We start from the raw sequence: 144,179 nt of genomic DNA, 5'->3' as shown, positions 1-144,179 counted from the left end.
GGTATCATCTGAGTAACAATGAAAATTTAAGCAATGCTTTCTAATAATACTGCCTAAGGGAAGCATGTATAAAGTGAATAAAATTGGTCCTAGCACAGAACCTTGTGGAACTCCATAATTAACCTTAGTCTGTGAAGAAGACTCCCCATTTACATGAACAAATTGTAATCTATTAGATAAATATGATTCAAACCACCGCAGCGCAGTGCCTTTAATACCTATGGCATGCTCTAATCTCTGTAATAAAATTTTATGGTCAACAGTATCAAAAGCAGCACTGAGGTCTAACAGGACAAGCACAGAGATGAGTCCACTGTCTGAGGCCATAAGAAGATCATTTGTAACCTTCACTAATGCTGTTTCTGTACTATGATGAATTCTAAAAACTGACGGAAACTCCAAATAGACCATTCCTCTGCAGATGATCAATTAGCTGTTTTACAACTACTCTTTCAAGAATTTTTGAGAGAAAAGGAAGGTTGGAGATTGGCCTATAATTAGCTAAGATAGCTGGGTCAAGTGATGGCTTTTTAAGTAATGGTTTAATTACTGCCACCTTAAAAGCCTGTGGTACATAGCCAACTAATAAAGATAGATTGATCATATTTAAGATCGAAGCATTAAATAATGGTAGGGCTTCCTTGAGCAGCCTGGTAGGAATGGGGTCTAATAGACATGTTGATGGTTTGGATGAAGTAACTAATGAAAATAACTCAGACAGAACAATCTGAGAGAAAGAGTCTAACCAAATACCGGCATCACTGAAAGCAGCCAAAGATAACGATACGTCTTTGGGATGATTATGAGTATTTTTTTCTCTAATAGTTAAAATTTTATTAGCAAAGAAAGTCATGAAGTCATTACTAGTTAAAGTTAAAGGAATACTCGGCTCAATAGAGCTCTGACTCTTTGTCAGCCTGGCTACAGTGCTGAAAAGAAACCTGGGGTTGTTCTTATTTTCTTCAATTAGTGATGAGTAGTAAGATGTCCTAGCTTTACGGAGGGCTTTTTTATAGAGCAACAGACTCTTTTTCCAGGCTAAGTGAAGATCTTCTAAATTAGTGAGACGCCATTTCCTCTCCAACTTATGGGTTATCTGCTTTAAGCTGCGGGTTTGTGAGATATACCACAGAGTCAGGCACTTCTGATTTAAGGCTCTCTTTTTCAGAGGAGCTACAGCATCCAAAGTTGTGCTCAATGAGGATGTAAAATTAGTGACGAGATAATCTATCTCACTCAAAGAGTTTAGGTAGCTACTCTGCACAGTGTTGGTATATGGCATTGGAGAACATAACAAGGAAGGAATCATATCCTTAAAGTTTCTGTGTTGGCTCTCAGTTGTCCAGGTGGTTTCCATAGTAGAGAAGCTTGAATCTTTGACTGGACTGGAATGCTTGATGCGAGGACGTTTCGCTTCAAATCGCAGAAGCTTCCTCAGCTAAAATTCTTGCTCTGGTAGTCTGACTTCTGTCTTGACTCTTGTAGAGAAGAACGTCCTCGCGTCAAGCAACCCAGTCCAGTTGGAGATTCAAGCTTCTCTACCATATCCTTAAACCTAGTTACAGCGCTTTCCGAAAGACTTCTACTGTAATGAAACTTATGCCCCACTGCTGGGTAGTCCATTAAAGTAAATATAAATGTTATTAAGAAATGATCAGACAGAAGGGGGTTTTCAGGGAATACTGTTAAGTCTTCAATTTCCATACCATAAGTCAGAACAAGATCTAAAGTATGGTTAAAGTGGTGGGTGGACTCATTTACATTTTGAGTGAAGCCAGTTGAGTCTAATTATAGATTAAATGCAGTGTTGAGGCTGTCATTCTCAGCATCTATGTGGATGTTAAAATCACCTACTATAATTATCTTATCTGAGCTAAGCACTAAGTCAGACAAAAGGTCTGACAATTCACAGAGAAACTCACAGTAACGACCAGGTGGACGATAGATAACAACAAATAAAACTGGTTTTTGGGACTTCCAATTTGGTTGGACAAGACTAAGAGTCAAGCTTTCAAATGAATTAAAGCTCTGTCTGGGTCTTTGATTAATTAATAAGCTGGAGTGGAAGATTGCTGCTAATCCTCCGCCTCGGCCCATGCTACGAGCATTCTGACAGTTAGTGTGACTCGGGGGTGTTGACTTATTTAAACTAATATATTCATCCTGCTGTAACCAGGTTTCTGTAAGGCAGAATAAATCAATATGTTGATCAATTATTATATCATTTACTAACAGGGACTTAGAAGAGAGAGACCTAATGTTTAATAAACCACATTTAACTGTTTTAGTCTGTGGCGCAGTTGAAGGTGCTATATTATTTTTTCTTTTTGAATTTTTATGCTTAAATAGATTTTTACTGGTAGTTGGTGGTCTGGGACCAGGCACCGTCTCTACGAGTATGGGGTATTGGGGGGATGGCAGGGGGAGAGAAGCTGCAGAGAGGTGTGTAAGACTACAACTCTGCTTCCTGGTCCCAACCCTGGATAGTCACAGTTTGGAGGGTTTAATAAAATTGGACAGATTTCTAGAAATGAGAGCTGCTCCATCCAAAGTGGGATGGATGCCGTCTCTCCTAACAAGACCAGGTTTTCCCTAGAAGCTTTGCCAATTATCTATGAAGCCCACCTCATTTTTTAAAAACAACCCACTAAAAATGAGTAAAGAAACACTCACCATAAATAACCTGACCAGTAGCCACAATAAAATAAAACAATCACAAAAGCAAATACGTGACTGATTCAAAATTCCACGCTCACATTAACACAAAACATGACTGAACGACAGAGACAGAGGTGAAACACGGAAGGAAAGCAACAACCACAGACAGACGTAATGCAGACAAATAAGACAAGAGGAGGCAAAACGTGTCTGACACAAAATGTTTGCAAGAGGGGAAGATGATCAGTGCAAACACACACACCCAACCTGCAACCCCGCAACTGACAGCCCGAGGAGGTGTGTCCACCAGACAGTCAGAGTGTACAGAAGGACACGCCCCCAAGACAGCGGAGATCAGAGACACACACTCAAAAACACAAAGGGGATTCACAGGATGCAGAGGAACAAAACACCAAACTCCCATAAAAACCCCATAAACAGACAATATCCAACAGTACCCCCCCCCCCCCCCCCCCCCCCCCCCCCACAAAGAGCTGGCTCTGACAGCTCAAAAAAACCACCCCACCACGCGGGACAAAAAAAGGAACACCAAACACAGAGAGACCAACAAAAACCCCAAACCCAGAAAAACAAACACTGGGAGGGAGGCTGGGGATGGAAGACAGGAGGTAATACCATGGAACCAAGGAGAACTGTGCCAGAAAACATGATTATACAAAACATTCTGACTGAAAGGCAAAAATTTCAAACTACCCCCAAAGGCAGGGCCAGGTAGCTGGCCAAGTACCGGGCTGAAGGACCCGGTGGAGAAAGGAGGACAGCCAAATGGCTGGCAGGAGTCCCAAGGAGAAATGAATGGCTGGTTCAAGGGCTGACAGGAGGCTGCTGGTGAGACAGGAGGCCGACTCCTCAGTCGGCAGGAGTTGGTCACTGAGAATGGAGAGTGGTAAGCAGGTTGGCTGAAAGCAGAAGTGGGACCAAGCAGTTCCCCAGCATTCTCCACCATGATTGCTGCAGGGATGTCCAGCCCCGCCCCACTAAATTTGTTGGGAGCTGGGACGTCCAGCCCCGGTCCACCGATGTCGTTGGGTGTGGGGACGTCCAGCCCCACTCCAGTGCAGTCCACAGGCTGAGGGATGTCCGGGTCTGTGATTACATCTGTAGCAGCAGCTGGGCCAAAGAAATCTGTCACAGTTGCGGCAAGAGTGGATGGCTCCTCCGTGTTGCTCTCGGCTATGGAGGCGTCTGGGCGCACGGTGATATCTTCCAGGGCAGGGGTAAGCGACCCCGTGCCAACGTCCTCGTTGGTGGGGGCAGACCCTCCCGCAGTGACACTCTCAGCATTGGAGATGACCGGTTCTCTCACTCCACCAGAAACTGGAACCATGGACCTCTCGATGAAGAACGGACCTGGAACGATACCCTCCTCTTTCTCTGACTGCAGGACAATGCAGAGGGTTTATCATTTCCCACGCCCACCCCAGAGTCCCAAGGAGGTACCTCGGCGGTGTCCATGGCATGGGTTACTGGATCCAGGTGGGCGTCCACAGGGATGAAGGCAATATGGCCTGCTGCGATATTGTTGGCTGTGGATGTGGCTAGTTTCAGAATGGCACCATCAGGGTCCAGGATGTAAGTCCTGCTAGTGGCATCAACTGGGGCTGGACCCTCTGGTTCCACTACCATTGGCACACAGCCAGATTCACCCTCCAACCTGCAAGAAAAGGCAGAATGTTTAAGTTGTCCCATGCCCACCCCAGAGCTGAGAAACAACTCCTCCACAATGTTGTCAGGGGAGGAGACAGGGAACTCCTCAGTGACGTCTGGAAGCATGGAACCCGGAAGCTCCTCTGTAATGTCATCGGGGGCCAGGACAAAGGACTCCCCACGGATGTCTTCAGGAGTGGAGCAGCTGACATCAGCTTCCACCAAAGAGTCGTCAGACTCACTCATGGACCTAAGAAAGGAAACACAAGAAGCAGAGGTCCCCACACCCAAGCCGAACCCTGAGACCACTTAGCTGGGAGACAGAAGGTCTCTTCCGGTACTGATGGCGGCAGGGAAGCCGCAACTGCTACTGCCACCTGCTGGTGCTCTTCATTGCCGGACTTTAACCGACGCTTGTTCTTCTTCTTCTTTTTCCCAGCTGTGGACAGAGATTGTGGAAGTCTGGTGGGTTCTACAAGGTGAGACAGAGTGGTGGACCCGGACAGTGGCATCTGGACCCCACCTCCAGAACTTGGCTCCAGGACCGGAACACTGGGTTGGGTACTGTCAGGAGGAAAGCCTAAAACTGTGGGCAGACTCTGAAGTGAATGTTTGAGGGCTGACAAGGCAATAGTGCGGGAGACCTGGTCATGCAAAACAGCTGGCATCTGCAATTTGGCTAATAGTTTGTTGATAGTAATTGTAAGGGAATGTAGGGGCATGTTGGTTTTGGCTTGTTCTAGTGGATTTACTAAAAGTTTGCAGATCAGCAAAAGTCATCACGGAGGATGTGTCATTGGCTGTGCTAGGTGTAACTGGCTTGATAGGTTGACTAGTTGAGGTGTCAGAGTCTAAACTGCCCTGAAGGTCCTGTTGTATGTTGATGTCCACCACCTGTGGTGAAAGGCAGTCTAATTTGTGAGATTTAAAATAAGACACTGGGTTTCATGCCCAATCTGGGGCATCATCTTGTTCAAATAGTCCCTCCAATACTCGGGAAACAAATCAAAAGCCCAAGAGTGGGTATCCCGTACATCCCATGCCTTGTTCAAAAAATCCTGTTTTTTCCTGGGATTGTGACAGCAGCGAAAAGAATTAATACAGAGACGAAACTGTTCTCCAAACCTAGTGAAAGCTACAAGGTCAGGAAGGCTGACCGTGGGGTTTTGACTTGGGCTCATTCTGTTATGATTCACAGCTCTCAAGGAAAGATATAACCCCAGAAATGCAGGTCACCCAGACTCAAAGGTTAGTTCCAAAAATATGCAAAAGTTTAATGTCCAAATGTGAATCAAAAATACTAATACAGGTGGAATAACAAAGGTGCAATTACAAACCCGACAAAGGGAGTGGGGGGAAATAAAGTTCCAACAAAATACAAGAAATTAATGTCCAAGTGTGAAACCATCATTAGGAGAGGCTAGTGCAGGATCAAGAACAAAAATACACTTTCAACCCTTCACAGGGGATGGGGGAAAACAGCTAAGGTCAAAAAAGTACAAAGTCCAACAAAATCAAAACAGAAATACTCACAACCGTAGGAAAATGTACTGAACACAATGCAGGGAAAACCATACACAGTGTAATGAGCCCGCACGGAAGTACTAACAACGGAGGTTTAAATAGACAGCCAAGACAAAGGGGAACAGGTGATGCAGTTTGAGATAATGATGCGTATTAACCAAAAGACAACACTAGAGGGCAGCAACCACAAACAGAAAACAAAAACCCCAGTAAGACAAAGACAGAACAACTGAGACTGAAATGCATAATAAAAACAACCCACTAAAAATGAGTAAAGAAACACTCACCACAAATAACCTGACCAGTAGCCACAATAAAATAAAACAATCACAAAAGCAAATACATGACTGATTCAAAAACCCCACACCCACATTAACACAAAACATGACTGAACGACAGAGACAGAGGTGAAACGGAAGGACAGCAACAACCACAGACAGAAGTGATGCAGATAAATAAGACAAGAGGAGGCAAAACGTCTCTGACACAAAACGTTTGCAAGAGGGGAAGATGATCAGTGCAAACACACACACCCAACCTGCAGCCCCGCAACTGACAGCCCGAGAAGGCATGTCCACCAGACAGTCAAAGTGTACAGAGGGACACGCCCCCAAGATAGCGGAGATCAGAGACACACGCACTCAAAAACACAAAGGGGATTCACAGGATTCAGAGGAACAAAACACCAAACTCCCATAAAAACCCCATAAACAGACAACATCCAACACCCTGTTTCTTAAGCAGCCTTGCTTTCCTGGCAATGTCGCATTACTCTTAGTAAGATGTTCATATATAAACATTTGTGCCTTTCAGCTTCCTTCCTGTCAAGGTTTACTTGCAGAGCAGGCTGGACACAAATGCACCACGCAGGATACAGCTCGGTAGAGTTAAGGCATTTACTTAAGGCATTTACTTGGCTCATAAGCTGGAGTCAGTACACAGATAGGCAGTCCAAGAAGAGCAACAGTAACAAAAACATTATGCTAAGGCGTGGTCGAGGTACACAAGCAGGTAGTCAAGAAACACAATGAGGCTATCAGAGCAAGGCAAAAAACATGAGAAACTGAGCTGGAAAGAGGCATAAGGCACATCAATCTGGCGAGGGACAAAAGCAAACTGTGAGGCTTAAATAGCACCTAGGTGATGTGCTGCAAATCAAGAACAGGTGTGAGGAAACCTCCAGAACCAGGGTGTGGCCAGACAGAGAGAAACACGTACCACCAAGAACCAAGAGAGAGATGCAAGAAAGAGCAGGACAGAGAAAACCCAAGTAGAAAGACAGAGCAAGAGAACAGACCGATCATAAATACAAACAAAAATAGAAACAAAACAGAACACATACCACCAGAAAGTCCAAATCCTGAGACTTTGCTGTTTGAGTAATTCAACTTTGTGCCTTCTGTTTGCAAAATGGGCGATGATAACTGGAATGGATGTCTTATCCTTCTGAGCCCCAGTTGGCAGAGTGTGACATGCTTCGATATTTTCTTTATTGATGTCAATATGCTTATCATGATTACTATGTATCTATGTTTACTCTCACAGTTGAAATGCACCTACGATAAAAATTACAGACCTCTCCATTCTTTGTAGGTGGGAAAACTTGCAAAATTGACAGTGGATCAAGTACTTATTTGCCTCACTCTACTTGCAAGAATCTATCAGTCACTCACACTGCACACATGATGAGACTTTCATTGAGGCTTCAAAAAGATGAGAAACTCAAATGTTACTGAATGAGATGAAGGCTGTGTTGTCCAAGTACACTCAACAAAAATATAAATGCAACACTTTTGGTTTTGCTCCCATTTTGTATGAGATGAACTCAAAGATCTAAAACTTTTTCCACATACACAATATCACCATTTCCCTCAAATATTGTTCACAAACCAGTCTAAATCTGTGATAGTGAGCACTTCTCCTTTGCTGAGATAATCCATCCCACCTCACAGGTGTGCCATATCAAGATGCTGATTAGACACCATGATTAGTGCACAGGTGTGCCTTAGACTTCCCACAATAAAAGGCCACTCTGAAAGGTGCAGTTTTATCACACAGCACAATGCCACAGATGTCGCAAGATTTGAGGGAGCGTGCAATTGGCATGCTGACAGCAGGAATGTCAACCAGAGCTGTTGCTCGTGTATTGAATGTTCATTTCTCTACCATAAGCCGTCTCCAAAGGCGTTTCAGAGAATTTGGCAGTACATCCAACCAGCCTCACAACCGCAGACCATGTGTAACCACACCAGTCCAGGACCTCCACATCCAGCATGTTCACCTCCAAGATCGTCTGAGACCAGCCACTCGGACAGCTGCTGAAACAATCGGTTTGCATAACCAAAGAATTTCTGCACAAACTGTCAGAAACCATCTCAGGGAAGCTCATCTGCATGCTCGTCGTCCTCATCGGGGTTTCGACCTGACTCCAGTTTGTCGTCGTAGCCGACTTGAGTGGGCAAATGCTCACATTCGCTGGCGTTTGGCACGTTGGAGAGGTGTTCTCTTCACGGATGAATCCCGGTTCACACTGTCCAGGGCAGATGGCAGACAGTGTGTGTGGCGTCATGTGGGTAAGCGGTTTTCTGATGTCAATGTTGTGGATCGAGTGGCCCATGGTGGCGGTGGGGTTATGGTATGGGCAGGCATCTGTTATGGACGAAGAACACAGGTGCATTTTATTGATGGCATTTTGAATTCACAGAGATACCGTGACGAGATCCTGAGGCCCATTGTTGTGCCATACATCCAAGAACATCACCTCATGTTGCAGCAGAATAATGCACGACTCCATGTTGCAAGAATCTGTACACAATTCTTGGAAGCTGAAAATGTCCCAGTTCTTGCATGGCCGGCATACTCACCGGACATGTCATCCATTGAGCATGTTTGGGATGCTGTGGACCGGCGTATACGACAGCGTGTACCAGTTCCTGCCAATATCCAGCAACTTCGCACAGCCATTGAAGAGGAGTGGACCACCATTCCACAGGCCACAATTGACAACCTGACAACCTGAACTCTATGCGAAGGAGATGTGTTGCACTGCATGAGGCAAATGGTGGTCACACCAGATACTGACTGGTATCCCCCCCCCCCCCCCCCCCCCAATAAAACAAACGTCACCTTTCAGAGTGGCCTTTTATTGTGGACAGTCTAAGGCACACCTGTGCACTAATCATGGTGTCTAATCAGCATCTTGATATGGCACACCTGTGAGGTGGGATGGATTATCTCAGCAAAGGAGAAATGCTCACTATCACAGATTTAGACTGGTTTGTGAACAATATTTGAGGGAAATGGTGATATTGTGTATGTGGAAAAAGTTTTAGATCTTTGAGTTCATCTCATAAAAATGGGGGCAAAACCAAAAGTGTTGCATTTATATTTTTGTTGAGTGTAGTAACAGTAATATTAAATATTAGTGTCAGTAACCTTTAGTCAATGGTTCTGTGTTGCTTACACTCACACTATGGCTGTGCCTCTGTGTGCTGAAAGCCGTCTTTTGGAAATCGGTCAATTCAAAAGCTCTATATAAAACATTTTTAATCAGAGGCAAGTGAGCATTGACATTACAGAAAACTGCGTTTATCAGTATTTATCTTTTCCCTGCTTCATCTGGGGTGTGGTCTCTGCTGGACCACTCTGCAGAACACCTCTGCAAGTCAGGTCCGTCCCGTGCCATCTGTTTCCACAGACTGAATAGTGTGAGGGTCCATGACCTGCATATTGAATGATCAACTAGCACTATTGTTAATTGGTCAACGAGATGTAGGTCCCTGTTGTATGTATTTCTTGTCAGGATCAGAGGTTCAAGCTATTAATGAATATATCCAGGAGGCATTAGCAGCAGGGGTCATGTGCCCCTTCTCATCACCAGCCGCAGTTGGTTTCTTTTTTGTAGAAATGAAGCACCAATCTCTACACCCATGTACTGATTATTGTGGATTCAGTGTTCTTGAGAATCAGTTGTTTGTGTGAGTTGAAAGTGTGATTTTCACCAGCCTCCTGGTTGTTGTTGTTTTTTGTTTTTTTTTTAGGTTTTATCTCCTGTGGCAGGGTGGATATTGATCCTGCAAAGGTCAGTGCTAGGATGACTAGCTGGTTCTTGAGTCTCCCAAACAGCTCCAATGGTTCCTTGGGTTTGTTCATTTTTACAGGTGTATTATACATAATTACAAAACATTGTTGCTCCTCTCTGTCATCTGAATTCTACTATTTAAAATTTCTTTGGACTTCTGTTAAACAGGAAGCTTTCCCATGCCTGAAGGCACAGTTCACCACTGCCCCCTATACTTCTGGATCCATCCCTCTAGTTCATTGTGGAGGCCCTTCCTGGTTTGGCCTGACCATATAAATCTGTTGTTCTCTCAGTCATTGACCAGTTCTCAAAGATAGCTCACTTTGTTCAACTAGCCAAGTTGCCTTCAGAATAGAAAACTGCTGAGATAGTAGTACAGCATATTTTGTTTGCATGGACTTCTGATACAAATAGATCATGGCCCTCAGTTTTTCTCACAGTCCTGGCAGGTGTTTTGCAGGCAAATTGGTGCTACCAGTATATCGTCAGTTTACAACCCTGAGAAACAACAATTTGACACAATGCTACAGTCGTTTGAGTCGGTTCTTTATTGTCTTGTGTCACAACAGCCATCTTCATGGGCAGATAACTTAATTTGGGTGGTGTACACTCATAACTCCCATCCCCTTGTTGATTACCAACCCCCTCTTTTCCCTGCACAGGAACAAGAGGTACTTGTCCCCACTGTGTCTGAGAATGACCAGCACTGTCACAGGACCCTAAGTATGCCTGACTTACAGCATCAATGCAGCATGGCATAGAGGTAATCAGCCTGTGGCACTGCTGAGGTGATATGGAACCCCAGGTTGCTTTGATAGTGACCTTCAGCTTGTCTGTATTGATGGACCTGGTGTCTCTCATCTTCCTCTTGACAATAGATGATAAAGACTTTTTGGAATATTGTCCATGGAGGTCAGTCAAGTAAAGTAATACATGTCATTGTCAGCAAACCAGTTATTAGTACTTTTGGCAAGTTCTATTGGAAAAGGAAATCTGTGCCTTCATAAAGCTTGTCAGCAGATGGAAGTATGAACTGCGCTAACAGTTCCCACAGATGATATGGCATTCCAAATCATGACAGTGTGAAAGTGTGGAGGTACATGAACAATATGTCCCCTGTAGGTGGTTCCCCTATGATTACAAGCCAAAGATCCACTTTTAGTCCTACTTGGAACCTTTTTTATTTGTACCTTGCTGTGAAGCTCCCACGCTTGTTCTTTGCTGTACAGAGTAAACCAGGTTTATCTTGTTAAAGATCTGTGGCAATATCTGGAACCCCTTGTACACTTGTACCCTTGGACGTTGACGTAGTGGCAAACTACAGACCTATTCCTGACGTGGCATTTCTTTCTAAGCTTGTTGAAAAGGTGGTCATACCCACTTATTGTCATATGTGTCAAGAAATGGCCTTTTTAAACCTCAGTAGTCTGCTTTCTAGGTGTATCATTCCACAGAGACTGCACTCACTGGAGTGGAGTGAAGTGAATGCTGGCTATGGATGCTGATTCCACATCAGGGTTACTATTAATGGATCTGAGTGCAGCTTTTGACACAGTGTATTGTTGGGGCAAATTGAATATTACTTTGGCATCTTCAGTCAAGTACTTTCATGGTTACGTTTGTGCCTGTCAGGCAGGCTGCATCTTGGTTTTTAAAGTAAAACTGTCTGAATTTTGTGCAGTAAACCATGGGGTACCTCAGGGGTCAGTTTTTGGCTACTGCTATTTTCCTTATATGTTGCATTGCTTAGTCAGATTATGTGTAGCCATGGTATTAATTATTATTATCTCTTACTTAGACATTGCTGGGCCAGTAGCATAGATTTACATTTACGCTACCTGCCCATACCTGCCCACAGTAACCGACGGGTGACGTCATAGCATGCGCAACCCAACAACTGTCCGCAGACGATAACATAAAAAGGCGAGAAGTGTGTGTTGGTCCCAATATGGATATTCCAGATGATTTTATCACGGATAGTCTGACAATGAACAGCAGCCAAAACAGCCAGCTTGATGAGGACGCCCTGCCGAATTTGGAGAGCAGTGTGGTACCAGCCAACACGACAAAAGTTAAAGTGAGCCAACTTTTTATGTACGCGTTTGCTGGGTGTCATGCGTTTTGAAATGATATTAAATATTGTTAATGGGTTGTGTATCTCAGTAAGTGATAATAATGCAAATAACATGCAGTTGTCGTGCGGTATGCATTTTCAGAGTCCCTCCATCCATGCCCAGATATTCGCCCTTGTCTAACTCGGGCAAATATCAGTCATTTTGGGCGACTGGGCATGGATGTCCGGCCTCTGAAATTGGATACCGCCCTCCAGAAATATGTTATTGTATTATTATTGCTTGGCTAATAATACCCAGATATGCATGCCTGTTTGTGTCAGCCATGTGTCCCGATGCTTGGTGCCAGTGAGAAACTGGATGTGATCTGTGAACTTGTGGTTGTCAGTCCTGCCAGACATGGATACTTATTTGATCTTGCAGCCTTTTGTTGTGTGATTGTGTAATTTGACACTGTGACAAAGTTAAGAATCTCAGTGTGATTTTTGAGCAGTCTTTGTCTTTTGAGTTATACTCTCTCTGGCCACTTTCTTAGGAATGTTGTGTGGGCCGCTGAAGAGGAGGTACTGCTGGCCCACCACCACCAGAGGGCGCCCTGCTTGGAGTGCGGGCTCCAAGCACGAGAGGGCGCCAGACCCAGAGGAAGTGACAGCTGTCACTCATCACACCAGCTGTCACTCATCTACACCAGTACTTAAGTCGGACTGCAACTCCACCTCCCCGCCGAGAAATCGACTACCGAGAGGTAACTTCTCTGCTGACTCATATCATTGAGTGGATTCTGAACTTCTGTTGCAGCCGGTATCCTGTGGTGTTCACCCTTATCTGGGAATTGGCGTGTAGCGTGACGACGACGACTGCGCTACAGATAAGTGGTTACACTAGGAGCTGCACGAGTGTGTGATTCGGAGGTGGAGGTCCTCCTCCTAACTGTGTACAGACTGTAGACCACTGAGTGTAAGGATTTACACTCATTCATCTTGTCTCTGCTTTTTGCCAGCAGTACCAGGGTCGACAGCCGAAGACAGAGGTCACCTGGGGATTCGGGACTTGGCGGCTCCGGTGTTCTTCAGACCGTTGGTGGTGGAGGCCGTGTGGGACGCGGCCTCTCTCTCGTCGGGGTCTTCTATCTTCGAGCCTGCCCACACGTCACCTGGTGTTAATTGACTTTGCAATTTCTGTATATTTAGTTGTGTATTGTCACAACAGTAAATTGTTACCTTTTGGCTTACTCATTGTCCGTTCATTTGCGCCCCCTGTTGTGGGTCCGTGCTACGACACCTTCCCAACAGGATTTCTCGGCCAATCGTCATGGATTCCGAGGGGCGTCAGCTCGAGCGTGAACGGCCAATGGCAGAGCCAGGAGCGCAGGCGTCAGCGGGAGGCGTGTTGGGTGAGCTGCAGCAGATCTTAACCGCCTTCACGGCTCGGTTGGATTTAGTGACCGAGCAGAATGTCCTCCTTAATCGGAGAGTGGAGGCTCTCGCCGCCAGGGTGGAAGCGCACGATCAGGGCGCTGCTGCAGCTCCTCCTCTGGCTGGTCCTGGGCCTGAATCAGACGTACCACTGGTCGTTCAACAAACCCCCCCACCATCCCCTGAAGCTTACATAAGCCCTCCGGAACCGTACGGGGGCTGTGTCGAGACGTGCGCGGACTTCCTCATGCAGTGTTCGCTCGTCTTTTCACAGCGCCCTGTCATGTACGCATCAGATGCTAGCCGGGTAGCTTATGTTATTAATCTGCTTCGAGGAGAGGCACGCGCATGGGCTACGGCGCTTTGGGAGCAGAACTCACGGCTCCTAACGTCTTATACTGGGTTTGTACGGGAGTTCAAACAAGTGTTTGATCATCCCAACAGAGGCGAGACCGCTTCAAACGTGCTGCTGTCGATAAGACAGGGGCGCCGTAACGCAGCCGAGTATGCAGTCGACTTCCGCATCGCGGCAGCGAGGTCCGGCTGGAATAACGTTGCGCTCCGCGCCGCCTTCGTAAATGGACTGTCACCGGTCCTCAAGGAGCACCTACTGGCTAAGGAGGAACCGCGGGATTTTGACGGGCTTGTCGATTTGGTTATACGCTTAGACAACCGTTTGAATGAGCATCGTCGGGAGCAGGCCGGGGGGCGTGACTGGGTACGAGCCGTCCCTCCCCCTTCCGGTTCCGACAAGGCGACGTCGTCCCCACGCTTCACTGCCAGAGAGCCCCGTGGGGCTACAGCTCCCCCTGCTGAGGAGGCTATGGACACGAGCAGGGCCAAAGTAAGATTAACTGACAGACAAAGGAGACTGGCCCGCGGGGAGTGTTTTGTCTGCGGCTCTTGTGAGCACATGCAGAGGGACTGCCATGAACGGTCAAACTACAACGCCCGTCCTTAGAATCTGGGCTAAGGGTGGGCCATAACACACACGCGGAAAGGCCCCGCAGATCGGCATGAATCCCAGTAACAATCCTTTGTGAGGAGTTAACCCTTCACGCCCCAGCACTGATAGACACGGGGTCAGAAGGGAATCTGCTGGACAGCAGATGGGCAAAGGAAGTAGGGCTCCCTCTGGTGGCTCTGCCGGCACCATTGCAGGTGCGAGCACTAGATGGCACTCTTCTTCCATTAATCACACATCAGACACAACCAGTGACCTTGGTTGTGTCTGGGAATCACAGGGAGGAGATAGTGTTCCATGTAACACCATCTACCTCCCGAGTGATTTTGGGCTTTCCATGGATGGTGAAGCACAATCCCCGGGTCGATTGGCCGTCCGGGGTTGTGACGCAGTGGAGCGAAACCTGCCACCGGGAGTGTTTAGGATCCTCGGTTCCCCCCGGCACTACAGCTAATGAGGAGGTCAAAGTTCCCCCCAATCTATCGGCTGTGCCAGAGGAGTACCATGATCTTGCTGACGTTTTCAGCAAAGATCTGGTGCTCACTCTTCCTCCGCACCGACCGTATGATTGTGCCATCGATTTAGTCCCGGGCGTTGAGTACCCGTCCAGTAGGTTGTACAACCTCTCACGTCCGGAACGCGAATCAATGGAGACCTACATCCGTGACTCCTTAGCTGCCGGGCTGATCCCGAACTCCACCTCCCCGATGGGTGCTGGTTTCTTTTTTGTGGGCAAAAAAAGACGGCGGACTCCGTCCATGCATTGATTACAGAGGGCTGAACGAGATCACGGTTCGCAACCGATACCCGTTACCTCTGTTGGATTCAGTGTTCACGCTCCTGCATGGAGCCCAAATCTTTACGAAATTGGATCTTAGAAATGCGTACCACCTGGTTCGGATCCGGAAGGGAGACGAATGGAAGACGGCATTCAACACCCCGTTAGGTCACTTCGAGTACCTGGTCATGCCGTTCGGCCTCACTAACGCCCCCGCGACGTTCCAAGCTTTGGTAAATGACGTCTTGCGGGACTTCCTGCATCGGTTCGTCTTCGTATATCTGGACGACATACTCATCTTTTCCCCGGACCCTGAGACCCATGTCCAGCATGTACGTCAGGTCCTACAGCGGTTGTTGGAGAACCGGCTGTTTGTGAAGGGCGAGAAGTGCGAGTTCCACCGCACTTCTTTGTCCTTCCTGGGGTTCATCATCTCCTCCAACTCCGTCGCCCCTGATCCGGCTAAGGTTGCGGCGGTGAGAGATTGGCCCCAACCAACAAGCCGCAGGAAACTACAGCAGTTCCTCGGCTTTGCAAATTTTTACAGGAGGTTCATCAAAGGTTACAGTCAGGTAGTTAGCCCCCTGACTGCCCTGACCTCCACCAAGGTCCCCTTCACCTGGTCGGATCGGTGCGAAGCCGCGTTCCAGGAGTTGAAACGCCGGTTCTCGACTGCACCAGTTCTGGTGCAGCCTGATCCTGATCGCCAGTACGTAGTAGAAGTGGATGCCTCTGACTCAGCGATAGGAGCCGTGCTGTCCCAGAGCGTGGAGGCTGATAAAGTTCTCCATCCTTGTGCCTTTTATTCCCGCAGGTTGACCCCAGCTGAACGGAACTATGACGTTGGCAATCGGGAACTTCTTGCGGTGAAGGAGGCTCTTGAAGAGTGGAGACACCTGCTGGAGGGGGCTTCGTTGCCCTTCACGGTTTTCACTGACCATCGGAACCTGGAGTACATCCGGACCGCCAAGCGGCTGAACCCCAGGCAAGCCCGCTGGTCTCTGTTCTTCGGGCGCTTTGACTTCCGGATTACATATCGCCCCGGGACCAAGAACCAAAAATCGGACGCCTTGTCCCGGGTGCACGAAGAAGAAGCCAAAGCGGGGCTGTCGAACCCCACCGAGACCATCATCCCCGAGTCCACTGTCGTGGCCGCCCTTACCTGGGACGTGGAGAAGACCGTCCGGGAGGCCCTGACCAGGAGCCCGGACCCGGGGACTGGCCCCAAGGACAGACTGTACGTCCCACCAGAGGCAAGAGCTGCCGTATTGGACTTCTGTCACGGGTCCAAGCTCTCCTGTCATCCCGGAGTGCGTAGGACCGTGGCAGTAGTCCAGCAGCGCTTCTGGTGGGCGTCCCTGGAAACCGACATCCGGGACTACATCCAGGCCTGTACCATCTGCGCCAGGGGCAAGGCAGACCATCGGAGGACGATGGGCCTCCTCCAACCCCTGCCAGTGCCTCATCGCCCCTGGTCTCACATCGGCCTGGATTTCATCACGGGCCTCCCGCCGTCCCAGGGCAACACCGTAATCCTCACGATAGTGGACCGGTTCTCCAAGGCGGCCCACTTCGTGGCCCTCCCGAAGCTCCCGACGGCCCAGGAGACAGCAGACCTCCTGGTTCACCACGTCTTGCGGCTGCATGGGATACCGTCGGACATCGTCTCAGATCGTGGTCCCCAGTTCTCTTCACAGGTGTGGAAGAGTTTCTGCAAGGAGCTGGGGGCCACCGTGAGTCTCTCGTCCGGGTACCACCCCCAGACCAACGGCCAGGCAGAGCGGGCCAACCAGGAGTTGGAGCAGGCCCTGCGGTGTGTCACCTCCGCACATCCGACGGCCTGGAGTTACCATCTGGCCTGGATCGAGTATGCCCACAACAGCCAGGTTTCGTCTGCTACCGGCCTCTCCCCTTTTGAGGTGTGTTTGGGGTACCAGCCCCCATTGTTCCCGCTGGTGGAGGGAGAGGTCGGTGTGCCCTCGGTCCAGGCCCACCTTCGGAAATGTCGCCGGGTGTGGCGGACCGCCCGCTCTGCCCTGTTGAAGGCCCGGACGAGGGCCAAGTCCCATGCAGACCGCCGACGGTCCCCGGCCCCCACGTACCAGCCCGGGCAGGAGGTGTGGCTGTCAACAAAGGACATCCCCCTCTGTGTGGACTCAACCAAGTTGAAGGACAGATACATTGGACCGTTCCCTATCCTCAAGATCATAAACCCGGCTGCAGTGAAGCTCCGTCTCCCGGCTTCGCTGCGGATCCACCCTGTCTTCCACGTGTCCCATCTCAAACCACACCACACCTCGCCCCTCTGTACACCTGGACCCACGCCGCCTCCTGCCCGGCTCATCGACGGGGAGCCTGCTTGGACGGTCCGCAGGCTCCTGGACGTCCGTCATAAGGGCCGGGGGTTCCAATATCTGGTGGACTGGGAGGGGTATGGACCTGAAGAACGCTCCTGGGTGAAGAGGAGCTTCATCCTGGACCCGGCCCTCCTGGCCGATTTCTACAGACATCACCCGGACAAGCCCGGTCGGGCGCCAGGAGGCGCCCGTTGAGGGGGGGGTCCTGTTGTGTGGGCCGCTGAAGAGGGGGTACTGCTGGCCCACCACCACCAGAGGGCGCCCTGCTTGGAGTGCGGGCTCCAAGCACGAGAGGGCGCCAGACCCAGAGGAAGTGACAGCTGTCACTCATCACACCAGCTGTCACTCATCTACACCAGTACTTAAGCCGGACTGCAACTCCACCTCCCCGCCGAGAAATCGACTACCGAGAGGTAACTTCTCTGCTGACTCATATCATTGAGTGGATTCTGAACTTCTGTTGCAGCCGGTATCCTGTGGTGTTCACCCTTATCTGGGAATTGGCGTGTAGCGTGACGACGACGACTGCGCTACAGATAAGTGGTTACACTAGGAGCTGCACGAGTGTGTGATTCGGAGGTGGAGGTCCTCCTCCTAACTGTGTACAGACTGTAGACCACTGAGTGTAAGGATTTACACTCATTCATCTTGTCTCTGCTTTTTGCCAGCAGTACCAGGGTCGACAGCCGAAGACAGAGGTCACCTGGGGATTCGGGACTTGGCGGCTCCGGTGTTCTTCAGACCGTTGGTGGTGGAGGCCGTGTGGGACGCGGCCTCTCTCTCGTCGGGGTCTTCTATCTTCGAGCCTGCCCACACGTCACCTGGTGTTAATTGACTTTGCAATTTCTGTATATTTAGTTGTGTATTGTCACAACAGTAAATTGTTACCTTTTGGCTTACTCATTGTCCGTTCATTTGCGCCCCCTGTTGTGGGTCCGTGCTACGACACCTTCCCAACAAGGAACACATTGCTAGTACCGGGTTGGACCCCGTCTTGCCTTCAGATCCGCCTCAATTCTGCATGAAATAGATCCACCAAGAAACAGTCCTCAGAGATGTTGGTCCATATTGACATGACTTGACCAGGTCACTCATGGAAAAGAGATTTTTACTCTCAGTGAGGCTTATACCTGGTTAAAGGATGTATACATAGCATCAGGCAGTCACCCATTCAACTGGTCTGCCCATTCTCCTCTGACCTCTGACATCAACAAGGCATTTTTGATCAATTGTCGCTCACTGAATATCTTCTCTTGTTCAGACCATTCTCTGTAAACCCTAGAGATGGTTGTCCATGAAAATCCCAGTAGACCCGCAGTCCTAAAGCTCCTGAAAATGTCATATTTCAACTTGTTCCAAGTGTCTGCTCACAAGTCCACTGATCTGAATGAATGCTGAGCATCACTTTTGTATCAGTGGTCAGTAGTTTCATGATCTGACGTTGCAGCGTTCATTTCACTCTGTTCGCTGTTGTGCTGTTTCTGCATTTGCTCGGACTGGCGTCACCTGCTGAGAAACCTGAGTAAAACATTTTCTGGGAATGCACCTGATGACTTGCTGTTCGAGAGGTTTAATTAGTAATAAAGTACGTCAGTGATCAGATTGTGAAACCAGCTGTAGAGATGTCTGCTCATTGTGTCTGCTTTGCTTGTGACGGGTGATCAAATCAGCACAGAAGATCACTGGGTGCAGCCTCCCTGCAGTTAGTGACATATACACCAGCAGGACTGCCAGCATCATGAAGGGCCCCTCCCACCCTGCTCATGGACTGTTTGAACCCCTCCCCTCATGCAGGAGGCTGTGCAGCATCACAGCTCGGACCATCAGGCTGAAGAGCAGCGTCTCCCTGAAGCTGTTCAGTCTCTGAAGACATGTGCGCTTGATACTTTAAATCTGACTGCACCTTACATGTACATGTGTGCAGTTTATCCTTTCTGCTGCTGCCATGTGTGTGTGTGTGTGTGTGTGTGTGTGTGTGTGTGTGTGTGTGTGTGTGTGTGTGTGTGTGTGTGTGTGTGTGTGTGTGTGTGTGTGTGTGTGTGTGTGTGTGTGTGTGTGTGTGTGTGTAAATTAAGATTTGGGTTACAGTCAGGTTTTTCTGCGATGGAGAGCTATGTGACCCGTCAAGGCTGAAGTCTTGAAACTTCACACTGTACATATTATATGGCAAATGGCGGCCATGAAAAATGAGAAGTGCAGGCAGGTCAGTGTCACCTGCAGCAGCCACTGTCTGTATTTCTGCCTGCTGGGACAATTTATCAGTAACACTTCATAATAACTACACACATTTCAGCATTTTTGAGCTGTTAGTTCATGCTTTAATCATCATTTATAAAGAATTGTTCATACATTCATTCTCACCAGTTAGTCATATGTAAACATCATTAGAAGTGTTTTGTTTAAGCCCATGAAAAATTAGTTTATTTATTGAACTGCCACACTTAGTAAGTGATTGTTGTGTAATTGTAATTGTTTCAAAGTAATACGAGGGCTGTCAATAAAGTATAGGTCCTTTTTATTTTTTTCAAAAACTATATGGATTTCATTCATGTGTTTTTACGTCAGACATGCTTGAACTCTCGTGCGCATGCGTGAGTTTTTCCACGCCTGTCGGTGACGTCATTCGCCTGTGAGCACTCCTTGTGGGAGGAGTCGTCCAGCCCCTCGTCGGAATTCCTTTGTCTGAGAAGTTGCTGAGAGACTGGGGCTTTGTTTGATCAAAATTTTTTCTAAACCTGTGAGACACATCGAAGTGGACACGGTTCGAAAAATTAAGCTGGTTTTCAGTGAAAATTTTAACGGCTGATGAGAGATTTTGAGGTGATTCTGTCGCTTTAAGGACTTTCCACGGTGCGAGACGTCGTGCAGCACTCTCAGGCGCCGTCATCAGCCTGTTCAAGCTGAAAACCTCCACATTTCAGGCTCTATTGATCCAGGATGTCGTGAGAGAACAGAGAAGTTTCAGAAGAAGTCGGTTTCAGCATTTTATCCGGATATTCCACTGTTAAAGGAGATTTTTTTTTAATGAAAGACATGCGGACGGGTCCGCGCGTCGGGGCACAGCCGCCGCGACGCTCCGCCACAGGAAAAACACCTCTGTTGAAAGCCTTAAGGACAAGTTGGAACATGTCCTGCCTGTTAAACAATTTCTCATATACTCACTCCACTGAAAGCCATCAAAAGCCGCCTGGATTTTACAAATGGTTATCAACACGGAGGTGTTTTTCCTGTGCCGCCGCACCGCGTCGGCTGCGTCCCGACGCGCGGACCCGTCCGCACGTCTTTCATTAAAAAAATCTCCTTTAACAGTGGAATATCCGGATAAAATGCTGAAACCGACTTCTTCTGAAACTTCTCTGTTCTCTCACGACGTCCTGGATCAATAGAACCTGAAATGTGGAGGTTTTCAGCTTGAACAGGCTGACGACGGCGGCTGAGAGCGCAGCGCGACGTCTCGCACCGTGAAAAGTCCTTAAAGCGACAGTATCACCTCAAAATCTCTCATCAGCCGTTAAAATTTTCACTGAAAACCAGCTTAATTTTTCGAACCGTGTCCACTTCGATGTGTCTCACAGGTTTAGAAAAACTTTTGATCAAACAAAGCGCCAGTCTCTCAGCAACTTCTCAGACAAAGGAATTCCGACGAGGGGCTGGATGACTCCTCCCACAAGGAGTGCTCACAGGCGAATGACGTCACCGACAGGCGTGGAAAAACTCACGCATGCGCACGAGGGTTCAAGCATGTCTGACGTAAAAACATATGAATGAAATCCATATAGTTTTTGAAAAAATAAAAAGGACCGTTACTTTATTGACAGCCCTCGTATTTCAGTTCAACAGTGTTGGCCGAGGTACTTCCCAAATGTAAATGGACTGCATATATATAGCGCTTTTTCTATCTGCATTGGATGCTCAAATGTAATATATGAGGTCTATTAGAAAAGTATCCGACCTTATTATTTTTTTTAAAAACCATATGGATTTGAATCACGTGTGATTGCGTCAGACAAGCTTGAACCCTCGTGCGCATGCGTGAGTTTTTTCATGCCTGTCGGTTGCGTCATTCGCCTGTGAGCAGGCTTTGAGCAGTGGTCCACCCCTCTGGGCGGATTTTTATTGCAAATAAATGTCTGAACGATTTGGAGCTTTGCTGCATCAATTTTTTTCCAGAAACTGTGAGAGACCTCCAGGTGGACACCGTTCGAAAAATTAATATGGCTTTCAGGGACGATTTTATGGGGATTATACAGATTAAGGAGTGTTACTGCCGCTTTAAGGACAGCCCACAACTCTTGAGAGCGCGGTGCGCTCCCAGCCCCCATCGACAGGCTGACACCCCGCTGAAACAACCAGATCATTTCCAACGTGAAGGCTTTGTTGATCCGGGACCTCGTCTGACTTTCACAAAAAGGCAGAAGATGTGGACATCAGCACTTTTTTGGCACATTCCACCGTTACAGGAGTTTTTTTCATGGAAAGAAAAGTGGAGGGACGCGCCACGGAGCCGTTCATTACGCGGGACAAAACCACCTCGGTGTTGGTCTCACAGGACAGCTTTCAGGTGGATTTCAGACGGATTCCGATTGCTTTCCAGTCGTGTGAATATCCGATTGTGATTGTGCATGAGCTGGACATGCCAGAACATGTCCTGTGAGGCTTCATCACAGCGTTTCTTTGCGTCGAGCGGTTGCACCGTGATGCACGGCATTCCTCCGCACGGCATTCCTCCGCACGTCTGTCTTAATGTGCCGATAAAGTGCTGATGTCCACGTCTTTTCACAATTCCTGTGCTAGTCAGATGACATACCGGATCAAGACAGCGTCCAGTTTAAAAATGAATGGCACATTTCACTGTTATAGGAGTTTCTGTCATGGAAAGAGAAGCGGCTCCACCGCACGCGCGGAGCTGCATGGCGCAAAGAAACGCCGTGATGAAGCTTACAGGACATGTTGGGGCATCTCCAGCTCATGCACAATCACAATCGGATATTCACACGACTGGAAAGCAACTGGAATCCGTCTGAAAGCCGTCCTGTGAGACCAACACCGAGGTGGTTTTGTCCCGCGTAATGAACGGCTCTGTGGCGCGTCACTCCGCTTTTCTTTCCATGAAAAAAACTCCTGTAACGGTGGAATGTGCCAAAAAAGTGCTGATGTCCACATCTTCTGCCTTTTTGTGAAAGTCAGACAAGGTCCCGGATCAACAAAGCCTTCACGTTGGAAATGATCTGGTTGTTTCAGCGGGGTGTCAGCCTGTCGATGGGGGCTGGGAGCGCGCCACGGTCTCAGGAGTTGTGGGCAGTCCTTAAAGCGGCAGTAACACTCTTTAATCTGTTTAATCCCCATAAAATCCTCCCTGAAAGCCATATTAATTTTTCGAACAGTGTCCACCTGGAGGTCTCTCATAGTTTCTGGAAAAAAATTGATGCAGCAAAGCTCCAAATCGTTCAGACATTTATTCGCAATAAAAATCCGCCGAGAGGGGTGGACTACACCTCACTCAAAGCCTGCTCACAGGCGAATGACGCAACCGACAGGCATGAAAAAACTCACGCATGCGCACGAGGGTTCAAGCTTGTCTGACGCAATCACGTGATTCAAATCCATATGGTTTTTTAAAAAATAATAAGGTTGGATACTTTTCTAATAGACCTCATATGTAATATATTACATTACATTTACATTCCCTGTTGCTCCTGGTGTGCATTTTGAGCGTCTGATGCAGATGGAAAAGCACTATATAAATGCAGTCCATTTATAATATGCATATGTCGTGGACATGAACAAGCGAAGCTCATCAGCATCTCACCATGTCATTTAGGTCCTTCAGACTTTATTGTGAGTAAATGCTTCAGGGGAGCATTAGCATGGCAAAAACCTTTCATCTTCTGGGGGGGGAGGCTCCGCAAAACAGTAATAATACCACACTGTAATAACAATAATAATACCACACTCATTTTGAACTCATCATAAGGTTAGGATACTGTGACCTCCAGAAGTATTGGAACACTTGGAATTTCACACATTTGAATTTGTTTATGCTATTTTAAATACAAGAAATACAAAAAAAAGAATAAAACTTCTATCACCATTTGAAGGATTGTTTCAGTTATCTGCTGCACTAATAAGCCAACAGAGCGTGAACCAGCTGCTGTCTGTTAGCATAAACATGTGTATATAAAGGAGAAATGTTGCTTTTAACAACCTGGACCTCATTTCTGGTATAAAATATGGTCGTATACTCACCAATATAAGTTTGGTGTGATTTGAAGTCCATAGTTTAAATGACGTGTTCAGTTCAAATCTGAGGCAAACATTTTTCTTCTTCTACTATTAGACCTTTTTGTGGTACACAGCACCAACTACTGGACAGGAGGAACTTAACAGTCAATGTGACTCATTCATTTCAAAATGCAGCTCTTTCAACCACACGTGTGGTGCCGTGACATGTCAATCATCTGTGTCCAGTCAGATTTCAGGGGGGTCCAGTGAAACCCCAGCCTCCGCTCTAGCTCCACCCATGCCAGGAAGTGTTCAACATTTGACATTTCCTGTTTCACGTTGACTGAAAATTTGGCACTTACCTGTTTGAGTGTGAGGCTTGCCAATGAGTTCCCGCGAGATTCCATGGGATCTCGTCTGTCAATCCAGGAAGTGATTGACATTTGAACATGTCCTGATTTACTGTGGATTTGAAATTTGGCACTTCCTGTTTAGGACTCCCTGTACCATGAGCAAGCTTTGCAACGCTTCGCTCGTATTATAGATTACAAGTTACTGTTATTTCAAAGTAATTCATTACATTACAATATTACTGTCTCTGAACTGTATTGAGATACACGACTCCTGGAATTACTTTTATCAAAATAACTGTGGAAGTAGGAATTGGGATTCTTAAATGCTGAAATGTAGTTTACTGCAGCTTCTTACACATCCAGTGGAGGGCGATGTGTTGCAGTATAATGAGTAAAGGCCCAGTCAAGGTTCAAAGCACAATACAAGTAACAATCACAGCCAGAATCCCAAAGGGTCAAAGTCTGTTTGAATGACGATGGAGATGGTGTGAATATTTCAAGTTGAGGCCAATTCATATCAAACACAACAGAGCAAGAGCTCGCAATAATGTCAGCTATAGCCTAATGACATGACAAGATACACAATCTTTATCTTTTCATTTCCATTGTTTTATTGTCTTTCAATTCAGTAAAACTTAGTAATGCCTTACTCTGACTGTTTTTTTTTTTTCAGTAATGAGCAAGCTAACACGTTAATCTTTCCAAATCAGTAAATGGACTGCATTTATAGAGCACTTTTCCATCTGCATCAGATGCTCAAAACGCTTTACAAATTCGTTGGCTCTGTCGATCCCAAAAGATCATGGTTTCAAGGCCTGAGGTCATCCATCAAGTTACTGAGTTGCAGCGCCTGGTGTGGCTGGACAAGCCGATGTGGGACCAGCACGGCCCACTACAGTTGCTGCAGGCGTAATCTCTCAGTTGGTTGTCTATGGTAGTGGGTGATGGCTGGACTCTCTGCTGTCGGTGGAGCCGCCTCTCTTTCGCTTCCCTGATAATGGTCTTGGTGGTGGACCTCCAGCTGGCGTGGTCTGCGGCTACCAACTCCAGGTCTGCAGGGTTGAAGCTGCCTGCTCTCAGATCGCGTTTGCAAACATCTTTGAAGCGAAGCGCAGGTCGTCCTTTGGCTCTGGAGTCTATGGCCAACTCACTGTACAGTACATCCTTTGGGGTGCAGCCGTCCTCCATTCGCCTGACATGTCCGAGCCAGCGCAGGTGTCTCTGAGTCAGCATGGCAAACATGCCGGGCATCCCTGCCTTGGCCAGGACATCAGAGTTGGTGACGTGGTCCTGCCAACACATGATGCCAAGCAGTCTTCTGAGGTTGCACATGTGGAAGGCATTCATGCTGTGTTCTTGGCAAGAGTAGAGTGTCCATGCTTCACTCCCATAGAGGAGAGTGCTTAGCACACATACCTGATACACCCTCATCTTGGTGTTGGTTATGAGCATGGTGTTGTCCCAAACTCTCTTCATTGGTGGGCCATTGCTGTTGATGCCTTGCCAACCCTCATGTTCAGCTTGGCATCAATGGTGAGATTGCCTGGAGATGATGGAGCCCAGGTAGGTGAATCACTCCACCACTTCCAGGGTGTGGTCAATGATGAAGATGGAGGGATCACTGCAGACATCCTGGCCAATGACCTGGGTCTTCTTTAGGCTTATGGTAAAGCCCAAACTCTCTGCAGGCATCCGCAAAGCAACTGATCAATCTCTGTAGTGCTTCCTTGGTGAGGGTGGCATCATCTGCGAACAACATCTCCCTGATGAGCACCTTTCGCACCTTTGTCTTTGCTTGGAGGTGTGCGAGGTTGAAGAGGCTGCAGTCATTTCTGCTGTGGAGGAAGATGCCATCTTTGAACTAGTGCAGCAGCAGGGAAAAGAACATGTGAAAAGGCTTGGGGCTAGGACACACCCTTGCTTCACACCACTCCTAATTGGCTAGGGGTCCGAGGATAATCTGTCATACTGAATAGTGCCACTCATGTTGTCATGGAAGGATGTGATCATCCTCAGGAGCTTGTGGGGGGGGGGGGGGGGGGGGGAATCCAATCCGGTTCAGAAGAGCGAAGAGTCCTTCTCGACTGACCAGGTTGAACGCCTTGGTCAGATCAGTGATGGCCATGAACAGGGGTCAGCTCTGTTCCCGGCACTTCTCCTGCAACTGCCTCAGGGAGAACACCATGTCGACGGTCAACCTGCTGGCTCTGAAGCAGCATTGGGACTCCGGGTACACCCGCTCAGTTGCAGTCTGTTGAGGACGACGCAGGCAAAGGCTTTGCCAATGATGCTGAGAAGCGAGATGCCATGATAATTGTTACAGTCGCTGTGGGTCTCCTTTGTTCTTATACAATGTGATGATCTTGGCATCACGCGTGTCCTGGTGTACTGTCCCTTCCTCCCAGCACTGTAACAGTAGCTTGTAGAGGTGGTCCAGGAGGGAGCTGTCCTTGCTGGCTTTGATAACCTCAGGTGGAATGCTGTCACTGCCTGGAGCCTTGCCACAGGCTAGCAAGTTGATGGCCTTGCGGAGCTCTACTATGGTGGGTGGGGTGTCTAGCTCCTCCATAATGGGCAGTGGTTTGGTTTCCTCGATGGCTTTGTGAGTGACGATGTTCTCCCTGGAGTACAACTCCTGGTAGTGCTCTGCCCACCTCGCCATCTGTTGGTTGCAGTCAGTAAGGACTTGACCAGAGGCAGACTTGAGGGGAGCAGTCTTGATGACGCTTGGTCCAAAAGATTTCTTCATGCCATTGTACATGACACGGACATTGCCACAGTCAGCCGATATCTGGATGTCCTGACACAGCACTCGCCAGTGCTAGGTGGCATATCACCGGGCTGTCCGCTGAGCATTTCTCTGGGCTGCGCGTAGAGCAGCAAGAGTCTTCTCTGAGGGCTCTCTCTTGTATGCAAGGAGAGCAGCTCGCTTGGCTGCAATGACAGGCTCCATCTTGACAATTCCTGCATCTTGACAATTCCTGACACATAGTTCTGACGTTCCAGGTTGCCAGCCTCAAGGCTGGCAAATCTGACTTCTTTCTTTTGTTGCTTGGTGCAGAAATTACAGTCCATCTTTCGGATTTTGACCTACTCTCCAAGCACCCATTGAAGTGGGCAGACTGTGGCGGGCCAACACCTTATTGACTGGGGGATGCCCAGCTTGAGCCGGGCAATAACTAGCCAGTAGGACACGATGATCCCTCCCACCATCAGAAGACAACCCGTAGCGCCTGTGAGCTTACGCCAATCTGCTCTGGGCTTAAAACTCGTAACTGCTGTTTTCTCGTAGTGGCCTCTCCAGGGTTTGGGCCTGGAAGATGATATGAAGATTCTGGCATGCCCAATCATCAGAATCCCCCTCTCGGCATTGCTGGCCGTGTCCATCGGAAAGGGCGAGCCAATATGGTTGGCACCAGCCCTGCTGCAGGAGTTCCTGGAAGTTGACGCAATGTGTTGACAAACCACCTTCAGGACTCCACTCTGGATTTTCTGTCAGGGTTTACTCCCTTCCTTTGTCACCCCAATGACACCACAAGGCAGTGGTACTATTTGTCATAGCTGGGGGTTTGGTTTGTGGGCATCAGGGGGTTGAGCCACAAGCTGGAGGGCCTACAAACCGCACATTCAGGGATAAGGGGGCCACACCTCCTCCCCTCATCCTTGCAGTCCAACAAGTGACTGAGAGGTCACTGTTACCGGGCGTCACTGTCAAGGAGGCACTGGCATAGGACTTGCTGGTGAGAGGCTATATACTGACAGGGCAAGACTTGCGCACTCGGCTCGCCTTTTTGCAGTGCTGCAAAGCAGCAATGCTCGTCAGCAGTGGAGGCTGAAAACAAGATGTGACAAGCACGTGTACACTTCACCAACACAATAGATGTGTCAACCAACTATTTGACCGCTTTACAAATAATGCCTTACATCCACCCCAATGTCAGGGTGCTGTCATGCAAGGTACTCACTACACACTGGGAGCAACTAGGGGATTAAGGGCCTTGCCCAAGGGCCCTTAGTGATTTTCCAGTAAGGCTTTAACCACTAGACCATCACCTCCCCCAATCAGATTAATCAGATCAGTAATCAGATTAAAGTTACTTCGCCAAGTCTCTGTGTATTACTATTAATTTTTTTTATTTTTATATAGTATAAATTCTTCTTCATCTTTTGGCTGCTCCCCATTAGGGGGAACCACAGCAGTTCAATTGTCTCCATCTCACCCTGTCCTCTGTATCTTCCACTGTCACACCAACCACCTGCATGTTCTCCCTCAGTACATCCATAAACTTCCACTTTGGCCTCCCTCTTCTTCTCCTGCCTAGTGGCTCCATCCTCAGCATCCTTCTCCTTATAAACCCTGGGTCCCTTCTCTGCACATGTCCAAACCATCTAAATCTCACCTGTCTCCAAATCATCCCACCTGAGCTGTCCCTCTGATATGTTCATTCCTAATCCTCTCCAATCTCATCACTCCACAAAGAATTGCAACATCTTCAAATCTTTCACCTCCAGCTCTGCCTCCTGTCTTTTTGTTGGTGCCACCGTCTCTAAGCTGTACAACATAGCTGGTCTCACTACTGTCTTGTAAACTTTCCACTTCACTCTTTCAGATATTCTTCGGTCACAAATCACTCCTGCCACCTTTTACCACCTACTCCACCCTGCCTACACTCTCTTCTTCACCTCTCTACCACACTCTCCATTACTTTGGACAGATGACCCCAAGTATTTAAACTTGTCTACTTTCACCACTTCAACTCCTTCAAACTGTACTATTCCACTGGGCTACCTCTCATTCACAAATATGTACTCAGTCTTGCACCTAGTTTAATTCCCCTTCTCTCCAGAGCATATCTCCACCTTTCCAGGCTAGACTCAACCTGCTCTCCACTCTCAGTACAGATCACAATGTCATCTGAAAACATCATAGTTCATGGAGACTCCTGTCTGATCTCATCAGTCAACCTGTCCGTCACGACTGTGACCAAGAAAGGACTAAGAGCTGATCCTTGGTGTAATCCCACCTCCACCTTGAATGAGTCTGTTATTCCTTCTGCGTATCTCACCACTATCACGCTATCCTTGTACATGCCCTGCTCCAGACTTCCTCATACAATACCACAACTCATCCCTTGGCACCCTGTCATAAGCTTTCTCCAAATCCACAAACCCACAATGTAACAACCTTCTGGTCTTCTCTATACTTCTCCAACAGTATTCTCAGAGCAAACATTGCATCTGTAGTGCTCTTTCGCAGAATGAAACCATATTGCTGCTCACAGATCTTGACCTGTTTTCTAAGCCTAACCCCTGCTACAGTCTCCCATAACTTCATGCTGTGGCTGATCAACTTTATGCCTCTGTAGTTACTGCAGCTTAAAGCTTAGTTTAAAGTGCCAAGATATTCGCCCGAGTTAGACAAGGGCGAATATCTGTCATTTTGGGCGACTGGACGTGAATGCCGGGCCTCTGAAAATGCATACCGCCCTCCAAAAGCATGTTATTGTATTATTATTATTTTTTTTAAACCAAGTAGCCACTTTAAGTTTCATATTGAAACCTATACCACATTATGTGTCTGATTACAAAGATTCCAGAAAGGTATAGTTTGAACTATCTATGACTGAATGTTATGGAGTTATGGGGTAAAAACATTAAGAATGGTGACAAAGGTCAATTTCAGTTTATGCATTGGACAAAAGTTGCTCCAATTTTGTTAAAAAACGGTGCTTTGAGTTTTACAAAGACATTTTTACACTTTTTTTCTTTAAAACGCTGTGCCACTCTATGAGTATCCTCACTAAAAACAGCTGAAGACCTGTGATGTGTTAACAACAACAGATACTTTGATGGCTCCCTGCCATCTTAATGTATTTGTGTGTTGTCTAATATGTCTGTGTGTCTTGAGGTCTTGGCCACCTGGGAGGCGCTGACTGGGCTTCCTGCTGCGGAGTATAAAAGGAGGGTTGGTCTCTCCTTTCTCTCCTCCTCCCTCCTCTGGATCACAGTTTGGGAAGCAGCTGTGTCTGGTCCCGGTTCTGGCTTTGGCTCCTGGTCTTGGTCTGGGTTCATCGCGCCACGGCCTCGTTGTTTGTTTCTGTTTGTTTTAACTTTTTATTTTATAATAAAATTTCCCTACTGTTGTGAAAGTGTAGGAACACGGACCCACAACAGGGGGCGCAAATGAACGGACAATGGAGAAGGTAAATAACAAGGTTTTACTGTTGTGGAACGTGCACAACCAATACAACAATTGACAATTTGGGGTTGAACCGAATTCCACTGGTGTCGTGTGGGCAGGCTCGAAGGTAGGAGACGTCCGTCCAAGTCGAACCGGAACCACCCAGATTTCCTCTGCCACCGAACCCTGGAAATACTGGAACCGCCAAGTCCCGAATTCCCAGGTGGCCACTGCCTCCGCTCGTCGGATCCGGTACTGCTGGCAAGAGAACAAACACACAGGAGTGGATGCGGCTGCACCCAGTAACACAGAGAGGGGAGAAGCTGTCTCCACCTCACGTCACAAAACTGCAGGAAGGTGAGTACTTATCTTTGAGTAGACAGCTGTCCTGCAATGCTCAGAAAAGGCAATATGGTATAGCAGAGAATTGTTACCTCTATCTTAAGGCGATATCTCGGCACTGAGGTGGAGACGCCGTCCTGCTGATATACCTCCGTGCTGAGTGGAAACAGCTGTGTCCATTGATGGGTGACAGCTGTCACCCTGGCTGCTCCCATAAGGCGGCAGCGCCCTCTGGTGCCTGGAGCCCGCACTCCAGGCAGGGCGCCCTCTTGTGGTGGTGGGCCAGCAGTACCTCCTCTTCTGGCGGCCCACACAACAGGACCCCCCCCTCAACGGGCGCCTCCTGGCGCACGGCCGGGCTTGTCCGGATGGCGACGGTAGAAGTCGGCCAGGAGGGCCGGGTCCAGGATGAAGCCCTTCTTCACCCAGGAGCGTTCCTCGGGACCGTACCCCTCCCAATCCACCAGGTACTGAAAACCCCGGCCCATTCGACGGACGTCGAGGAGCCGGCGCACAGTCCAAGCCGGTTCCCCGTCGATGATCCGGGCAGGAGGTGGTGCCGGACCTGGGGTGCAGAGGGGTGGGGTGTGGTGAGGCTTGATCCTTGACACGTGAAATACGGGGTGGATCCGCAGCGAGGCCGGAAGCTGGAGCCTCACTGCGGCGGGATTGATGACTTTGAGGATATTGAAGGGACCGATGTATCGTTCTTGGAGTTTGGGGGAGTCCACTTGTAGGGGAATGTCCTTGGTGGACAGCCACACTTCCTGCCCAGGACGATACTTGGGGGCCGGGGCCCGCCGCCGGTCTGCATGTTTCTTCGCCCTCGTCCGGGCCTTTAACAAAGCAGAGCGGGCGGCACGCCACACCCGACGGCACTTCCGTAGGTGGGCCTGGACCGAGGGCACACCGACCTCTCCCTCGACCACCGGAAACAAGGGGGGCTGATACCCCAAGCACACCTCAAACGGGGAGAGGCCGGTGGCGGATGACACTTGGCTGTTGTGGGCGTACTCGATCCAGGCCAGGTGGGTACTCCAGGCCGTCGGGTGCGCGGCTATCACACAGCGTAGTGTCTGCTCCAATTCTTGGTTGGCCCGCTCTGCTTGCCCGTTGGTCTGGGGGTGATACCCGGACGAAAGGCTGACCGTGGCCCCCAGTTCCCGGCAGAAGCTCCTCCAAACGTGTGAGGTAAACTGGGGACCGCGATCGGAAACGATGTCTGATGGTATTCCATGCAGACGGACGACGTGGTGGACCAGGAGGTCCGCTGTCTCCTGGGCCGTTGGGAGCTTCGGGAGGGCCACGAAGTGGGCCGCCTTGGAGAAACGGTCCACTACCGTGAAGACGACGGTGTTGCCCTGGGACGGCGGGAGACCCGTGACAAAGTCCAAGCCGATGTGGGACCAGGGGCGATGAGGCACGGGCAGTGGCTGTAGCAGCCCTGAGGTCTTTCGGTGGTCGGCCTTGCCCCTGGCGCAGGTGGTACAGGCCTGGACGTAGTCCCGGACGTCGGCCTTCAGGGACGCCCACCAGAAGCGTTGCCGGACGACTGCCACGGTCCTTTGCACCCCAGGGTGACAGGAGAGCTTAGAACCGTGACAGAAGTCCAGGACTGCAGCCCTAGCCTCTGGTGGGACGTATAGTCTGTTCTTTGGTCCGTTTCCGGGGTCCCGGTCTCGTGTCAGGGCCTCCCGGACGGTCTTCTCCACGTCCCAGGTGAGGGCGGCCACGATAGCGGACTCCGGGATGATGGGATCCGGGGGATCCGACGGTTCCGTTTTGACTTCGACTTCGTGCACCCGGGACAATGCATCCGATCTTTGATTCTTGGTCCCGGGACGGTAGGTAATCCGGAAGTCAAAACGGCCAAAGAACAGTGACCAGCGGGCTTGCCTGGGGTTCAGCCGCTTGGCGGTCCTGATATACTCCAGGTTCCGATGGTCAGTGAAAACCGTGAATGGCACGGCTGTTCCCTCCAACAGATGTCTCCACTCTTCGAGGGCCTCTTTCACAGCAAGGAGTTCCCGATTGCCGACGTCATAGTTTCGTTCAGCGGGGGTCAACCTGCGGGAAAAATAGGCACACGGGTGAAGAACCTTATCGGTCTTCCCGCTCTGGGAGAGCACCGCTCCTATCCCTGAGTCCGAGGCATCCACTTCAACCACTAACTGGCGGCTAGGATCGGGCTGCACCAGAACTGGTGCAGACGAAAAGCGCCGTTTCAACTCCTTGAACGCGGCTTCGCACCGATCCGACCAGGTGAAGGGGACTTTTGGTGAGGTCAGGGCTGTCAGGGGGCTAACTACCTGACTGTAGCCCTTAATGAACCTCCTGTAGAAATTAGCAAAGCCGAGGAACTGTTGCAGCTTCCTACGGCTTGTGGGTTGGGGCCAATCTCTCACCGCCGCAACCTTGGCCGGATCAGGGGCGACGGAGTCGGAGGAGATGATAAACCCCAGGAAGGACAAAGAAGTGCGGTGGAATTCACACTTCTCGCCCTTCACAAACAGGCGGTTCTCCAACAACCGCTGCAGGACCTGACGGACATGCCGGACATGAGTCTCAGGATCCGGGGAAAAGATGAGTATATCGTCTAGATACACGAAGACGAACCGGTGCAGGAAGTCCCGCAAGACATCGTTTACCAACGCTTGGAAAGTCGCGGGAGCATTAGTGAGACCGAACGGCATGACCAGGTACTCAAAATGACCTAACGTGTGTTAAATGCCGTCTTCCATTCGTCTCCCTTCCGGATCCGAACCAAATGATACGCATTCCTAAGATCAAGCTTGGTGAAGATTGTGGCTCCATGCAAGGGGGTGAACACTGAATCCAACAAGGGCAACGGGTATCGGTTGCGAACTGTGATTTCGTTCAACCCCCTGTAATCAATGCATGGACGAAGCCCGCCATCTTTTTTACCCACAAAAAAGAAACCCGCACCCATCGGAGAGGTGGAATTCCGGATCAACCCGGCGGCTAATGAGTCCCGGATGTAGGTCTCCATTGATTCGCGTTCTGGCCGTGAGAGGTTGTACAGCCTACTGGACGGGAACTCACTGCCTGGAACCAAATCAATGGCACAATCATACGGGCGGTGGGGAGGAAGCGTGAGAGCCAGATCCTTGCTGAACACGTCAGCGAGGTCATGGTACTCCGCCGGCACCGCCTTCAGATTGGGCGGGACTCGGACCCCCTCCTTAGCGTGGGAGCCGGGAGGAACCGAGGAACCTAGACACTCCCGATGGCAGGTTTCGCTCCACTGTACCACTACCCCGGACGGCCAATCGATCCGGGGATTGTGCTTTAGCATCCAGGGAAAACCCAGAACCACTCGGGAGGTGGCCTGAGTCACAAAGAGCTCGATCACCTCCCGGTGGTTACCTGACACCACCAGAGTTACTGGAGGTGTCTTATGCGTGATTGGTGGGAGTAGGGAGCCATCTAGTGCCCGAACCTGTACAGGCGAGGTAAGAGCCACCAGAGGGATCCCTATCTCCCTGGCCCATCTGCTATCTAGCAGATTCCCCTCAGAGCCCGTGTCCACCAGTGCTGGGGCCTTCAGGGTTAAATCCTCATACAGGATCGTGACTGGGAGTCGTGTGGCAATGTGGGTGTGTCCCACGTGAATGTTTTGGCCCACCCTTGGCCCAGTCTCTAGGGGCGGGCGTTGGAGTTTAACCGCTCGGGGCAGTCGTTTGCAAGATGCTCACTCGAGCCACAAACAAAACAAGCTCCGTAGACCCGCCTCCTTTGTGCTCCAGGTGCCCTAAATGTTGCCCTGCTCGTGTCCATAGCTTCGTCAGCAGGGGGAGCCGTAGGTGCACGGAGCGCAGGAACAGAGGAGCGTGGGGAAGGCGGAGCTCGGTCGGAACCGGAAGGGAGAGGGACGACGCGTGCCTGACCACGCCCTTCGCCTCGTTCCCGACGGCGTTCTTCTAACCGGTTGTCGAGTCGTATAACCAGATCGATGAGCCCATCTAAATCCCGCGGTTCGTCCTTCGCCACCAGATGCTCTTTTAGGACCAGTGACAGTCCGTTTACAAAGGCGGCGCGGAGGGCAGTGCTATTCCAGCCGGATCTCGCCGCCGCGATGCGGAAGGCGACTGCATAGGCAGCTGCGCTCCGACGCCCCTGTCTTATTGACAGTAGCGCGGTTGAAGCGGTCTCTCCTCTATTGGGATGGTCGAACACTGTTCTGAGCTCCCGCACAAACCCATCGTACGTGTGAAGGAGCCGTGAGTTCTGCTCCCAGAGCGCTGTAGCCCAAGCGCGTGCCTCCCCGCGAAGCAGGTTTATTACATAAGCTACTTTGCTAGCATCAGTCGCGTACATCACGGGACGCTGTGCGAAGACGAGCGAACACTGCATCAAAAAATCCGCGCACGTCTCCACACAGCCTTCGTACGGTTCTGGAGGGCTTATGTATGCTTCTGGGGACGGAGGAAGGGGCCGTTGAACGACCAGAGGAACGTCACTATCACGCGCAGGATCCACGGGAGGGAGAGCCGCAGCGGCGCCCGGGGGGTGCGCTTCCACTTGTGCGGCGAGAGCCTCCACCCTGCGGTTTAGGAGAACATTCTGCTCGGTCATTAAATCCATCCGAGTAGTGAAAGCGGTGAGGATCCGCTGCAACTCACCGATTACCCCTCCCGAAGACGCCGACGCGCCCTGTTCTTCCATTGGCCGTTCAACAGCCGGTTGACGCCCCTCGGGATCCATGACGCTGGCCGAGATATCCTGTTGTGAAAGTGTAGGAACACGGACCCACAACAGGGGGCGCAAATGAACGGACAATGGAGAAGGTAAATAACAAGGTTTTACTGTTGTGGAACGTGCACAACCAATACAACAACTGACAATTTGGGGTTGAACCGAATTCCACTGGTGTCGTGTGGGCAGGCTCGAAGGTAGGAGACGTCCGTCCAAGTCGAACCGGAACCACCCAGATTTCCTCTGCCACCGAACCCTGGAAATACTGGAACCGCCAAGTCCCGAATTCCCAGGTGGCCACTGCCTCCGCTCGTCGGATCCGGTACTGCTGGCAAGAGAACAAACACACAGGAGTGGATGCGGCTGCACCCAGTAACACAGAGAGGGGAGAAGCTGTCTCCACCTCACGTCACAAAACTGCAGGAAGGTGAGTACTTATCTTTGAGTAGACAGCTGTCCTGCAATGCTCAGAAAAGGCAATATGGTATAGCAGAGAATTGTTACCTCTATCTTAAGGCGATATCTCTGCACTGAGGTGGAGACGCCGTCCTGCTGATATACCTCCGTGCTGAGTGGAAACAGCTGTGTCCATTGATGGGTGACAGCTGTCACCCTGGCTGCTCCCGTAAGGCGGCAGCGCCCTCTGGTGCCTGGAGCCCGCACTCCAGGCAGGGCGCCCTCTTGTGGTGGTGGGCCAGCAGTACCTCCTCTTCTGGCGGCCCACACAACACCTACTAAGGGTTTTAAAGATTTGCGCTTCCGTGTGGTCCTCAGTTTGTTGTTGCGGCTTTTGAGCCGGGCCGTAACAAATACTAACGCTCTTTTTCCACCCAAGTGCACCTAAAATCTCTTTCTGAGGATGACATGATGTAAAAAACGCAAATAAAACTTTCCTACCTGTCAACCTGGTCATACCTTCTGCATAAATACATGTTATCCATTCGTCCTCTTCTTCCTGCTCAGACAGCAAACCAGGAGTGAATCCAGACAGAAAGGAGACATGGGGGGAGGGGCATGGCTCCCCCCAACACCCTTAGATTGAAGATAGTTTTCATTCTTATAATAATGATAATACACTCAACAAAAATATAAATGCAACACTTTTGGTTTTGCTCCCATTTTGTATGAGATGAACTCAAAGATCTAAAACTTTTTCCACATACACAATATCACCATTTCCCTCAAATATTGTTCACAAACCAGTCTAAATCTGTGATAGTGAGCACTTCTCCTTTGCTGAGATAATCCATCCCACCTCACAGGTGTGCCATATCAGGATGTTGATTAGACACCATGATTAGTGCACAGGTGTGCCTTAGACTGTCCACAATAAAAGGCCACTCTGAAAGGTGCAGTTTTGTTTTATTGGGGGGGATACCAGTCAGTATCTGGTGTGACCACCATTTGCCTCATGCAGTGCAACACATCTCCTTCGCATAGAGTTGATCAGGTTGTCAATTGTGGCCTGTGGAATGTTGGTCCACTCCTCTTCAATGGCTGTGCGAAGTTGCTGGATATTGGCAGGAACTGGTACACGCTGTCGTATACGCCGGTCCAGAGCATCTCAAACATGCTCAATGGGCGACATGTCCGGTGAGTATGCCGGCCATGCAAGAACTGGGACATTTTCAGCTTCCAAGAATTGTGTACAGATCCTCACAACATGGGGCCGTGCATTATCCTGCTGCAACATGAGGTGATGTTCTTGGATGTATGGCACAACAATGGGCCTCAGGATCTCGTCACGGTATCTCTGTGCATTCAAAATGCCATCAATAAAATGCACCTGTGTTCTTTGTCCATAACACACGTCTGCCCATACCATAACCCCACCGCCACCATGGGCCACTCGATCCACAACACTGACATCAGAAAACCACTCACCCACACGACGCCACACACACTGTCTGCCATCTGCCCTGAACAGTGTGAACTGGGATTCATCCGTGAAGAGAACACCTCTCCAACGTGCCAAACGCCAGCGAATGTGAGCATTTGCCCACTCAAGTCGGTTACGACGACGAACTGGAGTCAGGTCGAGACCCCGATGAGGACGACGAGCATGCAGATGAGCTTCCCTGAGACAGTTTCTGACAGTTTGTGCAGAAATTCTTTGGTTATGCAAACCGATTGTTTCAGCAGCTGTCCGAGTGGCTGGTCTCAGACGATCTTGGAGGTGAACATGCTGGATGTGGAGGTCCTGGGCTGGTGTGGTTACACGTGGTCTGCGGTTGTGAGGCTGGTTGGATGTACTGCCAAATTCTCTGAAACGCCTTTGGAGACGGCTTATGGTAGAGAAATGAACATTCAATACACGAGCAACAGCTCTGGTTGACATTCCTGCTGTCAGCATGCCAATTGCACGCTCCCTCAAATCTTGCGACATCTGTGGCATTGTGCTGTGTGATAAAACTGCACCTTTCAGAGTGGCCTTTTATTGTGGGCAGTCTAAGGCACACCTGTGCACTAATCATGGTGTCTAATCAGCATCTTGATATGGCACACCTGTGAGGTGGGATGGATTATCTCAGCAAAGGAGAAGTGCTCACTGTCACAGATTTAGACTGGTTTGTGAACAATATTTGAGGGAAATGGTGATATTGTGAATGTGGAAAAAGTTTTAGATGTTTGAGTTCATCTCATACAAAATGGGAGCAAAACCAAAAGTGTTGCGTTTATATTTTTGTTGAGTATAATAATAATGATGATAACTTCAACAACTAAAATGTTACGAAATAATTTATGTTAGGAAAAAGTTAGAAAGAATTTCATTGTTACATGTTCGTATTGTAGATGCAACCCAGTGTTCAGAGTCACAGGAGGGTTTTTGTTTTTGCGTAAGTGTGCATAACCTTCTAAAACTGGCAGTGCATGAGTGTATTTAGGATTTTGGGTGCATGGGATATTTAAACTCACATGCACAGAGAAATAACTGTGAAGAAAAAGGGTCGGCATTGTTGAATTTCATCATGTGTGAATTTTTCTTCTCTCCAAGTAGCTTATTTTCTATCCAGGATCAGATTATTACAGACTCACAATCGTCTTTGTGCCAGTGGTTGTCTAATGTGTGTGTGTGTGTGTGTGTGTGTGTGTGTGTGTGTGTGTGTGTGTGTGTGTGTGTGTGTGTGTGTGTGTGTGTGTGTGTGTGTGTGTGTGTGTGTGTGTGTGTGTTTTAAGGGGATCTAACACCTCCAGATGCACAGCCAAAAGCAGAGGATAAAGTCCGACATGGCACCCGTCGCCTGGCCCCCAAACCCCCCACAGCCGGGGGGCCAAACAGCAGAACCAACACACACACTCAAAGTGCTGCCGCCGCTGGGGGCACACACCCACGACCACGCGACAGACAGCTGCCCTGCACTGCACAGACAAACTCTGCCAGCACGCCAAGGAGTCAGCGGAGAGGAGGAGGAGGAGGAGGAGCCAGAGGAGGAGGACGGGGAGCATCCGCAATGAGAGAGAGGAGCATGGGGGACGGAGGAACGCTAGGTAAAGAGGAGAGAAGAGGAGGGCGCCTCTGTCTGGACTCCAAAGCAAAAGTGAGAGAGAGGAACAGTCATCAGAGGTCACGAGATGCAAATGGACTAAAGACCCAGGGGGCTGATGGGAAAGGAAAAGGAGGTGCCAGAGGGAGCAGTCGAGGAGGACCACTCAACAACATGCCAAACAACACGATTTCTTCCCAGAATGTTTATCTGACAGCCATGGTGGTTCCACGCACACCTGTAGCAGCCCAAGACCAGAACAGGATACAAAATCCAGGTAAGGTTTTATTCTTGACAAAATCCTGAAGGAGAAAATTGTTTGTAGTGACATCTGCAAGTTCCCACACGTCACTACAAACACCTGGACAGAGTGTATGGAAAGAAACGTGGCTGTCACATGTGCTTTTAATGTCTTTTTCCAAGTGTGAGCAGCAAAAATTAAATTCCCCTCACCTCCACTGTGTGAGGTGATAATTTACAACCTGAAAATAAAAACCCAAGATGATCCACACGAACCAAAAACTCAAGAGAGAACATACTGGACCAACTCTATGAAGTCAGGCCAATAGTTTCTCAACTGTATTATTATGTGTTTACCGAGTGTCCAAATGTTTGTGACACAAAAACAGAATCAGATGAAAGTTTTAGTGTATGTTTTGGATGAAATTACTGACTGAAAGTGGTTATACAACCCCAGTTCCAGTGAAGTTGGGACGTTGTGTAAAATGTAAATAAAAACAGAATACAATGATTTGCAAATCCTCTTCAACCTATATTCAACTGAATACACCACAAAGACAAGATATTTAATGTTCATACTGATAAACTTTATTGTTTTTGTGCAAATATTTGCTCATTTTGAAATGGATGCCTGCAACACGTTTCTAAAAAGCTGGTACAGTGGTATGTTTCCCACTGTGTTACATCACCTTTCCTTCTAACAACACTCAATAAGCGTTTGGGAACTGAGGACACTAATTGTTGAAGCTTTGTAGGTGGAATTCTTTCCCATTCTTACTTGATGTACGACTTCAGTTGTTCAACAGTCCGGGGTCTCCGTTGTCGTATTTTGCGCTTCATAATGCGCCACACATTTTCAATGGATGACAGGTCTGGACTGCAGGCAGGCCAGTCTAGTACCCGCACTCTTTTACTACAAAGCCACGCTGTTGTAACATGTGCAGAATGTGGCTTGGCATTGTCTTGCTGAAATAAGCAGGGACGTACCTGAAAAAGACGTTGCTTGGATGGCAGCATGTGTTGCTCCAAAACCTGGATGTACCTTTCAGCATTGATGGTGCCATCATAGATGTGTAAGTTGTCCGTGCCATGGGCACTAACACACCCCCATACCATCACAGATGTTGGCTTTTGAACTTTGCGCTGGTGACAATCTGGATGGTCTTTTTCCTCTTTTGTCCAGAGGACACGATGTCCATGATTTCCAAAAACAATTTGAAATGTGGACTCATCAGACCACAGCACACTTTTCCACTCTGCGTCTGTCCATTTCAAATGAGCTCGGGCTCAGAGAAGGCGGCGGTGTTTCTGAATGTTGTTGATGTTTGGCTTTCACTTTGCATGGTAGAGTTTTAACTTGCACTTGTAGATGTAGCGATGAACTGTGTTAACTGACAATGGTTTTCTGAAGTGTTCCTGAGCCCACGCGGTAAGATCCTTTACACAAAGATGACGGTTTTTAATGCAGTGCCGCCTGAGGGCTCAAAGGTCACGGGCATTCAGTGTTGGTTTTCGGCCTTTCCACTTATGTGTAGAAAGTTCTCCAGATTCTCTGAATCTTCTGATTGTATTATGGACTGTAGATGATGGAATCCCTAAATTCCTTGCAATTGAATGTTGAGAAACATTGCTCTTAAACTGTTGGACTATTTTTTTCACGCATTTGTTCACAAAGTGGTGATCCTCACCCCATGTTTGCTTGTGAACAGCTGAGCCTTTTGGGGATCCTCCTTTTATAACCAATTATGACACTCACAATTAGTGTCCTCAGTTCCCAAATGCTTATCGAGTGTTGTTAGAAGGAAAAGTGATGTAACACAGTGGTAAACATACCACTGTCCCATCTTTTTTGAAACGTGTTGCAGGCATCCATTTCAAAATGAGCAAATATTTGCACAAAAACAATAAAGTTTATCAGTTTGAACATTAAATATCTTGTCTTTGTGGTGTCTTAAATTGAATATAGGTTGAAGAGGATTTGCAAATCATTGTATTCTGTTTTTAGGCCCTGCGACAGACTGGCGTCCTCTTCTGGGTGTACCCTGCCTTGCGCTCTATGACTGCTGGGATGGGCTCCGGCCCCCCGCGACCCTTAATTGGACTAAGCAGTAGAAGATGAATGAATGAATGAATGAATGTATTCTGTTTTTATTTACATTTCACACAACGTCCCAACTTCATTGGAATTGGGGTTGTATTCCAAACTAAACGCCTCTCAGTAAAACACAAAGCTCAGATTTGGTGATGATGTGTTGTAGACTGAAAGAGATTCCTGATTCATTCTTGGTAATAATAAGAAATCAAATTATAATTTTAATTAATTATAATATAGGATATATGATATTATATATGGTGCATCCAGAAAGTATTCACAGCGCTTCACTTTTTCCACATTTTGTTATGTTACAGCCATATTCTAAAATGGATGAAGTTAATTTTTTCCCGTTCAAAATTCTACTCACAACACCCCATAATGACAACATGAAAAACATTTTGTTGAAATTTTTGCAAATTTATTAAAAATAACAAACTAAGAAATCTCATGTACATAAGTACTCACACCCTTTGCTCAGTACTTTGTTGATGCACCTTTGGCAGCTATTGTGCACCGCAGTCTGGTTTGAGGGTGGGTGCTAAAGGGGTAAAATATGAAGTATATGACGCTATTTTTCTACATCCGGGAACAGCCCTCATCTGTCCCCCATCAGAAACTCTCTAAACATTTGGTCAAGTTACATGCAAAGTGAAAATGCAAAGAAAAAGTGAGGATGCGGTGGAAAGTGGACATATGTTGTGGTTTTTTTATGACCGGGAGCTTAAACGTGTTGAGGCAGTTGTGCAGGTGAGAGAACACAGCTACACTGGCTAGGTGTGTAGGCTAACACTTACCAATGCGACCTCTCCCATTTGCCTTGTCTTGCCTTCTCCACTGGGAACTGAAAAAAAAAACAGCACTTTTCAGTAGTGTTTCCATGATTGCTGTTTGTGGGGGGGTGTTGGAATGTCAGCACAAACCATTTGAAGGCTGGGGGTTTCAGTGGAAACCATTTTAAATTGGCACATCTTCAACCGACACATTCACTAGGTGGTGGCAAGTATACTTTAAAGTTTACCGAGCAGGGCTGAATGGTTTGTGCTGAAACGTCCACACTCCACCCGGGGATTGTCTGCTGTGTTCGTGCCGGCTGTCCTTGGATGTGGTCAAATCCCCCGATATCACGCAGAGGTTCAAACAGGAATGTGCTGCCCTATTACAACCTTCTTGAATATGATGCCACAAGCTTGGTGCACCTATCTTTGGGCAGTTTGGCCTATCCCTCTTTGCAGGACCACTCAAGCTCCATCAGGTTCGATGGAGAGCGTGGATGCACAGACATTTTCAGATCTCTCCAGAGATGTTCAATCGGATTCAGGTCTGGGCTCTGGCTGGACCACTCAAGGACATTCACAGAGTTGTCCTGAAGCCACTCCTTTGATATCTTGGCTGTGTGCTTAGGGTCATTGTCCTGCTGAAAGATGAACCGTCACCCCATTGTACATTGCTGCATTCATCTTTCCCTCAATCCTGACTAATCTCCCAGTTCCTGCTGCTGAAATACATCCCCACAGCATGATGCTGCCACCACCATGCTTCACTGTAGGGATGGTGCCTGGTTTCCTCCAAACATGACGCCAAAGAGTTCAATCTTTGTCTCATCAGACCAGAGAATTTTGTTTCTCGTGGTCTGAGAGTCCTTCAGGTGCCTTTTGGAAAACTCCAGGTGAGCTGCCATGAGCCTTTTATTAAGGCGGGGCTTCCATCTGGCCACTCTACCATACAGGCCTGAACCCACTGGGTTCTTGGTCACCTCCCTGACTAAGGCCCACTCAGGTTAGACGGGCAATCAGCTCTCAGAAAAGTCCTGGTTGATCCAAACTCCTCCCATTTACAAATGATGGAAGCCACTGTGCTCATGGGGACCTTCAAAGCAGCAGAAATGTTTCTGTACCCTTCCCCAGATTTGTACCTCAAGACAATCCTGCCTCATAGGTCTACAGACAATGGATTTTCTTTCACCAAAACATCAAATCTCGCATCTCTTGCATGTCAAATGCACTTTCTGGCAAATTGTAGCTGAACTTTCAGGTTTCCTTTTTAAGAAAATCCTCCTCTATACTACTTCATCACAATGCTGTATAACTGGTGATAGAAAATGGAAAACTCTGCCACAGCCAGAGAAGCCTTAACTTCTTCTGGGTTGTCTGGGTGTCTTTGTGGCTTTCCTCACTATTCTCCTTCTTGCACAGTCAAATGAAAATGTTCATGTATCCATCCCCTGACTTGTCTGAAGAAAAATGGCAATAAAACTGATTATTTACAGGTATTATACCTGTGTTCCATTACTTATGCAACTCATCATCTTGGCTTTTATATTTTTAATTAATTAACATTCACTTGTAGAGATTTACTTTCAGTTTGGGTTTAAGGAAGATCATTTTAGATTTTTTTTTTTTTTTTTTTTTTTTGTATTTTTAGTCTTAGAAATGGTATAAACAAATTGAAATATGGGAAATACCAAGTGTTCCAGTACTTTTCTATCTATCTATCTATCTGTATATCTCATGCATTCTTCCCACAATTACTCTCGAGCGTCCCCTATGTGTCATTATTACTCAGTGGAGCGTAACCCAAAACATTTGCAGATGAAGAAGTACCTTTATTGCCACTGTACATACTCAACAAAAATATAAACGCAACACTTTTGGTTTTGCTCCCATTTTGTATGAGATGAACTCAAAGATCTACAACTTTTTCCACATACACAATATCACCATTTCCCTCAAATATTGTTCACAAACAAGTCTAAATCTGTGATAGTGAGCATTTCTCCTTTGCTGAGATAATCCATCCCACCTCACAGGTGTGCCATATCAAGATGCTGATTAGACACCATGATTAGTGCACAGGTGTGCCTTAGACTGCCCACAATAAAAGGCCACTCTGAAAGGTGCAGTTTTGTTTTATTGTGGGGGGATACCAGTCAGTATCTGGTGTGACCACCATTTGCCTCATGTAGTGCAACACATCTCCTTCGCATAGAGTTGATCAGGTTGTCAATTGTGGCCTGTGGAATGTTGGTCCACTCCTCTTCAATGGCTGTGCGAAGTTGCTGGATATTGGCAGGAACTGGTACACGCTGTCGTATACGCCGGTCCAGAGCATCCCAAACATGCTCAATGGGTGACATGTCTGGTGAGTATGCCAGCCATGCAAGAACTGGGGCATTTTCAGCTTCTAAGAATTGTGTACAGATCCTTGCAACATGGGGCCGTGCATTATCCTGCTGCAACATGAGGTGATGTTCTTGGATGTATGGCACAACAATGGGCCTCAGGATCTCGTCACGGTATCTCTGTGCATTCAAAATGCCATCAATAAAATGCACCTGTGTTCTTCGTCCATAACAGACGCCTGCCCATACCATAACCCCGCCGCCACCATGAGCCACTCGATTCACAACAGTGACATCAGAAAACCACTCACCCACACGACGCCACACACGCTGTCTGCCATCTGCCCTGAACAGTGTGAACCGGGATTCATCCGTGAAGAGAACACCTCTCCAACGTGCCAAACACCAGCGAATGTGAGCATTTGCCCACTCAAGTCAAGAACTGGAGTCAGGTCGAGACCCCGATGAGGACGACGAGCATGCAGATGAGCTTCCCTGAGACGGTTTCTGACAGTTTGTGCAGAAATTCTTTGGTTATGCAAACCGATTGTTTCAGCAGCTGTCCGAGTGGCTGGTCTCAGACAATCTTGGAGGTGAACATGCTGGATGTGAAGGTCCTGGGCTGGTGTGGTTACACGTGGTCCGCGGTTGTGAGGCTGGTTGGATGTACTGCCAAATTCTCTGAAACGCCTTTGGAGACGGCTTATGGTAGAGAAATGAACATTCAGTACACGAGCAACAGCTCTGGTTGACATTCCTGCTGTCAGCATGCCAATTGCACGCTCCCTCAAATCTTGCGACATCTGTGGCATTGTGCTGTGTGATAAAATCTCAGCAAAGGAGAAGTGCTCACTATCACAGATTTAGACTGGTTTGTGAACAATATTTGAGGGAAATGGTGATATTGTGTATGTGGAAAAACTTTTAGATCTTTGAGTTCATCTCATACAAAATGGGAGCAAAACCAAAAGTGTTGCGTTTATATTTTTGTTGAGTGTACAAACAATGAAATTTGTCCTCTGCATTTAACCCATCTTAATTACAGTTATACATAATCCAGCCACTAGGGGCAGTGGGCAGCCACAGTTCAGGGACCAACTCCAGATGCAGAGACGCTGCCTTGGTCAGGAGCAGATCTTAAATAAGTATGTTTTTGACTGTGAGAGGAAATTAAGTGCAGAAAGGACCAGGCAGGAAGCGATCACACGACCTTCTTGCTATGAGCCAACAGTGCTAATCACTGTGCTGCCATGCGACAGTTTAATCACTGAAAATCAAGGCATGTTTAGCCTTTGTTTTAAAGTACCGGAACACAATGTGAAAATATAACAAATACATTTATGTCGATAATGATGATAGAAGAGATTGTTTTCATCATCAGAAACACGCCACCTGTTTCAGACGTGAAATATTTCAAAATGGTTGTTACGTCCGAATCCCACAAGAACAGTCAATGTTGTCCAATTTTAGTTTAGGAGGTTTGACACCATTTGAATGATTGGATCGTTTAAACCCTGACACCTTTGACTGTCAGGGTTTAAACCATCCAATCATTCAAATGGTGATTCTTCATAAATGTTAAGTGAACCTTTTGTTGCTGCCATGCTGGTCCGTGTGCATGGATCAGTTCAGACCCATGGATTAGTTCGGACCCATGGATCAGTTGACAGCTGAATGTGTACCAGCTAGCCTGTAGGCTAACAGGTGTGACTATTTCAATGTGATTTTTAATCTTTCTTTTCACATCGATTTACTGTATTATCTCATTATTGATATTTTGTTTTGAGGCCAAAACCATGACAGGACACAGGAGGCCCCTCCTGTCCTCTCCAGGTCCAGCAGTGAGGGGGGCGCCAACAGAATGTCCCTCAGTTCAGACACTGAGGGGCCACCTCCAGGGCCCCTGCATCCGGTTGTCCCTCACCGAGCCAACCCAGACATCACTGAAGAAGACGGGGAGGGAGATCCCACCCCTTGTCTGAACATCCAGGGTGGTCGAAGTATCTTCACCGACTTTAATGAAAAACAAAAAATGGACTGCACTGTGCTGGAGAGTCTTCACGTGGCTGCAGGCGGACAAATGTCTGACAGTATCAACATGGAGGACACGGCAAAGCGTCCAGCAGATGATGGAGCGGCTCGGACAGAAGCAACGTGCGAAGCAGCTGCAGGGTTTAACTACGACTCAGTGAAATACACTCTGGTGGTGGATGAACACGCCCAGCTGGAGCTGGTCAGCCTGAAAGAGTGTCTGCACAACAACAACCAGCAGGAGGACGACAGCGACAGCGACACGGTCTATCAGTCAGCCAACGAGGAGGAGGAGCCCGACGAGCAGGAGGACAGGAGGCAAGGTAACGGGCACGGTGCCACATGTGAGGGCGGGGCCTCGCAACCACACGCACGCACAAACTATTTCAATTTCAGTTTATTTTCATTTATATAGCGCCAAATCACAACAAGGTTGCCTCAAGGCACTTCACACAAGTAAGGTGTAACCCTAACAACCCCTAGAACAGTGGTAAGGAAAAACTCCCTCTGAGGAAGAAACCTCAAAGCAGACCGGACTCAAAGGGATGACCCTCTACTTGTGCCATGATACAGACAGAAATTATAAAACAATTCACAAAACGAATATACAGGAAATGTTGCCGGTGCACAGGACGGCTCCGGAACAGATACCACACCCTTCTCTGGATGGAGGTGCACCTCAAACAGAGAGAAAAGAAAAAAAGCAGAATACAGTGTAATTTGTCAGCATTAAGCAACAAGAAAAACAGAAGAAATATTAATATTAAGGTGATCGCCGGCCACTAGCCCTAAGCTTCACTAAAAGACCCAGAATTTAGATAAAAGCTGAGGCTATGGCCCGCTCCGTTTACTAATGAAATGAATTTAAAAGAGTAAAAGGCATAAAAACATACTTTGCCAGTTGTTGTTGTTCATTCAGCTGCTCCCGGTTTTGTTCGGGGTCGCCACAGCGGATACAGCCAGATCCGCATTGGTAACTGTCACAGGTTTTACGCCAGATGCCCTTCCTGACGCAACTCCAGTTTTACCTGGAGAAACACACACAGCAGCTGGTGTTCCAAAGAGGTCTCCCATCCAAGTACTAACCAGATCCTGCTCTGCTTAGCTTCTGAGATCTGACAGGATCAGGCTTACGCAGAGCAGACCGGCTACGCAAAAACATACTATGCCAGTATGCTAGCCATACAAAAGGGAAAATAAGTGCGTCTTAAGACTGGACTTGAAAGTCTCCACAGAATCTGACTGTTTTATTGATGCAGGAGATCATTCCACAGAACAGAGGCATGATCAGTGCAGTGCAGAGTAGCTACCTAAACTCTGTAAGTGAGATAGAGTATCTCGTCAGTAGTTTTACATCCTCATTGAAGACAACTTTGGATGCTGTAGCTCCTCTGAAAAAGAGAGCTTTAAATCAGAAGTGCCTGACTCCATGGTATAACTCACAAACTCGCAGCGTAAAGCAGATAACCCGTAAGTTGGAGAGGAAATGGCGTCTCACTAATTTAGAAGATCTTCACTTAGCCTGGAAAAAGAGTCTGTTGCTCTATAAAAAAGCCCTCCGTAAAGCTAGGACATCTTACTACTCATCACTAATTGAAGAAAATAAGAACAACCCCAGGTTTCTTTTCAGCACTGTAGCCAGGCTGACAAAGAGTCAGAGCTCTATTGAGCCGAGTATTCCTTTAACTTTAACTAGTAATGACTTCATGACTTTCTTTGCTAATAAAATTTTAACTATTAGAGAAAAAATTACTCATAACCATCCCAAAGACGTATCGTTATCTTTGGCTGCTTTCAGTGATGCCGGTATTTGGTTAGACTCTTTCTCTCAGATTGTTCTGTCTGAGTTATTTTCATTAGTTACTTCATCCAAACCATCAACATGTCTATTAGACCCCATTCCTACCAGGCTGCTCAAGGAAGCCCTACCATTATTTAATACTTCGATCTTAAATATGATCAATCTATCTTTATTAGTTGGCTATGTACCACAGGCTTTTAAGGTGGCAGTAATTAAACCATTACTTAAAAAGCCATCACTTGACCCAGCTATCTTAGCTAATTATAGGCCAATCTCCAACCTTCCTTTTCTCTCAAAAATTCTTCAAAGGGTAGTTGTAAAACAGCTAACTGATCATCTGCAGAGAAATGGTCTATTTGAAGAGTTTCAGTCAGGTTTTAGAATTCATCATAGTACAGAAACAGCATTAGTGAAGGTTACAAATGATCTGCTTGTTCTGTTAGACCTCAGTGCTGCTTTTGATACTGTTGACCATAAAATTTTATTACAGAGATTAGAGCATGCCATAGGTATTAAAGGCACTGCGCTGCGGTGGTTTGAATCATATTTATCTAATAGATTACAATTTGTTCATGTAAATGGGGAATCTTCTTCACAGACTAAGGTTAATTATGGAGTTCCACAAGGTTCTGTGCTAGGACCAATTTTATTCACTTTATACATGCTTCCCTTAGGCAGTATTATTAGACGGCATTGCTTAAATTTTCATTGTTATGCAGATGATACCCAGCTTTATCTATCCATGAAGCCAGAGGACACACACCAATTAGCTAAACTGCAGGATTGTCTTACAGACATAAAGACATGGATGACCTCTAATTTCCTGCTTTTAAACTCAGATAAAACTGAAGTTATTGTACTTGGCCCCACAAATCTTAGAAACATGGTGTCTAACCAGATCCTTACTCTGGATGGCATTACCCTGACCTCTAGTAATACTGTGAGAAATCTTGGAGTCATTTTTGATCAGGATATGTCATTCAAAGCGCATATTAAACAAATATGTAGGACTGCTTTTTTGCATTTACGCAATATCTCTAAAATTAGAAAGGTCTTGTCTCAGAGTGATGCTGAAAAACTAATTCATGCATTTATTTCCTCTAGGCTGGACTATTGTAATTCATTATTATCAGGTTGTCCTAAAAGTTCCCTGAAAAGCCTTCAGTTAATTCAAAATGCTGCAGCTAGAGTACTAGCGGGGACTAGAAGGAGAGAGCATTTCTCACCCATATTTGCCTCTCTTCATTGGCTTCCTGTTAATTCTAGAATAGAATTTAAAATTCTTCTTCTTACTTATAAGGTTTTGAATAATCAGGTCCCATCTTATCTTAGGGACCTCATAGTACCATATCACCCCAATAGAGCGCTTCGCTCTCAGACTGCAGGCTTACTTGTAGTTCCTAGGGTTTGTAAGAGTAGAATGGGAGGCAGAGCCTTCAGCTTTCAGGCTCCTCTCCTGTGGAACCAGCTCCCAATTCAGATCAGGGAGACAGACACCCTCTCTACTTTTAAGATTAGGCTTAAAACTTTCCTTTTTGCTAAAGCTTATAGTTAGGGCTGGATCAAGTGACCCTGAACCATCCGTTAGTTATGCTGCTATAGACTTAGACTGCTGGGGGTTTCCCATGATGCACTGAGTGTTTCTTTCTCTTTTTGCTCTGTATGCACCACTCTGCATTTAATCATTAGTGATTGATCTCTGCTCCCCTCCACAGCATGTCTTTTTCCTGGTTCTCTCCCTCAGCCCCAACCAGTCCCAGCAGAAGACTGCCCCTACCTGAGCCTGGTTCTGCTGGAGGTTTCTTCCTGTTAAAAGGGAGTTTTTCCTTACCACTGTCGCTAAGTGCTTGCTCACAGGGGGTCGTTTTGACCGTTGGGGTTTTTACGTAATTATTGTATGGCCTTGCCTTACAATATAAAGTGCCTTGGGGCAACTGTTTGTTGTGATTTGGCGCTATATAAATAAAATTGATTGATTGATTGATTGATAAGAGAAAGCTCTGTGACCCACAGACTTTTTATTCACCCACTAAGTAGTCGTGCACCTTGAGAATGCAAAGCCGGTACGTAGGGTTTAACTAGGTCAGCTAGGTAGGGAAGTGCCAGTCCATGAACAATTTTATCGGCTAGTAGCAGAACCTTAAAATCTGATCTCACTAGGACAGGAAGCCGGTGAAGAGATGCCAAAATGGGTGTAATGTGGTCAAACTTTGTTTTGTGTCAGATCTCTGGCAGCAGCATACTGAACCAATTGGAGAGCCCTAATGCTAGACTGCAGTAAACAAGAAAATAGAATATTGCAGTAGTCCAATCTAGAAGAAACAAATTCATGAATCAGGGTCTCAGCATCAGCCATAGACAGGATGGGACGAATCTTCGCTATATTTCACGGATGGAAGAAAGCAGTCCTCATAATATCTCTAATGTGGAGGTCAAAAGACAACGTAGGATCAGAAATTACCCCAAGGTTCCTCACTCTGTCAGTGTGATGAATGACACATGAGCATAGGCTGAGCATTAACTGGTCAAATTGATGCCGATGTCTCACTGGACCAAGAACCATCCTTTCAGTCTTATCAGAGTTTAAAAGGAGGAAGTTGCTAGACATCCAGCTTCTCACTGATGCAAGGCAATCTTCTAAGGATTTTATGTGAACGACATTACCAGCAGTTATTGACATGTATAACTGAGTATCATCAGCATAGCAGTGAAAGGAAACCCCAAAAGGCTGCAATATGTGCCCAACGGGGGCTATATAAAGGGAGAAAAGCAGGGGGACTAAGGTGGACCCCTGTGGAACCCCACATTTCATGTCACTAAGGCTAGAGGTAGTGCTATTGTACAAAACACAGTGAGAATGACTGGTCAGGTATGACGTCAACCATGCAAGAGCACTCCCATGAATCCCAAAATGATTCTCCAGCCTATCGAGTAGAATATGATGATCCACGGTATCAACGCAGCACTGAGATCTAACAGCACCAGAACCGTAGTGGTGTACGAATCCATTGCAAGCAGGAGATCATTCACCGCTTTAGTGAGAGCCGTGTCTGTGGAATGATATTTTCTAAAAGCAGACTGCAGTGGCTCAAATGGTCCACAAGCTGCCATGACACCAATTTTTTCCATAATAAAGTGAAATGATATACACACACACACACACACACACACATGCACACACAGTATGCACAACATAGAAACAGCTCAAACTGAGGTTTGTCAGCAGGTTTGATGGAAACTATAAGCACACGTCACTCTGAACGACTGCCCAGAAACACTGACGTTCCTCACTGGTCTTCTTCTTCTGCTCTCAGAGAAGAGGCAAGCAGAGGAACAGCAGATTAAGGAAGAGGAGGCGAAGAGGAGGAGGGAAGAGGAGGTGAAGAGGAGGAGGGAGGTGGTGATGAAACTCACCTGTCAGTGCAAAGTGTCATCAACCACAACCTCAGAAGACGAACCAAATGGAAGAAGGGTTCAAGCTCCCCGAAGCAAGAAGTTTCTCAACGTATTTGTCAACAGCAGCAGCCAATACAGCGACACTGGTCAGTCCAAAACACTTCGAACAACAAGCACTGGTCAAAGGTTTTAAAGACGAGTTCAGAACACCAGTCAAAATCCAAATCATCGGAACTTTGAAATTTGATTCGAATCACATTTTTCTGACAAATCACTGACAATAACCCCCACCATCACCACCACCATCTTCTTGTGCATTTTAAACTGGTCGCACTTATACTTTATAATTGTGTATTTTATTATGTAATTTTTTTTATTTATTTTACATGTATCTAGTGGAGTTTGAATCTTAATTTTGTTGTTCTGCAACAGTTTAATGACAATAAAGGCTTTCAATTAAATTTTTGAAAATCCATTTTGGTCTGAAGACTAAGATCAGAATATGTCCAAAACTTAGGACACCCTTTCCTATTAAACTGAATAGAAAAGGGGCTTCCAAACTTTTGAATGGTAGTGTACCCATTCACATACACACACACACACACACCTGATACACCCCCACGCACAAACCTCTTTTACACCTCCCCACATACACACCTGTTACCCCCCCACCACACACACCTGTTATACCTTGACACACACATAGACCTCTTACACCTCCCCGCGCACATACAGACCTATTACACTCCACACACAGACACAGACACATACACACACCTGTTACACCCCCCGCACACACATACACAAACACCTGTTACACCCCTACACACAGACAACTCCACTGTACGCACACACACACGTTACACCCTCCACACATAAACACACACGCCTGTTACACCCCCGCGCACACACACCTCTTACACCCTACACACGACACACATACTTGTTACAGCCCCCCACACAGACACACACCTCTTACACCTCCCTGCATGCACACACACACACACACACACCTCTTACACTTCTCTGCACACACACGCCTGTTACACCCCACAGACACACACACCTGTTACACCCACCTGCATGCACACACACACACACACACACACCTCTTACACTTCTCTGCACACACACGCCTGTTACACCCCACAGACACACACACCTGTTACACCCACCTGCATGCACACACACACACACACACACACCTCTTACACTTCTCTGCACACACACGCCTGTTACACCCCACAGACACACACACCTGTTACACCCACCTGCGCACACAAACCTGTTGCACCCCCACACACAGACAACTCCACTGTGCGCGCACACACACGTTACACCCTCCACACACAAACACACACGATTGTTACACCCCCGCACACACACACCTCTTACACCTCCCTGCATGCACACACACACACACACACACACACACACACACACACACACACACACACACCTGTTACACTTCTCTGCACACACACGCCTGTTACACCCCACAGACACACACACCTGTTACACACCCCTTCTCTCTCTCTCTCACGCACACACATACAACTGTTACACCCCCCCACACACACATGTTACACCCTCCGCACAGACACACCTGTTACACCCCCCTCACAAACTTGTTACACCCCCCCTACACGCACACACACACCTGTTACAAACACCCCCCACACACAAACGCACACCTGTTACACCCCCCACATACACACACACAGACACACACCTTACACCCCCTGGTGCACACACACCTTTTACACCTCCCCCACACACACACCTGTTAACCCACACACACACACACACACACACACACACACACACACACACACACACACACACACACACACACTCTTGTTACAGTAAAACTTTTTATCTGTGTTCTTTGTCTTTGAGTTTTCTGATGTGTATTGAAAGCACAGACTGTGTTGATGTTGTGGGTGACTCGGGTCCTGTGTGGTTCAGGTGCCGGCTCTTTTGGCGTGTTCTCCTGTGTTCTGGATGGGGTGGAGCGACAGCAGAGCCACAGAGCCGTCTACAGGTTCACACACATTCACATGCACACAGCAGCTGTCCACATGTTCAGAACGCCTGCTTCGTGTGACTGTACATGTTTTTAGGTTTGTCCCTCGTCATGCTGATGAGCTGCACCTGGAGACGGACGACCCGGTGTTGATGCTGAAGCGGTCTGAGGACCTCTGGTGTCACGGTTACAACATGAGGACTGGAGCTACTGGAATCTTCCCTGCCTACTACACTGTCAAAGTGTCCAAAGATGTTACTGACGGTATGTCTCAAAGACACAACGCTCAGAAAAATAACCGTCGTCAGCACTTTGAGTCACTGTGTCCTCTTTGTCCGATATGCTTTCAGTCCACAAAGACGGCTGGATAGATCAGTTCCTGGTGCGATTCCTGGGTTCCGTTCAGGTTCCCTTCCACCAAGGCAATGATGTGCTGTGTGCTGCAATGCAGAAGGTAAAGAAGTTTACATGTTCACCCAAAACCGATGGAAGCATGTCTGGTGGATCAGTTGATCTGGACCATTACATACATGAACAGTTTCAAGATCCTTTGCTGCTGAGGTCAAGTGATGATTCATTTGTTGATGTTCAAGAAAGTCAGTAGTTCCTGTTGTTTTACATTAAAAACATAATTTTACATCTTAAACAGCTGGCAGACTTTTATTGTGAAGACTTTAGTTTACCTCAAACATGGGATTCCATCCCGGCTGGTTGGCCAGAGTCTCTTTTTTTTTATATTAGGTAGGACTAATACAGGTCTGGGACCTTCCACCACCTTATGGAACTGCCCTGGATCTTGATATACAACCACAGAGGGACAACTAAAACATGCACTGATCAGCCATAACATTGTGACCACCTGTTGTGTTGGTTCTGCTTTTGCCAACAAAACACCTCTGACCCATTTAGACTCTGAGGGTTTTGACACCTTTTTAGCATGAGAAACATTAGTTCTACCTGAACCACCATTAACTACCTAACATTCATTTCCACGGTCATCGAGGACAGAAGATGAAAAGGGATGTAAATTTTAAAGCAGATGTTCACTATTGTGCACTATTTTTAAAAACATTTTCATTTTGAAAAAGAGAGTAAACCTGTTTTTAAAACACGCAGCAGGAACCTCGTTCACTGACAAGTTCTTTTTCTGAGCCAATGGCCACATTGAGAAGTCTTATGGTGCACTTGTGTGTTTTTGTTGTCATGAGCGTCTGTTATTGGTTCTTACTGCAAGATGAGGTGATGAAGGGATGTGAACTGACGGTGTTCTGTGTGAACAGGTGGTGTGCAGCAGGCGTGCAGCACCACAGCCTCCTGCCGTGTGTGTGCTGGACGTGAGCATGAAGGGCATGAAGATCAGCGTGCAGGACCAGTGTCACTCAGCTCACAGGGTAACACACACACACACAACATGCACAACCAATAAATAATTAGTCTGCATTAGAAAAAGTCAGGGGGACCACCAGGGGGCTGTTCCTGGCCAAACCACTGGGGTCGTGAAAGTAGCACACAGAAAAAAGAAACTCTCTCAATCTATCTGTAAAAAATGTCACCGTCACTTAGTAAGACACCATCTACTGCCCCCTGTGGTCAGTCTGTTTTTTATTCTCTGACTTGAACAGTGATGGTGGTGCAGCTACACGTACATGTGCACGTACATGTGCACATCCACTGTGCGTTTACGTTCCACAGTCCAGGTGAAGTGTTTTTCCACCGTCAGCCTCTTACACGATACATTTCAACCTACACTCTAAACTACATCCTGGACGGCTGCTGACAGAGGAAGCAGAGTGGGAACTGTCCCTGGTGCTGAAACCACTTCTCAATGAAGGAACATTCGCTGCTAAAGCTTCCAAATCATGCAGCACAGTGGTTAGCACTGTGACCTCACAGCACAAACCTTTGCGTTTTGTATCACCAGTTATACTGTTATATGGCTGGGGGGGCCTGGCTGCCGGTTTGTTTCTGTTTTTTGGTTTTCCTCCCAGGTGGCGTGCGTTTGGGACTGAGTGGCTGTGTTGCTGAGGCTGTCAGGACTTCACCCTGATCACCTGCGACTCGTCAGGACTCACAGCTGTAGTGCATCTGGATGGATTGGAACATGTTGGCATTTAAGACTGGAGTGCACAGTGTGTATTTGCCAGAGACTCGACCTTGTGACCAGACAGGTGAGATCGTCGTTTCGGGAGCCATCTCATCAGCAGCGGATGCTGAGAACGTCCAGGTTTGATGCACAGTCTGTGAAAGAGGAGGGGGTGAGGTCTCACGCTCGTCAGCACACTTCCTGAGGTACGTTAGATTTTGTGACTAACAGTTATACAGTCAGTAAATGTGGTGTCCCTCACACCTTATTGTATTGAGCTGTTTGTTAGTCATGTATCAGCTTCCACTGCAGTGGAGTTTTGTGAACGGGATGTTCCATGCCTGCAGGTTGGGAAGCTGATCAGTAATCAAGCCAGGAAGTGTTTGCTGTTTGTACACCTTTAAGTGTTCTGTGTGTAGAGTGTGGACTCACATAATGGTTCCTTCTTTCACAGACTCGGTTGTTGCGGCCACCTGGGGGGTGTCGGCGGGGTCCTTGGGTCCGAAACAGCTTCTGGCTCCGGACCGTTAGCGCTGCTGGGAGCGCACCACGCCAGGCCGCACCTTTTTGTTATATTATCACTGTTATGTATTAAATTCAGTTAGCCTTTGAACCGTGCTCTGCTTATTTCATACTGGGTCCTTCAAACGCTGGTCGGTTCTCCGAGCTGCGTCCGACACATAACATATACAGCGTCATGATGAAGTGGTACAGAGGACGATTCTCTTAAAAGAAGACCTGAACGTTTGGCTATAAATTGCCAGAAGGTGCATCTGAGACGCAAGCCTAGATTTGATCTGTTTTGGTGAAAGGAAATGCTTCTCTGCTCTGCTCCACTATGAAGCTAAGACTGGTGATACAAAATGCAAAGCTTGCACTGTGCACAATTTCTCCAATCACAGCCACAGAAGCCTATAACTTCTTCTGGGTTGTCTGGGTGTCTTGGTGGCTTTCCTCTCTCTTCTTGCACAGTCACTCAGTTTTTGAGAACTGTCTACTCCACACAGATTTATCATTTCTTTATAACTGGTATAAATAAAATCCAAGACCTATTCAGTGACAGCTTCACCATCAGAGAGCCTCGTCCACAATGACCTCTAAAGACTCCAAGCTGTCACTGATGTTAAAGGGGCAGTACGGTGTATTAAGAACAGGGGTATGTAAACTTTTGATCAAGGTCATTTGGGTAGTTTCTGTTGTCATTATAACTTAAAAAGAGTAAACACAGTTGTCTTCACCCAACCACTAACCATGAGTGAAAAAAGTTGTTTTGGTGAGGTTGGAGGTGATGAGGTTGAGATTGGAGGTGGTTAAATTGATTGAATGTGGTGAGGTTGAGGTAGGTTTTGGTTGTGGTGAGGTTGAGTTTGGAGGAGGTGGAGGATGAAGTTGAAGTTAGAGGTGGTGAAGTTGAAGTTAGAGGTGGTAAGGAGGTAGGTGGTGGTTTTTTGTATTGAGGGTAAAGTTGGAGGTGGTCAAATTGAGGTTGGAGGTGGTGTTTGTGGTGAGGTTGAAGTAGGTGGTAGTTTTTGTGGTGAGGGTTGCCCTTGCCCTAAACTTCTCTGTGTTCTACTATGAGATCCTCAACTCCCCTGATCATGCTTGCAGGTGATGAGCAGAGCAAAGTGCAACTGCAAGATACTGACAAGCAGCAGCAGCAGCAGTGAGACTAAGCCACCAACAACCAACAACTTGACACCCTCCTTTCACCTCCTCACACTCCTGCCCCTTCCCTCCTCTTCCTCCCCCTTTCTTCCCTCTCTGTGCAGCTCCATCCAGAGGTGGGAGTTGTATTTGTGTTGGCGACTCCTGTCCTGTGCACCAATAGCATTTCTTGTATATTCGTCCGTGAATTGTTCTGTAATTTATGTCTGTATCATGGCCCAAGCAGAGGGTCACCCCTTTGAGTCTGGTCTGCTTGAGGTTTCATCCTCAGAGGGAGTTTTTCCTTACCACTGTTGCTCTGGGGGTTGATAAGGTTAGACCTTACCTGTGTGAAGCGCTTTGAGGCAACTCTGTTGTGATTTGGCGCTATATAAATGAAAATAAATTGAAACTGAAATTGAGGTTGGAGGTGGTGAGGTTGAGTAAGTTTTGGTTGTGGTGAGGTTGAGTTTGGAGGAGGTGAAGGGTGAAGTTGAAGTTGGAGGTGGTGAGGAGGTAGGTGGTGTTTTTTTGTGTTGAGGGTGAAGTTGGAGGTGGTCAAATTGAGGTTGGAGGTGGTGTTTGTGGTGAGGTTGGAGGTGGTGAGGTTGTAGTAGGTGGTAGTTTTTGTGGTGAGGGTGAGGTTGGAGGTGGTGAGGTTGAAGTAGGTGGTAGTTTTTGTGGTGAGGGTGAGGTTGGAGGTGCTGTTAGTACTGGGCGGTGACACTGTTCACATTTACATATTGAGGAAAAAAGTCCATGCCTCTCTCCTTTTGATGGCTGAGTCAAACATGAGGGTTTTTTTTATTTTCTGTTTTGCTCCTTTTTTATTGTGTGTGATTTTTATCTTGGCAAGTTAAATATAAACAGAGACAAACTGAAGAGGTTCCCTCTTTTTACACTGGTGAACTTTAAAAAATTTCATGTATTTTTAAAAGGAATCCATAGCACTGAAGAAGACATTTGTGAGTGGAAGAGTGCTAGCAATTGTGGAGTGGGGTGAGGGGGGAAGGTTTCTTCAGTCATGACAGGGGGCTGCCAGTGTTTATGGTGACCTGTACAAGACTGAGCTTGGTGATATCAGGATGTATCTCTGTCCTTCTATCAAGGCCTCCTCCAGGGTAGTGAGGAAGCCAATGCCAGCCTGAATGTGGCACTGTCTCCTCAGGAGCTGTTGGCAGCCCTGGAGACTCTACAGACTGGGAAGGCTCCAGACATTAACTGACTTTTTTGGAGATGATGTCTTCTCTGTCCTCAGGGGACAGCTTTGAGGGTGGACACCTTCCTCCGAGCTGTAGGAGAGCAGTAGTGAAAAGGGGGACTGGAGACCTGTTTCTCTGCTGTGCACAGACTACAGACTGTCCTCCAAGGTACTGACTGTCAGACTGAGAGAGGTGCTGGAGCACTTCATCTATGAGGACCAGATCAACTGGGCAGGTTGATCACTGATGACATCAGCTTAATTAATGATTATTTGGAAGTCTGTAGTTCAGTGGTAGCAGGTAGTGGTCTCATCTCCATCGATCAGGGTTTTGGTTTTTGACCAGGCTAAGCCCCGTTATTAAAGGCCAACTCTGGCTGCCTTTAGACTCAGCCCTGGTTTTACAACTAAGACCCACCCACTTGGTGACACTTTGGTGTACTGAAGATCAACATTGGCCTTGTTTGACCTTTACTTTGGAGAACAAGCATTTAACACAGTCAAAACTATTACATTTATTAATCCTTTTAATCCATCCATGCATGGCGGCTTTAGCCAAGACCTCTTCAATGGCGTGTATCATTGGACATGACATATTTCATTCTGAGACTGGCAATAGTGCATGATCCGTGTGTGACAGCGTCAGCCAGGAGCTCTTTCATTGCATGGACTGCTGGACATTACATATTTCATCCTGCGGGGACTCATTCTAGGCCAGTGCCCTGTTCATAGTTTTCGTCCTGTTGTATTTTTTCCCTCTGTAGAACCACGTTAGGCTTTGCTATTATTGTTTATTATTTATTTATTTAATTTATTTCATTACTATTTACAGGGCTGTTCCTTACTGGATACAATTGGAGGAATTTCCACAGTATCTATTCACATGGATAATAGCACGATAATATCAGCTGTGCACTTTGTGTATAATGTGTCATTTATACCACTTCAGTGAGATATCAACTGCGAATTTGTCACTCCTTTGCATGTTTGGTTGCTAATTCTCCAACAGTCATGGCCCAGTTAGATACTAGCCTTAGGGAGACAACAATAACATTGTGAGGGAACACCCACTATGACATTCTGACCATGTGGTGCATTTCTCTGGCCATGAAGCAGCACTCAGTTCCTCAGTGTTGAGGACCCCCTTAAAGAGGTGGAGAAGGATTGTTGTCTGTCTGGGTGGATCGATGACACCAGTGCGTACTGACAGTCCTGACTTTGACCTGACCTCTGTGACCACAGAAAAGCTGATTGATTTATGAATTGTGCGTTAGAGTCACTCATTATGACTATTTCACAAGCTGTAGCTGGGTTAATTTTTCTACTTGGAGTTTTTGGTTGTCTGACTTGCTGTGGGATTGGGGGTGAGGGGGCAGCCCTGTGAATTTGTTGGTTGTTGCTGCTGAGAGGCCTGTGGCTCAGTGATATGATGTGTGGCTCTCTTACTGTATTCACATTGTAATTCTTAATGCTGAGCTTCAGCTCATCTGTGACAAGATCTACTTCTCTCAGAGCCACTTCTTCTCATTGGTGTCTGTCTGTCTGTCTTTCAGGGGGGTCAGTGTTCCCATTTCTTCCAGCTGAAGAACATCTCATTTTGTGGTTGTCATCCAAGATACAGCAAGTGAGTGGAACTCCTCACAGGATTAACTGATTCCGTTTACTGCCACACCTCTGCAGGAAAATTAATTAAACACATTTCAACAAGAGCATGCTGACCCCAGCAGGGTTCAGCTGTGCCCAAATATTATGGACAGCCAGAGGATTACATATGTAGAAAACAACATATGGGCCGTATGGTACAGGTGAGGCAAAGCAACACAAACCCCAGTACAAGTATCATCTGTAATTTGACATAGACATAGTTGTTATTTTCACAAACCAATGCCCACACCCTAGTCTAAATAACAATAACAATTGCAGTCTTGTGGCCATATTGGCTAAAAAATAAGCATGTTCATATCTACAGTCAAATGAAACTGATTCAGTCAGCAAAAACCAGGTCTAAAGTCCAGTCTATGAAGAGCACAACAATCAAATGCACCTGAAATAAGCAGCTTCACAATGCACATACAGTCTGCCTGCACATATCACAGCCAGTCACCTGGAAAGGTGTAATATTAATATGCAATTTAATACTGATAATAATAATAATAAACACCATAGGAAAAGAAAACAACAGTTGAAGAAGGGATTTAACAAGGAAAGTTTCTTGAGCATCTGGGTCGATGCCCTCCCTCTTGCTCCGCCACGGGGTGAGGGTGAATATGGTGAACCGGCTGACGGGGAGGTATTGGGCTGAGAGGACCCCAAACTCCCACAGAGCCAGAGTGTTACTTATGACAATATGGATTATGATTGTCATCGGTGTATTGTCATGGCAAATCATTGAAAGTGTTGAAGAAGCTCGTTGGCTTGGACCTGCTGGATGAGAAGAAGCAGTACAGACTGAGGAAACACATCACTGCTTTGGGGAAGGAATCGCTGTCCAAGCGGGGACGAGGTCTCAGAGGTCGTAAATCTACCAGATAGAGTATGAGTGTGTCTCAACGGGTGTTCTGTCTCCACTATCTGTCTTTCTCTCTGTTCTCTCGCCACTCAGTCTACATGCAGCATCTGAAGGTGGGCTCTTTGAACATGAACGGTGGCAGGAACGGGCGAAGGAGGGCTTTGGTCTCTGAGCTCTTTGACCAAAAGGGGTTACATGTGTTGTTCCTGCAGACTCAGTCACTCAGACTCACACTGACACAGATAATGAAGTGGACTGGGCTCAGTTTTTATCAGAGTCATGGCTCCAATATCAGTGCTGGAGGGGCAGTTCTGTTTTCTCCTCATCTTAACTTGACTGTTTTAACCATTGAGATTGTGCAGAGTCGGGTTTTGCTGGTCAGGGCTCAGGTCGAGGGGTTGACCGTTGTGTTCACAAATATCTATGTTCACAAATATCTATACACAATGAGGGTTCAGGGCAGGTGGGGTTATTCAAACAAGTAAGGGACATTTTAGTTCAACAAGATCCTGGTGACTGTTTGGTGTTGGGGGGTGACTTTAATTGCACTGTAGATATGTCACTGGATCAGGTTGGTGAGGGGCCACATTTGCAGTCGGGTTCCTCTCTGGCTGGATTTTTGCGTGAGGTGGATTTGATGGACACATGGAATGGGATGAACTGACAGTTGCGGTGCAGCAGATGGCATCTGGGAAAGCTCTGGGGATCAATGGACTGCCAGTCGATTTCAGTTCAGTTCTGGGGCTTCTTGGTGCTGATCTTCTGGAGGTGTTGCTGGAGAGTATTGCGGCGGGTCACTTGCCCATCTCTTGTCGCTGTGTTCTTCTGTCCCTCCCACCAAAGAAAGGGGATCTCACTCTCTCAGACTCTCTCTCTCTCTCTGACTCTGTCTCTCTTTCTCTCTCTGACTCACACTTTCTCTCTCTCTCTCTCTCTCAGACTCTCTCTCTCTCTCTGACTCTGTCTCTCTTTCTCTCTCTCAGACTCACACTTTCTCTTTCTCTCTCTCACTCTCTCAGACTCTCTCTCTCTCTCTCTCTGACTCTGTCTCTCTTTCTCTCTCTCTCTGACTCTCTTTCTCTCTCTCTCTCTCTCAGACTCTTTCTGTCTCTCTCTCTCTCAGACTCACACTCTCTCTCTCTCTCTCTCTCTCTCTTTGACTCTCTCTCTGTCTCAATGTGACTGAATACAATGATGACAAATTATGTAAGTGACAGAATTCAGCTTTCTTGGACTTTAATTGTATAAATTACGAATGAGACAAATAACAGATTCGGAAATGAAACATTTCTCAATGAACTGAAGATTATTTGTGGTCGATCATAAAACAGGCAGGGGATTTCAATAAACGTGGTAAGGCAGTCAAGACAGAAAAACTCAGAGGACAGGCTGGAAGAAATGTAACATTTTTTGGATTGTCTTGATTATAACAACTTGACTTTAATCAAAGTGAAATGACCAGAAGTTGTCTTCGGCCTTTTAGGTCTTCGATGTATGTCAGCCTGTCAAAAACTGAATGATACACAAACGTTTATGACACTGACATAATGTTTATGACACATTCATGACTGTGACAATATATGACAATAACTTCAAGTAAAGTGTTACCGATCTAATCAAAGATAATATCAACATGTCAACCACATGTCAATACAAGCTGTCTGTAACATGTTAAGGACCACATTTTTGGTCACAGCCTGGCAAAACAAATAAAATAAAATAAAATATAAGCTTTGCGGTAAGTAATTAGAAGGAAAAATAATGTAAAAACAAAATTTCAAAGTTCTTGTATTAACTTGTTTAAGTGGTGTTGACTGAAAGTCCCTGGAGGGAACAGGATTGGATCCCAGAGGCTTTACTGCTTTCAAAAGGTTGTGAAATCAGATGGTTGATGAATCAATGAAGCAGAAACAATAAGTTTTGAGTGCTGGAGCTGTCCATGGTGCTGAAGCCTCCTAGTGCTGAATTTTACTGTGAAAATCAGAGGAAACACACACACACACACACATTCAAACAGTGACTCAAACCATCTCACCCATGGAGCATTTTGCAGTTGTGTCATTAGCTTCTTCTTTCTCACTTGGCAACACTTAGAGCTGCAAACTATCACAGTGAGCATAATCTGTAGCTTAGTAATAATTTTTCTATATTTATTTATGCTTTAGTTATAAACATTATTTATTTATAATTGGATGTATGGAGTCTGAAATTGTGCCTTTTTGTTTGTATTTAAAATTTTCCAACCATTTTGTGTTGAAATGAAAAATCATGCAGTGACTGCTGGTGCTGTTTGGGTCCCAAGGGATAGAACAGGTATATTCTTCATTTTCAGGGTAAAGAAGCCTGCATTCATCGGCTACACATTGAGGAGTCACTGAAAAGAGACAGTGTAAATGGACTAAATTTATATAGTGCTTGTTCCATCAGAAGCTCAAAGCACTTTACAGTAATGCCTCACATTCACACACACACACACACACACACACACACGCACACAGTCACCCACCGATGTCAGGGTGCTCCCATGCAAGGTGCTCACTAAACACCAGGAGCAGGGATTAAGGACCTTGCCCAAGAGTCCTTAGTGATTTTCTGGCTAGATGGGTTGGAACTGAGGATCCTCTGGTCTCAATCCCAACGCTTAACCACTATAACAGACTGCAGTGGCTCAGAGAGATTATTCTCAGTAAGGTGGTCCACGCCAGTGTAGTCGCACTACTATTATGCATACAACCTTCTAAGGATGTGACCCCTGTACTGTGACACAGCTGTAGACTTTACCCACTTCACACCACTGTTTCTGGATATAAGCACCAGCAACAATGGGCCTCAGGACCTATAGAGGACTTACTTTGTCTCCTTCCATATGAGCATAAGGCCAGAAATTGAGCTGGACCTCTGACCTTGAATGTTGACCATTCCTACCCAAAATCAAATCACTTCATCCTACCCATAGGCCCAAAGTACCTACCAAGTTTGTAATCAAACTTGGTAGGTATCAGTAGGTATTGGAGTAAACTTTCTTATGGTATCTTGCTAACAGTTAGTGTAGCAGAACTAAATGCAGGCATTGACAACATTAGCCTCATTAAATCCTCATTAATCTCATTAGAGTGCAGTAAGTAAAGACGAATGGCCTGATTGGCTGAGCTTCCCTGATAATAGTGCTAAATTGTGTGGGCAATCAAAACTTTTGAGACAGTTTTGCAGGTGATTTATCAAGACTAATTGTGCAATTGATCGAGGCACTCATTGGATCTATTGCTACAGTGGAGTCCAACCCGTGTCTCATCTTGCATCTCGGACAGAGAGAAAAAGAAAACAGAGTCAAAGAGGAAAAGAAAACACAATCAGTCCGCCAGAAAAAACTACACTTAAGGTATAATTTGTCAATATTATGCAACAGGAAAGCAGAAGATATACTAAGGTGATCACCGGTCACTAGGCCTAAGCTTCACTAACAGACCCAGACTTTAAAGTTGAGGCAGACCCACTGTGTTTACTAATAAAATGAATAGAAAAGTACAGTACCATACTACGCCAGTATGCTAGTCATACGAAAGGGAGAATTAATGTGTCATGCAGCCATCTGGGATGGGTAATTTTTTGGTGTTTGTTCAGGTCTGTTCCCCTTTTTAGTCTGTTATTTCTTTTTTTTATTTGTGTTAACAGTCCTTCAGGTTTCATCTGATTTTTGCAGTTCCTTTCTCTGATGTGTTCAGGTTATGACTTGGGGGTCAAGTGTTGTATTTCTCTTCACATGGAAGTCTGTTCTCTGCTGCACTCTGGTGTTCTCCTTTTGTCAGTACACGTTCTTGTTGCGTAATCAATACAGGTGTGCCTCATTAGTTCAGTTGGTTATTTAAGGTCACATTTTGAATCAGTCTTTGTTGGTCCATTGATTGTTGCTGATGTTTCTCATGTCAGGGTGGTATGTATTATATTATTGATCACTGAAATTCTTTAAGTTTATTTGTTTGTTGATATGTTCAGGTAATTCCCTGGGGCTCTAAGCATATTTGGCTTTTGTTTGTACTTTGTTTTGCTGGTTCTTCCCTCACCCTATGTTCAGGGTTATTTGTATTTTATCTGTAACTTTCCTTACTTTTGCTGTTTTTGAATCCTCACCCCTATTTGGATAAAGCCTATTTTTGTTGAATCCTTTCACTCTCCTACTGAGTTTTTGATACTACACCCTTAATGGGATAAAGACTGTATTTTTGTTAATCTTTTCGCTCACCTGCTGTGTGTTAGATACCACACCCCTTTTGGACGTAGACATAGGGTTTTTTGTTTGTTTGTTTTTTTGCATGTGCTGTGAGCATTTTAAAACAAGCAAACCTTTAGGAATTCAGGCACTGTATGTTTGGTAACTTGGCTCAGTGAAGAATAAAGAGCTGCTGTTGACTTCCTTGCAGGTACTTTGGCTTCATCACCAAACATCCTGACCAGCAGCGCTTTGCCTGTCATGTGATGATGTCAGAGAAAACATTACATCCTCTAGCGGAGTCTCTACGGTAAGACCTATTCTATTTTATATAACAGCTGAGTGGATCCTTGTCATTTGATTGGTGCTTTATGTCACATGATATGGATTAATTCATCCCATTTGTGTTGCATTGCATTTAGAGTGCAGCTTGGTTCCATTTAGAGTGCAAATTTGGTTCCATACATTTGGTACCATTGCACTCTGCGCACACACACGTGTGCGCACGTCCTCATGCACCCACATGCTCGTGCACGCATTTGTACAGTAGTGTTCAGAACAATAGTGCTATGTGACTAAAAAGATTAATCCAGGTTTTGAGTATATTTCTTATTGTTACATGGGAAACAAGGTACCAGTAGATTCAGTAGAGTCTCAGAAGAACAGCGTAGTTTGATTGGAGAGGGGAAAACTTATACGCCAGTGCAAAAAATTATAGGCTGTTCATCTACAATGATCTCCAATGCTTTAAAATGGAACCAGAGACCAGAGATTGTTTCCCATGTAACAATAAGAAATATACTCAAAACCTGGCTTAATCTTTTAGTCACTTTGCACTATTATTCTGAACACTACTGTATGGTCACCTACACGTGTGCATGCACACACAAAACAAATCCATTATGCTGTCTGGAGGCTGTTGGCAGGAAGTTTTCACCTCATGAAATATTCGTACCATTGAACTCATAAACATTCATTATTTGTATACTATTCTATATGACACCTAAATACTAGATTCTTGTCATTTGATTGTGGATTGCATGTCATGTGACATTCATTATCTGTCCCATTGTATGGCTGACATTAGTCATGCACTGTGCATTTTGGTTCTATTTACCATGCATTTTTGTCCCACGCATTTCACTCTATTGCACACTTCCATTAGCTTTTCATAAATATTTTCATAATACAAGGAAGTGAAATCCATTGGCCACAGGGTTCATGGGCACATCTCTTCGGTTAAGTGTGACGTAACGCATCACGTGATTCTCAACTTCCGTGTCCAAACAAAAAATGCGCACTTTGTCAGCTGTTTGTGGTCAATGGTCGTCTGCATCAGCTGAGCTTCTTTCAAAGCTAAGACCTCACAGTCAGAGATCCCGGATGTGCGACCGAGTCAACAGGTTGGAAACATCACCGGAGCTGTCATTTTATAGATTCCCAGCCGATGACAAACAGAAACAGAAGTGGCTACAACTGATCAGGTCGGCCCCCTACCCTGGCCTTTTTGTTTTGACTGCTGATGCTGTAGCGGCTGTACCGACCATTTATGAAATTGAATCTCGTCAATTTACATAACTTTAAGTATTTAGTTTGGACCCGGAAACAGATTTATCACGTGATGCATTACGTCAGAGCTTAACAGTCCCGTAGTGACTGTAGAAGTGCTGTCAGATGTACAATTGGACAAGTTCCTATTGTGAGAAGCAAAGGCATGTGTCGGTGGTTCAGCTGCCAGTTGGAGTTAACTGCTGTGCTGACACCACAGCTGTCCGACTCATAAAAAGATCCACATTTGAAATTTTACTTAAAAATAAAGGTGTTGCTTGTGAGAAAATGAAGCCGACAGCAGGAGGAAGAGTAGGTTCCTATAAGATGATGATTTCACTCAACCCAAACACTGCCGCACAGACGTCTTAAATCAGTGGTGTCCAAAGTCTTCCAGAAAGGGCCAAGAGGGTGCAGGTTTTCTTTGCAGCCACTGACTCCAGCAGGTGACTTCACTGATTAACATCACCTTGAGCAGAAACTTCATCCCATCTGAGAGCTGACATTTGCCTTTTGGTATGTTTATGTATTTTCGGTCAAGGATGGATGCTGTGAAAACTGAAAGTTGATAGGACTAATATTTCTGGAAAAATTGGGGATATTATGTAACAGTGAACAATGGCTGTTAATTAAATTCTGTACTCACATGCCATTCCAGCAGGGGGCAGTAAATCATCTATATTAAAAACCCAGTTGTGTGTGTGTGTGTAACTTTGATCAGAGAAACTGGGGAGAGCTGACATTTGCTGTTTGGTATGTTTATGTATTTTGAGTCAAGGATGAATGCTGCAAAAAACAACGTTGATAGGACAAATATTTTTTGGAGAAATTAGGGATAATATGTAACAGATAACAATGGACGTTGGTATCACCATTAATCAGTCGCTGGTAACCAGATAAGCTCTGAACAAAGGCAGTATTTCAACCTTGACACTTGTAAAACATGACATCAACTAAATGTGCCAAATAATAAATACAACTATTCACAAACATTCTCATTTTAATTTCCTGCACTTTCAGTTAAAATCATTATAGAAACTTTGCGTAATTCAGTCAGTATCTGGTGTGAGCACCATTTGCATCATGCAGTGCAACACATCTCCTTCACATACAGTTGATCAACAGCCAGATGCCATCAAATGTGAGCATTTACCCACTCAGGTTGGTTACGACGACAAACTGCACTCAGGTCAAGACCCCAATAAGGACAGTGAGCATGCAGATGAGCTTCTCTGAGATGGTTTCTGGCCGTTTGTGTAGAAATTCTTTGGTTCTGCAAACCGATGGTTGCAACAGCTGTCCGGGTGGCTGGTCTCAGAACATCTTGGAGGTGAACATGCTGGATGTGGAGGTCTTGGACTGTTGTGGTTACACATGGTCTATGGTTGTGAGCCTGGTTGGATGTACTGCCAAATTATTTGAAACGCCTTTGGAGACAATTTATGGTAGAGAAATGAACGTTGAATTCATGGCAACAGCTTTGGTGGACCTTCCTGCAGTCAGCTTGCCAACTGCACGCTCCCTCAAAACTTGAGACATCTCTGTGGCATTGTGATAAAACTGCACATTTCAGAATGACCTTTTATTGTAGCCAGACTAAGGCACAACTGTGCAGTAATCATGCTGTCTAATCAGCATGTTGATATGTCACACCTGTGAGGTGGGATGGATTATCTAGACAAAGGAGAGGTGCTCACTAACACAGATTTGTCAACAGTATTTGAGAGAAATAGGTCTTTTGTGTATAGAGAAAATGGTTTAGATCTTTGAGTTCAGCTCATGATAAATGGGAGCAAAAACAAAAGTGTTGCATTTATATTTTTGTTCAGTGTCCATAAAGTAACGGTCCTTTTTTATTTTTTAAAAACTATGGATTTCATTCATATGTTTTTACGTCAGACATGCTTGAACCCTCGTGCGCATGCGTGAGTTTTTTCCACGCCTGTCGGTGATGTCATTCGCCTGTGAGCATGCCTTGTGGAAGGAGTGGTCCCGCCCCCTCATCGGATTTTCATTGTCTGGAAATGGCGGAATGAAAAGGACTTTTCTCCCATCAGAATTTTTTTCAGAAGCTGTTAGACTGGCACCTGGAAACCATTCGAAAAAGTTATCTGGCTTTTGGTGAAAATTTTACAGGTGTCAAAGAGAATAAGGACTTTAACTACAGCTTTAAGGACAGTCGGTGCGCCGAGCTGCAACGTCGCAGCACAAACCACTGGATCATTTCTAAGCTGGCTCTGTGGATACGAGACCGTCGTGTGCTCTTTCTCTGGTTATCACAAGAGCTGGACATCTGCCATTTTCCGGCAGATTTCACTTTTAACAAGAGATTTTGTCATGGAAAGCCGCGCGGAGGCTTCGCGCGTCACGACCGATTCGCTGATGAAGCGAGACAACGGAACACCTCCGTTTCGGCGTGTTAGGACAAGTTTGGACATGCCTATCTCGGCTTTCAGTGCTTACCAGTTGAGTGAGTATAAGAGAACTTGTGGAGAGCTAGACATGTCCAAACTTGTCCTCTAACACTCCGAAACGGAGGTGTTCCTTTGTCTCTCTTCATCAGCGAATCGGTCGTGACGCGCGAAGCCTCCGCGTGGCTTTCCATGACAAAATCTCTTGTTAAAAGTGAAATCTGCCGGAAAATGGCTGTCCAGCTCTTGTGATAACCAGAGAAAGAGCACACGACGGTCTCGTATCCACAGAGCCATCAGCTTAGAAATGATCCAGTGGCTTGTGCCGCGACGTCGCAGCTCGGAGCGCGGCACACCGACCGTCCTTAAAGCTGTAGTTAAAGTCCTTATTCTCTGTGAAGCCCGTAAAATTTTCACCAAAAGCCAGAACTTTGTCGAATGGTTTCCAGGTGCCAGTATCTAACAGCTTCTGAAAAAATTCTGATGGGGAAAAAAGTCATTTTCATGCCGCCATTTCCAGACAACAAAAATCGACGAGGGGGCGGGACCACTCCTTCCACAAGACGTGCTCACAGGCGAATGACGTCATTGACAGGGGTGGAAAAACTCACGCATGCACATGAGGGTTCAAGCATGTCTGACGTAAAAACTTATGAATTAAATCCATATAGTTTTAAAAAAAAAAATAAAAAGGACGGTTACTTTATGGACACACCACGTATATACAATCAGTCTTATTGTTAGCATATTAGAGTGCCACTACTTTCAGCACAACTCAAAGAACCTCAAAATAATTCCTCTAGAATGCCTAAAGGATGATTACACTGTAAGAAAGGAGCAGTAAAAGGAAGCGCGTGATAGCGCTGCTGTGTCCCTGTGGGCGACAGGTCAGATTGACACACTGAGTAAACGGGTGAATGATGATGAATCCATGTCACATGTTCTAGGTGATGTCATTAAAAACTCAAAGCTCTGCTGTGTCTTTGTTTTTTGTGCCACAGGAGGGCATTCCAGCAGTATTACAAGGAGCACGTTGGCTACTCCTGCCCCACTGAAGACATCTTCATTGACTGAAGCCTTCTGTGCACACTCGCTGTGTGCATGTGAGCTGGACTACTTGCATGGTAGATTTCATTTGGTATCTGCATCCACAGCTTTTACTTCCTGTAGGACTGCAGATTGATGTCACTTCCTGTCATGTGAAAATCGTTGTTTGAACCTGATGATCTTCTGAAGTATTTTAGCGGAAAAGCTTTAGTTCTGCATCATGTATTATGCAAAATCCACCCGCTGTGTTCCGCCTGCTGATGGAAGCTCCTGACAGCCAGAAGGTCTAAATCTTTACTTTGACAACCTGCAAACCAAAGCTCATTAATCCACCACAGCTTTGGAATCATTTCAAGAATTCTGATGGTTTGGCTGAAACTTTTTTTTTTTTTTGCTTGCACAACTCCAGAAAAAACCCAAACTGCACACTGAAGACCTAAAAAAAAAAAAAGTTCACAGCTGCACAGTGTGAGGAGGAAAAGAAACAGTGAGACAAAGGTCTTCCCCCAAAAACTGTCCACAAAGCTCAAAAACCGAAGACAAGTTTGTGTTATATGACAATCCTCCACTGATCAATACTTTGGTCTGTGATTGATAGCAGCAGGATGGCTTCTGATTGGTTGCTGATGTCCAGAGCCAGCTCTAGCCATTTAGGTGCTCGCGGCGAGCTTATGCCCCCCGACCCTTCTGTGCACACACCCCCCCAAACATAAATGGACCACAGCCATGCGCATGGCAGACCTTAAAGATTTAATTGCTGATCAAACATACAAACACACACTGAAATAACATGACATAAAAAAAACAATTAAATGAAATAACATAAATAAAACCAGAGTTTCTGTTCAGGTTTTGTGCAAAGTTCCAACAGTATGAATAAGAAAGGTGCTATGTTCAAACAATACAAGAGTGATTCTTAGACTACGGGCACTTTTATGTCCCTTGATCATATTTTATGAAAAAAGAAAAGGGAAATTTCACACTTTTATAGTTATCTTAACAATTTCATTAAGATAGAAATTTGTTCTAGTAGTCTATGATGACTTTTTCACCTTTTTTCAGCATCATTATATGCAAATATTGCCGTTTTGTGCTTGTCCCACACCCAGACTTTTGATCTTCAATGATAAAAATGAATGGTAAAGAAACTTTTTTCTAATGTTTTAAAATATCAGTAAATAAAAACATAATTGGGGTATTCAATGTCATACAACTGTGATTTTTTTTTTTTTTAAACAAAATGTAGTTGTCCCACACTATTGCCGTAATTTCCACAACAATGTCCCTTTAAAAAGTTTGTATGAAAGATTGTGTGGGTAGTTTCTATGGAGATAAACAGTAACATCAGAGCACATGTATATAGCGCCAAATCACAACAGTTGCCCCGATGCGCTTTATATTGTAAGGCAATGGTGTGGTGGAAATTACATTTACAAGGCCAATAGTGCCCGTAGTTAAAGAATCACCCACAAAATATGATATAAGAAAGAAAAAAGTCGGTCAGTCCTAGAGACAGCAAATATGTTTCCTTTTTTTTCCCAACAACATAAATGAAGTGATGCTCTGGTCGGTGAATACTTTGTACTTGGAACAACTTGCCTTATAGAAGCAGAATGTGCAAAGGAGACAAGATAAAACTATAATGTAGCACTAAAATATTATCCAAATCCGATCTGCCTTATAACAGTGCGGTTGGTCATGGGGCCGTGCTGCTCCGCTATGAACAGTGAAATCTTTCTATTTGAGTTGGATTTCACCACTATATCTGCTACTGCATCCAGAAAGTATTCAATGCTGCACATTTTCCACAGTGCTTTGTTACAGCTTTATTCCAAAATGGATAAAATGATATTTTTTTCCTCAAAATTCTACACACAATACCCCATAATCCCAATGTGAAAAGTTTTTTTTTTGAGACTTTTGCAAATTTATATATATATATATATATATATATATATATATATATATATATATATATATCTAAAAAAAAAAAACTAAGAAATCGCATGTAAGCATAAGGATTCACAACCTTTGTATTGGAGCTCAAAATTGAGCTCAGGTGCTTCGGGTTTCCACTGATAATCCTTGAGAATTTTCCACAGCTTATTTGGAGTCCACCTGGGGTAAATTCAGTTGATTGGACATGATTTGGGAAGACACACCTGTCTACATATCCCATTTATGCACATTGGGCATGGGGTGGGGAGTGGTGGCGTAAAATAAGTCAAGCAAGCACTCCCAAACTGAAACTAAAATTTTGTTCTTGTGCAGATCCTTATGTACTCTTACAATCTAATCTGATCTTGCAAATCCTTATCTACACTTGCAATCTTATCTGATAAGATTCCAGTTAATAGAGCACAAACCAAGCATGAAGTTAAAGGAATTGTGTGTAGACCTCAGAGACACAATTGTCTTTAGGCAGAAATCTGGGGAAGGATACAGAAACATTTCTACTGCTTTGAAGGTCCCAATGATCACAATGGCCTTTGTCATCTGTAAATGGGAAGAAGTTCAGATCCACCAGGACTCTTCCTAGAGCTGGCCGCCGTCTAAACTGAGTGATTGGGGGAGAAGGACCTTAGTCAGGGAGGTGACTGAAAACCCGATGGTCACTTACTGTCAGAGCTCCAGCATTCCTCTGTGGAGAGAGGAGAACCTTCCAGGAGGACAACCATCTCTGCAGCAATTCACCAATCAGGCCTGTATGGTAGAGTGGCCAGACAGAAGCCACTCCTTAGTAAAAGGCACATGACAGCCCACCTGGACTTTGACAAAAGGCACCTGAAGGATTCTGACCAGGAGAAACAAAATTCTCTGGTCTGATGAGACCAAGATTGAACTCTTTGGTGTGAATGCCAGGTGTCATGTTTGGAGGAAACCAGGCACCATCCCTCCAATGAAGCATGGTGGTGGCAGCATCATGCTGTGGGGATGTTTTTTCAGCAGCGGGAACTGGGAGACTAGTCAGCTTGAGAGGTGCTGCAAAGAGGAATGGACCAAACTGCCCAAAGATAAGTGCACCAAGCTTATGGCATCATATTCAAGGAGACTAGAGGCTGTAATTGCTGCCAAAGAAGCATCAACAAAGTATTGAGAAAGGGTGTGAATACTTATGTAGACGTGATTTCTTAGTTTTTTTTATTTTTAATAAATATGCAAAAATTAAACTTTTCATGTTGTCATTATGGGGTATTGTGTATAGAATTTTGAGGGGAAAAATTAATTTACTCCATTTTGGAATAAGGCTGTAACAGGAAAAAAAATGAAGCACCGTGAATACTTTCCAGGGGCACTGTATCTTTTTAATTTATGCAGTCGTTTTTAAAATACACATACAGGATTTAGTGTCTCAAGCTCCTGGGTTTTAGGCAAAATTACTTTTTTTTCTTAAATATTACAGATAGTAAGCCAATAATGTCTTTTTTTTTTTTTCAAAGGACTAAAATATTATCAAAAATGTTTGAAAAATGGACCTTTAAGGGGTTTGTGGTGGGGGGGTTCCCACACCTTGCCCCTGTGGGTCCGCCCCTGCACCAGAGGCCTGTACACTGTGTGTGCAGCTGTCTGTTCTTATCGACTCCATGCTCTCAAACAGCAAGACAGATGTTAAACAGACTTATTGTGTATTTAAAGTGAAGCAGTGTGTTTGCATATTTATACAAAACGACAGCACTGTGCGTTGACGCCCTGGAGAGAAAAGATGTACACTTTTTTTAAGAGAATCAACTGACTAATCAACACCTTGATGGGATAGATTCCTTACGGATTCGATCAGAGCTTGCATCTGTTCAACGGTGCAGCAGCTTTATCAATGTGGCTTTTGTGGAAAAACTGCACTCCACAACCCCATCTGAGACGGTTTTTCACAGGCCGCGTGCACAGGCTCACAACGCACGTGTGCTCTCTGGAAAACTCCGAAACACGCAATAATAAATACATAAATGATTTGGCCACTTAGAAAGAAGAATTGGACTTGTGTGATTCTGGCAAGTTCAGAAAAGTTAATGTAGAGGGCTATATTGTATTTTATTTTTGGAGTGCGTGCAGCAGTGCCCCCCCCGGCGAACGTCTACGTGACCTATTGCCAAGCCGGCTCTGCTGATGTCAGTTCAGAATTCATCAAAGTTGATCTCAAAGGCAACAATTTGTGCAGATTCATGTGGTGGCCAAGTGGTTAATGTGCTTGGTTTCAGTTCAGAAGGCTCCAGGTTCAAATCCCACCCCTGCCACATTTCTCCATGTAATGTGGAGTTGTGTCAGGAAGGGCATCCGGTGTAAAACCTGTGCCAATTCAACATGCAGATCCACCTTGGATTTGCTGTGGCGACCCTGAGTGCAAACAAGGGAGCAGCCGAAGGGACTTACTTACATTAAAGAAACACCCTCATAACATCAGAGCGAAACTGAAGACTGAAGTCAGTGACTTTCAAATCTGATGAAAACCTTCAGAATGCAGTGTTTCCGCCAGATCTTTGCACTAAATGTCTGAGTTTGATGATGGTGCCGTCTGGCTCAACAAATCATCATCGTAGCGATCCACCAGCATAGCTGTGTGTGTGCGGACTGTCACTTTATCTTGTTTGCTGAGAATCAGCCACACATTGCTGCTACAATTTTATATTCCCATAATGCTTCACTCCAAGAGCTGCTGAATTAACATATTTCTGTTTCCTGGTGATAATTATGAGCCCCGCCCACAGACTACAGAATGCAAATGTGTGAAATCTATGGCCAGGTTTCATCACAGAGCTCACAAAGTCACACACACACCGTCTTGATGACTGCTTGCCTGACCGTTGTGCACACCATGTGCACACCTGCCCTTTTGGCCCAACATGGCCAAACATGCGTTTGCCAAGCGCTAACATGTGACTAACACATGTGTGATCCAGACAGAATCCGTTACTCCTGGGGGCCTTATTTAGCATCATTCTGTATACACAAATAAGTCACATGCATGCATTTCCCATGCATGAGCTGGTGTTCATGAAGGGAGAACGTTTTTTTTTTTTTTTTTTTTTTTCCTCAGCAGGTCAACACACGGTGAAGTGGAAACACAAAAATAGAATTTAATGTAAAATAAAGCAACCACATTAATATAAACAATTAACTGCTCACGCTCGGCAAATTACCAAGTGTGTTTGAAAAGCTTCATATTTACGCACTGATTCATTTGATTGTTTTACTGATTGCGGGCGCTATAAAGTCACAGAACAGCCATCAATTCTGTTATTTTTATTCATTTTTTAGTGACTTTTGTTTGATTCCGGAACCGTCAGCACCACGTGAAGCAGGTTTTTAGACCTCTCCAAGTGTCGTCTTAAGATCGCACTCGCTGTACTCGCTCTTCTTTGGTGTCGTGATGTTCGGTGTGAGTCGTATGAAGAAATGGGTGTGACTTTACAATGGCAGATATCGATTGCTTTTAGGTCCAAATGACTGTTGAAAGGTGTATCTGCATCCATTCATGGCTAAAGATGGGTATGGACAGCAGGCCCGTCCACGTCCATAAGATTGTTTGATCGTGTGCACATACGACTTGATAACTCTGGTGATAAGACCGCGTTCACACATTTCCACCTTTCAGTCGACATTCTATAGTTTGATGAATGAGTCTCCTGCTCCTGATGAAACATGTTCTGTTCTGAAATACGAGCATCCTTCATTAACTATGAGGAGAAAGTGAGGCATTATGGGATTAAACACCCCAAATGTCCTTTGTCTGACTGATGTTTTGTTCTGTTAGCCTAGCTGCTAAACACAGCACCTTCTCAAACATGATGGACTTTTTCATTTTTGCTTATGTAGCATGTTGACTAAATCATAGATGCAAACACGCTCACAACAGGTAGGGTCGCCGGGATTGTACAAACGTTACCGAAAATGAGAGAGGATAACTTTATTGTAACTGTACAAGTACAATGAAACTGAGTGCAGTCTGTACCTCTGGAGCTTAGAGCATATACACAGTAAATGAAAAGTATTGTCAGCTCACAGACGTGTCTGGATCTCACTGACCGGCTCACAGACGTGTCTGGATCTCACTGACCGGCTCACAGACATGAGAAGTCTTTTTAAAAATATATTGCTAATGCCATTTTCATCTACAATTTTATTCACTGTGGTCAATGATCAATAAGGGCCCGTTCACACATAGAGATTTCAATAATCTCTGTGAAACGCTGGAGAAGGTTCACTCCAGTGGTCCAAATTTCCTGTCTTCAACACAGGTTGACATAGCTCAGTAGAGGGCGATGTTTAATGAAGGTGCACTGACTTACTATTGGAAATAGTTCAACTTTCACCAGCAGAGGGCGGACACTTTGGTAGCGCACTCCATAGAGTAGTAGCATCACTTGGAAGAGCTGATTGTGAACTCGGTGTTTGAGATGTCATGTGACGTAGCCTACATAAACTCAACGGAATTTTGTGATTGCCTCACTTGCTAGTCAGGTGTCGTCGTGACGGGTTCTATACATTCCTTCGCATTTTTCATATTTCTACATGTTTTTTCATGCCCAAGGAGGCGGTGTGTCCAGTCACGCCTCCGATCAGAGGTCAACACAGCACTAACAGCATACTAGCGGAGCTCAACTTGTGCCGGATGTGTCAGCATTTGAAGCATGTCAAATATTTGAAGCATGTCAAACTATTTGCTGAGGCCACGATAAACATTAGCGTTGCCTCACTGACGCTGACTTGAGTCTGGCAGACCTTGCCGCCGATCAACAGTAAACAACTTTTCACTCTGTCGGCAAACACCGGGCTAATTGTCAGTGTGAATGGGTGAAAGCAGTCACGTAGCAAGATTACAGCCGCGGCACGTGCAAGAACATTTTCACCTTTTGTTTATTTCTATTTTTCGTACAATGGTTTCATATGAGTCACATCAGTGAACGGTCCCCATTCAGATAAATGACCTGTGTAAATCAGACCCATAAATAACACCCAGTAATACCATATGAGGACATGAGCACCGCCCAATATGTCAGTAAAACTCATTCAGACAAGTGGCATCACAGCCACAGAAAACATAACACTCTCAGACAGGGACAATCCAGACACATCTGTGAGCTGATCAATCAGTGAGAACCAGACACAGCTGTGAGCTGATCAGCCAGTGAGAGCCAGTGGTGTTTCCTTTTTTAATGTATTACTGCTCACACCTGCTGTCCATCTTATCGAAGACGCCATAGTCGCTAAAATTTAAGAATGTTGCTTCTTTCAGGACAGTTTGCTGTTTGTCTCCAAATCACGGCATTAAAGTCATCAATGTGGAAATGTGCTCATGAACACCAGATCCAGCTCTAAAAACCCATCTGCAAAGTTTTAATTTCAGGATGCCTGTATTTACAGACACAAGTCACTGAATGTTTTATGACCATGGTAAAGATTCCTTTAAAACTAAATTATCAACATACAAATATTTTCAAGACTGAAAAGAAAAGACAGAATTCATGATGCACAAAGACTGTTGATGATCAGCACTCGGTAATAAATATGACCATTATATACGACATTAAAGATATTGTTTCTTTTTTCTAATATTTTTGATGCATGTTTTGCACAGCGCACTGAGGTGGGGAACCTGCACAGATTATTTCCTGATGGTATTTAATCTAATAAAAAATCATTGTGGTCAGAACCTGAATTTGTCTGAACTGAGGTTTGAACCCTCGTCAGACGAGTGTTTCCATCAGTGTCAAAGCTGATAGTGTGAAAATGACGTTTACTGGAAGAGCAGAGTTACTGAGGACGTTTTCATTTCCAAAGTCAACACGCTCTAAATGGAGGGAAACTGTTATGACATTTGACCTTTATGATGCTGATCAGATTGTAAAAATAATAAAACATGTCAATGACACTGAAACAGTCCCTGAACATTCCACTCATGCTCCGTTTCCACCATGGGAAAAATTCACCACAAAACATGTTTTCTGCATGCAGCACGGTGAAAACCAGACCGAAGTGCTGCAGGGTCTGCTTTAGTTTACCCGGTGGAACGCCGGATATATATATAGTTTACTGTGGAACAGTTACCGGTTCCACAGTAAACTATGATAAAATTCCTGATGATTAGTATTTCAATTTTACTTTTCAATTTCCATCATAATCGCCATGTGAAACACTCACTTTAAGAAGCCTGCTGTACATCATTCATAGGTAAGCCGGTGTTGTGTGGATGACCAAAAATTAAATTCAGCCAATTCAATGGATAATCTGGTCAGACTTGTGCTGTTCAGTATGTGTCAGTTGAATAAAAGTCTCCCCAACCTGATGTCAGAGCGTTCCTGTTCCGTCTTGGAGTTTTGACAATGTCTAAAAACCCAGACTCATGAGCTACATCTGAACACTCACTCTGGGGTATTATATCGGAGTATTATATGAAGAAGTATGCCACACTCTGTACAGTATCCAAATACTCACACATTTAATAATACGTAGTTAAACAGTACAGAGATGATCTACGGCCACCATTTTGCGCAAAAGGACAACACAACACTATCCCATGGTGCAGTTGTGGAGTCTGGTAACTGAAGAAGAACACAGGCCGGTACCAGGGTTGGGTAGGATTACTTTGAAATGTAATCCAAAAGTAATCAGATTGTAATCCAAATCAATCAATCAATTTTATTTATATAGCGCCAAATCACAACAAACAGTTGCCCCAAGGCGCTTTACGAGGTCTGTCAATAAAGTATAGGTCCTTTTTATTTTTTTCAAAAACTATATGGATTTCATTCATATGTTTTTACGTCAGACATGCTTGAACCCTCGTGCGCATGCGTGAGTTTTTCCACGCCTGTCGGTGACGTCATTCGCCTGTGAGCACTCCTTGTGGGAGGAGTCGTCCAGCCCCTCGTCGTTATTCCTTTGTCTGAGAAGTTGCTGAGAGACTGGCACTTTGTTTGATCAAAATTTTTTCTAAACCTGTGAGACACATCGAAGTGGACACGGTTCGAAAAATTAAGCTGGTTTTCGGTGAAAATTTTAACGGCTGATGAGAGATTTTGAGGTGATTCTGTCGCTTTAAGGACTTCCCACGGTGTGAGACGTCGCGCAGCGCTCTCAGGCACCGTCGTCAGCCTGTTTCAAGCTGAAAACCTCCACATTTCAGGCTCTATTGATCCAGGACGTCGTGAGAGAACAGAGAAGTTTCAGAAGAAGTCGGTTTCAGCATTTTATCCGGATATTCCACTGTTAAAGGAGATTTTTTTTAATGAAAGACGTGCGGACGGATTGCAGCGTCGGCTCGCAGCCGCCGCGACGCTCCGCCACAGGAAAAACACCTCTGTTGGAAGCCTTAAGGACAAGTTGGAACATGTCCAGCTGTTAAACAATTTCTCATATACTCACTCCACTGAAAGCCATCAAAAGCCACCTGGATTTTACAAATGGTTATCAACACGGAGGTGTTTTTCCTGCGCCGGCTGCATCCCGACGTGCGGACCCGTCCGCACGTCTTTCATTAAAAAAATCTCCTTTAACAGTGGAATATCCAGATAAAATGCTGAAACCGACTTCTTCTGAAACGTCTCTGTTCTCTCACGATGTCCTGGATCAATAGAGCCTGAAATGTGGAGGTTTTCATCTTGAAACAGGCTGACGACGGCACCTGGGACCGCTGCGTGACATCTCGCACCATGGGAAGTCCTTAAAGCAACAGTATCACCTCAAAATCTCTTATCAGCCGTTAAAATTTTCACTGAAAACCAGCTTAATTTTTCGAACCGTGTCCACTTCGATGTGTCTCACAGGTTTAGAAAAAATTTTGATCAAACAAAGTGCCAGTTTCTCAGCAACTTCTCAGACAAAGGAATTCTGACGAGGGGCTGGACGACTCCTCCCACAAGGAGTGCTCACATGCGAATGACGTCACCGACAGGCGTGGAAAAACTCACGCATGCGCACGAGGGTTCAAGCATGTCTGACGTAAAAACATATGAATGAAATCCATATAGTTTTTGAAAAAAATAAAAAGGACCTATATTTTATTGACAGCCCTCGTATATTGTAAGGCAAGGCCATACAATAATTACGTAAAAACCCCAACAGTCAAAACGACCCCCTGTGAGCAAGCACTTGGCGACAGTGGGACGGAAAAACTCCCTTTTAACAGGAAGAAACCTCCAGCAGAACCAGGCTCAGCGAGGGGCAGTCTTCTGCTGGGACTGGTTGGGGCTGAGGGAGAGAACAAGGAAAAAGACATGCTGTGGAGGGGAGCAGAGATCAATCACTAATGATTAAATGCAGAGTGGTGCATACAGAGCAAAAGGAGAAAGAAACACTCAGTGCATCATGGGAAACCCCCAGCAGTCTAAGTCTATAGCAGCATAACTAAGGGATGGTTCAGGGTCACCTGATCCAGCCCTAACTATAAGCTTTAGCAAAAAGGAAAGTTTTAAGCCTAATCTTAAAAGTAGAGAGGGTGTCTGTCTCCCTGATCTGAATTGGGAGCTGGTTCCACAGGAGAGGAGCCTGAAAGCTGAAGGCTCTGCCTCCCATTCTACTCTTACAAACCCTAAGAACTACAAGTAAGCCTGCAGTCTGAGAGCAAAGCGCTCTATTGGGGTGATATGGTACTATGAGGTCCCTAAGATAAGATGGGACCTGATTATTCAAAACCTTATAAGTAAGAAGAAGAATTTTAAATTCTATTCTAGAATTAACAGGAAGCCAATGAAGAGAGGCCAATTTGGGTGAGATACGCTCTCTCCTTCTAGTCCCTGTCAGTACTCTAGCTGCAGCATTTTGAATTAACTGAAGGCTTTTCAGGGAACTTTTAGGACAACCTGATAATAATGAATTACAATAGTCCAGCCTACAGGAAATAAATGCATGAATTAGTTTTTCAGCATCACTCTGAGACAAGACCTTTCTAATTTTAGAGATATTGCGTAAATGCAAAAAAGCAGTCCTACATATTTGTTTAATATGCACATTGAATGACATATCCTGATCAAAAATGACTCCAAGATTTCTCACAGTATTACTGGAGGTCAGGGTAATGCCATCCAGAGTAAGGATCTGGTTAGACAACATGTTTCAAAGATTTGTGGGGCCAAGTACAATAACTTCAGTTTTATCTGAATTTAAAAGCAGGAAATTAGAATTCATCCATGTCTTTATGTCTGAAAGACATTCCTGCAGTTTAACTAATTGGTGTGTGTCCTCTGGCTTCATGGATAGATAAAGCTGGGTATCATCTGCGTAACAATGAAAATTTAAGCAATGCTTTCTAATAATACTGCCTAAGGGAAGCATGTATAAAGTGAATAAAATTGGTCCTAGCACAGAACCTTGTGGAACTCCATAATTAACCTTAGTCTGTGAAGAAGATTCCCCATTTACATGAACAAATTGTAATCTATTAGATAAATATGAATCAAACCACCGCAAATGTGTATATATATATATATATATATATATATATATATATATATATATATATACATACATACATACATACATGTAATCCACATGTATTCTTTCAAAGTAATCCTACCCAACCTTGGCCGGTACATAGGGTTTAATTAGGTCAGCTAAGTAGGGAGGTGCCAGTCCATGAATAATTTTATAGGTCATTAACAGAACCTTAAATGCAGCCAATCTGCTCTGCATCAGCCTGATCCCGTCAGATCTCAGAAGCTAAGCAGAGCAGGATCTGGTTAGTACTTGGATGGGAGACCTCTTTGCAAACACCAGCGGCTGTGTGTGTTTCTCCAGGTAAAACTGGAGTTGCGTCAAGAAGGGCATCCGGCGTAAAACTTGTGCCAATTACCAATGCGGATCCGGTTGTGTCCGTTGTGGCGACCCGGAACAAAACCGGGAGCAGCCAAATGAACAACATTAACAGAACCATAAAATCTGATCTCACAGAAACAGGAAGCCAGTGAAGAGATGCCAAAATTGTTGTAATGTGGTCAAACTTTCTGCTTCCTGTCAAAAGTCTGACAGCAGCATTTTGAATCAATTGGACTGCGGTAAACCAGAAAAGAGAACATTGCAGTTGTCCAATCTAGAAGAGACAAACGCATGGATCAGGGTCTCAGCATCAGCCATAGACAGGATGCGATGAATCTTTGCTATATTTCACAGGTGCAAGAAAGAAGTCCTTGTAATACCTTTAATGTGGAGGTCAAAGGACAAGGTAGGATCAAAAATTACCCCAAGGTTCCTCACTTTGTCACCTCACTTTGTCAGTGTGATGTATGACACACGAGCCTCAGCTAAGCGTTAACTGGTCAAATTGATGCCGATGTCTCACTGGACCAAGAACCATCATTTCAGTCCTATCAGTGTTTAAAGTAGGAAGTTTCTAGACATCCATCTTCTCACTGATGCAAGACAATCTTCTAAGGATTTTATGTGGATGATACTGCCAGCAGTTATCAGCATGTATAACTGAGTATCATCAGCATAGCAACGAAAGGTAATCCCAAAACGGCGCAATATGTGCCCAAGGGGTGCTATATAAAGGGGAAAAAAGCAGGAGGGCCTAAGACAGACCCCCTGTGGAACCCCAAATATCATGTCACTAAGGTTAGAGGTAGCGTTATTGTACAAAACACAGTGAGATCGACTGGTCAGGTATGACATCAACCATGCAAGGCTACTCCCAGTAATCCCAAAATGATTTTCCAGCCCATCAAGTAGAATATGATGATCGATGGTATAAAATGCAGCACTGAGATCTAACAGCAACAGAACCGTAGTGGTGTCCGAATCCATTGCAAGCAGAAGATCATTCACCACTTTAGTGAGAGCCGTCTCTGTGGAATGATATTCTCTAAAAGCAGACTGCAGTGGCTCAAAAAGATTATTCTCAGTAAGATAGTCTACGAGCTGCCGTGAAACCACTTTTTCCAGAATTTTAGAGCAAAATAATAGATTTGATATCAGCCTGTAGTTTTTTAATATAATAGGGTCAAGATTAGATTTCTTAAGTAACAGTTTAATCACTGTGGCTGGGTTAAGGCATGCTGGGATATGTTTAACCTGATGTCTTCTATTTTCTTCTCAAAGTAATCTAAGAAATCTTGTGCTGTAAAAGGAGAGCGAACTACAGGTGGTTGTCCATGAATAAGTGTTGCCACCGTGTCGAACAAGAACTTTTGTTGAACAAATCAGAGTAATAGGTCTGTTTTGTAGCCAATAATGCATGCTTATAGTCTAAGATAGCATCGTGCCACACAAGGTAGAATGCTTCTAATGTTGAACTGTGCCATTTCAGTTCTAGACCTCTAGCCTTATGATTGAGGTCACGCAGGTAATCATTGAACTTGACTGTTTTTTTTTTTTTTTTGGGGGGGGGGGGGGGGGGGAGTTTTAATATAGGTGACTATGTTGGGTCCTGGGACTAAACAAGGACACGCACTCCCTTTAAATACAGTCAGACCTCACCTTCCCTTTGTATTATAGCACAGGTTAGGGATTTCATAGTGACAATGTTGACATCAACATTGTCACACATTATCACTAAATACTTCAAGAAAAAAGAAAAATAAATTTTAAAAAATCCCATGAGAGTGAGTTCTGAGAACAGCAGTCAGGTAAACATGTCCTCTTTCCACGTGTGTACTCTGCAAACATAATAGCACTGTGTCAGTCTGTGTTACTTTGAGCAAAGTTAAATAGATAGATATAGATAGATATATACTTTTAATGTCCCCATGGGGAAATTTGTCTTGGACTTCTCAAAAATCATGACCCATACAAAGATACAGAACAAGACAAACAGTTCATAACAATAAATAAATAAATACATAAATAAAGAATAAAAAAATAAAAAAAAACAAATAAATAAATAAATAACATCTCAGTTTTTAGTTTTTGTTTTTTTCTCTCAGTCACACTCTGTCCAGAAATATTATTTTATGCCTCAAATTTTAAAATGTAAGTGATCAGATCACTGTCTCCATACATAACAGGTGGACCGTAGGACATTTTTGTACAACCCCAATTCCAATGAAGTTGGGACGCTGTGTAAAATGTAAATAAAAACAGAATACAATGATTTTCAAATACTCTTCAAACTATATTCAATTGAATACACCACAAAGACAAGATATTTATATATTGAACTGAGGACACTAATTGTTGAAGCTTTGTAGGTGGAATTCTTTCCCATTCTTGCTTGATGTACGACTTCCATTGTTCAACAGTCCGGGGTCTCCATTGTCGTATTTCGTTTCTGGATGTTGTTGATGAATGACTTTCGCTTTGCATGGTAGAGTTTTAACTTGTACTTGTAGATGTAGTGGCGAACTGCGTTAACTGACAATGAGCCCACGTGGTAAGATCCTTTACACAATGATGTTGGTTTTTAATGCAGTGCCGGCTGAGGGATCAAAGGTCACGGGCATTCAATGTTGGTTTTTGGCCTTGCCGCTTATGTGTAGAAAGTTCTCCAGATTCTCTGAATCTTCTGATTATATTATGGACTGCAGATGATTGAATCCCTTAATTCCTTGCAATTGAATGTTGAGAAACATTGTTCTTAAACTGTTGGACTATTTTTGTTCAGTGGTGATCCTCGCCCCATCTTTTCTTGTGAACGGCTGAACCTTTTGGGGATGCTCCTTTTATACCCACTCATGACACTCACAATTAGTGTCCTCAGTTCCCAAACGCTCACTGAGTGTTGTTAGAAGGTGATGTAACACAGTGGTAAACATACCACTGTCCCAGCTTTTTTGAAATGTGTTGCAGACATCCATTTCAAAAATGAACAAATATTTGTACAAAAACAATAAAGTTTATCAGTTTGAACATTAAATATCTTGTCTTTGTGGTGTGTATATTCGATTGAACATAGCAGGGGTGGCCAAGTTCGGACCTCGAGAACCACCTTCCTGACACTCTTAGTTGCTCCAACACACCTGAATCCAATGAAAGGCTCATTAAAAGTCTGCTAACGAGTCTTTCATTGGATTTACATGTGTTGAAGCAGGGAGACAACTAAGAGTGTCAGGAAGGTGGCTCTCGAGGACCGAACTTGGCCACCCCTGGAATATAGGTTAAAGAGGATTTGCAAATCATTGTATTCTGTTTTTATTTACATTTTACACAACGTCCCAACTTCATTGGAATTGGGGTTGTACTACTGTGTCACTCAAATAAGCACAAATGCACATAAATGGACTGCATTTTTATAGCGCTTTTCCATCTGCATCAGACGCTCAAAGTGCTTTACAATTACGCCTCACATGATGTGAGGGTGCTGCCATACAAGGTACTCACTACGCATAGGAAGCAACTAGGGGATTAAAGATCTTGCCCAAGGGCCCTTAGTGACTTTCTGGTCAGGCTGGGATTTGAACCGAGGATCCTCTGGTCTCAAGGCCAATGCTTAACCACTAGACCGTCACCTCCCCTGACACCTCAGTCTGTGCGGGATGCTGCACAACTGTCTGGCCTTCATCTACCATAGAGCGGCGCAAGGCTCGCTCTATGGTAGATGAAGGCACAAACCGGAAATGGCACAAAAAAATCTCCCCAGTGGGGAAAAAGCCACATACTGATGGCAGACAAAACATAGACATTACAAAGAGGAGTAGACGCCGCATTGGTTGCTGAGGCGCAAGAAATGTGGCAGCCATCTTGGACAGGTCACCGTTGTGATTCTATCACAAGGCACCGTGAAGGTTTGATTTTAGAATCTTATTTTCTTTTGTAATCTTTCTAACATAAAGCCCCCCCCCCCCCCCCAGAAGCTGAAAGGTTTTTGCCATGCTCATGCTCCACTGAAGCATTTACTCAAAAAAAAAAGTCTGAAGGACCTAAATAACATGGTGAGATGCTTAGTAGAGAAGCTTGAATCTTCAACTGGACTGGGTTGCTTGACGCGAGGATGTTTCGCTTCAAATCGCAGAAGCTTCCTCAGCTAAAATTCTTGCTCTGGTGGTCTGACTTCTGTCTTGACTCTTGTAGAGAAGAATAATCAAGAAGTCACAAAAGCTGGAGTTTTAAACCTAACCAGACCCCTCCTACCGAGAGGCAGACTGCTATAGGCTAGTGACTAAACAATAGCTCTAATTAGCACCTATTGTGCTCTAGTTAGCACCCTCCTAATGACAGGGCAGCTGTCCCTCTCCTGATGGCTCCCTTGACGACTCTGCTGATGATGTGAATGACTCATTACCATGAACAAAAGACTGAAACTGCTTTGACCTGAGTACCCCATTGTAAACAGGGGATAAAGTGTGTCTCAGACTCCCTCCCCGGTTAAGGCTGGGTTTCAAACGTTTCACAAAGAATGCCTCCGTGACCCCTCTCTCAAACCATTTCTGGTCTCTGGCTAATATTTTAACTTCCTTGTCCTCAAACGTGTGGTTAGTGTCTTTAAGAAGGAGATGAACTGCAGACTGAGGTCCACTGGTGCCCTCTCTGCGGTGCTGGTATAGCCTTTTGTGTAAAGGTTGCTTAGTCTCACCTATGTAGTGTTCGTTACAGTTTTCCTGACATCTGATAGAATACACTACATTGCTCTGTTTGTAACTAGGGATCCTGTCCTTAGGGTGAACTAATTTCTGTCTCAAGGTGTTAACCGGTTTAAAGTAAACTGGGATTTTGTGCTGTCTGAAGATCCTCTGTAGTTTTTCCCCTACTCCTGCTAAATAAGGGAGAGACACTCCTCTTCTGCTTGTCTCCGTCTCCTGTCTATCTGGTCTCTTTGTTCTCTGGGACTTCTGCACTTTGTCCAGGGACCATCGTGGGTACCCACATACTGTGAGGGCTTTCTGGACAAGTTGTTGTGACAACAGGGAAAATTGGGTAAAGAATCTCTCCAACAGGGTTCTTACACAGACAGAAAAGGATGTGCTCACTAAAGGACTAAATTTCTGAGTGACCCCTAAACATATACCGACAGTAGATTACATCACTGCAGTAGAGTCAGCCATTAAACATAACAGTTTGTCAGAGTCAGAAGCTGGGGACCTCCAACTAAGAGTCACAGCAGTGCTGAACAGTGCCAAGCCTCCTCCATCCAACATCACAGGAGAAGAACGGAAAGCGTTGTCAGCACTGAAAAAGGACCAAAGCATCCTTATCCTGCCAGCGGATAAAGGCAGATGCACGGTGGTCCTGAACACATCGGACTACGAGGCCAAGATCAACAACTTGCTCAGTGACTCCAATACATACGAACGTCTGAAGAGAGACCCCACGAGCGGCTATAAGAAGAAAATTATTAGCTACCTCCAAAACCTGGAGAAAGAGGGACTCATCAACAGGCAGACATACTACAGACTGTACACTGGGGACGCCACCCCGTGCATCTATGGACTGCCCAAAATCCACAAACAGGACGTGCCACTCAGGCCTATTGTATGTAGCACAGATTCCATCACGTACAATTTGGCCAAGCACCTCAAGTGGATTTTGGCTCCTCTAGTGGGTAACTCAGAACACCATGTGGAGAACACACAAGGTTTTGTGAACAAGATCAAGGGCCTGCAGCTGGAGGCAGATGAAACAATCGTGTCATTTGATGTGACTTCGTTGTTCACCTGCATCCCCACCGCTGAGGCCATCTCAGCTGTTAGGCAGAGACTGCTGGAGGATGTGTCTCTACTTGAAAGGACCAAACTTACACCAGACCACATCTGCCAACTCTTGGAGATCTGTCTTAACAACACGTATTTCCTGTTTAGGGGGAATTACTACAGGCAGATTCATGGTTGTGCGATGGGGTCTCCGGTATCCCCCATTGTGGCCAAACTGTACATGGAGCGAGTGGAGAAGACAGCCTTGACATTTTTCACGGACATCTCTCCCCAGTCACTGGTTCAGATATGTTGATGACACATGGGTTAAAATCAAGCAACAGGAAGTTGAGGACTTTACAGAACACATCAACTCTGTGGACGCCAATATCAAGTTCACACGTGAGGATACCAGAAACAATCATTTAGCCTTCCTGGACTGTGATGTTACGATTGGAGAGAACAGGCAGCTCCAGACAGGGGTTTACAGAAAACCAACTCGCACTGACCAATATCTGCTGTTTGGCTCAAACCACCCCCTTGAACACAAGCTCGGGGTGATCAGGACGCTTCAACACAGAGCCCTACAAGTGCCCACAGCTGCAGAGGGAAGGGCTAAAGAACAACAACTTGTCCAGAAAGCCCTCACAGTATGTGGGTACCCACGATGGTCCCTGGACAAAGTGCAGAAGTCCCAGAGAACAAAGAGACCAGATAGACAGGAGACGGAGACAAGAAGAAGAGGAGTGTCTCTCCCTTATTTAGCAGGACCACAGTCTGCAGTTCATCTCCTTCTTAAAGACACTAACCACACGTTTGAGGACAAGGAAGTTAAAATATTAGCCAGAGACCAGAAATGGTTTGAGAGAGGGGTCACGGAGGCATTCTTTGTGAAACGTTTGAAACCCAGCCTTAACCGGGGAGGGAGTCTGAGACACACTTTATCCCCTGTTTACAATGGGGTACTCAGGTCAAAGCAGTTTCAGTCTTTTGTTCATGGTAATGAGTCATTCACGTCATCAGCAGAGTCGTCAAGGGAGCCATCAAGAGAGGGACAGCTGCCCTGTCATTAGGAGGGTGCTAACTAGAGCACAATAGGTGCTAATTAGAGCTATTGTTTCGTCACTAGCCTATAGCAGTCTGCCTCTCGGTAGGAGGGGTCTGGTTAGGTTTAAAACTCCAGCTTTTGTGACTTCTTGATTATTCTTCTCTACAAGAGTCAAAACAGAAGTCAGACCACCAGAGCAAGAATTTTAGCTGAGGAAGCTTCTGTGATTTGAAGCGAAACGTCCTCGCATCAAGCAACCCAGTCCAGTCGACGATTCAAGCTTCTCTACTATGGAAACCACCTGGACAACTGACAGCCTACACAGAAACATGGTGAGATGCTGAAGAGCTTCGCTCGTCATGTCTGCAACATATTAATATTTGTTAATTCAAGCGAAGCAACGTGCAGCGGTGCAAAGTACGCTCATGGTACACTGAGTCCCAAACAGGAAGCGCCAAATTTTGAGTCCACAGTGAAGCAGGAAATGTCAAATGTTGAACAATTCCTGGATCTGCACTTCCTGGAGCTATAATAGAGGAGGTCTTGTTGGAATTCAGCAGTAAGTTGACACTGAAACAGAAAATGTCAAATGTTGAACAATTCCTGGAGCTACAGCAGAGGATATTAACCTGTTTTTCATTTGTTTATCCTCTGTAAGGTTTTTGTGTATCTTTTTGTTTGTCTCAAGTTTAAAAAAAGAAAATAAATTAAAAAAGAGAAAGAGGAGATTTCATGTGAACAGAGGAGATATCACGGGAATTCAGTGCAGTCGACACTGAAACAGGAAATGCTAAATGTTGCATGGACATTGAATCCGGGAACGCTAAAGCGACTTGCTGCGTGCACCTTAACAGCACATGAGGTGAGTTAGTGATTATTCAGTGTGTAAACTCCATGAAGGTTTTTAGCCATTGAAATGTTGCCCAGAAGCATTTACTGAAAAAAAAATGTGAAGGACCTAAATGAGATGGTGAGGACTTTCCAGGCATGTGAGACACAAAGTAAGAACAATACTTAAAATGGCAGGGAGCTAAGAGGGCCATAATTTGGGGGGGAGGGGGGGGTCTGGGGGCTTTTAGCCATGCTAATACTGCCCAGAAGCCTTAAGTCTGAAGTACTTAAATGACATATTGAGATGCTGCAGATCTTCACTCGTTCATGTCCATGACATATACATAAAATGTATATACATAAAATGACATATACATAAAATGTATATGTCCTGTACAACAGTTGGTGCTGTGTACCACAAAAAGTTCTAATCCATCTTGGTAGAGGAAAAAAAAAATCTTCGAGCCAGATCTGAACCTGAACAAGTCCACCAAAGTTATACCGGTGAGTTAATGACCGTATTTTATGCCAGAAATGAGGTCCAGGTTGTTAAAAGCACCATTTCTCCTCTGGGGCACAGTTAGCCTATTTTTAGGGGTGCTCAAGCACCCCTAAATATATATATATATATATATATATATATATATATATATATATATATATATATATATATATATATATATATATATATATATATATATATATATATATATATATATATATATATATATATATATATATATATATATGCTTCTATACTACTATTTTTTTAAACAACCTATTTCAAGCATTATGCCAAAATATGTATTACACGAACACAGTAATTTGATCATCTCCCCTTCTTGGGCAAATGGTTCAATCCACAAAGCGCGCCTACATTCATCTCTCTCTCTCCGTCCGCAACTGCGTCTGCTTTGACATGTGTTTGTGTCGCGTGGTGCTGCCGCGGGTGGCGCTAATTTAGCGGAGGCGCTGTACTGTGAGCGCTGGTGGTAACCTCACCCGGCCGCGCTGTCAAGTGATTTTTGTGAGGTATTTATTCACAGTTTATGTCTCTGAATATGAAGACCAAGTGCAACTTTCTGAAAAGTGCTTATTTTACTCACCTAGCTATCACTAAACACAGTATATTGCTCTACAAATTAGTGCGCGCTGTGCGTGGTCAAATGTGAGATTGATTCAGTGTTGTCCTTTTTTTCAACTAAATCCTCTTGTCAGCTACTAAATGGTGCTGCCCTTCAATCTGTGTAGCTTCCATGAACAAATCCCCTCCTACATCAAATACCATGTACACAGATCTGACCTTAAATAATTAATTAAGGTCCTTAACTAAGCATTTCAGAATTAAACCAAGCCTGCAGTGCAGTGATATCAGAGCAAAAAAGCTTCAGGTGAGGTTTGTGCACTCTGTAGACCTTATGTGATAGTAGATATGGACATTGAGAACAGCAAAGGATGGAAAGTGAAGCTCGGGGTAAATTGAATATGTGTATCAGACTGTGGAGGTGTCTTACTTGTGTTACTGGTGTTTTGGTATGAATTCTGACTTTTAAGTCACACATTTTTCTTTTTCTTTTAAGGACTTCATTAGATCTTGTAAGTCCTTTCTATGCTTTGCTGTTAATTCAATAAATAATTCATATTCATATATTTCTTATCCTGAACCCATTTATGTGCTGGATGGAGAACACAGATGTGCCTTATAGTGGAGTGCTGCTGTAGCTGTGTTAAACCAGGTCCTCCTGCACACGGCACCAATCCTCACTGATCAGAACAACTGCAACTACTGTATTTTTATGACTTACGACGTGGATGTGTGTGCTGCCAGAAAAACCGAGACATCAGTCTGTGGAATAAATAAATGAATAGCCAAAACTAAAACACAATCTAAGTAATGCCTAAAACTGTCTAAATGTAATTGAAAAGTGATACCAGGGTGAGTGTTCTGTACTAAGTACTATGACATAATAATCTGTTAAGATGAAATAAAAAAATCTTAAGTAACTGCGTATAGGCTCGTAAGACTAATATAAAAACAAGGATAATGTACTTTACTCAGCATCTGAATATTTCAGACCTGCTCCTAAGTTGCAATTACTATTTGCCCTCACCACATTAGGAGATTAAATTATTTGTTATATAAACTGCCGTTATCCATTGCTAATATGCGTTTTTTAAATCATTCTGACAATGAATGCAGCTTTTACAAGCAATGTTTTCACTCTGAAATCATGGGAAATTGTATTTCTGGACATGTAGATTTTAAAAATTTTAAAAATGTGCTAAGCACCCCTAAAACTGGAAGTCTAAAATCGCCTCTGTTTCTCCTTTAATTTGGGCTGCCTTATATATACATGTTTCTCCTGTGATTTTAGATTAATAAAAACAGCTTGATTCATGCTCTGTTGGCTTATATGAGATGTAAGATGCTCTGACTGAATGAAGTACAGCTACTTTATTCCTCCTCTGTTCTGTATAAAAGCTCTGGACTTCACCACGGTGCTGTTGTGTTGTGAGAGCGGTGACCAAAAGTCGGTGAGTTACATCAGTAACACCTTATTTAATGATTGTTTCACAGCGGTTACGTTCAACAGCACAACACATCTAGAAGTTAAGTCTTTTAAAGATAAGTAAAGACAGTTTAGTTATTTGAAGAAACACGATTTAGAAGAATGTGTTTAGTTTAATAAGTAAGGACTGGAAGGACTTATTTTTTCAATAACCTCTTAGTTTTGTTCTCTGAAGGACTTTTTAAAAAATAACCTCTTCATTTTGCTCTCTGAGTGACTCCAGGATGATGCATTTCACTCTAAAATAGACCTGCCCCCGTTTCTCAATTGCTCTCAGAAGTGTTCACACAACTTCACACATTTGGTTTATGCCATTTCAAATACAAAAAAATCTAAAATTATCTTCCTTAAACTCAAATTGAAAGCAAATCTCTACAACTTGATATAAATTAATTAAAAATATAAAATACAGCTTCCTGATGAAGTGGTGTAGAGGAGGATTTTCTTAAAAAGACCTGAAAGTTCAGCAACAGTTTATCAGAAAGTGCATCTGAGATTTGATATGTTGGTGAAAGAAACTTTTGTATTTCTTCATAACTGATGTAAATAAAGTCCAAGACATATTCAGGGACTTGGAAATGTTCATGTATCCATCCCCTGACTTGTCTGAAGAAAAACTGCAATAAAACTGATTATAATTTACAGGTTTTATACCAAAGTATAGCATTACTTATGCAACCCATATTCTTGGCTTTTATATTTTTATGTAATTTATTTATGTCAAGTTTTAGAGATTTGCCTTCAGTTTGAGTTTAAAAGGAAGATAATTTTAGAAATTTGTATGTTTAATACTTTTTGTATTTCTTGCATTTGAAATGCCATAAACATTAATATGTGTGAAATACTAAGTGTTCCAATGCTTTTGGAGGGCACAGTATCCTAACCTTATGATGAGTGCATTTTTTGCTCGTAAAAACGTGTAACAGCACCTTTCGAAACGAAGTAATTATCTTGTAAAATTATCGTGTAATTATCATGTAAAATTATCTTCCGATAAATTTAGTTCCGATAACTTTCAGTCAGCTAACATTTTTTTTTTTTTTGCTGGTAAAGTGAGCAAAGTTTAACAGCCAAAAATGTTTGTAAACCCTAAGATCAAACATTTTAATCTTTGTCGTGTGTAGATCAGTGGTTTGTGGCAGACTGGCTGTCGCTTGCTAATGACGTCATCATGAAGTGCAAGATGTGATTGGCCCGTTGATGCAGGGAGCATTGTGGGTAGTGTAGTTCAGGCTCACTTTGGACGTTACACTGTTACCGCCCGCTTGACACAAACAAAACGGACTAATTTTAACTTTATATTATTTTATTTCTTTGTGGCACAGGATAATTTAATCACCAAGACTCGGTGGGAGAGAGGAGATCTTATGGTGCTGCTGTGAGGGACTTTTCTTCACCGTTTACAGAGCATATTGGATAATCAGGCCGCTTTATGTGGAATATTTTCTTCAAAATTTAATGAATCCCACTGAAAGTAACAGGTAAGAATTTATATTTACGACATGTCTTTTACTCTGCCAAGCAATACATCAATGGATGTATTTCGGTTGTTTAAGCCGCAAAAGCAGCAGCTTTTAGTTCGTAAATGACGGTGTAATCTGATGTGGCCGCGTCCAAAACAAATACTAAAAGTTATTGGTTGTCTGTAATAAAGATAAAATTTTTATCTTTAGCTGTGCCCACCACTGATTATTACTGTTTTGTTTAAGAATGTTTAATTTTCACTGTTGCTGCACTTTGTGTGAAATAATAGTCATATCGTATATCACATCGACAGAGATATAATATGAGCAAAGCATCGCGCAGCGGCGCGAAGCTCACTCATGGTACAGGGCGTCCTAAACAGGAAGTGCCAAAATTAAAATCCACAGTAAAACAGGAAATGTTCAAATGTGAAACACTTCCTGGATTGACAGACGAGATCCCATGGAATCGCGCGGGAACTCAGTGGCAAGCTCACACTCAAACTCAAACAGGAAGTGCCAAATTCTCAGTCACAGTGAAACAGGAAATACTGAACACTTCCTGGCATGGGTGGCGCTAGAGTGGAGGCCGGGGTTTCACTGGACTCCCCTGAAATCTGACTGGACATGTCACGGCACCACACGTCTGTTTGAAAGAGCTGCAATTTCAAAACATTAAGTCACACTGACTGCTTGGTTCCTCCTGTCCAGTAGTTTTTGCTGTGTACCACAAAAAGTTCTAATCCACCTTAGTAGAAGAAGAAAAATGTTTGCTTCAGATTTGAACTGAAGAGGTCGCTTGAACTATGGTAAAATGATAAATGGACTGCATTTATATAGCGCTTTTCCATCTGCATCAGATGCTCAAAGCACTTTACAATTATGCCTCACATTCACCCTGATGTCAGGGTGCTGCCATACAAGGCACTCACTACACACCGGGAGCAATATGGACTTCTAATCACACCAAACTTATATTGGTGAGTAAACGACCGTATTTTATGTCACAAATGAGGTCCAGGTTGTTAAAAGCAGCATTTCTCCTTTAATTCGGGTTGTCTTATATACATGTTTAAACTAACAGACAGCAGCTGGTTCATGCTCTGTTGGCGTATTAGTGCAGCAGATTACTGAAACAATTCTTCAAATGGTGACACAAGCGTCAAATTCAGCACAAATACAGCTAGAGCAAAATTAATGGAGCAACTTTAACTTTTGACCCCCGTACAAACTGAAAGTGGTCTTTGTCACCATTCTTGCTGCTTTTACCCCATTACCAATCTGTGACTGAATGTTACCTCATAACATTCAGTCACAGATTGTCCAAACTATACCTTTTTTGGAATCTTTATGATCAGGCAAATAATGTGGTGTAGTTTTCTATATGATTGGAGCATCTTCAATTGACCCCTACCTGGCTGCCTTTTGAAAATTCAAGTGGACAATCAGATTTTTTTCAAAGAGTTCATGTCTATGGATTATTTGTGCTGAATCTGATGCTTGTATCACCATTTGCAGGATTCCACTCTAAATATTCTCTTATCTGCTGAGATGTAAGATGCTACTCCTCACTGTTTCTCAATTGCCCTCAAAAGTATTGGAACACTTGCTATTTCACTCATTGTAATTTGTTTATTCCATTTCAAATACTTTTTTTTTTCTAAAATGATCTTCCTTAACTCAAACTGAAAGTAAATCTCTACAACTTGATATAAATTAATAAATATATAAACTCCAGCTTCCTGATGAAGTGGTGTAGAGGAGGATTTTCTTATAAAGAAGACCTGAAAGTTCAGCTACAATTTGACAGAAAGTACATTTCAGATGGAAGACTAGATTTGATGTTTTGGTGATAGAAACTTTTGTATTTCTTCATAATTGATGTAAATAAAGCCCAAGACATATTCAGTGGAAATGTTCATGTTTCCATCCCCTGACTTCCATCCATCCATCCATCCATTTTCTTCCACTTTATCCGGAGTCGGGTCACGGGGGCAGCAGCTCAAGCAAAGCCGCCCAGACCTCCCAATCCACACACACCCCTGACTTGTCTAAAGAAAACTGGCAATAAAACTGATTATTATTTACAGGTTTTATAGAGTTTTAGGGATTTACCTTCAGTTTCAGTTTGAGGAAGATAATTTTAGAAATTTTTATTCTTTATTTATTTTTTTTGTATTTCTTGTATTTAAAATGGCATAAGCAAATTAAAATGTGTGAAATTCCAAGTGTTCCAATACTTTTGGAGGTCACAGTATCCTAACCTTATGATGAGTGCAAAATGAGTGTGGGATTATTACGGTTTTGTTTAAGAATGTTTAATTTTCACTGTTGCTGCACTTTGTGTCAAATCATAGTCATATTGTTTATCATATTGATATGACAATTCAGTAAGGTATATCTTCTGTTATACATTCCAAATGTAAGGTAGAACTCTACTAGTGTTTACTAAGATACACAGAAATATCTTAAAAAAGAGAGAGAGAGTAGAGCCACTTAGGTGCCTGGTCTTGAGAACCAGGGATGGTAGTTTGAAAAGCTTTTTTATCCCATGGGAACTCTCCCTACCCACCTAAGCGGCTCAGGCATATGGACAGCATGTATATAAGTGACATTTACATGACAATTTATATGACAGTATTGAGATACGATAATTTGTCCATATTGTACAGCCCTACTGTCAACTAGCTGAAAACTTTGAATACTAATTTATACTCAACAAAAATATAAACGCAACACTTTTGGCTTTGCTCCCATTTTGTATGAGATGAACTCAAAGATCTAAAACTTTTTCCACATACAAAATATCACCATTACCCTCAAATATTGTTCACAAACCAGTCTAAATCTGTGATAGTGAGCACTTCTCCTTTGCTGAGATAATCCATCCCACCTCACAGGTGTGCCATATCAAGATGCTGATTAGACACCATGATTAGTGCACAGGTGTGCCTTAGACTGCCCACAATAAAAGGCCACTCTGAAAGGTGCAGTTTTGTTTTATTGGGGGGGGGATACCAGTCAGTATCTGGTGTGACCACCAGGGGTCAGCTGAAAAGCAAAAAAGAAAAACACTTGGGGTCTGGGGTTTTTGCCATGCTAATGCTCCCCTAAAGAATTTACTCAAAATAAAGCCTGAAGAACCTAAATGACATGGTGAGATGCTGACGAGCTTCACGAAAAAGCTGATACTGTAATACAGAAAAAAAGGTACAACGTATACCCCAGAAAATACACTATCTATCTATCTATCTATCTAAATACATTAGTATCTAGTATTCATAAATATGTGTCAAATATGTCCACTTGGGCCTTTAAATTTTGAATTGTTTTAGTGAATTCCTGAAGCTTCCAGCTTCTCCTCTAATCAGGTCTTTGCAATTGAGTTATTGTTATGCTTATTAGGATTATCATTGCCATTATTACAGACCATCTGCAATTCTGTGTATTATCACTAAGAAGAAAGTAAGTTTTTCGTGTTACAGTGAAAATGAGAGCTGTAACTTTAATGAAACAAATAAAAATGGCATTATGCTGGAATGTGAATGTTTGGACCTACAGCAGGTGTAATAAAGTAACACTGAATTGTTGTCAAAATGGTGAACATTTTTTAATGCAGTGAAAAACTTCATTCTCTAATTTCTCCAACTTGTATGTGGTTGTGCAATAATAAGCAGCTACACAGTCATCAGCATAAAGTCATGAGACGCCAGATGAAGAAATAGTTTTACAGTGTGTAGACATCTGTGAAGCAGCTGCAGAGCAGCAGGTGACCTCAGCGACAAGGATGTGAGCAGTATGTCAGGAGGCGGAGTCAGCCTCAAACAGGAGGCGGAGACCGTGTCTGACAAGAGGCTGAGTCAATCCCCTTTTGGGAGGCGGGGCCAAAACCTTTCAGGTGGCAGAGGCAGCCTCAAACAGGAGGCGGAGACCGTGTCTGAGAAGAGGCAGAGTCAGCACCCTCCAGGAGACAGAAGCAGCCTGAAACAGGAGGTGGAGTCAGGACGCTCCAGGAGGTGGAGTCAGCATCAAACAGGTGACAGGAAGTCAGTTTTCAGAGGAGTCGGTCTCCTCTGTGGAGCCATCGCTCTCCACCTCCATCCTTCTCCTGTGGTGGATGTTCCTTCTGGGCGAGGCCTTCCTCTGCACCTCCTTCACTCCGCCCACTGCACTGCTGCTGCTGTTGCTGCCGGGACTGACTGAGATCTGAGCAATACTGGGCAGGGCGCAACACAAAGACATTTTATAGGCCTGTCACACCATGACAATTTAGCCAGCGTGCGCTGACAGCCAGACTCATTTCCACCGAGCGCTCGGAGTCGGGATGTGGTACGGGTCAGAACAGTTCATTCTGGCTTGGCTTACGTATCCACCGCCAGCGGAACCATTTTGTCCATTAGACAGAGCATGTAGATGTTGACATGCATGTCATCGAGCGTGTGTACGCTGTTGCGTGGCCACTCTGCTCCACACAGAGACCAAAGAAAGTCATTTAACATGTTTTAATTTTATTTTAGTTTATTTTTGTCTTAGTGGATCATAGAATTTATTTTCATCGCATACAGAATGCTGAAGAGTCGACTGATGTCTGTGTTAAACGCTGACGTGAATGAATGAGGTGCTGTGACTCTTTCAACTTTTAAACTAAGTTAATTGTCTTGTTGTGGCACAAAGCACCGGTGTTCTCTGGTTCCGGCTGAAAAACGCACCGGGAGCAGACAAACTCAACAACGACAAGGAACTAAAGCATTTTCAGACATCATTTTCCATAATCAGGACGCTTTATGTGGATAGGTTTTCATCAGACTGTGATGATGAATCCAACTGAAATGAACAGGTAAAATTAAGACTTTATATTTACTTATTTACTTTATTTGTTCACTGTGTGTGAATGGTTTTAATATTTGAAACAGTCTGAACTGTTTGGATGATGGCTGCAGCTTTGAGCCATTCAATGGACAGCATGAATGGACGTATTTCAACTTATGAGTAACTTACAAGAAACATGTGTCAACAATCGCATAACTTACCTACAACATATGGTCTGCATATGCGGGACGTATGAGTCATATGCTGGTATACGTCGAAAATATTGTACATGCCCAAAGTTTTATTTACATGTATGTATGTATATCAGTGTGATTCAACATGCTCTTAATTTATACAAAGCTTACCCAGAACGTATTAGACGTATGCCAGTGTATTTTTCATACGTCAGCATACGCAGGCTAAATCATCAAGATGTGACAGGACCATCACCAAAAGCGAGGAAAACAGTCAAAAAAGAAGGAAAAGAGGGAAAAAAAAAATCATCACTGAAAAAGTGTTTTCTGTGTGTGCGTGTGGTTTCTTACAGTTTATCCAGCTCCTGGTCCATCTCTGGATCAATGAATAGTTCTGCTTCACTGGGTAACACCCCTGTACAGAAAAAGAGGACGAACATTTCAGGCCGGATCCCAAATGCCGTACAAAGCAGCACAAAGCACAGTGAAACTGCTGTTGCTGGTTTCCACCAGACCCAGCTGTCAATTTCAAATACAGTGTCCATATCACCTAAATCACACCACTTGGGGTGGTGGTCTAAAAATGAGGTGTGGTTGGGTGCAGAGCTAGAACATTCATAACCTCCATCACCAGAAAGGTTTTACACTTATACCAGCAAAAACCAGGTGCAAGGTGCAAGATTAAAGAACAGTATAAAAAAATGTGCTGCTGCTCCTATAAATAAAAGCACTGTGTCATTAATGTTTAGCACTGTGTATTATTTACAACCGGCTTTACGTCCCCAAAATGAAGACGAGTGAAGCTCTTACTGAAGCTCTGAGTGAAACATCTGTATGTACAGTGGTCCCTCGCTATATCGCGGTTCACCTTTCGCGGTCTCGCAGTTTCGCGGATTTTTTTTAGTGCAATTTTGCATGCTTCTTCTTTTTTTAAACTGTCTGCTGTGCTTAGTTGCAGCCAAAATCTGGCAACAGGTCCAGAGACTACACTCGCTGTTTTGATGCAGAGCGCTCCAGCAGCGAAGAAAAAGCACGCGCATTGTGTTCTGCATGTGTCTGTTTATTTGAATCTTCTCGCTCAGAAGAAAAAAAGAGGGCTAACAACTACCCATAACTGTGTTCTTCACTCGGAAAAGACACCTGCAGCGAGGTGGAAAACCACGCTGCAGAGCAGCGCCAGGACGAAGAGGCGCGATCAGAAAAATACTGGTCAGTTACTATTAATTTCTTATGTGTCCAACCCCGTAGGTTGATCGTTAAAATTAAATTTGTTAGTTCTAAAAGCCATCATAATTATTTATAGGAAAACGTTCTATTTTTATTTCTCAAACAAATGTTTGGGCCTGAAAACAGGTTTTGATCTTTGGTTTCATTCTGTAATACTGGACTTATTTTTCTACTAAGGTTTGAACTTTGAGAGTGTTTACACAGGAGAGAAAAGTGAGAAAATGTGTGTAGTGAGGGGTTTTACAGCCTTAAAACATCTATAATAATTGTAAAAAAATAACGCAGACTACTTCGCGGAATTCACCTATCGCGGGCTATTTTTAGAACGTAACTCCCGCGATAAACGAGGGACCACTGTACTATTATTGTCACCATCAGAGTCCAAACTTTGCAGATGTTGTGTGATACACCACAAGCTGTTATGATGCGATGTGCAGTCTATGAACCCATTATGGCTCATGGACTCACCTTTTGAATGGTCTGATTCCTCTCACAGCTTTTGGAGCCTTCTGTACTCAACATTTGCAAAAGTGATTAAATAAGTAAAATGTGTATCGTATATTTACTGCAAGGCATTCATTCTTACTAAGTGCAATAAACACCTCTTCTCATTGTGTTGTTGCTCCCCTTGTGGTGTTCTGAGGAGGGTCAGAAGTTAGTGCTTTAATAGGTAACCTGAGTCACCCAGAAGATGCCACCCAGGAGGTACAATAAGGCAGTGAGTTGAAAGAACGCAGGCATCATGTGTGGACCCAAAGCTCCAGAATTGTACAAATCAAACATGACTTGAACACTGATACGGTGACACCTGCTTCTGTTACCATCAATTTTTTCATGTGCAGTTTGAGCTATTATGCAAACATGAGCACAATTGATGGGTCCAACAAATCCAGGGAAGCTCACAATCCTCATCAACATGGTTTTCTTCTGCCGTATGGTTTGGAAGTGTGAAGGAAAGTCGATGAACCGCCTCACTACGTTCAGGGGTGTCAGAGCTGTCAGAGTGGGATTTATGACTGTGGACTGTGATGGACCGAAGTCATCACTGGAAGACTTGCAGTTTTGTGGTTGCGAACAAAAGATGATGATCATCACCTTAATTTACACTGTTACATAATTTGACAATATGTCTGTCTTCTTATTTTGTGGACGAGAAACATAACAAATTATGATGGAACATGATAAAACTTGACAAACCTTTAATTTAAAAACATACAAGTCAAAAATAATCCGTGTACGTCTAAAACTACAGTACTGCTGTGTTTTTGCTGTAGTAATTTACAACGTACCAATGCTGGTGTTGATGGTTTCATGTTTGGCCAAACTCATCAGGAAACTGTCGTAAAACACTTTGTCAGCTTGTTCCAACACCTCACCAACACAGGCAATTGGAGGATGACTGAAAAAAGACAAAATTTATAACTTACCATGCAATAAATTATAATAATATTAAAAAAAAACCATCAATAATAAATCATTCAATTTGATTTTATTTCTGTAGCCTGAAATTACACAATGTCTCCATGGATTTCACACTGTACAAGGCAGTAAAGGAACACTGTTGTTCCTGTTCAACCACTACTTGACCACAACACAACAATCTACAGTAGAAATTAAACTACAATTTAAAAATGGCAAGTGTCTGACAGGGTGATGAGTGTGAAGTTGGAAACTGAAGAGGTGATGATGAATATCATCAGTGCATATACCCACAGGTAGGTTGTGAGATGAAGGAGAAAGAGAGTGATGAAGGAGAAAGCTGGTGGAGAGTGTACTAGTGGAGTATGTGCGCAAGTACGAAAGAGTGTGATGGGAGCGGACTTCAATGGGCATGTTGGTAAAGAGAACAGGTGATGAGGAAGTAATGGGTAAATATGGTATCAAGTACAGAAATATGAAAGGACAGATGGCAGTTGATTTTTTCTGATTTTCTGTGGTGAACACCTACTTTAAGAAAATGGAGCACAGGGTAACATATAAGAGTGGAGGAAGGTGCACACAGGTGGACTAAATTATTTGTAGGAGATCCAAGCTGAAAAAAATTGGAGACTGTAAGATGGTGGGAGGAGAGAGTGTCGTTAGACAGCATAAGATGGTGGTTTATAGAATGACTTTAGAGGTAAAGAAGAAGAAGAGAGTGAGAGCTCAACAAAGGATCAGATGGTGGCAGCTGAAGGAGGAAGACTGTTGTGTGAAATTCAGTGAGCATGTGAGAGAGGCACTGGATGGAGGGGAAGCCATTTTAGACATTTGGAAAAGTACTGCAGATGCAGTGAGGGAGACAGCTAGGAAGGTACTGGATGTGACATCTGGACAGTGGAAGGAAGACAAGGAGGCTTGGTGGTGAACGAAGATGGCCAGGAAGCATAAGGAGAAAGAGGTTGGCAAAAAAGTATTGGAATAGTCAGAGAGATGAAGAAAGTAGACAGGGGTACAAGGAGATGCGGTGTAAGGCAAAAAGAGAAGTGGCAAAAGCTAAGGAAAAGGCATATTGCAAGCTGGACAAGAAATTTTATAGTAAGGAAGAAGAAAAGGACCTGTACTAATTGGCCAGACAAAGGGACAGAGCTGGAAAGGATGTACAGCAGGTTAGGGTGGTAAAAGATGCACATAGTAATGTGCTGAAAAGCGAGGAGTGTTTGTTGAGAAGGTGAAGGGAATATTTTGAGGAGCTGAGGAATGATTACTAAGAGATTAGTAAGGATGAAGTGAGGGCAGCTATGAAGAGGATGAAGAGTGGAAAGGCAGTTGGTCCAGATGACATTCCAGTGGAGGCATGGAAATGTTTAATTGTTAGATTGTTTAATAAAATCTTGAAAAGTGAGAGGATGCCTGAGGAGTGGAGACAAAGTGTGCTGGTACCTATTTTTAAGAACAAGGGTGATGTGCACAGCTGCAGTAACTACAGAGGCATAAAGTTGATCAGCCACAACATGAAGTTATGGGAAAGAGTAGTAGAAGCTAGGCTTAGAAAACAGGTGAAGATCTGTGAGCAGCAATATGGTTTCATGCTCGACAGATGCAATGTTTGCTCTGAGAATACTGTTGGCCCTCCACTTCATCCTCCAGTATCTGGACTCCCCAGGAATCTACACCAGGATTCTGTTTGTGGACTTCAGCTCTGCTTTCAATATGTACTGCTGCAGGACAAGCTCTCAGCTCAGCATGGCTGACTCCACCTGCAGGTGGATCACTGACTTCCTGTCCAACAGGAGGCAACATGTGAAGCTGGGAGGGCACGTCTCCAACACACGGTCCATCAGTACCGGATCCCCCGAGGCTGCATTCTTTCCCCTCTACTCTTCTTCCTGTACACCAACAGCTGCACCTCCAGTCACCAGTCTGTTAAGCATCCTGAAGTTCGCAGATGATACAACCCTCATCGGACTCATCTATGATGGGGATGAGTCGGCCTACACATGCGAGATAGATCACCTGGTGTCCTGTTGCAGACAGAACAACATGGAGCTCAACGGCCTCAAGACAGTGGAGATGGTTGTTGACTTTAGAAAGAACCCAGTCCTGGCCAACCTCATCACCCTGTGTGACTCCCCAGTCACCATTGTTGAGTCCTTTTGTTACCTCGGGATCACCATCACCCAGGACCTCAAGTGGGAGCTGAACATCAGCTCTCTCACCAAAAGAGCACAACAGAGGATGTACTTTCTGCAGGAAGTTCAACCTGCCAAAAATAATGATGTGAACTTATACGCTGCCATTGTCGAGTCCATCATCTCCTCTTCCATCACTGTCTGGTACACTGCTGCCAATGCTAAGGACACGAGCAGACTGCAGCGTATCATCCACGCAGCAGAGAAGGTGATCGACTGTAATCTGCCATCCCTACAAGACCTGTACACCTCCAGGGCCCTGAGGCGAGCAAGGAAGATTGTGGCCGACCCCTCTCACCCAGGACAGAAACTTTGTGTCATTCTCCCCTCTGGCAGATGGCTGAGGTCCATCAGGACTAAAATGTCAAGACACAAAAACAGCTTCTTTCCATCCGCAGGTAATGCCAGAGACCCCCCACCCTTCCACAAAGTTTAGATTGGTCCTCCCGGCACTGAATGGTACTGTACATCTGCACACCAATTATATGCTTGTGCAGTCCCATCCACGATGTTACATGTAACAGTGAACAGTCTTACCTATTTGATTATTTGACTCTCAAGAAAGAGCACTACAGTGTCCTTTGCTACCTTCAGGCATTGTTTCACCTCTAGCTGCACTGATTTAATTTTGTCTGTCTTTGCTCCTGAAGGCTACCTTCTTCCTGTTGAGGACACCTTTGACCTCCTGTGTCACACAGGGTGTATTTCTATAGTCTGGGAAAAACAATTTCCTTCAGGATCAATAAAGTTGATCTTTATCTTTATTAGGGTAACTGTCTCAGCAAGAGAGACCCTGTCCATCCAGGAGTTCAAATAGTCTCTCAAGCAGTTTGTCAGCATGTCAATGTCCTCACTATGATGAGTCATTAACACATCGTTGGCCGTGGCTTCAAAGTCTCTCAGAGCATCATCCACCTCAGGAGACCACTTCCTGATGGAGCGTGTTGTAGCAGACTGCCTTTGTACCAGGAGGGTATACTCTGACTGGAGAGCCAAGCTGTGTTCTAACCAGTGTTGCCACAGTTACTTTGAAAAAGTAATCAAATTACTGTTTACTAATTACTCCTTGAAAAAGTAACTTGGTTACTTTTAAAATTGAGTAATCAGTATCGTAACTAAGTTTGATTACTAGTTACTTTATTAGTTACTTTCAGCGGCTGCCGACACCACCTCAACATGATAACCTGATTTTTTGCCAATACTCACTTTATTGTCACCCTTTCTTGACTTCCATGAACATAAATACTTGTTTTATAAAAAATAAAATAAAGACATCTTTCTCGACCTCATATTTAACTGTTGACAGCACTGTAACAGTAAAACTTACAATTTCTAACCTACATTCTTTATAAATGTAACTATTAAATTCTTTCTAACATTTTAGTTGTTGAAATTAATATGCATATGTCACAGACATGAATGAGCGAAGCTCGTCAGCATCTCACCATGTCATTTAGGTCCTTCAGACTTTATTTTGAGTAAATGCTTCAGGGGAGCATTAGCATGACAATAACCTTTCAGCCAGGCCCCCTGCCTTTTTAAGCATTTTCCTTATTTTGCCTTTCATCTTCTGGAGGGGCTCTGCCCCCCACATTTTTAAGCATTTTTCTTTTTTTGCTTTTCAGCTGCCCCCCCTAATTACAGCCCTCTTAACCCCCTGCCACTTTAAGCATTTTTTTAATGTAAATGTAAATTAGCATTCAAAGTTTTCAGCTCGTTGACAGTAGGGCTGTACAATATGGACAAATTATCGTATCTCAATATTGTCATATAAATTGTCATGTAAATGTCACTTATATACATGCTGTCCATATTCTTGAGCCGCTTAGGTGGGTAGGGAGAGTTCCCATGGGATAAAAAAGTTTTTCAACCTACCATCCCTGGTTCTCAAGACACGGCACCTAAGTGGCTCTACTCTCTCTCTCTTTTTTAAGATATTTCTGTGTATCTTAGTAAACACTATTAGAGTTCCACCTTAGATTTGGAATGTGTAATAGAAGATATACCTTACTGAATTGTCATATCAATATGATAAACAATATGACTATGATTTGACACAAAGTGCAGCAACAGTGAAAATGAAACATTCTTAAACAAAACAGTAATAATCCCACACTCATTTTGCACTCATCATAAGGTTAGGATACTGTGACCTCCAAAAGTATTGGAACACTTGGAATTTCACACATTTGAATTTGTTTATGCCATTTTAAATACAACAAATACAAAAAATAAAGAATAAAAATTTCTCAAATTATCTTCCTCAAACTGAAAGCAAATCTCTAAAACTTGATAAAACCTGTAAGTAATCAGTTTTATTGCCAGTTTTCTTTAGACAAGTCAGTGGATAGAAACATGAACATTTCCAAGTCACTGAATATGTTTTGGACAATATTTACATCAATTATGAAGAAATACAAAAGTTTCTATCACCAAAACATCAAATCTAGTCTTTCATCTCAAATGTACTTTCTGTCAAATTGTAGCTGAACTTTCAGGTCTTCTTTTGAAGAAAATCCTCCTCTACACCACTTCATCAGGAAGCTGGATTTTATATTTTTAATTAATTTATATCAATTTGTAGAGATTTGCTTTCAGTTTGAGTTAAGGAAGATAATTTTAGAAAAAAATGTATTTGAAATGGAATAAACAAATTAAAATGTGTGAAATACCAAGTGTTCCAATACTTTTGAGGGCAACTGCGAAACACTGAGGAGCAGCATCTTACATCTCATATATAGTGCAGCAGATAAGAGAATAGTTAGAGTGGAATCCTGCAAATGGTGATACAAGCATCAAATTTGGTACAGATATACCATAGACATGAACTGTTTTAGAAAAAAACAGCTTGTCCGCTTGAATTTTCAAAAGGCAGCCAGGTAGGGGTCAATTGAAGAATTAGACAGGGGTCTAAATTAAAAGATGCTCCAATCATATAGAAAACTACACCACATTATTTGCCTGATCATAAAGATTCCAAAAAGGTATAGTTTGGACAATCTGTAACAATGTTATGGAGTTATGAGATAAAAGAAGCAAGAATGGTGACAAAGGTCAGTTTCAGTTTGTACAGGGGTCAAAAGTTAAAGTTGTTCCATTAATTTTGCTCCAGCTGAATTTGTGCTGAATTTGATGCTTGTATCACCATTTGAAGGATTGTTTCAGTTATCTGCTGCACTAATAAGCCAACAGAGCATGAACCAGCTGCGCTCTGTTAGCTTAAATGTGTATATAAGACAACCCAAATTAAAGGGAAAAACACTGCTTTTCACAACCTGGACCTCATTTCTGACAAAAAATATGGTAGTTTACTCACAAATATAAGTCTGGTGTGATTAGAAGTCCATAGTTCAAACGACGTGTTCAGTTCAAATCTGAATCAAACATTTTTCTTCTTCTACTAAGGTGGATTAGAACTTTTTGTGGTACACAGCACAAGCTACTGGACAGGAGGAACCTAGCAGTCAATGTGACTCACTGATTTGAAAATGCTGGTCTTTCAACCAGACGTGTGGTGCCGTGACATGTCAATCATCTGTGTCCAATCAGATTTCAGGGGAGTCCAGTGAAACCCCAGCCTCCGCTCTTGCACCACCCATGTCAGGAAGTGTTCAACATTTGACATTTCCTGTTTCACTGTGACTGAAAATTTGGCACTTCCTGTTTGAGTGTGAGCTTGCCACTGAGTTCCTGTGAGATTCCATGGGATCTTGTCTGTCAATCCAGGAAGTGTTTGGCATTTGAACATTTCCTGTTTTACTGTGGATTTGAAATTTGGCAGTTCCTGTTTAGGACGCCCTGTACCATGAGCGAGCTTTGTGCTGCTGCGCGATGCTTCGCTCGTATTAATATTATTATTATCATGATTATTATTATTATTATTACAAGTAGCATTAGTAGTAGTAGTATTAAAAAAAGGCTTCAAAACTGGCCCTTTAATCTAGGGTTGTTGTAGGGAGCCACATCCCTGCCCCGCTCCACGTCCCCTTTCTGTCTGGATTCGCCCCTGCTTTGGCGTTTGAGCAGAAGAATGGATAATGTTTATTTACGCAGAAAACTGACCAGATTAACATGTAAGAAAGTTTTAGCAATGTTCTTTATGTCATGTCGTCCTCAGAAAGAGAAAAAAGTGTTAAAGGCATCGCGGATCAGCTGTTTTTAACGAGGACACAAAGTGGCTCAGAGTTTTAAATAAAGGAAAAAACGTGTTAAAATATCTTTGTAAAGCTCAGTGCAGGTGTGCTGTCATTACCGCGCTTTCACAGATGAGGACTAGTCGTAGCTGCTGCAGAAAACCGCAGATGAAAAGCTCACAGCTCGCTGAAAGTGGGCACAGGAGGCAGTTCAGTCAAACCCCGACTGCCTGCACACCGGCCAAGTTCAAAGCTGTGATGGATCCACAATGCAAAAATAACAGTAACGCACACTGAGTTGGAGAAGTAACTTTAATCTGATTACTGATTTAGAAAGATTAACGTGTTAGTGTACTCGTTACTGAAAAAAGTGGTCAGACTAGAGTAATGTGTTAGTAATGCGTTACCAGCATCACTGGGTCTGACTTCACAAGTCGGGGGGGGTGACTATATGCATTCCTGACATTAGCATACAGTAAGACAACTGTCCTGTTATTCCTGATGCAACAGTCCACAACCTGATGGAATGCTGCCAAGGAAGCATGATTAAAATCCCCAGAAATAATCATGAATGCCTTAGGATGCTGTGTCTGCTGCCTTGCTGTGACTGTGTGGATCTTGTCACAGGTAATTAGTCAATGAGCCAATCATCAATTTTGACCTAATCAGTACCACGTAAGGTGACAAAAAGACACTTAGAATCCAGTGTAGCATGGCCTACACAAAAATGTATGATAAGCATCCCAGGGTGGTAGCTGTAGCCAAGTAGGGGTCAATGAAGAATTACACAGAGGTCAAACTTTAAAAATGCTTCAGTCACATTGAAAACTATGTTACATTATTTGTCTGATCATGATTCCAAAAAGGTATAGTTTAGACTATCTATGACTGATTTCAAACTGCAAAAAAATTCAGGTTTTCCCATTTATTTCACTAGATGGTCTCGAGGGGCGTGACCCTACATCAGCCACGGTTCACAGATAATCACCTCGTTTCTGCTTCAAACTGCCTCCACTCATCATCTATCTCAGCGACAGATATCTGAAGCTTCTGTACAACAATCATTTCCACAGAAATTCAGCATTATTGCATCAGAAAAGACGGAGGAAGCGATCAGAGCACCGCAGCTACACGAGCTGCTAGCTGTTGCCTTCACTGCACGTCCATCATCTCTTAAAGCAGCCTTAAAGCAGCTTAAAGCAGCCTAAATTCTATTTAAAAATGACTTTAGAATGATTTAAGAGGTTTTATTTTGTCATCTGATGGTCAATAATCACATTAATCCATATGATCGCTTTGGGTGAAGAGACTCTGTCTCAGACGAGCTGCTGAGCTCTGAAATGATGCATGCGCAATGGAGGCAGGGCAGATCAATTTTTAGGGGCAGACCGTTCGGTCTGCGACACCGGCTTCCGTTGGAGGAACACTGTTTTCCTGTGGACAAATGACAGAAATAACTGTGTGAACACAGCAGGAGTGAAATCAGCAACACTGCTTTCACAGTATGTAATCATTATTATTCAGTCTTATTGAGACATATGCAATTTTTTTTTCTGAATACACCGTGGGTTACAAAGAGGTGGAGACAGACATATGTTGATCACAAACAGAAGAATTTGAGTTGAAAGCCAAATTAAAGCCACACTGGTGCCATATTACATTTGTTGACAGAGCAGCTCAGACTGACTGTGAGTACTGGTGTAAGTTCTGAGGTGGACTGCAACTGGACACAGGCGGAGTGACCTGTGCTTCACATTACATCATGATTATGGATCAATACAGCTGTCAATCTGTTGTGCATTTTTCAGAGGCACTCTGGCTTATTTTACTTTCAACAGCTTTATAAAGGACTCGCACAAGTTAAAGTTTGACGAGTTTGAAGTAATGATTCATATTCTGGGATATAATTTTTTAAAAGACAGTGTTGACTGGAGTGTGATATGCCCTTTAATGTACATGATGATCACCCCACCTCTGCTTTTTCCACAGCGTTTGCGTCGTAAAACATGGCAGTGGAGAAGAGAATATAAATTTTATAACAAAATTGTGCAAATGCTGGTACAAGCACCAAATTTGGAGCAATGAATCCCAAGGCAGTATTTACCAAATCAAATGAATTTCACTTTTAATTTAATCAATCTAATAGTAGCATTTCTATGATAAAAATGACTCTCGGCAAATTGTTTTGGTAGCCATCTTGAATTTTCAAATGTGGCCAGATTGACCAGATATACTAAGTAATGTCGTGAGAATCACGATGCCAGCATTTGCTGTGTTTACCACCAAATGTGTGATATGTTTCCATTATATGCTCCACTACAGTCCCACAAGTAACTGGACGAACTAGATATAATGTTTAATCATCGATTTTCCAACAGATTCTTTTGAGACAAGTCAGGTGATGGACACATCATCACTTCCAAGTTCACACTGTTCAGGGCAGATGGCAGACAGCGTGTGTGGCGTCGTGTGGGTGAGCGGTTTTCTGATGTTAATGTTGTGGATCGAGTGGCCCATGGTGGCGGTGGGGTTATGGTATGGGCAGGCATCTGTTATGGATGAAGAACACAGGTGCATTTTATTGATGGCATTTTGAATGCACAGAGATACCGTGACGAGATCCTGAGGCCCACTGTTGTGCCAATCCAAGAACATCACCTCATGTTGCAGCAGGATAATGCACGGCCCCATGTTGCAAGGATCTGTACACAATTCTTGGAAGATGAAAATGTCCCAGTTCTTGCATGGCCGGCATACTCACCGGACATGTCACCCATTGAGCATGTTTGGGATGCTCTGGACCGGCGTATACGACAGAGTGTACCAGTTCCTGCCAATATCCAGCAACTTCGCACAGCCATTGAAGAGGAGTGGACCAACATTCCACAGGCCACAATTGACAACCTGATCAACTCTATGCGAAGGAGATGTGTTGCACTGCATGAGGCAAATGGTGGTCACACCAGATACTGACTGGTATCCCCCCCCCAATAAAACAAAACTGCACCTTTCAGAGTGGCCTTTTATTGTGGACAGTCTAAGGCACACCTGTGCATTAATCATGGTGTCTAATCGGCATCTTGATATGGCACACCTGTGAGGTGGGATGGATTATCTCAGCAAAGGAGAAGTGCTCACTATCACAGATTCAGACTGGTTTGTGAACAATATTTGAGGGAAATGGTGATATTGTGTATGTGGAAAAAGTTTTAGATCTTGGAGTTCATCTCAGACAAAATGGGAGCAAAACCAAAAGTGTTGCGTTTATATTTTTGTTGAGTGTAGATTCAAGAAGGATGGAACCTGTGATGGACAGGTTCCATACTTCTTGAATTAAAAGAAAGTTGATACGACAAGTACATCTTGACATCTTGCATCATTGTGAGAATCGTTAAGGACCTGACTGCAGGACAAGTGTCTGATTTCCCATCTTGAAGATTAACTCCCTGAAATATGATGTGATTTTTAACCAAACTGTGGGAGAACATATGAGTGGCCAGCTTCAGGAGAAGGTTCAACAGCAAAGCCCACCTCCTCTTGACTAACATCTTGTTTTTGAGTAAATCCTTCACTGTTCCAACATGAAGATGTGCTGCTGCTGTTCATGCTGTACATGAAGTGTGTGCTGGTTTTTACCTGTGTTTAAACGTGTCACATGCAGCCTCAATACACTGAGCCAAAGTGGATGGATCCACTCCAGAGAGCTCCTCCCTTTCATTTTCCTTGGCACCGACAAAGCAAAACTGCTCAATGGAGGTGGAAGTTGGGACGATGACGGTATTAGGACTTTTTCCTGATAACAGCTCCTGATAGATTTCCAGCATGCTTTCCAGGAACTCTACACAATGGCATGGTTTGACAAACAGAAAGTGCAAGTTTAAATTTCATTTATTTAGTTTACATTTGTTTCTTCTATCCAGTGTTGGAGGGTGGAGGTTCCAAGAGTAGTTCCAAAATTAGCAGTTTTTCCTTTAAAATAATGTAAGCAGATAGTTGGAATCAGTGCATCATCGCTATGGTTTTAGGCTGCAAGAAGTTAAAAGTGCTGTATGATTGTTCAAAAATGACCAAACCTGTGCTGTTTCTTAAGTGTTAAGATAACTTTCAAGTTCTGCATTGTACTGATTTTGAATCATTAATAGCATTATTCTACACACTCCCATACAATAGGTGGCAGTATGCACCTCAAAAGTTGATCTGCTGATAAACACAAAAGAAGTATTTTTGTTATTAATTGATAAGTGTTAGATTGATAGTGATTTCTCCTTTCCACTAAAAACAACAAACATGACGTTGGCAACCATAATGAACTCTCACAGTCCGCGACATGCTAACTAGACCAAAACAATCATAAAGAAAGAAGATGAGTCTTGGAGATACGTATGTAACAAAGAAATTGGTCCACGCTTGACAGTGGAAGAAAATTTCAACTCGAAAATACTCGTGATGATAATGCATTCCATTGCAGACTTGGGCAGTGATCAGACCCATTCCTGCAGAGCACTTAGAGGAATAACGCCGGGTGGCAACAAATATCCTCACCACACAAATTATAGGTAGGATTTTGTTAGGCACTGGTCAATAAAGACATGAAACAACCTAGATCCACCTTCAAATCACGGAGCAGTAAAGATTCTACTTTTCTGCTCAAAAATTCTTGAAAAAAGGAGATTCACAGCAGCTTGTGGCTCATGTTGCTGACAATGAGCTGCTTCAGTCTACATTTAGAATGTATCACTACACAGGTACAGCACTTAAGTGATGAATGATCCTCTGCTGCATTGCCTGTGTTTGACCTTGTTGCAGCATTTGACATGATTGATTATAATATATTATTGGATAGGTTTGAAAACTATTTTGGCATACTGTTCAGGTTGTCTCATGGTTGACATCATACAGTATTTATTGAATTGATCTCAGTGCTTCTTGTGTAACAACATGACTTCAAATCTTGCACCGGCAAAATATAGGGTACTGCAGGGTGCTGGACTAGATCCTCTGCTGTTCACTTTGTACATAGCACTTCTTGGACAGATATTGCAATGCTAATGAATTACTTTTCACTGTAACGCTGATTACATTCAGCTTTATATACCAATTAATGAAAAGAATGTCTCTCCAAATAGTTGTATTGAATCACTCTTTCCAGACAGCCTCAACAATTGCTATTACTATTAGAGAAACACTCAGTCTCATCACATCCAAAATGTGGAGAATGTAAGTGAAGCATAGGACTGTGTTGCCTGTGAATGTATTAGAAAATGTTAGCATTTTGCCTGTTATTTTGTTGTGAGAAGGTGCTACTGTGAAGTGATTGTTCTGGATGACTGATTTCTGCTTTGTTCTCTGTTCAAGTTGCTGATGAAGAAGGAGACCACCGGTTAGCTGGGACGGAAGCGCAGGGCTTCATAGGTCCTTCTGTCCATCCATCTAATCCTATGATTTTCTTCCACAGCTGGCTCATGAGAGATCAGGGTCCTCACCAAGATTTTTTCACAGCATAGGGGAGAGCTTGGCAGGAAAATTTTTAAATTTATAACCCTCTGAAACACTATTTCCTGTATTTTGAGGGCCAAATTTGGCTAAATAAACCCAAGATTTTTATCTTTGTTACAGCCGTCCTTAAAAGCCAAAAGAATTGAGGCATCAAGCCCAATGGAGCACAAGAACTGCTAATTTACACACAGCAGTTTTCTGAAGAAAATCATTACAAATATGTTTTTTTTTACATTAATATTAATTTCTGATTATCTTACATTTTGAAGTTAAAAACATTTCCTATATTAGAAAACTTGCAATTAAAATAGTTTTAAGTTAAAAAAAAAAGAAAAACAGAGATTCTTTAGAAATGTTTGATGTTCATTTGTAAATTAAAACCATAACATATCCGTTGTTGTTTCAGATGAGATGATTTGGACATTTATTTTTAGACAAATAGCATGAAAAGTAATGTGTATATTTTAAGTCTGGTAAATTCCTTCCTTCATGTCTGCATTTCAACCAGGAAAAAAGACAGAGTATTTTCTAAAATATGAATTTGACAATGACTGTGAATGTTTTCAAATTATGCACAATAGAGGCGGGGCTTCTTCTGCCTGTGCGTCTCATTGACTGAACTTTGACTTCACAGACATTTTTAGTGATTCATTCATTTAATGTTAAAAAAAATAAAAGGAAACAGCTTTTTCAAATAATTAGAGTTGCTGTTTAAAAAGCCTTTGTTTTATTTGGAAGCACAGCAGCAAGTGTAAGTTTGCAGAGATGACAGGTGAGCTGGACCCTCAGGACATTTAACCAGATGGTCTCCTCTGCAGCTTCAACCTCTTGGTGGAGCTTGGTGGACACTTTCCTCACATTGTGAAGAACAGAGATGTTTGCTTCTTCCTTCTGGACTTCAGGGTTTGGTGTTCAGCTCCATCACTGGAAGTTTTTGAAGCGCATCTATATTTAACAAGATTCTCTGCACAGCAGATGCTGAAATGTTCCTGATGTGGGACAAGTGAAGAAATATATTTCTTAAAATATAAAGAAACATAAAACAGTGCTGTTCTATTTTCTTTGTCTGAATACGAGATAGTTAAAAAAATAAAATTATTTAAGTTATTTAAAGTTAGGACTGTTCTTGTAGTGAGAGGAGTAATCACGAAAAAACTGTGTAGCTTTATTTGGTAAAAATAAAAATAGACTGAATAATTTACAAATATAAAACATTCACTCAGCTCAACTGAGTGATTACTGATTCAACATCAACCAGGCTAATGTTAGCTGATGAACTTCAGCAGTGCAGTAATGTCATGTTTTTGTTTTTTTTAGTTTTTTTTAGATTATTCACTCACCTCAGACAAATCTGTAGAAACTCCATTGTTCAAAGTGGGTGTGTGTATATGTCCAAAAGTGAAGAAATTCAGGCTGAGTGTGACTGAGTGCGCATCATAGCGGCTGCTGTCTCTCTCTGATCATCTGCTGTGGCTCTGTGGCCGAGCGAGCCCCTTCAGCTGTGTCCGGCCTCACTCGGCCTCAATGACAAACAGTCGTTAAAAAAGCTCCTCGCAGAAAGGTGAAGTCCATCACTTCTTATGCTGTTTTGCTCATTAATCTTGTGGTTAAGGCTCGCAGACTGACTGTCGCTTTTTAATTTTCGCTATTTTTCAGGAACATACAACGCTTTACCAACACAGACTGCAAAATAAATAAATATATAAACAAACAAAAACTCGGTGACTGTGACACTTGTTAACCCTCCTGACACAGAGAACACAGGCTGTTTTCTTTTAAGGTCCACAGCAGTTGTGTTGTTGTGGACAGTCATTTCTCATTTATAAACCATGTGAATTTGGGTCGGTAGTGCAGTAATCTGCCCCTGCAGTAACAGGACCATAGTTGTGTTATTAATTGGATTTAAATGTTGCTATATTTTATTCACAGCTGTGACACGGCTTTTTACTCAATATTTTAAGAAACTCAGTGAGAACAGGTTAAAAAAAAACTGAACATTTTATTTACCGAGTTTCGTGAGCTGCACAGCGGATAAAAGTGCTCATGATGTCCACGTCTACAGCCCCGGCGTGTACTGTGCACAAACTCATCTGAGCATGTTCACGCACTTGTAATTAAAAATAAATAAATAAATCTGCTATTTCAGACACTGAGCTGTTGTCTCAACGTTAATTAAACAAACAGGTGAACGATGGTGCACACAGCGCTTTACGAGAACGGCTCACATCAGTAGAGACAACACACTGAGGCAAGCATGTGTCCTTTTCCTGTGCATGTGTGTGTTTTTGTTGCGGATGAAGTGTGACATTCAGAATGCAGCACAAACAAGACATTACCGCTCATCAAAAAAGGCCAGAAATCACAGGTTTGTCCAGTTTTGTCTACTGGAATTTTGAAGGTGATTTTCATATTCGCGAATGTGGCAATTCACAAACAAACTCGGGGGAGTTTCCTGCTTGATGGACACTACTCCTTACTTCTCAGTGTGAGAAATACAAGGTGTGAGCATGTGAACTGGTCGACATGCACGTCTCACGGTCAGTGTGTGACACTTGAGAGCTGTGCATCACTGATGGTGCAGACGTCTTGTTCCACTCTCAACTAAAATAAAAACTGTCCATGTCCAAATGTTTCTGGACACAGTCTGAAGTACACAGACACTGCATACACATAAACTCACACATGTTGTATGAAGCTACACAAAACTGAAATGTAAGCATGCTTAGGTTAAAAAAAATAACACAGTAAGTATTACAAACCCTGAAAACCTGGAGACAGTAGAACACATTCAAAGTACCTTGATAGAAGAACTGGAGCTGGAAGGCATACAGGAAGTCAGAAAAAGACATCAGACAGTCACTGGCATCGTCCATCAGGACAATTCTACAACACACACACAAAGACAGGTAAGACATCCAATCATCACCTCAGGACACCTAGTGTTCAGTTCTGGCAGCCATATAATCCCCTCAAGACTGTTGTGTGGGCCGCCAGAAGAGGAGGTACTGCTGGCCCACCACCAGAGGGCGCCCTGTCTGAAGTGCGGGCTTCAGGCACGAGAGGGCGCTGCCACCTCCCAAGAGCGGCCGGGTTGACAGCTGTCACTCATCGGCTATGACAGCTGTCACCAATCATCTGCGCCTCACCCCAAATAAAAGCAGGACGACACCTCCACCACGTCGCCGAGATATCGTTCTTCCAAGGAGGTAACTCTCTCAGCCTGAGAATTCCTAACGTTGTTTTCAGTAGATACATTGTTGCAGCTTTCTTCCCGAAGGACCGGCGTATGCTGCGACTGCTTCGCTCTGCATTCCGCCAGATAACTAATTAGACAGGAGCTGCACGAGCGTGTGATTAGAGGTGGAGGTGGAATAACCACCATCCTTGTTACGGGGTGTACACACACCCACACTTGACTGTTTTGCTCTTCGCCAGCAGTACCAGATCCGACACGCGGAGACGGTGGCCACCTGGGGGACTCGGGACCTGGCGGCTCCAGTATCCTCCTGGTTCGGTGGCGGAGGAAATCGTGTGGTTCCGGTTCTTCTCCAGACGGACGTCTCCTATCGTCGAGCCTGCCCACACGACACCTTTATTAATTGACTTTGTATTCATTCTATAATCTGCTGTGTGTAGTTGTGGCATTCACAACAGTAAAGTGTTCAAATTTAACTTCTCCTATTGTCCGTTCATTTGCGCCCCCTGTTGTGGGTCCGTGTCACTACACTTTCACAACAAAGACATGTCCAAAAGTGTGTTCAAGACATTTAGAATTACTTGTCACAGCATAGCAGAGAAGGTGATACCACGTTCTGGCGCATCTCCTGCAAGACTGTGCAAGAAACAACATGGCGGTGGCCAAGACAGACTTGATCAAATCTTTGGTCAAAGTTAATATTAACTCCATCTGTGGGACACAACTGACCTGGGAGAGGTGTTGAGGTTGTTACTGAAAAAATGAACGTGTTTCTCATTACTCACTCCTTAAAAAAATTCAACGTAACGTCTAAGTACACGAACAGGGGCAAAAACATCCAAGGTGACAGGCTGGTTAACATGAAAGGCCAAACCTGCCATTTGTAAAAAGGAAAGCCCAGGTTACACATAGACGGTTTTGTCGGCGAGTAGTACGTAGACCGAAGTTCGCGGTAGTTCCGGCTGTTTTCGCTGTGGAAAGGGGCGGAGAGCGCGCAGCGGGGCTCCTCCTCGCTCTTTCCCCCAAAAAACTCTGTCATAATTGTGTTTAGAAACCAGTCACCATTTGCTTTATGATACATCTGTGTAGTTAATTAATAAAATATTCTCTACAGACGATTCGCTCGCGCGCACGTAAAAAAAAGAAGAAGAAAGAAATAAAGATACTCCGCTCCCTGCTGCTGCTGTTTGCTGCTTGGCTCCTCCTCGATCTTTCCTCCAAAAAACTCTGTCATAATTGTGTTTAGAAGCCAGTCACCATTTGCTTTATTATACAGCTGTGTAGCTAATAAGCAAAGTAATCTCCAGGACGATTCGTGCGCGCACGCAGGTAAAATAAAAATAAAAAGAACCTCCGCTCCACGCTGCTGTGGTGCTGCTGCTCGCTCCAAAAACTCTGTCATGATTGTAAAATAAAGGACAAAAGAGACATAGGTCCTGCTCACAGGCTGCTACCAGATACAGGACATGTTCACATCTTCAAACTCCAGACATCTCCACGTCACTACATATTCAGTCCCTGATCGGTCATCGCGGCGCGACGAGAACTGCAGCACTACAGGAAGCAGCAGGATGAAACGGCGATTAAAAAGTATCAAACGCCGTTGTTCGCATTGTTGCTGTCGTCAGAATTTTTCGACATGTTGAATAATTTTTTCGACAATTCCCGGTAAAGCCGGAACTAAGCCACGCCCCCTAGTGCCGGCGTTAACAACGGCGTGTGATCCTTAAGACGGCCAAAAACTCTTCCGGGACTCTTCCGGGAGCTCTTACTGTCTGTGTGTAAACGGGGCTGAAGGGTGAGGCCATAGAGTAACCCCTGACCCATCAGAATTCCAGCGCACAAAGTTCTCAGCAATTGACAAGACATGCAGCTCGCCAACATGTTTTGTGGATCAAATAGCAAGGAGGAATGCAGTCTTAACAGACAACCAACTGAAGTCACCGCCTCCCAGTGGCTCAAACGGTGAAAAACATAAGTCCTCCAGGACAAACGGAAGGTCCCAGAATGGCACATGTGCAACCCTCGGAGGCTGAAGTGCACCTCTTTAAAAAAACGGCATATCGGGGAGTGTGACCCAAATGAGTGACCATCCATCATAATGTGCCAAGCAGAGACAGCAGCGACATAAACCTTAATTGCAGAGATAGAAAGACAATGTTTTAAGATAGCTAAGCAGTACTGGCACAGAGTAATGCTCTGGGTCAACACCCTGTGTACTGCACCATGGGCTAAAAAGCTTCCATCTAATGTCATATAAAGTCCTAATGGAGGATACACGGGCGTTCAGTAGAGTCTGCGCGACAGCTTGATCACAAGAGTTCAGCTTGGAGTCTGGCCCTTCAGGGGCCACACATGCAGTTGAAGATGTTCTGGGTTAGGGTGCCAAATGCCCCTGTCCAACTGCGACAAAAGGTCCCTCCTCTGTGGGAGAGGACACGGTTCCCCGCTGAGGAGCATTAGAATCATGGGGAACCATGTCCTGCCTGGCCAGTATGGGGTTACCAGCAACACTGTGGGATCGCTCATGTATATCCTGTGTAGTGTAAGCATGATCAACAGAAGAGGAGGAAATGCATATAGTAGATGGCCCGGCCAAGGGTGAGCCAGAGCATCTTGGCCCGTTTGGTTCTGAGAGAGAGAACCACAGGCGCGCATGAGCATGTGTTGTGGCGTTCAAGGCAAACAGATCGACATTCGCCTTGCCATACCTTTCCCAGATAATTTGAACCACACCCGGGTTCAGTCACCACTCACCCGGTGGTGATTTCTGTCGTGAAACCAAATCTGCAGTATAGTTCTGCATGCCCGGAAGATGCACAGTTCTGAGACTCTGCAAGTGAGATAACGCCCACTGGAGAAGCTTCTGGGCTTCTCTCAGGGAATGAACAGACCTGGTGCCCCAAACAAGCATGTTTCCCCTCTAAGGCAATGGAGAAATGCCTCAGAGGTAAGTGGACAGCCCGCAGTTCTAGCCCACTGATGTCCTGAAGCTTCTCCCAAGGGCTCCAGACACCCCTGACCATTCTGTGGTTCCACATTGCACCCAAACCTAAAAGTGAAGCATCTGTTATAATGACCTCCCAGCGGGAGGGCAGAGAAGCCAGAGGAACACCACATGTCATAAACTCCTTATTTCCCCAGGGGCAAAGGTGTCGGAAGCACCGGCAAGGAAGATGCACTATCCTGCATGCTTTGATGCAGCTTGGGGTCAAGGCCCAGGCTGTTGAGCCAGATTTGTAAGGGGCGCAAAGACAGGAGTCCCAGAGGTACAACTGCCGACAATGCAGTCAGTTTCCCCATCAGCTGGTGGAGCACACCGTAAGTCAGTCTTGCATTCCTGCGAACACAGGAGACCAGAGTGAGAATATCATCCACTCTTTGCAGGGATGGGCGAGTTCTCATTACCAGTGAGTCGATCGCAATGCCAATAAAAACCATGTGTTGGCTTGGAGTCAAGGCACTCTTTGTGAAATTCACAGAAAGACATAGCTGCGACACATGGTTCAGTAGGGTCAAAGTTTCATTGAGTGCTTGCTCCTGGCTAGGAGCACACAGAAGCCAGTCATCTAGATATGGAAGAATCCATATCCCACAAGTCTGCAAAGGAGAAAGTGCTGCTGCCATGGACCTGGTGAACATACGGGGAGAGGAGGGATAGTCCAGAAGGGAGGCCTCTACACTGGTACGCCCGACCCTCAAAGACAAACCAGAGGAACTGCCTGTGATGAAGTGACACTGGAATGTCAAAATAGGCATCCTTCAGGTCCACACTGGTAAACCAGTCACCCTGCCAAATTGCCTGGAGAACATCCTTGGTGTGGAGCATGCGAAAACGCAGCATCTTCATGTACTGATTTAAATTTCTGAGGTCGAGAATAGGACGAAAACCAGCATCCATTTTTGGAACTAGAAAATAAATTGAATAGAACCCTCTTCAGTGATCCAAACTGTGGAACCGTTCTATGGCTCCTTTTTTCAGGAGCTCTTGTTCTCTGCCTGAGAACAAGAGACCATTCTGGGTCTGTACCAACCGTAACTTTTATGCCATTGAACTTGGGGGGAGGGGGTCGATTGAACTGTATATAGAGAGTTTTCATGTGACGTATGAGTTACGTGATTTTTGCGCCCCGCGGCCACTTTGGATTACGACGCGGTGGCTGCTATAATACGTTACGTGCATCTGGTGAAAAATTGGAGAAGCTTCAACAATGGTCAACTTTTGTGCTGTTAGTTGTTCAAACAATTCATTTTACAGGCTGCTAGCAGTTATTGTGTATCAAGTAATGGAGTGTAACAAGCTTTCTAAACAATGCAGAGAGACCTGGCTCAGAAGAATAGGCAGAGCAGATCTGAAGGAAGCTTTAATATGGCCAGAACCAAGCAGATCGCCCGGAAATCCACCGGAGGAAAAGCTCAGAGGAAGCAGCTGGATACCAAAGCCGCCCGGAAGAGCGCGCCATCAGAAATTTCGCTATCAGAAATCCATCGAGAAGCAATCAGATGATGTGAGCTCATGCACGAGCAGCAAAGCAATCAGATGATGTGAGCTCATGCATGAGCAGCACAGCAATCAGACGAAGAGAGCTCACGCACACGTAGCAGGACAATCAGTTGATACAACTTCACGCCTTTCCCCTCTCCAGGATATTATGTCCATAAAATGACCACACGGTTCACATATGTCCTGCCAATCAGTTAATGCCTCACAAGATGTATTGTCTGGACTTTTTTTTTTATTGAATTGAATTTATTAGGAACCAATGCTTAAAAAAAAAAATCACTCATTTACACACCACAAAATCAATACAAAAAAAAGTTACAGGAAAGAAAGAACAAGAAAACTTTGCGATCGCATGTTATATGCCATGATGCCCAGCAGGGTGTCATGCTGTACGGCTGGATGGCGCGTGTTGCGCCGCTGAACGCCACGTTATATGGGACGAGGGTGGACGAGGCCTGTGCTGCTGACACTTGGCTGATGTAACCATCTCATGGCGCTCACAGGATGACAGCGATGTTATCACAGGCTGCAGGCTGTTCGCCCTGCGCTGTGAGATGCATCTGGAGCCGTTCCAAAGGTGCTTTTCTATTTTTTTAATATGTAATGGCTTGACAATACAGTTGGAATGTCCTTCCGCCTAAAGCGTTTGCTGGTGTACATTTCATAAAATGTGTGTTACTGCTGTGACACAGCGTTCAGCTGCACTGTGCTGCATCGTGCCTTTGAAGCACATTGACTCACTGTGGAGCAGCAGCACGATGTGTCTGCTCGTGGTGTTACAGCTATGATGAACATAATATATCACATACATTATCTAAACCATGGGAGGGAATGACAATATATCTGTAATATAAGGTTCATTATGGATATAACACCCCATTCAGATGTGAGTGCTACTCCACAGATCTGAGACTCATTGACTGGCAGTGACACATGGTGCTTTCGGTTTGATTGCACAATGTATAGTGTACAAGATGAATGGATGCTACAGACATTGCACATAACAATATTTCCTTTGCACACCCCAAACGGGATCCAGTGGAGGGGCATGAACGGCTCATCCGTGGCACAATCAGGACATGACAGCAGGATTTGACGTGCCTGACCATGACGAATATCTCTCAAGTGTGATCAGACTGTTCCAAATGCTGTTTCGACTCTGTGAGAATATTTAGAATGCAGTCTAAATGCAGTTAGAGGCCACCTTGACTGCCATTTGAGTTTTTTCCACCTAGAACACACGTGTTGGTGGGTGCATGTGCTCTACATTCGGGCTGGCTGCAAATTAACCAGACTGTTTGGAATGCACTCAGATACCTATCAGACGTTTTTTGGAATGCGCCTTAACTTTGCCTGAATGGAGGCCGGCTGGCATTCAGGCTCATTCTGCCTCTAGTATGACGAGGGTTTTACATAAAGTTAGCCATAAATCCAGTGTTCACACTGCAGAAAAATGCAGAGGGCTGATTTCAATATTAACTTGTCGATGTGGTTTTTGGACATGTCAGAGGTAAAAACAATATGTTACTTCATATTTTAATGCATTATTGACACGGACTGCAGTCTCAGCTAATTCCATGGGATAACAAACACAGCAAAGTCAATCTTATTGTACACACAGCAGCCTTTGGTCCGGTATTTGCCACCGCATAGTGAACAAAGTGACTGGTACATATTCCAAATGAAAATACAGCCCTACATCTTAAAATTCTCTTGTTAGGGTTGGATGATAAAAGCTCTGGGCACTGATGTGGCACTTGCATAATGACTCATTCTCGCACATTACAGCAAATAAACAAAGCACCTAAATGATGCAGTCATTAAAAGCACAATACAGACCTGATGAAATTAAATAATTTAAGCCTTAAAATGTCAACAATGGAACTTGTTTTGGACTGACCTGGCTGCCCTTTGAACTATCTCCACTGGAAAGTCAGGACACAGTAACTGCAGCAGAGACTTGAATTCCAGGACGGACAGCAAGTCTGCAATAAAACCATTTAAATCAGCTGAGCGTCTTGCATGACAACACCCAGACGTCACTGTGTCAGTGTGTGCATGAATGTGAGGCATCACTGTAAAGTACTTTGATCAAGAAAGCACGATAAAAATGCAGGTCATTTACATCATGCAGCACAGTACACAAAAGCACACTGCAATGGACAAAAAAAAAAAAAAAAAAAACTATCAGCGATTGACACGTGAACCCAAACATGATCGCAGGAAACACGATACTTTAGTTCAGTGCAGTAACCTGGACACAACACAACAAGACATAAGGATCTTATCTTGAATGAATGATATTGTTTTGCTGTTTTGGAATTGTGTTACAACTGGAACTGTAATATTTAAACAGAATAATGCCAACACAATTTTAATGTGTATTTTACAGAATTTTCAGGCTAAAACTGCTTCATAGTAGGTTTGGATGACAGCAGACAAAATGTCTAGACCACTCGTACGCGCACTTTATCAAATGTGTGGTCTTCCTGTTCCAGTACTTTTGTTTGGTGACATGCAGTAGACCAAAAAAGAGAAAGGACTCTGTCCCGACTGCTGTTGTCTCACCTCCTCTCTTGCCGACCTGTCGAAAGCATCTCCAGAAGACTTTGATAAAGGAGGCTCTGTTGTGAGGAGTGGCTCTGACAAAGTTATACTCTCGAAACAGGACGTGATTGCCGTTCTTCACACTGCTAAAGCTACAAAGACAAAAGAAAAAGACAAATTCCTGTCTCTGAGGAGCTGGCAGTTAATTTTTAAATGATGTCTTGCAGAAAGATGGACATGGGGTGAGTGAGGGGAACATACTATTCAGCAAAGTAGCGCACTACGCCAAATTGAGTGTATTCTTCCTTGTGTTCCAGCAGCTGGTTGACTGCGTCGCTCAGGTAGAACAGCACCTTACTGTCCGCTGTAGCACAGAAAAAGTGACACATCGTATTTAGTATGATTAACAGTTAAGCCCATTATTATTTGGACACTGAAAACATTTAATGACCACCAGTAAACCATCCATATGACGCTTACACCCACCACTCTGATTTGACATTAATGACTTCCTGTACTGTGGAATCATCACCTGGTCCTGGTTTTGTTCCCTGCTGGACGACGACCAGGTTTACACAAGACGACTGGTGGGCTTTTGCACAACATTCCACTTCATTAACATAAAACCTCTCAGAGTCTGTCACAGTATGTTTCTGGTCCTGGACCATGCGCATTGTGAACGTCATGCTCAGCCCCGGCTCATGGTTTAGGCCCTCGTCCTTGCATAATTTTCTCTGATTTTGCTTTTCGTATGTTCATACTTTATCATGTTAGTCTCAGTTTGGTTCTGTTTGTTGTTTTGCTTTGTTTACTATTTAGTCACTGGTTTCATTCAGCACCTCATCATTTAGTTTGAAGTCATTCAGTTATCTGTTGCTTTTCCTTGTGTTACACTTTCGTCACTGGTTCATTCTTTGCTTATCATTTATTGTGTAGTTTGTTTTTGTATTTGTTTACTGATGGTCCTTTGGGTTTCTTTAGTCTTAGTTTAGTTCTGTTCATCACATTTATTGTATAATGCTTAGTCACACGTTTTGTTATTATTTATCTTTGGTTTTGCTCATCAGATTATGTTCCATTTGTCGTTTATTGCATTATTCAGTAGACACTGGTTTTGTTTTCTGTTCATCACTTATTTTCTGTTTAACCAATAGTCTGTTTTGCCATTTTTATTGTATTCACTTTTCTGTACCAGTCAGTAACAGTTTCATTCTAGTTTTAGTTATAATTAGTTTTTTGTTTTCACCTTTTTGACTTGTCACGTTAGTTCTTAGGTTTGCCCCTTTTGTTTTGCTCACGTTAATTACTTGTCTGTCTTGAACACGTCATGTTTCTCACAGTTAGTTTTTTTAACACTCACTTCTCTTGCTTTGCACCGCTTTGTTTTGCCCTCCCACACTCTCTTGCCTTTCTTCCCTCTTCTTTGTTTCACAAAACCCCACCCCTTTCCAGAACCTTCCACACACCTGCTTCACATCAACCTGATTAGTTTGGTCCTTATTTAAACCCTCGCGGTTCCACAGCTCACTGCTCGACGGTTGACTTTGTTCACTCTCTCGCCTTTAGTTCATGTCCTGTTTGCTTCTTAGTGTTTTGACCTTGCTTGTTTGCTCCGACCTCCATCTTGCCTTAATCCTGAACTCAGCTTGTATTTTGACTCTGCCTCTGTTTTTGCCTGCAATACTCCTCGACGCCGTTGGTATGACCTCAGCTCATATTACTGACCACGTCCCAGCCTGTACCCTTGTGTGATACCTCTGCCTCGTTATCTGACTACCTGTGTACTGAATCTCCTGCCTGGTCACAAGATAAAACCTTTTATTCAACCATGTCTGTGAGTCTGCATTGGTCTCCTACTGCTTCCAGTCTCAATCCATCACGAGTCCTGACAGAGCACTCTTTCTTTTTCATTAAAGAACTGTAACAGAAACACTTCAGGATTCATCCAGCTGACCTTCGTTAGTGATGTGCTCGATTCACCTGAACCATAAACATAAATTTCATAAATTCAACTCCATGAAAATGACTCAATAAGGAGAATATTTGGTACACTGTGGTAGACTTCTGCCTCTATCGGTCTGGTGCTTAGGGCTTGCTCTTGTGGTTCCATGATCAGAGCCTCTGTGCTGTCCTTTAGGCCGGCCTGTTCTAGCCACTGGTGGGTCTTCTTGATGTCGGCCACTTCCTCTGTCTGTTAATGACACATCCCATGGAGGGGCTTGATTTTCCATGATATCTCCTCCTCCTGTTCCTTATCACCATCTGTCTTCAGCTGTCTGAAACATTCTTGTAGCAGCTGATCTCGGGCAGCCATATTTCTGATGTATTCATGGATGCTCCTCGTCTCATCCTGGATTATAGCTGACACTCACTAGTCCTAACTCTCCCTCCTTCCATTGCTCCAACCCCCCAGTCCGGATTGCCATTCCTCTCTCTGCCACCATTCAGTCATACTCATCCAATCAGAATGACATCCCAATACTCTTGCTGTAGATCCTGGTGAGGTGGATCATTGAGTCAATGTCTCACTCACTCTTGGCATACAGCTTGATCTCATCCATGTACAGGTGGTGGCTGATGGTTGCTCCACTCCTGAATTGATCGCTGTAACTGCTCTTTGTGATGAGTTGGCTGAGGGGATTGAGGCCTATGCGGAACAGCAGTGGGGACAGTGCATCACCTTGTTACAGTAGTGTTCAGAATAACAGTAGTGCTATGTGACTAAAAAGATTAATCCAGGTTTTGAATATATTTCTTATTGTTACATGGGAAACAAGGTGCCAGTAGATTCAGTAGATTCTCACAAATCCAACAAGACCAAGCATTCATGACATGCACACTCTTAAGGCTATGAAATTGGGCTATTAGTTAAAAAAAAAGTAGAAAAGGGGGTGTTCACAATAATAGTAGCATCTGCTGTTGACGTTACAAACTCAAAACTATTATGTTCAAACTGCTTTTTTAGCAATCCTGTGAATCACTAAACTAGTATTTACTTGTATAACCACAGTTTTTCATGATTTCTTCACATCTGTGAGGCATTAATTTTGTTGGTTTGGAACCAAGATTTTGCTGGTTTACTAGTGTGCTTGGGGTCATTGTCTTGTTGAAACACCCATTTCAAGGGCATGTCCTCTTCAGCATAAGGCAACATGACCTCTTCGAGTATTTTGACATATCCAAACTGATCCACGATACCTGGTATGCGATATATAGGCCCAACACCATAGTAGGAGAAACATGCCCATATCATGATGCTTGCACCACCATGCTTCACTGTCTTCACTGTGAACTGTGGCTTGAATTCAGAGTTTGGGGGTTGTCTCACAAACTGTCTGCGGCCCTTGGACCCAAAAAGAACAATTTTACTCTCATCAGTCCACAAAATATTCCTCCATTTCTCTTTAGGCCAGTTGATGTGTTCTTTGGCAAACTGTAACCTCTTCTGCACATGTCTTTTATTTAACAGAGGGACTTTGTGGGGGATTCTTGCAAATAAATTAGCTTCACACAGGTGTCTTCTAACTGTCACAGCACTTACAGGTAACTCTAGACTGTCTTTGATCATCCTGGAGCTGATCAATGGGTGAGCCTTTGCCATTCTGGTTATTCTTCTATCAGTTTTGATGGTTGTTTTCCGTTTTCTCCCACGCATCTCTGGTTTTTTTTGTCCATTTTAAAGCACTGGAGATCATTGTAGATGAACAGCCTATAATTTTTTGCAACTGCGTACAAGTTTTCCCCTCTCCAATCAACTTTTTAATCAAACTACGCTGTTCTTCTGAACAATGTCTTGAACATCCCATTTTACTCAGGCTTTCAAAGAGAAAAGCATGTTCAACAGGTGCTGGCTTCATCCTTAAATAGGGGACACCTGATTCACACCCGTTTGTTCCACAAAATTGACGAACTCACTAACTGAATGCCACACTACTATTGTTGTGAACACCCCATTTTCTACTTTTTTTTTTTTACTAATAGCCCAATTTCATAGCCTTAAGAGTGTGCATATCATTAATGCTTGGTCTTGTTGGATTTGTGAGAATCTACTGAATCTACTGGTACCTTGTTTCCCATGTAACAATAAGAAATATACTCAAAACCTGGATTAATCTTTTTAGTCACATAGCACTACTATTATTCTGAACACTACTGTATATTTCACAGTTGATGGTGACTTGTGGAGTTGGCCTCCAGTGACATCTTCTACAGTCCCATTCAGTTCCTGATGAAGGTGTTGTGTGGCTGGGGTGCCTGGCTGGCTTTTGTTTCTGTCTTCTGTTTTTCCTTCCAGGTGGCATGCGTTCAGGACTGAGTGGCTGATGTGTGGCTGAGTTATTAGGACCTCACCCTGATCACCTGAGGCTGGTCATGTGCAGCTCATCAGGACTCACAGCTGTGGTGCATCTGTATGGATTGGGGCATGGTTGCATTTAAGTCTGGAGTACACAGTGTGTATTTGCCAGAGACTCGACCTTGTGACCAGACGGGTGAGATCGACGTTTGGAGAACCATCTCATCTTTATGGACGCAGAGACCGTACCAGGTTTGATGCCATGGTCTGTGAAAGAGGAGGGGGTGAGGTCTCACGCTCGTCAGCACACTTCCTGAGGTACTTTAGGTTTTGTGACTAACATGAGTACAGTCAGTAGATGTGGTGTCCCTCACACCTTATTATATTGAGCTGTTATGTTAGTCGTTTAATCAGCTTCCACTGCAGTGGAGAATTGAACTGGGTGTTCCATGCCTGCAGGGTGGGAAGCTGATTGGTGATTAAGCCAGGAAGTGTTTGCTATTATGTACACCTTTGAGTGGTCTCTCTGTGTGTGGAGTGGTGGACTCACATTATGGTTTCTTCTTTCACAGACTCGGTTGGTCGCGGCCACCTGGGGGGTGTCGGCGGGGTCCTTGGGTCCGAACTGTTCTGGCTCCGGACCGTTTGTGCTGCTGGGAGCGCACCGTTTTTCCACCTCGCCAGACCGCGCACTTATTTGTTATTAATGGAGCACTCACTGTTATGTTATTAAATTCTGTTATCCTTTGAACCGTGCTCTGTTTCCTTTATGCTGGGTCCTACTGTCAAACGCTGGTCGGTGCTCCGACTGCGTCCGACACATAACAGAAGGTTATCAGCGCACTCTTAGCCTTGTACAGTGCCAAGTACTCCAGTATCCATCTGTGAGGCACTGAGTCATAGGCCTCCCTGTAGTCAATCTAAGATGTGCTCAGGTTGGTCTGCCTGGTCTTAGAGTCCTGGGGCCTCATGTACAAAGACTTGCGTGGACTTTCTACTAAAAGTTGGCGTATGCCAAAACCCTGAATCTGGCGTAAGCACAAATATATTCAGATGCATCAAAGTGTGCGTTGGCATGAATTCACGCACGTTCCATTTGTACATCCCATTGAACGTGGAATTGAGTGTGGAGCCAAACTCGTCCCTGGCCACGCCCCATATAAATATGCAATTTCACATAAATGGGCCCTTTGAGCAGGGATTCCCCACAATGTCGTGAACTCTGATATCAAACAATTGAAGAACCCAGTCCAGCTGTATCAAGTCCTTCTTAACTGGTATTGCGCTTCAAAATGCAGCACTTGACCTCTAACCTGTGGAGACAACATATGAACTATGAACTATTGCTGAACAGTGAACTGTATTTCCTAAGAACTGTATTTCCTGAACTCTGCAACAACCTGCTTTATATCTTTTATGAACTGTGACTGTGTAGGACTCCAGCATTACGAGTGCATTCAACTCACCCACTGTGTCTTCTTCCTTACTTCCTGGTTGCAGAGGCAAACGTCCCACCTGGCCCTGGTCTCAGAATCCTTTGTTGACACATTCCTTCAAGACTGACTGGATACTGCAGCTCCCTAATTTCACTGCTAGATGGTGGGCCACTCTCCATACTGCATGCACTCCGCAGTGCAGCAATTTTCATTTATTTATTATAAATAAATCTCTTTTCCTTTGTTCTCCTCTCCGTGTCCAGCTCCCCGCGTTTGGGTTCATAGTCTGAAATGTTTGGGTTCCACCCAAACCTCTAACCATAACACTTTCAGCTGGGAGTACACCCTGAATGGATCATTGGAGAACAGGCCATTTATTTTCTTGGCCTCTGTTTGTCTGGTGTATCTCTTCAGCCAAGTAGCCAGAGCTGTGCACCTTTGTTTGGCACTTTCCATGGTCTCAGCACATCTTGTTGCAATTCATATGCATCCAGAATCTGCCTGTCATGATGCCTTTCTGTACCCCTGGTAGTTGGCTAAAATTCTTCCTGGATTTGGGCTTCCAATCTTCTTCTCCATGGTGGGCTCTCCCTTTGGGTGGCATTCTTGAACTTATACCCAAGTGTGTCAAAGATTACTGTGGCAGTGGCGCATATGAGATCATTGGTTTCTGTAATATTGGTTGTGGGGATGGTGAGGACAGCTGGGTTAATGTCTGCAAGCATCTCTTCTGATGGGACTTTGTCCGTGTACTCTTGGTCTTGCTACTGTCTGCTTTAGTCTGGCCACAATCTTCATCCTCAGCTCAGTCGATGCATCTGTCATAGGAGGTATTTGAGAGGCCACAGATTTCTAAACTGTACTCACAGTTTCTGTAGGCTGTCTGTCCATGAATGTTCATAGCTGTCACCAACTTGAACATGTCACTAAATGGTGTGGGGGTGTGTGTGTGTGTGTGTGTGTAACGGAAGTAAGGTAAATCTCCACTTTTCCCTTCACACTCCATCAACAGAGCTCCAGTGGAAGCTGTTGGATAAAGGAATCAAAACACTTTATGTACGTGCTGAGGATCAGGGCTCATGTAAAGCTGATCACTTAAAATCATTTTAAGTTAACTATATGTCATTGTGGCGCAGTGAGGGAGTCTGTCCCTGTCAATCTAGCCACTGCAGATTTGCTGACATTTTAAATGGCAGAAATCACAACCGTCTGTCATTTTGGGAGCACTCAGCTGAGCGGAGGGTGAAAATAAAAGCGGAGATTTACGTTTGTGGCACAAACATTGCGCTCCGTCATGTTCGTGTTCTCCTTGATTTTTAAACTTTGACATTAAAAAGGGTGTTAAGATGGAGACAGAGCTTGTCCATACATGTTTCTTGTCCTGTGGTTTGTCACATTTAATTAAAAACAGGTGGATTTCTGTTTGATTACAGAGCAGCTCCACGCTGTGTCCCCCGGACACTAAAAAATACACTTCAACACACACACACAGTTTAGTGACAAGTTCAAGTCAGTGACAGCCGCAGATATTCATGGACAGCCTACAGCCTACTGGGTACACATGGTTCTGACCAGCATTATAACAGCGTAACATCCCATTATGCTGCTGCATGAAAAACAATACGCTGCAGTTGGGCCATTACGCCATTTCCAAGGGTGTGTAACTGGAAAATTTGAATTTCTGTTCATTTCTAATGATCAGAAATGATGATCATTTCTGATTGTGGACCCACAGCGGGTCCTAAATCAACCTACAGAAATGATAATTTTTTTCATCAACCTCAGTCAAACCCATTTAAAGATTAATCTTTAAATTTGCTTGTGACTCCGGGGAGGGCAGTCACATCTCCTCCTCTCTCCTCCTCCATCTCTGCTCCAACCTTAAATGGACTGCATTTATATAGCGCTTTTCCATCTGCATCAGAAGCTTAAAGTGCTTTACTAATAATTCCTCACATTCACCCCAGTGTCAGGGTGCTGCCATACAAGGAGCTCACTACACACAATAGGGGATTAAAGACCTTGCCCAAGGGCCCTTAGTGATTTTCCAATCAGGCTGGAATTCAAACTGAGGATCTTCTGGTCTCAAGCGCAACGCCTTAGCCACGAGACCATCACCTCCCCATCATTTCAAAGTCCCTACTTCACCGGACTGTGAATTCTTCAAACTATATTGGATTACCCATGGAATTGATCAGCTGGTCTCTGAACGCTATGGACACCATTTTTTCAACAAGGAAATCAGGACCGGGGGACCCTGCATGCCCAGAATCTACCCTGTGGGCTGTGTTCTCGACGCCTGGGAGAAATGGCGTGTCGTGTGCTTGATATCATTCTCTGTGGAGGACGTCGAGGATCTATTTATCTTTGGATTTATCGTAGGAGGGCTGGTACTTATTGGTTTATGTGCTGCCCTGACCTACCGGAGAATTGCCAAGATGGCTGCCACCAGAACCACAACCCCTCACCTGTCCGTCATGATTAATGAGTTGGGCAAGGCGACACATTCTCAGACTGCACTAACCCTTGAACTCAAACATGAGTTGGATAACATCTTGGAGCAAATGTACGCCTTGCAAAGGAAGATGTCGGAGACCAGGGAATACTCATAAATTGGATTTGGTTGCTCAGCCCTAAACATGGCAAGCTTATCAGCCTCCAAAGGTCAAAACACCCCGCTGTTTTCCTCCAGAAGAATTTCTATGGCCTTAGTGAACCTTCTTATCTTCCGCCCTCCCCAACAGTCTGATGTTGTCATGGCAACTCCAGACATTATGCACACACTGACAGTAACTGATACACATTCATCTGACTGATACGAACTCATCTCATGCGACGCACTTGTTGTAATGACAATAAAATTATCTAAACATCTAAACTCTAAACAGTTGTGACTCATTTTTCTATTGTTTAAAGTCACAACCAGACTCTGCGGGCAAGAAAAGAAAATCGTCCACCGTTTCACACCGTTTTTCTTTTTTTTCTGTTCCTCATGACGTGCATTTTCCATGGGACTGTGCACAAAGGTTCTCTGGTGTGGATCATTGCACGTATGGGAAAAGTTCTTGGAGGAAATGTTCTCGTACAGCCGTTAAAGTTCTCCTTGCAGTGGGCCACGTGCTGAGTGCTGCAGGATAAGGGGAGAGTGGGGCCAGCTTCCCCTGTTAGATTTTTAAATTTATAATGCTCTGAAACACTATTGCCTGCATTTTGAGTGCCAAATTGTGTGAAGTAAAGCCATAGTTTTTTTTAAATTAATCTTTGTCTTACTTTAAATCTAATGCCTTACTTTAAAGCCAAAAGAAACAAGGCATCAGACCAAAACACAGAATAGTGTAGATATGTGTCAGGAACATCAGAACTGCTAATTTATACCCAGCAGTTTATTCAAGAAAATCTATATGGGGTTTTTTCTTACATTAAATAACTTGCAATTAAAATAGTTTTAAGTAAAAAAAAGAAGATTCTTTAAAAATCTTTGATGTTTGTCTGTAAATTAAAACCATAACTCATCTGTTGTTGTTGCTTCAGGTGAGGTGATTTCTTGATTAACATGATAATGACCCTTGGACATTTATTTTTAGACAAAATAGCATGAAAGGTAATGTGTATATTTTTAAGTCTGGTAGATTCATTAATTCATATCTGCATTTCAACAAGGAAAAAAGACATCAGAAATAAATATTTATTAGCAACACAACAGGAGATGATGGATCAACAACTACAGTGTGTTTGTTCATTAGGATTTCTCATGATTAAATTATTTTTTAATTTAGTCATTTCAACATTAAATCACACCCTCATCGACTATGTGATTGCTTTTAATGTTGTAATCAGGACAGAGTAATTGCTAAAATATGAATTTCACTATTTTAGTAATTGTGAATATTTTAAAATTATACACAATAGGGGTGAGGCTTCTTCTACCTGTGCAAATGTCTTTTTGACTGAACTTTGACTTCATGGACATGTTTAATGGTTCCTTCATTTCATGCTAAAGCAAGGAAAAGGTTTTTTGAAATAATAAAATAGTTGCTGTGTGAAGAGCCTTTGTTTTATTTAGAAGCATAGCAGCAGGTGTAAGTTTGCCGAGACGACAGGTGAGCTGGACTTTCAGGACATTTAACCATATGAAGGTCTCCTCTGCAGCTTCAACCTCAAATTGGTGGCGTTTGTGGAAACACTTTCCTCACATTTTGAAACACAGAGATTTTCTCTTCTTCTGTCTGGACTCCAGATTGTGGTATATTAATTTAGACTAACAAAGAAGGCCCTATATATGCCCATAATGCAAAAGCTTCCGGGGGGGGGGGGGGAGCCTAAGCATCCCCCAATCCCCCGGCTTTTTAAAGGAGACCTGCACTGAAATAAATGTGGTCAGATCTCAGAAAGAAATAGCTGATATGTATTTATAAGACCAGTAAAGTAAATCTGTAAGCCCAAATTTGTAATTCAGCGGAGAAATCTTTGTTTAAAAATGACAAATTTGCAGCTAAAATTTGGCCCTCCGCAAAAACTGTTTGTACATCCGGGACATTGCCGTGACGTAAGAGAGAAGACAGAGCGCTAGCGCCTTCAGTCCGATCCCGCGCGTTGAGTGAATGCAATACTAGCTATTACTCAACTGAAATTGATTTTATGTGTTAGTAATGTTACTGTTATACACATCCTGGTTTCAACATCCAAAGGTAAGCTGCAATGAATGCGAGATACAGCTCTGCATGCTCAGATCAGCGGCGACATCGACAGCCGGCGACATTCTTCCCCGACCCTTACTGCGCCAGCCCACTCGCTAGCACAGTCATCGCGGTAACGCTGATCCCAGCCCTGCCCCGTGAGAAAATACTGGCTTGCATGGAGTGCGTCCATCAGTTCACTCAATTATCAGCTGCATTGATCATGCAGATCCTACTTACACTGCAAAAAGTCCCGAAAATATCATTTTTATGCAGTCCACAAACATTCAGTCTTAGAGCAAGATAATATAAAACTCACCAATAATTGTTTTTTATGGGGAAATATGACTGAATATAGATCTAGTCTAAAGGCAAAACAATCATAAACAACCTTGAAACGGCGGTAGGCTAAAGACAGTAGATTTTCAATGTGACACCACTCAATCAGTTTTGTTGGTATAGGATCAAATAAGCAGGTTGTGCTTTTAGTAGACATTACGAGTTTACATTTATTACACATTAGCTCTGTGAGCTTCAGACTAATGTAAGTAATAAAACTCAAACACCTAAAGCTCCAAACTATGCACAAGTTGACCCAATAAATGTCTGAAAATAGTTTGTCCAACACAAAACACCACATGTGGCTACACATGTGGAGTTAATAAGGGTTAGAGTTAATAATCGTTGCCTATATGTTGGAATAAGGGAGAGAACTTTTCAAATCATTGTTCATTACTTCCCATTTCAATCATACTCACAGGTGAAATGTTCATCCACAGCCTCTGAACTGGCGATTTGTGCAGTTTATGGCTGCACATGAAGGTTATTTTTTAACAAAATTACAAAGAATAAAGTTGTGTGCGCCTCATTAAAGATCAGCAGAAAAGAGCGTCCAGGCGGCCGATTTGCTTCAAAAATATTGGCTAATGATCCAGTATTAGATAGAGATCAGTGGTTCTAACGCATTTGTAGTCAATGAAATGATAACAAACTGAACATAACTGACCATTTAATTTTTTGACATTTTAGAGAAACCGCCTCTGACACACACACACACACACACACACACACACACACACACACACACACACACAGTCTGTGATGATCACCTCAGTTGAAGTGCAGCTAGCTAACAGTCAAATACACACAGCCTACCGAGGTACTGGTCAGCAGACACGGCGGAATTCAAACGGCTCACTTTAGTGGTCATTGTAAAACGACGAGATGAACGAAGAACCGCGGAATGTAGAAGGCAATTTAAAGGCTAAATGTCCAGCTTTGAAGAAGACGAGCTGCCTCTGTTGCTGACAACACACTGACGTCTCGCCGCATCTTCAGGACGTAACGGAACGCCCCTGAGTAAAAAAAGGAACGCCCCTGAGTAAAAAAAGGAACGCCCCTGAGTAAAAAAAAAAAAAAAAAAAGGAACGCCCCCGAGTAAAAAAAAAAAAAAAAAGGAACGCCCCCGAGTAAAGAAAAGGAACGCCCCTGAGTAAAAAAAAGGAACGCCCCCGAGTAAAAAAAAAAAAGGGAACGACCCAGAGTAAAAAAAGGAACGCCCCTGATAAAAAAAGGAACACCCCTGAGTAAAAAAAGGAACGCCCCCGAGTAAAAAAAAAAAGGGAACCCCCCCGAGTCAAAAAAGGAAAGAAGGAACACCCCCGAGTCAAAAAAGGACAAAAAAAGGAACGCTCCCGAGTCAAAAAAGGAACGCCCCCGAGTCAAAAAAAGGAAAAAAGGAATGCCCGAGTCAAAAAAAGGAAAAAAAGGAACGCCCTCGAGTCAAAAAAGGGAAAAAAGGAACGCCCCCGAGTCAAAAAAGGAAAAAAAGGAATGCCCTCGAGTCAAAAAAGAAAAAAAAAGGAACGCCACCGAGTCAAAAAAGGAACGCCCCCAAGTCAAAAAAGGAAAAAGGAACGCCCCCGAGTCAAAAAGGAAAAAAAGGAACGCTCGAGTCAAAAAAGGAAAAAAGGAACGCCCCCGAGTAAAAAAAAAAAAGGAACGCCCCCGAGTAAAAAAAGGAACGCCCCTGAGTAAAAAAAGGAACTCCCCCAAGTAAAAAAAAAAAAAAAAAGGGAACACCCCCGAGTCAAAAAAGGAAAGAAGGAACGCCTCCGAGTAAAAAAAAGGAACGCCCCCGAGTAAAAAAAAAAAAAAGGCAACGCCCCCGAGTAAAAAAAGGAACGCCCCTGAGTAAAAAAAAAAAGGAACGCCCCTGAGTAAAAAAAAAAAAAGGGAACGCCCCCTAGTAAAAAAAGGAACGCCCCCGAGTAAAAAAGGAAGGCCCCTGAGTAAAAAAAAAGGGAACGCCCCCGAGTAAAAAAAGGAACGCCCCTGAGTAAAAAAAAAAAAAGGGAACGCCCCAGAGTAAAAAAAGGAACGCCCCCGATAAAAAAAGGAACACCCCTGAGTAAAAAAAAGGAACGCCCCCGAGTAAAAAAAAAAGAAAAGGGAACCCCCCCGAGTCAAAAAAGGAAAGAAGGAACGCCCCCGAGTCAAAAAAGGAAAAAAGGAATGCCCGAGTCAAAAAAAGGAAAAAAGGAATGCCCGAGTCAAAAAAAGGAAAAAAGGAACGCCCTCGAGTCAAAAAAGGGAAAAAAGGGAATGCCCCGAGTCAAAAAAAGGAAATAAAGGAACACCCCGAGTCAAAAAAAGGAAAAAAAGGAATGCCCCGAGTCAAAAAAGGAAAAAAAGGAACGCCCCGAGTCAAAAAAAGGAAAACGGGAACGCCCTCGAGTCAAAAAAGGAAAAAAAGGAATGCCCCGAGTCAAAAAAAAGGAAAACGGGAACGCCCTCGAGTCAAAAAAGGAAAAAAAGGAATGCCCCTAGTCAAAAAAAGGAAAAAAAGGAATGCCCCCGAGTCAAAAAAGGAAAAAAGGAATGCCCCTGAGTCAAAAAAGGAAAAAGTAACGCCCCCGAGTCAAAAAAAGGAAAAAAAAAGAACACCCCCAAGTCAAAAAAGGAAAAAAAGGCACGCCCTGAGTCAAAAAAGGAAAAAAGGAACGCCCCCGAGTCAAAAAAGGAATGCCTCTGAGTCAAAAAAAGGAAAAAAGGAACACCCTTGAGTCAAAAAAGGAAAAAAAGGAACGCCCCCGAGTAAAAAAGGAAAAAAAGGAACGCCCGAGTCAAAAAAGGAAAAAAGGAACGCCCCCGAGTAAAAAAAAAAAAAAAGGAACGCCCCCGAGTAAAAAAAGGAAAAAGGGAACGCCCTCGAGTCAAAAAAAGGAAAAAAAAGGAATGCCCCCGAGTAAAAAAAAAAAAAAGGAACGCCCCCGAGTAAAAAAAGGAAAAAGGGAACGCCCTCGAGTCAAAAAAGGAAAAAAAGGAATGCCCCGAGTCAAAAAAAGGAAAAAAAGGAATGCCCCCGAGTCAAAAAAAGGAAAAAAAAAGGAACACCCCCAAGTCAAAAAAGGAAAAAAAGGAACGCCCTGAGTCAAAAAAGGAAAAAAGGAACGCCCCCGAGTCAAAAAAGGAATGCCTCTGAGTCAAAAAAAGGAAAAAAGGAACACCCTTGAGTCAAAAAAGGAAAAAAAGGAACCCCCCCCGAGTAAAAAAAAAAAGGAACGCCCCCAAGTAAAAAAAAAAAGGAACGCCCCAGAGTAAAAAAAAAAAGAAAAAAGAACGCCCCCGAGTAAAAAAAGGAAAAAGGGAACGCCCTCGAGTCAAAAAAGGAAAAAAAGGAATGCCCCGAGTCAAAAAAAGGAAAAAAAGGAATGCCCCCCGAGTCAAAAAAAGGAATGCCCCTGAGTCAAAAAAGGAAAAAGTAATGCCCCCGAGTCAAAAAAAGGAAAAAAAAAGGAACACCCCCAAGTCAAAAAAGGAAAAAAAGGAACACCCCGAGTCAAAAAAAGGAAAAAAAGGAATGCCCCGAGTCAAAAAAGGAAAAAAAAGGAACGCCCCGAGTCAAAAAAAGGAAAAAATGGAACGCCCTCGAGTCAAAAAAGGAAAAAAAAGGAATGCCCCGAGTCAAAAAAGAAAAAAAAGGAATGCCCCCGAGTCAAAAAAGGAAAAAAGGAATGCCCCTGAGTCAAAAAAGGAAAAAGTAACGCCCCCGAGTCAAAAAAGGAAAAAAAAAAGGAACACCCCCAAGTCAAAAAAAGGAAAAAAAAGGAACGCCCTGAGTCAAAAAAGGAAAAAGGAACGCCCCCGAGTCAAAAAAAGGAATGCCTCTGAGTCAAAAAAAGGAAAAAAGGAACACCCTTGAGTCCAAAAAAGGAAAAAAAAGGAACGCCCCCGAGTAAAAAAGGAAAAAAAGGAACGCCCGAGTCAAAAAAGGAAAAAAGGGAACGCCCCCGAGTAAAAAAAAAAAAAAAAAAGGAACGCCCCCGAGTAAAAAAAGGAAAAAGGGAACGCCCTCGAGTCAAAAAAAGGAAAAAAAGGAATGCCCCGAGTCAAAAAAAGGAAAAAAAGGAATGCCCCCGAGTCAAAAAAAAAGGAAAAAAAAAAGGAACACCCCCAAGTCAAAAAAGGAAAAAAAGGAACGCCCTGAGTCAAAAAAGGAATGCCTCTGAGTCAAAAAAAGGAAAAAAGGAACACCCTTGAGTCAAAAAAGGAAAAAAAGGAACCCCCCCCGAGTAAAAAAAAAAAAGGAACGCCCCCAAGTAAAAAAAAAAGGAACGCCCCAGAGTAAAAAAAAAAGAAAAAAGAACGCCCCCGAGTAAAAAAAGGAAAAAGGGAACGCCCTCGAGTCAAAAAAGGAAAAAAAGGAATGCCCCGAGTCAAAAAAAGGAAAAAAAGGAATGCCCCCGAGTCAAAAAAAGGAAAAAAGGAATGCCCCTGAGTCAAAAAAAGGAAAAAGTAACACCCCCGAGTCAAAAAAAGGAAAAAAAAAAGAACACCCCCAAGTCAAAAAAGGAAAAAAAGGCACGCCCTGAGTCAAAAAAGGAAAAAAGGAACGCCCCCGAGTCAAAAAAGGAATGCCTCTGAGTCAAAAAAGGAAAAAAGGAACGCCCCCGAGTCAAAAAAGGAAAAAAAGGAACGCCCCCGAGTAAAAAAGGAAAAAAAAAGAACGCCCGAGTCAAAAAAGGAAAAAAGGAACGCCCCCGAGTAAAAAAAAAAAAAAAAGGAACGCCCCCGAGTAAAAAAAGGAAAAAGGGAACGCCCTCGAGTCAAAAAAGGAAAAAAAGGAATGCCCCCGAGTAAAAAAAAAAAAAAAAGGAACGCCCCCGAGTAAAAAAAGGAAAAAGGGAACGCCCTCGAGTCAAAAAAGGAAAAAAAGGAATGCCCCGAGTCAAAAAAAGGAAAAAAAGGAATGCCCCCGAGTCAAAAAAAGGAAAAAAAAAGGAACACCCCCAAGTCAAAAAAGGAAAAAAAGGAACGCCCTGAGTCAAAAAAGGAAAAAAGGAACGCCCCCGAGTCAAAAAAGGAATGCCTCTGAGTCAAAAAAAGGAAAAAAGGAACACCCTTGAGTCAAAAAAGGAAAAAAAGGAACCCCCCCGAGTAAAAAAAAAAAAGGAACGCCCCCAAGTAAAAAAAAAAGGAACGCCCCAGAGTAAAAAAAAAAAAAAAGAAAAAAGAACGCCCCCGAGTAAAAAAAGGAAAAAGGGAACGCCCTCGAGTCAAAAAAGGAAAAAAAAGGAATGCCCCGAGTCAAAAAAAGGAAAAAAAGGAATGCCCCCGAGTCAAAAAAAGGAAAAAAGGAATGCCCCTGAGTCAAAAAAGGAAAAAGTAACGCCCCCGAGTCAAAAAAAGGAAAAAAAAAGAACACCCCCAAGTCAAAAAAGGAAAAAAAGGCACGCCCTGAGTCAAAAAAGGAAAAAAGGAACGCCCCCGAGTCAAAAAAGGAATGCCTCTGAGTCAAAAAAAGGAAAAAAGGAACACCCTTGAGTCAAAAAAGGAAAAAAAGGAACGCCCCCGAGTAAAAAAGGAAAAAAAGGAACGCCCGAGTCAAAAAAGGAAAAAAGGAACGCCCCCGAGTAAAAAAAAAAAAAAAAGGAACGCCCCCGAGTAAAAAAAGGAAAAAGGGAACGCCCTCGAGTCAAAAAAGGAAAAAAAGGAATGCCCCCGAGTAAAAAAAAAAAAAAAAGGAACGCCCCCGAGTAAAAAAAGGAAAAAGGGAACGCCCTCGAGTCAAAAAAGGAAAAAAAGGAATGCCCCGAGTCAAAAAAAGGAAAAAAAGGAATGCCCCCGAGTCAAAAAAAGGAAAAAAGGAATGCCCCTGAGTCAAAAAAGGAAAAGTAACGCCCCCGAGTCAAAAAAAGGAAAAAAAAAGGAACACCCCCAAGTCAAAAAAGGAAAAAAAAGGAACACCCCGAGTCAAAAAAAGGAAAAAAAGGAATGCCCCGAGTCAAAAAAGGAAAAAAAGGAACGCCCCGAGTCAAAAAAAGGAAAAAATGGAACGTCCTCGAGTCAAAAAAGGAAAAAAAGGAATGACCCGAGTCAAAAAAAGAAAAAAAAGGAATGCCCCCGAGTCAAAAAAGGAAAAAAGGAATGCCCCTGAGTCAAAAAAGGAAAAAGTAACGCCCCCGAGTCAAAAAAAGGAAAAAAAAAGGAACACCCCCAAGTCAAAAAAGGAAAAAAAGGAACTCCCTGAGTCAAAAAAGGAAAAAAGGAACGCCCCCGAGTCAAAAAAGGAATGCCTCTGAGTCAAAAAAAGGAAAAAAGGAACACCCTTGAGTCAAAAAAGGAAAAAAAGGAACGCCCCCGAGTAAAAAAGGAAAAAAAGGAACGCCCGAGTCAAAAAAGGAAAAAAGGAACGCCCCCGAGTAAAAAAAAAAAAAAAGGAACGCCCCCGAGTAAAAAAAGGAAAAAGGGAACGCCCTCGAGTCAAAAAAGGAAAAAAAGGATGCCCCGAGTCAAAAAAAGGAAAAAAAGGAATGCCCCCGAGTCAAAAAAAGGAAAAAAAAAAAGGAACACCCCCAAGTCAAAAAAGGAAAAAAAGGAACGCCCTGAGTCAAAAAAGGAAAAAAGGAACGCCCCCGAGTCAAAAAAGGAATGCCTCTGAGTCAAAAAAAAGGAAAAAAGGAACACCCTTGAGTCAAAAAAGGAAAAAAAGGAACCCCCCCCCCCCCCCCCCCCCCGAGTAAAAAAAAAAAAAGGAACGCCCCCAAGTAAAAAAAAAAAGGAACGCCCCAGAGTAAAAAAAAAAAGAAAAAAGAACGCCCCAGAGTCAGCAGTGGCAGTGAAGCATCATGGGATGTCTGAGCTGTTGGCCCAATCACTATCGTCTTACCTTTTTTTGTTTTGTTTTCAATGGTGTTATTTAGAATAAAATGTACATGAACATCAGAACATCATAATGCCAGGGGGGAGGCAAAAGCAATTATATATTACATACATTTTCTGTATCACAATGAGAAAAATACAAAAGAAAATGTCTATACAATATATGAGATCAAGCAATGTTGAATATGTTAAGTGCCAAGCAGCTATCCTATGTGAAGATTGCTTTTTGATATGAGCTCTTTGCTATGGAGGACAAATACATTTCTATTTCTTTCATGACAACAGGGAAAAATAAAGTTGTGTTTGAAAATTTACATTTGTGTATGTAAAATTTTGAAAAAACAACAATTAAGTTTAAGACAATGTTTTTGTTTCTGGGGAGATTAGTGTGAATACATGACATGTTCAAATTTTAATAAAAAAGCAGAATCAAATTTATTGATAAATTACTGACAATTTTCGTGATTGGACAGTTCCAGAAAAGGTTTTTTTTGCAAAAAGAACAGCCGGGATCAATAGTTTTGATAAATTTTACCATATATTGATTAGTGGGGTAAATTCTATGCAAAAGTTTAAACGCTACATCTTTCAGTTAGTTATTTATCATAAGTTTTTGGAGGATGGACCAGTTCTGGTTCCAGATATTATCACTTACAAAGTTTCGCCAGGGCACAGATATTACATCTTGTTGAAATAGGGCACTAATTCTTTTGTTATTTTTACAAGCGTTAGATGTAAAACAAGTTTTCCCAACAGCAGTGTCAGTTACTCATGATACAGACATATTTCCATTAAAGCAGTTCGACTTGAACAGTTCACAAATTTCTTTGGAAACTGCATCAAACACAAATGCATATTCCTTCGGTGTTACAGCAAGATTATACCTTTGATTGAATTCATTGTACCACAATAAAAGTCCATCTTTATCAAAAAGTTGACCCACCAGTTGGATATTCTTGTTAAACCAATGCGGAAAAAATTATGATTTGTTCTTATAAAGTATAATTTTGGTTATTCCAAATAAAAAAAATTATGAGGAGAAAAATTATGTTTATATAAAAGTGCCCATGCTAATAGTGATTATTTGTGAAAAGCAGATAATTTTGCTGGAATCTTGTCAACATTGTAATTACAGAGGAGGAGGAAATTGAGGCCACCAACAGACGAGAATACGAGGTCAGTCCGAAAAGTAATGGACCTTTTTATTTTTTTCAAAAACTATATGGATTTGAATCACGCTTGAACCTTCCTGGGCATGCATGAGTTTTTTCACGCCTGTCGGTTGCGTCATTCGCCTGTGGGCAGGCTTTGAGTGAGCACTGGTCCAGCCCCCTCATCGGATTTTCATTGTCAGGGAAATGACTGAGTGACTGCCACTTTGCTCCATGAAAATTTTTTCAGAAACTGTGAGAGACAGCCAGGTGGAAACCATTCGGAAAATTCAGATGGCTTTCGGTGAAGATTCTATCGGCGTCACACAGATTAAGGAGCATTACAACCGGATTAAAGACGGCCCACAGCGGCGGAGGACGCGCCGTGCTTCGAGCGGTCATCGACAGGCTGAAACGACCAGATCATTTCCAAAGTGAAGGCTGTGTTGATCCAGGATGTCATGTGACTACCAGAGAAATTGCAGAAAATGTGGACATCAGCACTTTTGCGGCACATTTCACTGTTACAGGAGATTTTTGTAATGAAAGACGTGAGGAGGAATTTGCGCATCGGGACGGAGCCGCTCATGGCGCACAACAAAAACCTCCATGTTGGAAGTCTCACAGGACATGTTGTGACATGCCCAGCTGTTACACAATTTCTCGGATACTCACTCAACTGAAAAGCCACCAAAAGCCGTCTGAATCTTCCGAATGGTTTCCAACACGCACGAAGGTTCAAGCTTGGCTCATGCAAGCGCACATGATTCAAATCCATATAGTTTTTGAAAAAAATAAAAAGGTCCGTTACTTTTCGGACAGACCTCGTATATGATGAGGGAAGATATTCCAAATGGAAGTTGGGTTTTTAAGATAAGATTTTATCCAGTTTATTTTGAAGGTATTGTTTAGAGTTGTTGTTGTAAAAGTGTAGGAACACGGACCCACAACAGGGGGCGCAAATGAACGGACAATGGAGGAAGTCAAATAACACTTTACTGTTGTGAATAAGCACAACAAACACGGCAAATTACAATAGTAGACAATGAAGTCAAATCACAAAATGTGTCACGTGGGCAGGCTCGAAGATAAGGGACGTCTGTCCAAAGCAGAACCGGAACCACACGATTTCCTCCGCCACCGAACCCCGGGAATACTGGAGCCGCCAAGTCCCGAACTCCCAGGTGGCCACTGCCTCCGCTTGTCGGATCTGGTACTGCTGGCGAGGAACAAAAACAGTTAGATGTGGGTGCGTTTGCACCCAGCAACACGTATGGTGGGAATACCACCTCCACCTCTCGTCAGGAAAAAAACTGGTAAGTGCAGAGTGTGAGTACTTATCCAAGAGGTAGAAAAACAGTCCAATACAGTCTCCAGCTGTAATACTCACTATCTGCTATCCAACACACAAGCAACAAGGTATTATTGTCAGAAAGACAACACAGTTGGCTGAGTACTTTACCTCCTCGGTAGAGCGATATCTCGGCAAAGAGGTGGAGATGTCGTCTTGCTGATATACCACTGAAGATCAGATGATTGGTGACAGCTGTCGTAGGTGATAAGTGACAGCTGTCACCCCGGCTGCTCCTGTGAGGCGGCAGCGCCCTCTGGTGCCTGGAGCCCGCACTCCAGGCAGGGTGCCCTCTGGTGGTGGTGGGCCAGCAGTACCTCCTCTTCAGCGGCCCACACAACAGTTGTAAAGTCAAGGAAATTTAATCCACCTTACTCATACGGGTTCATTATGATGGATTTTCTCAAATAATGTATGCGATTTTTCCAAATAAAGTTGAACAGCATCTGGTCTATAGATTTAAGGGTAGGATTGTCTAAATATTGTTATGTGTTGGGGGGGGTGTGGCTGGACATTTTGGTGTTCTTTTCTTTTCTTTGCTCTCCAGGTGGTATGAAAACTGATTTGTCTGTGGAGAAGGTGCTGGCTGAAGAGTCCTTCACCCTCATCAACATCATGTGCAGCACCTGTGGATGGTGCTCACATGCAACCTTAAAGACTTTCAGCTGAAGCGGATAATTAGATGGTGTTCTGCATTTAAGCCATGTGTGATTCAAGCAGAATTGCCGGGAACTCAACCTTGTGATGTTCGTTTGTGAGACGCTGAGGACCGCGCCTGGGTTTGACACATCGTGCCTGTGAAGCAGGAAGGGT

At 44.0% G+C, this 144,179-nt stretch overlaps 2 protein-coding genes across 2 annotated transcripts in view; one reads left to right on the top strand and one right to left on the bottom strand.

Moving 5' to 3' along the window:
- The window catches only part of LOC117515378 (C-Jun-amino-terminal kinase-interacting protein 1-like), a 135,612-nt gene extending 65,362 nt beyond the window's left edge, over nt 1–70,250 (top strand). Inside the window, exons 3-12 of the mRNA XM_034175908.1 lie at nt 38,509–39,093; nt 46,057–46,623; nt 51,416–51,643; nt 53,466–53,541; nt 53,621–53,787; nt 53,874–53,977; nt 54,804–54,914; nt 60,005–60,075; nt 65,379–65,477; nt 70,128–70,250. Of these exons, the coding sequence (XP_034031799.1) occupies nt 38,509–39,093; nt 46,057–46,623; nt 51,416–51,643; nt 53,466–53,541; nt 53,621–53,787; nt 53,874–53,977; nt 54,804–54,914; nt 60,005–60,075; nt 65,379–65,477; nt 70,128–70,200 (2,081 nt within the window). The 3' untranslated portion in view covers nt 70,201–70,250. The remainder of the gene's footprint in view (nt 1–38,508; nt 39,094–46,056; nt 46,624–51,415; nt 51,644–53,465; nt 53,542–53,620; nt 53,788–53,873; nt 53,978–54,803; nt 54,915–60,004; nt 60,076–65,378; nt 65,478–70,127) is intronic.
- A 27,269-nt stretch (nt 70,251–97,519) lies between these two features.
- c8h11orf49 (chromosome 8 C11orf49 homolog) lies at nt 97,520–135,007 on the bottom strand. The gene is made up of 9 exons (XM_034175714.1): nt 134,856–135,007; nt 123,556–123,658; nt 123,316–123,446; nt 122,648–122,732; nt 115,845–115,930; nt 111,188–111,389; nt 101,097–101,206; nt 98,932–98,995; nt 97,520–97,793 (listed from the first exon to the last, which is right to left on the bottom strand). Exons 1-9 carry the CDS (start codon nt 134,908–134,910, stop codon nt 97,625–97,627), a joined length of 1,005 nt encoding a protein of 334 aa, XP_034031605.1. The 5' UTR covers nt 134,911–135,007; the 3' UTR covers nt 97,520–97,624.
- Nucleotides 135,008–144,179: the final 9,172 nt, after the last annotated feature.

This window comes from Thalassophryne amazonica, chromosome 8 (genome assembly GCF_902500255.1).
Source record: "Thalassophryne amazonica chromosome 8, fThaAma1.1, whole genome shotgun sequence".
Lineage (NCBI taxonomy): Eukaryota > Metazoa > Chordata > Actinopteri > Batrachoidiformes > Batrachoididae > Thalassophryne > Thalassophryne amazonica.
This window is presented reverse-complemented; position numbering and strand designations above follow the sequence as displayed.

Bases quoted from the DNA above. Each gene is read 5' to 3' on its own strand.
- c8h11orf49 (XM_034175714.1), bottom strand. From the start codon at position 134,910: ATGACCACTAAAGTGAGCCGTTTGAATTCCGCCGTGTCTGCTGACCAG. The intron at 122,733-123,315 runs GTGAGACAACAG...GTTTTATTGCAG, and splicing joins ACAGGTCGGCAAGAGAGGAG to ACTTGCTGTCCGTCCTGGAA. The intron at 101,207-111,187 runs GTAAAAACCAGC...GTCTTTTTTCAG, and splicing joins TGTGACACGTTTAAACACAG to TCATCCTCCAATTGCCTGTG.